General features: G+C 39.3%; 2 protein-coding genes across 3 annotated transcripts in view; both read left to right on the plus strand.

Annotated features, from left to right (window-relative positions):
• Positions 1–3406, plus strand: part of scube1 (signal peptide, CUB domain, EGF-like 1) — a 147438-nt gene extending 144032 nt beyond the window's left edge. For both annotated transcript variants that reach the window (XM_040145977.1, XM_040145986.1), the window contains one exon: positions 1–3406. This exon is cut by the window's left edge and continues 1480 nt beyond it. The gene's annotated coding sequence lies outside the window, so the exon portion shown is untranslated.
• A 30009-nt stretch (positions 3407–33415) lies between these two features.
• Positions 33416–107593, plus strand: mpped1 (metallophosphoesterase domain containing 1). Its single transcript, XM_040149992.1, has 6 exons — positions 33416–33594; positions 40721–40902; positions 59275–59500; positions 96986–97101; positions 102501–102614; positions 107475–107593. Exons 1-6 carry the CDS (start codon positions 33416–33418, stop codon positions 107591–107593), a joined length of 936 nt encoding a protein of 311 aa, XP_040005926.1.
• The last annotated feature ends 36586 nt before the right edge of the window (positions 107594–144179 follow it).

Here is a 144179-nt window from a genome sequence, read left to right on the forward strand (position 1 = left end):
TTTTTTGTACGCATGGACAGAGCCATGCTAGCTGTATTTCCCTCTTTCCAGTCTGTAAGGTAGGCTAACAGTCTCCTGGCTTTAGGTTCATATTTAATAGACGGATATGAGAGTGGTAATAATCTACTAATCTAACTCTTGGCAAGTAAGCAAATTTCCAAAATGTTGAACTATTTCTTTAAAAAAAAAAGTGTATTAATAATCTGCAAAGCATAAAAAAAGTCATTAATTATGCATTCCTAAAGTCATTTAACTACACGTTATCGTAAAATGGTACCCCCAGTATTTAATAAAAGGCCAGTGTCAGCAAATATATATATCGGTCAAACCTAGTTTCTGCAAAACTTATACTGTATCTTCTTCTCTCCCAACCATTCCCAGATTTCTGCACCTTCTCTAACAACTTTGCAATCTTCTTTTCACTCCCACCTCTCTCATTTTGCTCTGCTCTGCTTTGTTTTCTGTGTTGTTGTTTTGTTTTTGTAATATTTATACTGAACATGTCAGAACTTGCAGAAGCCCACATCACTGATGTTATAGATATAAATACGTAGGATATACATACAAACATGTAAGATGTGTATGTTTGTGTAGATATACACAGGTATACATGCCCACACAGGGTGAAGGGATGTGTCCCGAATTAAATTTCTTTATTGGTCTTGATGTGCACGAGACAGAGATGAGTAAACAATGGGTGCACTTAAAACACATTTTAATATGGAAAATAAATTGGAAGAAATGTTAAAGTTAGGAAATGTAAACCATTCCACCTCAGTGGATGCTTTATCCATTGGAGCACAAGGAAAGATTAAATGGGGTGAATAAGAGTCTATATTGTAATTTTTTATAAACAAAAAAGATATATAACAAGATGAGATAAACTACCTGCAAGTAACAGATTGTTACTTTAGAGATACATGTTTGTGATGTAACTAGTATTTGGAACTTTAATTGCACTTGAATTTTATATGTTAAACTATAGGGGAAAAAAAAGATCTAAGTTACGTATTTGTTACCTTTCTTTTGTGTTGTTTTGAAATGTGCCACATGTGGCAGCAATGAGAGAGAAAGACAGCTGTCTCCTTTTATTGCTCCCACTGTGTAGCTAACAGTTTAAAACCCTTTAATGCACAAAGTGAAGAAACATTTAGACTGAAACATAAACATCCCATAACTTGAGACTCTATGTTAAACTAAAAGCGCACAGAGAAAAGACAGTGTAACATTGCATCACTGAAACTTGCCACCACCACTATAGTTTGTCAGTGTTTCCACTGCCCAGTCCTGCTTCATCCCGCAAACATGTCCTATAGCTGAGTGCGAGAAGAAGCATCACCATAAAGGCTTCTTGTATGATGGCACTACATACATACAGTACTACTATAGTGTATATCTGTCTCTAAAAAACTAATATTTGCATTCACCAAGATGCACTCCCTTTCCAATAAATACAAAGTATAGTGTTTATACTATGCTTAACCCAACTAAATGTTTTTGTGTCATTCCCACTGGTACTAATGTGTCTATGAAATCCTATCCCAGCATACTGAAGATGGAACTCTATATCTGCACAATGCGACTGGAGATAAAAAAAAACGTGTACAATGTAACTGGGGTGTTGGTCTGGAGGTCAATCTAGTGACAGGGACACAGTCGGAATAAAAGGCATCTCCTGTCAAAGAGTTTGTGTGTCCAAAGCACTTGCAGCTTCAACTGTAAGTCAGTGAACTTTATCTGTATGTTGGTGCTGTGTTAGCACAACATACAGCTAGCTTCCCCTGAAAAATGATAAAAATGTGTATGTAATATCCCTTATTTGTGGTAATGCTTCTTTAGTTACTAAACGCAACAGTCCCATTATTCATGAAAAGAGAAAGTTTCTACTCTTTGTGCTGGGCACAAGGACAATGAATGAGTGTCAGTGCTAATTTACTTATCATAGCCCACTGATTTTGGATGAAACGACCATCCTGGACATTTTGCATATTATGGCCCTCATTTTTCAAAGCATAGGTCTTTAGGTTTCCTCCGGATAGCCATTCGTGTCAGTGGAAATTAACTTGTGGACCTTAGAAACCTTAGAAAACAGCAAATGTCAAAACTGTCTCAACACTAAGTTCATTTAATAGCAGGTTTGGAACTTTCTATTATCTCGCATGATGTTCATCAACAGATGTAGTTTTTCGGGTCCTTTAAGTGTTTGGAAAAGGCCTAAATTTGAAATTTGAGCGTCTCCAATTCCAGGACAATTAGCCAAACTCCATCAGCTGATGATGACCATGTGAGATAGTTGACAGCACCACAACTACTACTAAATGGACTTTGAGAACAGTATTGCTATGTTGCTCGTATTATTCTGGTAAAAAGCATTCTGACAAACTCTGATTTGCTTTGGGAAAATAGCTTCACAGCAGCTGCTAGCTAGCAAGCTAGTTGGATGGTGACACATGAAAACTCTAGGAGTTCCAAATTTTTATCGTTGTTTATCTTCTTGATTTGATAGTCCAACAATATATTTTTTGAACCCTGCAGTACAAGATATGGAAATAAAAGTGAATAAACATCCCTAGCAATGGATTTTTCAGGTGTCTGCACATTGATTTTCATATTGTATTGAAATGCAACCAGTGGCTATAAGGTAGGAAATCAATCAAAGATCTTGTGCTGTGGAAAACAGTCTGCAGTCACGTGAAGTATTACAGCTGAAGCAGGCAAAACCCCAAGTATGGTCCTGCATAGCACTGAGCTGGTCATAGTTCGGGGTTTTATTCCAAAATAAGATATAAAATAGTTGAGAGAACAAATTACAAAATGGGAAATCATTTAACAAATATTTTTTAAATATTTTATTGGCACTAGCCGATAATCACCCCTTAGAATAGATATACTCTTTACCATAACCCCAAAGGTCCGTCACATAATTTCCCAAAATAAAAGCATATTGTTGTTAGGTGTTGTTCCACGCCTTACCAAATAGCTACAACACAGGCATATATTTGGTACGTTCTATTTCCTGTTTGAATTGGGCACTGTTCACTATGAGTGTTATGAAAAAATGATATGAAATTCTCTAAAATTTATAATTGACTTTTTTTTTCTGAGAATGTATTCTGTTGTGAATGGGTTGGTGCATGTGGTGTGTGCGAAAATGAATGTGTGAGCAGCAAGTGTGAGTGCTTCTGTGTGTGTTTGTGTGAGCAGTGAGTTTTTGTGCTGGGCATCTATGATAGAGAAAGAGACTGTGTATGTGTGTACTTTAGTCCATTTTGTAGAGGAATAATTTTAACGTTTGTGTTAGTCGGTTGTACCCAAAGAGAGAAACTGTAACACAGTGTTGTGCCATTGTTTCCTCCATGAAACTCCAGTACTGAACAAATTAAATAAAACAGTAGCAGAAAACAGATTCACGGTGTCGCTTTTGTGTGTCCATGTAAAATCATCCTATCCACAGTGAACATGCTCAGAGGAGCGCTTGCAATGGCTTACATCTGCTCATTATATATCTGATCTTTCCACACAACTGGCCTTAAGTACGCTTTAGGAAAATTTAGCTGACTCTGCTAAGTGTGTTCTTATCTTAAAGCCACACAATCAGCACAGCAGATCTCAATGCTACTTCAGAAAGACTCAGCATCATTCATACTGGGAGGATTTCTTTCCTTTAAAGTCTCTTTCTTTGTCTTATTTTACTGTGAATGAGAAGGGACATAAGTTTTCTATAAACTCAAACCTTTAAAACCTCTCTGTAAAGCCTTTTAAGGTAAAAATCTGACAATAAAATCAGGCATTTATGCTGAAGCACCCCAAAAAAGTAAAGCCTGACAAACAGACTGGATTGTTACATAGACTGTTAAATCACAAATAAGAGCCATATTAAAATAGAATACAGTGCATTCATAAAGTGTTCAGACCCTTCCCTTTTTTCTACATTTTGTTATGTTGCAGCCTTATGCTAAAAGCATTGAAATTCATTCTTTTTGCCTCATCAATCCATACTCAACACACCATAATGACAAAGCGAAAACACAATTTTAGAGATTTTAGCAAATTTATTAAAAAGGGAAAAATTAAATATCACATTGACATAAATATTCAGACCATTTGCAGTGACACTTGAAATTCAGCTGAAGTGCCTCCCATTTCTCGTGATCATTTTTGAGATATTTCTCCACTAGAGTTAATTTTGTTAACGAAAACAACCTTTTAGTCCATGACTAAGATTAGATGATGACAAGACGACACCGACGTTATTAAACACTAACTGTGACTATATCAACATGTAATATTGTTGACAAAAAAAGACGAGACTAAAATATAGTTAAAAAATCCAAACTTTACCACTTACGACTACTTTCTCTCGATATTTTCATTGGCGAAAAAAGAGGAGACGAAATTACATCGAGCCTTTTTTCAAGCAGTGACATAATCTAGATGTCCTTTGAATGGCTACGCTGCACATTGCTCTGCCTGCGCACTCGAATCATCTTTCTGGTGATTCTGCACACCAGCAGCGAACCAGCGCATCCATGAATGCACTGCCAAGAGTGCTAGACTGGACCGATCTATGATTGGACAACATACAGTGAAAGGAAAAGAACATGAAGGCAACAAAACAGGTTTACATTTGGACCCACTTCAAATATAAAGTCACAGAGAGAAAAAGTGAATGTTGTCAGGAGAGAAGCCCTGCAGCTACAAATTCACTGAGAAAAAACCACAAACCTGAAGAGATACCTTAAGGCGCACCACACATAAACTGAGGTAACCTAATGTTAAGATGTTAACTAATGTTACTTTACTTTTAAAGCTGTACTAAGCCAACTACTAAAGATAGGGGGGTAAAATTATTGATTAGCTTCTCACAACAACATGACATTGCTACAATGCTTGCAGATGGGGATTTAGTCTCACTGAAAGTCAGTGGCCCAGTCAGCTATGTTGGCCAACTTTTTGCTTAAGATATGCTGTTTTTCTTCTTTTAAACATGCTATCCAAGCACACGCATATTAATTGCAATAGCCTACACATTTCAGGTCTCGCCAGATTTTAATCGGTCCTAGAACTAAATGTAGTCTTTTTGAGAACTCTGTTGGTTATTTAAATGCACAGCATATAATGTAGAAGATTGTTTTGAGTTGGATTAGGTCTGTTGGGCAGTACTTAGCTGTCTAGTACTTAGCTTGCTTTGTGTGTAAAGAGGTTCCAAATATTTTCTTTACAAATTTATTTAAATGGAAGTATACAACCTATTATACACACTTACTGTATTTACACAATTTAGCACAAGACTACCACTATGGCCTACAAAATTACAGAATAAAATCAATACCTTTCTGGCAGTCCTGACAAAACTGAACGTTATAAGTGTAGGATTTATTGCATTGCTGTTGTACAAGGCGATTTTCTATTGTGAAGGGTTTTCTTTTTTCTGGTTACTTTCTGATTGATTAATATTGCATGAGTTGGATTGCATTGGACTTGCTAATGTTGCATCTTTCTGGACTTAATAGTGAAAAGAGGTTGGATAAAAATCTTATTTGAAAGCAGTTTGCTGACGTTTGACTGAAATGCTCATTCTTGGTCTTGACCAAAACTAGACTAAAATGTTTATGTTGTTGACTAAGATATGATTAAAATGTCCAGTGTTTGAATTGACTAAAAACTGACTAAAAATAAAAAGGGATTTGTAGAAAAAATATGACTAAAATAACATGGAATTCTTATCTCTGGAGTAAGACTAAGACTAAATCTAAAAAAAGATGACAAAATTAACACTATTCTATACCTTGATTGGAGTCCACCTGTGGTAAATTCAACTGATTGGACATGATTTGTAAAGGCACACACCTGTCTTTATAGGTCTCACAGCTGACAATGCATATGAAACCAAAACCAAGCCATGAGGTCGAAAGAAATTTCTGCAGAGCGAAGAGACAGGATTATGTCAAGGCACAGAAATGGGGAAGGCTTCAAAAAATTTCTGCTTTATTGAAGGAGCACAGAGGCCTCCATAAATCTTAAATGGAAGAAGTTTGGAACAACCTGTTCAAGTAGCACAGAATCACTCTTGTTAGCAGGCTGTAGGTCCCCCACAGGGGGAAGCTGTTCGGTCTTTGTCACATTACACTTTTTAGTTCATTTTCTCCTCATTTAGTTCACGTTAATCCTTTGACCATGAGCACATCACATCACATTCACATTGCACATATGATAACAGATAAATGGTCTGGAGCCAATGGGAAGAGAGTATCCATGACTTTAAATAGCCATTGGTGTGGTGAAGATTGCGTTTCTGGGGCTATAGTGGAGAATGTTTTTTGACTAGCCCCTAATCTTTCTGACAAGGGGAAAAAATCTATAATCATTATGACACGTAAATAATTAAATTCCAGTACGACTCCCAACCCTCGCTGCTACATGTGTGGATGAAGGGGGAGACTGAAGGAGTACGTGGGGCTGGATAACATCCTCTGCAGCCTTCATTTGGTATGGCAAGCATTCAATCAATGTTGCTTCTGTTTGGCTGTTGGGCTCAGATAGAAGCAGTAACAACAAAAGATAAGGTATAAACAAAGGTCCCCCTAGCGACAGTGCCCCCAGATTTTAGAATCATTGCTTTTATTGACTAATGGCACCTAAGCAAATCCTAAGTACTATGATATCTGCTGCTGGTGCATTCTGACAATTTTGTCAGAGAACGTCATCTCAGGCAATATTAAGAGCCATCCTTAATGTTATTAGTAACACCTGTGTTACTCTGCCAGCTCCAGGAGAGCAAGGCCAGTTGTTCTAAATGATGTTTATGGACCTTACCAAGGACTTCGATCTGGTCAGTAGAAAGGGCGTATTTGTATTTCTTAAGACGATCGGCTGCCCCCCAAAATTTTGCAACTTGGTGATCTCCTTCCATGACGACATATAGGGAACAGTCCTGTATGATGGATCCCCCTCTGATTTTATTGCCATCAACAGTGGTGTCAAGTACTGGTGCCAACCCTTTTAAGGATCTTCTTTTCCCTGCTCCTGTCCTTCGCCTTCGACCTGTGTACTGTCTGTCTGCACACCAGGTCCGATGGGAAGCTGGTTACCCTGGCACGGATGCACTCAAAGACCAAGGTGAGGACGGTGTTCATCAGAAAGATTCTATTCACAGACGATGCAGCCCCTGTGACCCACAGAGAGGATGCCCTCCAGAGACTGGGCAATCACTTCACTGACGCTTGCAAGCAGTTCAGGCTCACCATAACCCTTAAGTAGATCAACATCATTGTACAAGATGTCAATACTGTCCCCTCCATAAAATTGACGAGTTCAGTTTTTGGGGTCGACAATTATAAACAACCTCTCTCGGCTTGGGAAGTCAAACACCATCATCGGTAGACTGACTAAGAAGGTGTGGGAGAACAAAGTGCTGACAGGACACACCATGATTTGTTTTTATCAGACCTATGTTCTAAGCATCTTACTCTATGGAAGTGAATCCTTGACCTCCTATATGAGGCAAGAGCGCCAGCTTAATGCCTTCCATATGCAGTGCCTCAAGCGCATCCTTGAAATCAACTAGCAGGACCATATTCCACAAAGTGTCATCCTGCTACATGCCAAACTTTCCAGCATGTACTCCCTGTTGAGTCAACGCTGCCTTTGATGGCTGGGTCATATCCGAAGCATGGAGGATGGGAGGCTTCCAAAAGACATCATATATGGATAGCTGACCACTGACGCCAGATACGTCTCCAAACTTTCACCTGCTGACTTTGCAAACTGTTTTTGAGACACAAGTGGCCAAAAGTCTACATGCTATTTACAGACTAATAGGACAAAACCAAACAGTCAGCATACAAGTGATTCCTCAATCAGGTTAAGCTTAAGGGATGCGATGTTTTCAAGGCCACACATTTCCATTTGTTGACAGGAGCACTCAATGGTCATCAAGAAAAAAAAAGAAAAATTGCGACATGTGCTCCACAGGTGCACATACCCTGACCTCAGCCCTAGGTGGTCAGGGCTTAGCCCGAATCCTTGTCAACTCCTACAAACACCATGTAATTAATGTTAACATAACTTGGCAGATCTGTTTAATACTGGAAATTGGCCAATCAGACTGTACCAATTGCCCCAAACATCATGGAAGGGGGGTTGTGATTTCAAGTTCATAGATTTTGTTTATTTCTTTAGGCTAAATTAGTCTGTTGGCTAATTGTTAAAATATTTAAACTGACTAATTGTACAGTGTTGATGTATTTTTAGTTTAGGTGGTAGTGTTTGTCTTTGTAACTCCTTTGTTTAAAAAATGGTCTGATCAGCAAGTACATATGTTCCCCTTTGTGTTTGTTTGTCAGGTCAGCTTGGTCTGTTCAGTACTCTTCAGTTTAAGTTATCACAGACTGAGCTTTTTTTGTGGGCCCAGAACTTTTGTTATGTATTTGAGAATTTGTTTCCTCATTTTTGGATAAATACTTTTCCTTTTGAAAGTCCACCTGTGACAACTCATGCATTCCAGGTTGGTCCCTGACATCCATGACTGGATTTTTAGTACATTCGACTTGAATGAAGACACCAGAGTTCCCATCCCGCCACAGACCAGCAATTAATGTTTGCTTCTTTTTACCCCAACCACAGTTGTTCCTTAATCTTAAAGTGTATTAGTTGCCTAACTTTAACCAAACCTGAACAAGGACACTGTGTCATTTATTTGTTCAAGCACTTGACCATGGTGGAGAGCTGAGGTTGTTATACTGCACTGGGAATCATAACTGGGATTGATTTCATCCTGAATATATTGAGTTAGCTCATGTAACTGAAGCCAAAACTCAGATGTAACTGACACACAAAAATCTGAGACAAGTGGATTTAATTCTACATCACGGAGCTCACTGCTTGCAGCATTCGGTCACTGGCCCAGGTAAAACTATAGATTTCACACACACACAAAGGTGACATATTTGCTCCCCTTGTGTCCTCCCAGTCTTACTGGTTTGTCTGTGGAGCACTTTGAAGTATCCAGTATTGTTTTTTCCTTCAGAAGCTGCCATTTGCTTCTATGTGTTTTTGCAAAGCATAAAAAACAGCTTCCACAGAGTGAGATAAACCATCACAGGAAGACACCTTCATTTGATTTGGTCAAAGTTTGGGTTGGACTGTTTTTTTTCATTGTACCTCAGCTCAGTGTTTTTATGTCACTGCTGCATTTCATGACACTCTTCTCCCTGTCAATCAGCTGACACCCTCAGGAAGAGGGGGAATAAACGTCACCTTACAAACTATATTGATGCATCTTGGTCTTCTTCTTTGTTGTGTCTCTATTCCCTACAGAACAGCAGTTAATTTCATGCTAATCTGACACTGTAAAGTCTATATTCCAAAAACATAAAAGAAATACATGTGATTGGGTTATACGGCAATCAGGGGACCCAAATATAAATGGCCCATAACTCACACTGGCAGTGGCAGTCTCCCGCCTCATGACTGTAACTCTTCAGCCGCTTTGCTGTTGATCATTAATCATATTTGACAGGCAGATCTGATATTTCCTATGTGATCTTTCCAGGATGCCCAATCAGCAGCCAGCATATGCACGCAAATGCAACTGTGCCAGATGCTGAGATTTCTCTCCCTTCACTATCTTGTTGCCTTCCCTCCATCAGTTGCTCCACTGAAAGTTCACTGGATATGAAGTGCGAAAGGCAGGCAGAGTGTGGACAGATTGGGTAAGAAAAGAATGACACACCCAATACTGTTTTGTCTAATCACAGGTGGATCTGGTGCCATAGGTCTGGGCATGTTACAAATCTGGAAAAACATTCCATTACACATCTTACAAAATGTATTCTGACAAATCAGAGGCAAAAAGGAAATATTGTCAAAGTAGAAGTTTTGACTTTACTTTGTTAAAATGGTTAAATACATAATGCAAATACATAGATCTAGAACAGATACATTTGTTATTGGATTGTAGATTTATCATGATTTTAAATCTTTTGGATAATAACACACCATAATCTGTGGTTTCTGGTCCACTATTCAAATAGTCCAATATTCACTTTCTTTTAGCTCTGTTTGTGGTCTCTACCAACTCCTGAGGGAAATATCTGACTCATTATCTGCCAAATGCTCACCAGCTAGTCTCTCTTTGTCTGTCTGCTGTTTGCTGCTGAGCAGGTTGATGATAGTGGGTCTATCAGCTTTTTTTTTTTTTTTCTGCTGCTGTTGCTGCTGGAAACAAGGTCAACGAGAGCTGAGAGAATGAGCCAAAATAGTAAAGCCAAAACAATGAGCTGAAACATGCAATAACTCTCCACATAGCGGAGGGGAACTGCAGAGTTGGTTGTTATTCTCAGTGGGTTCATCACAACGAGTGACACTTTTCACATACAGAGAGATGTTCCACTGTGTTCCACTGTTTATATAAAAATGTAAACTATAACACCTTTAATATAAAAGTACAACTACAGCTGCAAATAGGTATAATCAAATCCCAGAACCTTTTTTTTTTTCACTGAGCAGTTCCTACGGAATCTCGGTATACTTACTTTCTTAACAGACAATAAACACACCAAAACAACTTCACCGCCCCAGACAACATAATCATCGAAAGGAAGTTACAAACAACATGCCCAATCAATGCTGTGTAACAGAAATGTTAACCACATGCAAGACAAAATATTATAAATATAAAGCACAAAATTGGGAGTGAATAAAATAATTGACTAATAAATAAAATAAAGCCCCATTCTGTCATTAAATGGTTGATGCAAAACTTTAATGAGTCTACAGAACCATGCTTGAGCCTCTAATGCATTACCATTACATTCAGTCACAAAGCAGGCAATCAATTTTCTGAAACTAACTACCCAGTGACTTTTGAAAAACCCAGAGGGTCTTTAACAACACTTATTACTGCACTGAAGGTGTTTCCAGAATCCTCAAAGATTCTTTTAACTATCTGGATGAAAAAGTATTTTGTCTGTTGCCTGATAAAAAAAGATCTTTAATGTGTTTCTCAAGTTACTGTATTTCCTGACCAGACGGCTGGAAATTTCATAATATTTCCTTCATCTTTCCGTGCAACACAAAAATATTAATGGGTTGCTTTGTTTTAAAATAGTAAATGTTAGAGTGTAACACTAATATGGAAAAATATATATGTTAAAATTCTTAGTTTGGTTCATGTTGTTCACTTTGAGTAAGGACATGCACTCAGTTGTCCGTTTATTAGGTCATTTATTAGGTTTCTTTGGATTAGGAAACAGATTGTCAGACGGGGAAACGGGTAAAAAATCTTTTTTATTGTTCAGCAGACAGAATATTCTTTCATCCGAATGGTTGGAAGAATTTTTGGGGATTCTGTTAATATCTTCAGAACAGCGCTAAGACTCACTAAACATCCGTAAAGCTTGTTAAAAAATCGCTGGATAATTATTTTCTGGCAAATTGGATACTTAGCTCTATGACTCAAATGCAATGATAATACATGAGAGCCTGTGCATTATGTCCATGTAATCCATGTTTTGAGTGCAGTTTAGTTTTGAGACATCTTTACGGGCCGTTTTGTTTGTCCAACATACACCAAACCACAAGGACATTTTAGCATATGAACAACATGTGCTGCTGCAGATTCTTCAAAAAATATGTTATGGTGTCATTTCTATCAGTACATGAATGCGTAAAGTATTTGGTGTCTGAATAATAATAAAATTAGAACATTGTGCACAATGGCCACATTGTCCACACACACAAAATTACCTTTAGGTTGAATTGACGAACAGGTGAGAGTTTTAGGTGGAATTCTTGTGTCAGAATGACCTAGTCTGTGTCTCAGACTGAGAGAAAATTAAATAATATCAGTTTAAGTAGTTAACTGATATTATTTAGAGAAAAATCAATTTAATGACATTCTAATATTTGCAATACTGTTCTCAACTTTATTACCTCCCAGAGGAGAAAACTAGGTCACCCAGTATCCTGCCACACATATGTAATAAATCAGATGATTACTGTTGTGAGAATAAAAGCAATGAAATCATTCGACAGATTATTTAGGTCTTATAGAAATAGAAACTTCTGCAACTCAATCAGTGTTCACTTCTTTCTGTTTGCATCTTTATAGCTTACTCAACCCTGCAGTTACATGGGGAGAGAGTACTGAATGAATAGTGTTCAGTAGATGGTAGATAATTAATTGACCAATTGAGCATATCTGCCCAGCAGATGGCACACTCGCCCCAGCCTGTGACTCTGGATGCCATGTGTTTGAGCGCCAGATTGTGGTCTATTTGTTTAGCTCATTACCAGCCTAAATCCCAGTCCAATTACCTGTGGATAAACAGGAGCAGAGGTGGTGATATGCTGTAATGCTGTAATATGACTGATTATTCCTTACATGGCCAATAAATGATGGGGAGTGCTTTTTTCTCTTTTTCACTTCAGCACAAATACAAAGATTAAACAGGTCTGAGCTCATTAACGTTTACCAGTTCACTAATATTTATTGATCTGTTTGGTTTGCATATCAAACCAAAGAGGATGCGACGACCTGATCAACAATGATAGCTATAACTCACAAATATTCTGATCAACAGGATAAATGGGTCTCAAAGGTGGATGGATGGGTAGAAAGTAGGATGGCATACACATAAATCACAAAAGAAGACCTCTGCAAAGGAACAAACAGACACATGCTTGGATGGATTAACAAATGGACCTAATTGATTCTGACCCAGGGGCACAAAGGGTCCAGAGGCCACAAAGATAGAGCCTCAGTTTGAAGTGACTGTTGATATAGTCCATGTCTCAGACTGAGAGACCACTAAATAATATCAGTTAACAACTTAACTGATATTATTTAGAGAAAAATCAATTTAATGACATTGTAATATTTGCAAACAATGTTTTCCACTTTATTACCTCCCAGAGGAGAAAACTAGGTCACCCAGTATCCTGCCACATGTATGTAATAAATCAGATGATTACTGTTGTGAGAATAAAAGCAATTAAATCATGTGGCAGATTATTTAGGTCTTATAGAAATAGAAACTTCTGCAACTTAATCAGATTTCACTTTTTTTCCTTTGCACCTCATCTTTTAACATGGATTATCTGCGATAAACAGTCTAATCTAATATTAATTTGTGTTACAGTTCTGTTCATTTGTTTTCCCACATAATACAACAGACACAGTGTGCCTGTATGAACTTTTAAAGCAATTCAAACATGTTAGGCAGCAGAATGGCTCTACTTTCAGAAAATGTAATGTGTACCAGAATTCCTTTTTAATGTTCAGTATTGTATGCTATAGTATTTTGTATGATACTAGTGGAGAGGCATCAGTGTGGATCTGATCTAGATCCACAAGATTAAGACACTCTCTTTTTATCTTTATCAGTAACCAAGAAACAATTTTCAACCAACAGCAGCACCCTACAGTTTGCCTGCATAATACCATGGAAAAAAATGCAGAACAAAGGCTGGCTGTGTGGTTGGTGGTACTTCAGTAGATAGCGGGGTGGGTGAGTTGTATGCGTCTGTGCCCAGGAGCCAGTTGTTTCATTATCCATCCATGGTCATTCTTTAAATTTTTTCAGATCAAACATATATTTTTTGCACTGGAATTCCACTTTCCCTCAGTCTTGTTCTACAGTCTCTCTCTCCTGGGGATTTGAGAAATGAGCCAGAAATTAGACAGAAAAGGCAGATTCATGCTCTAAAATCAATAAAATGACACATGACTTTAGAAAATTAATGAAAAAGGTTCATTTTATTTGGAACAAGTGAAAAGAAAAATACAATTCAATGACTAAATAATTTTACTTAATTAAAATTTTACTGTGAGTCCTTGCACTGATATCATTGGGACAATGTAAGACTAGAACGGAAATGATTGGACGATTAATCCACAGCAACAATTTTGATAATCAGTTAATTGTTTAAGTCATTTTTAAGCAATGATTTTAAATTTATCCTGGTTCCAACCTCTCATATATGACTATTTGCTGGTTTTCTTAGTCCTCTATAATTGTAAACAGAGTTAATTTGTAGTTTTGGACGGTTTGCTGGACAAAAGACGCTGTGTGAATGTGTTGACTCAGGCATTAGGAACTTGTGATAATAATTTCTCAGTATTTACTGACCCTTTATAAACCAAATGATTGAAAGACTAATTGATAATGAAATTATTGGACAAGTATGTTCACTACCTTCAGTTACACATGGGATCTTTACATGTACACACTGAAAATCCCACTGAGGGATATACGGTATCTACTACTGAGCTCAGCAAGGTTAAGTCCTATTATTTCTGTGAATGTGGAAGGTTGAAAGACATTAGGAGTTTAGTTTCTACAGTTTTACACTTATTACACAGTGGATTTACACAGAAAGTACATTTACTGAAATACTGTGCTTGTGTACAGTTTTGATGTACATATACTCCAATATTACTTTAGTATTTAGTATTACCACTTTATAATTTCCATTTTATGCTACTTCATAGTTCAAATCCACTACATTTATTTTAGTCGTACTGTTATTTTGAAGAACAGTGTTATATTCAAAATATATAATCAGTTTATTAAATATTTTACCATGCCATAGATTAAACAAACCAACAGTATATAAAGCAGGCAAGTTAAAATCTGCTTGACTTAACTCAGTAATCCAATGTAACACTGACAGGGTACATTCTGCAGCCCAGTGAGTACTTTTACCTTTGATACTTCAAGTAATCTTTTTCTGCTAGTACCACTAGTACTACTTCTACTTCACTCAAAATTTGAATGCAGGGCTTTTACTTGTAAAGGAAAATCTCACCTTCAAGTTTTGCTACTTTTATGCAAGTAAAAGATCTGAATACTTGCTTCACAAATAAATATGGAAATAAACAAATCAATAAACAAACAAGTAGTTGGTTTTTTTAAAAATTATATTTTGGGCAGTGCAAGAGAGGCTTTGAGGCAGTCTTTAAATCATCGTGTTGAAAGATTAAACAGAAAACATATTTGATCAGTAGAATGAATAAATAGACTATATTAAAGTCAAATATTCCTTAGGGTTGGCGGGGTTGAGTTGGGGGAATAATGGACTCATGACCTCAGTATTTTGAATCCTGAACACGATCCTGGTGGTCCCAGTGGGAACCTTATCATCAACCGCCGTGAATTCTGTCGCTGTACGACCATGAATGAGCTCTTGTAGAACCGCGTCTCGCTCTCGGTCCTCTCTCCTCCTCTCCTCCTCTGCTCCTCCTCATTGTACCCTCACCGGGAAAGACGGTGGGCAGGACCGATCCGAGGGAAATAGAGAGACACACACACACACACACACACACACACACACACACACACACACACACACAGAGGAGAGAGAGAGAGAGAGAGAGAGAGCCAGAGCGGGATCTCCACGACACTCCACCGGTGCACCACGGGGTGCGCATTCAAACTGACCAGCGCGTCTCTCTCACAGCGCAGACACCTTCCTCCTTCCACATCCATCACCGAGCAGCTTCACTGCAGCTGACCACAGGAGCCGGTAGGTTGAATCTATTTGTGTTTCTTTAGCATGCAAGACCGGAGCAGAGATTTGCACAGAACCCGCTCAGCGCTGCATATTCCCGTATTAATCTCGTCTCTGAACCCTCGTTTGAATGTGTTTTCTCTCACACGTGAAGGGGGTTTCGGAGGTCTCCTGAACAGTGTGGGCTTCAATAAAGGCATGAATCTACGTTCCCAGATGTAACGCTTTCCAGCAGAGCTCACCAGCGCGCTTTCACGTTAGATCAGATTTCAGTAGCACCACATCCAAAGGGTATTGTCTCCGAGTACAGTACAGGCTGCAGAGGCTTACTGGAACTTCCAAACACCCCGCTGGTGCAGCTTGTGTATCCAAATGGCTAAAAAGTTCGATTATAGTTCAGTTGAATAGAGCCCAGACTGTAGTTTGAGTCCTTATGAGTGGAGGGAAACTTCTGCAAAATGTGCATGAAGCTGATAATTCACAGGAGCACTTTGATAATTCAACTGAAAAAAAATTAATTTCTGATTCTAATTAAAGTTTGGAAAATTCTGTCTGCCAGGCAGTTAATTGAAACAGATTGAGTGCAAGTGAATTTAAGGTGAATTAAACCCTATTTAAAAGTGTAGTTAGTCGTCAAAGTTGAGGCAAGAAATTCCATATTTTCACATTTTGAATGAATATTCTGGAATGGAATTTTCTTTCTGTATGCACCATATTTCACTGAGCTATGGCTCCAAATCAGCCCAACACACTCTTAAGATCTCCAGGCTATGCATTAAAAGATACTGAAATTCAGTGCCATACTCAGATGCACTTTAATCTTCTGTGTATATCCGTAGCGGAAAACGAGTGAATAAGCAGAGAAGATTGCCACACAGTGTAACATGTGGGCTGCTTGCTAAATATGAGAATGTACCCAAGAGGAGAGAGCATCTATCAGACAGCCCCTGTTCTGTTTCTGCATTTATCAGCCGCTCTACAGCCTCGCAAACATACAGTACAGTACTCTGCTATATCCGTGTGTTCTGGTCTATACTGCCGCCGCTGCCAGAGCCTCCTCTATTCTCTTCTTCCTTGTAGATGGATTACTGAACAGGCTAGGGACCCACTGGATCCAGGGGCCCCTAAGTTTGAGCTTCTGTGACTCTTATTAACATCTCTCGTTGCAGAAAATGACTCAGTTGTGTCAGCTGCGGAGCTCCAAAAACTCCCCGTAAATAATTGATACCATGACCATGATGACCATGACCATGCAAAATGTCCATAAAGTCTCTGTAGTGTCTTGACCAACAGTTAATTTTCATGTGGCAGTGTTGGCTATAAAAGTTCACCAGACTACCAAGTGTTTGCATGTTAAAAAATAATGCATGTCAGATAATAATAATTGATACCTCATTTTAATTTGAGGGATTCTCTTTATTTGGTGAGTTCTCTCTATATGTGATGGGTTCAACATATATGTTTTTCTTTAGTTTTGTATATAATGAAAAAATCAATTCCATTCCAAAATTATGAAATGGTACAGATATATGGATGATGTGCTCTGTCTATTTCAGGCGACAAGTAATCAATTGAGTTTGATGCATTACTTAATACAATAAATCCTGATCTATGGTTTACTCGTGAATATGATTTAAAAAAGGTGTTATACAGTATATGGATACAGCTGAACAACTATAGCCTCTCTTCTGACCAGTAGTGCTCACCTTCATGCTTTAAAAGTGGTTTCAAAGAGCAAGTTCTATAGATTAAGGTGAATTTGTCACTCCAGTAAGGCAAAGGGATACTCCTTGTATACCTGTAGACGGTCTAAAACCAAAAGCTTGTGAAAGTATTACACAGACTGCAAAGTCTAGTGTGTGGAAGCTCTTATTTTTTAACCCATCTTACAAAAATAAAGTGATACTTCCTTTAAATGCATTTACTACTGCTAAGTATGTGCTCTGTTAAGAAAGAGAAGACTGTGTAGACTCATAACCATCTTCTATTTTTTAATGCATGTTGAGTATCATCATAATTGTAATGTATACATTAGCACACTTTAAAATACAGCACAATCTTTGGTTGATTCACAAAAGGTAAAATAAACATAACAAAATTAAATGTGCAATCATAGTAGTAAAGCATGAAAGAAAGAGATAATCAGATGAATAAAACTGTAACTTCATTGTATGATTTAAGGGTTCGGTCCAGTTCAAACAAACTTGGTCGTATAGCCTGTCATCCAACCACGTCCTCTTGACTGCATCTTACTACCACCCTGATCTCTCCGTAACACTTTGTCTTCATTAGCACGTTAGCAGCAGCAGCTTCAGTCCTCCATCTGTGCCTCCGAAGGATGCTTTCAGCCACAGTATTTAGTGTTTAGGTCAAAGGCCATTTGGTAGCACTCAGAGCCGAATATATAATCTCCAGTGATGGAAAGTAACTTAGTACATTTACTCAAGCACTGTACTTAAGTACAATTTTGAGGTAGGCTACTTGTACTTTACTTTAGTGTTTCCATTTATACTCCTGCTCCAACACATTTCAATCTCAAATATACTTTTTACTGCTCTGCATTTATCTGAAAGCTTTATTTACTAGTTACTTTTCAGATTCACATTACTAATACAAAATATAACCGACAAATAAATGATGTATTATTACAGACTGAGCTACCCGGCAGTATTTAAATTAGTTAAAATTAGTTAATTAGCTAGGTACTGTACTTTCAGTGTATTTGCATGGTAGTGCTTATTCACTTTTAGTTAAGTAAAATATCAAATGATGGACTTTTACTTATATACACAGTACATTGTGGTATTACTACTTTTACTTAAATAAAGGATTTAAGTACTTCTTCCACCACTGACAATCATTGTAGTCTCTTGTGTAGAACTGAAGAAAACACACCTAATGCCTAAAATACGCTTAAGTTTGTGACTGTGAGTGTAAAGTGTGAGTTAAATGTGACTGGTTATGTTATGGCTGAAATGCCTCATGTGTAGACAAGCCGTAAGAACTTGTTGTCTTTTGTGTGTCTTTCTAGTCTTGATGCAATTAATTGAATAAATGAGGATAACTAGGCACACTTTTGGACAATCTCTCCTCCAAGGTGTTCATGATGTTGGACTCTGTTGTGCATACAAGAAGTAACAAGTAGTTATGTGACAGATTAAAAAAAATAAAGAGAGCTCATGAAAGAGAAGTTCAAGTCGTGCCTTCTTTCACACTTCTGCACAACTGGCCACTTGCTGTGTATTGTGGGTGTGAATATCAGATTTGTTTTTTCTGAAAGTTACAGAATTTGTTGCTCACAGGACTTGAGTTTAGGGATGCAGAGTTGACTTGACCTCAAACAGGCTGTCTACACATGAGAAGCTTCAGTTGTGTTTTTAGTCATGCACATGACAGAAAGGATCTGCATTCATTTTAATCAATAGAGCTGTCTAACGATGCAGAGGGCTCCAGCAAAAATGTTGAACCGGGCTCAACTTTTGCCGTAGTGCAACGCAATAAAACGCAACATCATCTGGCAAAATGCTCTGGTGAGCTAAACAGACTCATGCAAGCAAACATTCCTTAACTTTGTAAAGTTAATGTGGTGTTTCTAATTTTACCTCATGACCGTTGAGGTCATGAAAATATTTTCCTCTGTGATAACTTTCCAGAGTTGTAAAATCCTGTCTTATAGTATTATGATCCATTGCATCGTGTTTTCTTGTCTGACAAACCTTCAAATTCATGGATCAGTTTACTCAACCTGGTCTTGCTTGATTGTAACTCTTGTCTCAATGATTACTGCAGAATAATGCCCGCCACCATTGCAGCCACTTGCATTGTTTTAACACAGGCCTAATTTAAGTTTGCACTGGGCTGCCAAAACACGTCTAAACCCAGAGGCAGCACTGTGGCTGAACACTTCCAGTGTAGATACTGATGGAGAACTATAGTTGCTTATTGTGCTCTGCTGATTTGCTGCTTTCACTACACAACCAGTGTAGACAATTTTTGGTCAATTTTGGATATTTTGTTACAGCAAGAAATGGGTTAAACATTTTATTTTCCGAAACTAAGTTCACAAATCAAAAGTATTGCTTTGGTGTCTGTACCAAAACTCAGGTATTGTAATGTCACAGATATTGAGAATTGTCTACAGACACCACCCCTAAACTTCACAGATTGCTGACCCAAAGATATGAAAACTCAGTGACTGCAAGAAGGTGGGAAGGAAACATTATCTTTTATAGAGAGGGTATGATTCATATGTTCTTCAGATTATAGAAACAATTGGCTTCCGATAACTGGTTCCGTTTAGGATCCAGTCCCAAATAGCTGGAAATACTGAGCATTGAGGTCCATGAATCTCTTATCAAATCTTTTGTCTCACATCCCCCCTTTTTTTATTTGCCATATGGGAAACATTCAAATCACATTCACAGGCCTCTCACTCGTTGTTATTTCTAAAAGATGAAATGAAAATAGTCATTTTTGGAAGGTTATATCAGTAATGCGAGAAAAAAAAACATGTACATATATCAATGAAATTTCTGAGCCTTAGTGGTGTTAAACTTATCTTACAAACGTTGATAGGATTCATATTCAATCAAATTCTATCAAAACACAACTGATGTCAGATGACTTTGTTGGTACTGATTTCCAGATGGAAATATCTTACAAATACAATGAATCGAATTTTTTACTTTAGAAGAGTCAGGGTGAATACTCTAAAAATTCAGTCTTTTTGTGTAGCCTACATGATCTAGAAAACTGCATCCGAGCTCAGTGTGTTTTACTCTTTGCTAATTCATTTCTATTTCTCAACCGGGCAGTGTGAGAGGCTGTTGCTGTCACATTTGTGACAACAGAAAATATGCATGAGCAGGCCTGCATACAGATCAGTGTGTATGCACACAGAACACACACGTTACTGTATGCACTCCTGAAACACATCCACCAAGCATGCTGGGCAAGCAACCACAGTGTGATGTGTGTATCTGTAATGTCAGTGTGCTGACAGCGTGTGAGGTTGCAGTGAATGAGGAATGGAGATTGCTCACTGACATCACACGGTTGTCCAGACAGACTCTGCCAAAGCTGCCGGTCCCCGAATTATCACCTCCCTCTCCCAGAATTCCTGTCATCTCAGCACCTCTCAGATGCTCTGCTCTGTCCCAGCAGTTGCCAGAGCCTCCAAAAAATGAGCTGCAGAGGAGAATCGGAGTCTTAATGGGCGACATACACATATGATGGCCTCACACTCCAGGGATGGGCACTGAAAAGATTTCATCAATTCAGTTAAATGAAAAGAACACAGTACTTACAGTGCTTAACAGCATGTACAGGAAATAAGTTATATTTAAAAGAGCACAAATTAAAAAACATTTATTAACAATAAATCATTTGAGCTCTGGAACTACAATGTGCAGCCTTAATTATATTGTTTTTATTCAAGCTGAAATGGTTGTGCTCAGGATGCCTGTGTGGTTCTGTTAGATTTACACATTAGATTTAACCTAAACCAACAGTTGCACTTGTGCTGCAGTAGCTGGAGTGGATGCAGCACACGCCTGTACACTTTAAAGTTTCACTTTCTTTTAACGGCATGTGTCGCTAACAAATGTTTAAACATATTTGTGGTTTTCATACCCTTCTAAAAGGTTTTGCATGTCTTTGCCTTGTTTTTCCTGTATTTTAGCAGGAAGAAATTGTTTTTCTTATGTTGTTGAAATCACGTTTAGCTAGCTATTTCAACCGTTTATCCGTTACTTTAGCTAACTATTTTGACAGTTTATCCGTTGCTTTAGCTAAATATTTTGACCGTTTATCCATTACCTTTAGCTGACTATTTCAACAATTTATCTTTTAGCTAAATCTTTCAACCATCAACTATTAATTTTAGCTACCCAGCAAGCACATATACGTTGCCATATGTAATAAAATGTGTTGGGAAGATGTAGTATTTGGATTGTTTGCTGACTGCCCCGATGTCGCTGAGACATCGCTGCTCCCTGTTTCAGTGGAGTCTAGCTGCTGTCTCCGCAAGTTAAATAAACAACGGCAGGCTGCTATTTATACAGCATCCCGTTATCTTTTATACCTCCTTATCCGATGACAGTAATGATCCCAGTACAACCCCTCTCTCCTATTTTCGCAGGTGCCCATGCAAACTCATGCATGCGAAGACTTATTACTTAAAATGCTTAGATAATTCATTACATAATTACTTATCTAAGTAGATCACATAGATTTTTAGTTAACGAGCCTACTGTGTGGCTTCTCTATACTATAGGCTACGGTACAACTACACTATAGATAGCCTAAATTGTAGATAATGATTGCAAAAACAACAAAAATTAACCAAATTAATTTTATTAAGATAATTCAACATTTTTTCATCAATCTGTACACTCTTAGAACATTTTTAAACATTATGTGTTAAAAACAACACATAATATGTTAAATTTTAACACATCAGCTGGGATGGGTGTATCAGCTCAGGGATAACACGTGTCAGATAAGACAACGATATGCTAAAACATGTTTTGATGGATTGGATTTATGATTAAAAAAATGTCATGTATAAATTTTCATTTGGTACATTTGATTATTTTAAATTTGTTAATGTAAATTTATGACAGATCTTGTCAAATCCGTATACCTCTCTGTCAATTTAGTTGGACAGAAGATTCAGGTGAATATTTGCGAGTGAGGTATTGCACTCTGGTGGCAAATTCTTCAAGGTAAAATACACAGTTCCTAACTTATATATTTTTGTCTTTGAATCCAAAGGATTTGTTGTTTGGAGTTCATCAAAGTAAAGGTGTATTTGAAGAGCATCAGGGTACATTTTAACCGACAGGTGTGAGGAGAACTGAGAGCCCTCGCAGTAATCACGTATTTGTCTTCAGTGCTCTTTTTGTTCTGAAGAAAGACGTCCTGCATTTCCTCATGTTGGAATAGAAACTTGAGAATTTCAAAGATCGATTTGTAGAGACATGTATCTGCTGCAAAAATCTGTTTCATTTTACCATTCTTTCCTGCAGTTTCATAGCTGTGACCCAGGAAAGTTTTATGTGGTTTAATGAGGGAAAACATCTCAGTGAAGTATTTGTTCAGTTTATATCGTGTGTCCATGTCTTCAAATGCGTGTTTAGCACTTTTTAACTCCTTTAATGCTTGAACAGCCTCACTGTCATGTGATACATCCAAACTACTCCAAAAAGAAGCAGTTGACTGTGGCAAACTGTCTACAGTTCTCTCAAGCAACTCCTTTATACAGTTTTCACTTCTTGTCACATCTATTAAAGTCACCCTTGATACATCTGTGCCACAAAAGAGGCTGCGCGGGCATGTTTTTTCACTGTGATGCCAAATCTACAGCATCCCTGGACATCTCTAAAACATCAGAGATGCCCCTCTGGTGAATGGGTTGAACTGAGACAGAATTTTTTTGATGATGGTATAGAATGAGCTCTATGGAAATTCTTTGAAAATGAATTAAAGATGGGCAGCTATCTCAACTGCATATAATTTTCATGTTTTGTCCATCTGATAAGCAATGTATTTCACGAAGATGCCAAATGAGATTTCTCATCTCTGTGAACACAGGGTCTCCACGTTTTGGACAGGTAAACATTTTTGCTTTACTTGCAAGCTATAAGATTTTGAAATCAACTCAAGCACTTTGTTTTTCCTTTATGTGGAGAACAGCAGGTTGTACACATACTCAAAGAAGGTAAAGACAGAGCTGAGTGGTGCTGGATATGACAAGTTACACACACCCAGCACAGTTTGAAAGGGCTTGTCCATAGCACACGTCAGGCCATCATCTAGAGGAATGGTACTTTTAGCAACAATCACGTATTTCCTGGTTGAGTGTTGTGGCTCTCTTCAGATCACCAATGCATATCAGCTGGGATGGGAGAGTTGTGGATAATGCTGCAGGATCTTTGCAAAGCAATGTAATACTCATTCCAGGTTTGGAGACAGGAAAGAAAAAGAGACATTATAGTGAAGTGATCAGTGGAGTCTAGTCAAATGCTTTCCTTGAGTAAATGCAATCTGAACTTCACTGAATAGATGCAAACGTGCAAAATCAACCAGGTGCAATATTGCAGATCGACCAGCACCAGTTGGGGGGAGCAGGTGTGTTAGCAACGCAAGGATAGTGAAACAAATCTCACCTGTAAAACGAAATGGTAAAATATAGAAAAGAGTCATGCAATACATTAGGGAGTGTGCCACTGGTATTTCATTTGTTTGTCTCTACTTTTAATGTCATATTAAGAATTGTTGAATGCCCTCCAAGGTGGATAGTTGAAATCAGAAATGTAGAGACTAAGGTCACCTAATTTGGCTTCCATGTAAAAAACAATTACTTAACAGACAAAGCTGGACAAAACTTGAAAAACATTTGCAGCCAAGATGGCTGCCTGAGGACATATATATATTAAATTCACTTTTCAACCATCTCCATAGATCCCATTCTACACCATCATCAATGAACATAGTGACATCAAAACACGTTTACCAGAGAGGGGCATCTGAAAATCTTCAATGAGACAGGCAAACATATTTGTAAAAAGAAGATCAAAAGTAAAAGTGTATAACCCTTTTTCATATAATTTCTGTGATATCTTTTTAACATTCACTTATTAGTCATGTAAAGACAGAATTAGGAGACTTCTTAATTTGATGATCTATTTACTTTACTTTCCACTGGCAAACTCAAGGCTCCAAAATCATTTCCTGAATTGGAGGGTTTAAGTTTAAATAAATGAAAATACCTTCAGTCTTCTCTTTAATACCCTTCAGCAGAAAGGACAGTCTTGTTTCCAGGGCAGCCACTGATTTGAGCTTGCGAATGAGGTTAACGTCCCATCTTCATAAAAAGAGGACCGTCTTTCCCGCCTGTAAGATTGCCAAACCTAAGACCAGCTTACACAGAGGAGAACAAAAACACACTTTGAACAATCAATCTACCAAATATAAGCTCTAATATTGAAGAATTAATTCAGGGAAATGAGAAGCAAAGCTGAATTAATTTCACATTTTGGCCACTTGGTGGTAGCAGGGCAAGCTGAAAACACATCTTACATTATCACCTAGAAAGAAGGCTAACATGTTGCAGCTACCCACTTCCACATCAAACAGACACAGCAACATTCACATTTATTTTCACTAGTGTTTTAAAGCATGTCCAATATTCCCTCTCCTTTTAGGTCTGGTTTGGTTTCCACCAAATCCGGAGAAAAATATCTTGCTATTTAGCAGCTAGATATTCCACTTTCCAGCAGCTAATTTCTAAATTTGTCTGTCTCCTGTTTTCTGCTTGCCAAATTACCTACAGTGGGTTTATCAAAGCTTGTTTGCTGAAAACAGCTGCCTGCTGCTGAAAACAGCTGCCTGGACAATACCTTCTACATTTCCATTTAATCCCTCTCACATTATATAGTCATTTGGATGAAATGACAATGTACAATGTGAAAAGTGATGCTCATGGTAATAAAACCACGGTGAATAATGACCCAATATTGAAACTACATTCCAAGACATTCATCAGGTAATCACAAACATGACTGCAATTTAATGATAATTTTTCTCTGTGTATGCTGGATTTGGAAATACTGTTTGTTGACATGTGTCATTCACCATAAAACTTTAGAAGCAAAACACATTTCAGTGGCGTGGGACTAAATGAGCCACCAGACTTGGCATGTTCAAAAACCGTGGGTACTTGTCGAATATTTCCGAAACAGTGGGGGAGGCCTTGGTAATCTAGGCTCTGTGAGGGGTGTATGTTTCCTCCGTGCCTGACTTGATAGCTGAAAGGTTCTCAGCTGAGGGCTGCAACCTTTTGATCAGGGTGACCTATTCATTTGAAATGCTGGCATGCCTATCCTCTGTGGTATCAGGCCCCTCGACTACACTGCAGTCATTGGTCACTTTTCCCTTCCTATAATGCCTTTGCCCTCGCTTTAGATTCCGTCTAAAGTTGCGCAATTTGGTCTCTAGGAATTCACAGTGAGAGACTGGATAATAGTATTGCTCTGGAGGAAGAAAGGAGCAGTGAAGAACACTTTTCAGTTCTCCATGGGTCGCATGCAATCCAATCACACAATTGCTGAGCAATTTTAATCATAACAGAATAAAGGCTGTGGTTTTAGGCTATGGAACAACAACATTATATGCTGTAGAGCAAAAAGACAAAAAAAACCTTAAAAAATAAGCATGAGTTACAAGTTATTATAAGATATAACATATAGGATTCCCTTCACCTACAACACATTCACTGAGGGTATTGCAATGCTCTGATGACCGGAGATATCTTGAAGGACAGTAAGTTCAGCAATGTATTCTGGAGCCGTACAGTGAAATGCATTAAAATTGTTTTAAAATCAATTCTAAAACAAACTGGGTACCAGTGTAATGATGCTAAAATCAAAGTAATGTGAGCATTTGGTTTTTCAGAAGCCTGGTGATAGTTTTATACGAAAATAGATTAAATAGGAGGAGTGCGGAATTTAATTTATTAAAATACTAGTTTTACCTACAAATCCCTCCCAATGTCCTGCCATTCAGACACTCAGGGATGGGAAGGTGTTGATAATGCTTTTTGCTACAGCCAGCTTCTCTTAGGACTAAAACACTTCCTCATACAATGACACAGGTATCTTTGTTGTTGCTTCAGTACACTTCAAAATTTTTAAACTGAAATATTCATGCCAAAGTTTTAAATAACAAAGTGTGCTAAGGTGCAATACCTACAAACCACACGTCTACACAAAATCACCTATGCAATTTTTCACAAGGATGGCACTGACAGGATACCTGTAGTCTTCTACTCCTTGAGAATTTGTGGAGTTTTCATCTAAAGTAGTGACTGTAGGGGCTGACTTGTGTTCTTCCATGTTAGTGGTAGGATGTGTAGAGGGAAAAATTGACAATTCATCTTACTGCAGTAATTTTCAAGGTAATGACTGCTAGTCCTTTCTACTGTATACCATTCATCATTCACAATACCCATGTGACATGTATCGTTTACAGCTCTATCAACATAAACTTGAAAGATACCACGCTGTCATATGTGTGCTAACTGTAGCTTCAGTTTCTGCCTCACAAAGAGCTTCTGGTAGCATTAAGTCTTATAAAAGACTACAGAGAGGCGACATCGTTCTAACGTTACTCAGTCATTATTCCTTTTTTGTGGCAGTAAAAATAACACATAGGCCATCCGATAACTGCCATCTATTTCAGAGCTTTACAAGATACTCAGGGCTAACAATGGTAATATTAACATTGTTATACGGCAGGGTTATGGCTACGCACTGACACTTTCTCACAGTCACACACTCACCAGAGAGCCTCTCTGGTAGCTCAGCTACAACACAGGTACCACACAGACACTTTTACCAAGGGACTAGAATGTGCTTCTAGTGACTGTCAAAGCACCAGCTCTGTGTTTCCAGCATGGACACGTTTGCCGGTTTAACACACAGCTAACAAACATGCCTGTCTGTAATGTTTAAAATGGCTTGTAGAAGCCCATTTAACGCCACAACGCAAAAACAATTCCTGAATTATGAAAAGTTGCTGTTACTAAATAAACGTAGGTGTGCCACTGCTTACAGGTTTCCCAAACCCTGCAGTGTAATTATAGCAAACTTAACATTAACTAGCTAATATTAATGGCGGTGTTAATGAATCGCTGTCGAATTGACTTCAATCTAACGTTAACATTAACCAGGTTTCATGCTGACTTCACCAAACTGAGCTACTGTTTAGCTATAACTTACTTTCCCAAATTGAATTTTAGCTAGTGTCATTTCGGTAATAAGCACAGCAGAAATAAACTTAAAAATCACAATAGAAGTTTGATGTAACTACTATTAGGCAGCCCTGTTGAACAAAATATATTGTTTCTCATGCATTCTCTTAGAAATACGATTTAGTTGGTGGATCATATAGATGCCGAATTTACCTTAACATTTTACAGTTTGATAGGAAGTCTCCAGCTTTATGTTCCGAATTGTGATTTCAGTAACATTTGAGGCAAAAACAAAACTACCCGATATGAGAGTGAATTTTGGCTCCCCCCGAGGTGTGGCTTTCAGGTATCGTTAAAGCACTGCAGAAATATTGGTTACTGAGTTTAGCCAAGGTAATAATTAGGTAAAGACCTTTAGAGCCAAATATGGAACAACAGCCAGCCTGTTTGAAATTTGCTTGGGAATGGAGAATCCAGCCAACAACTTAACCTATATAAAAGAACACTTTGAATATGATTATAATGAAGTGATATATTCAAAAAAATGCTGCCAAGAAAAAGCATCCTGACACTAATTAAGTATGGCACCAAGGCCAAGAACTAATACTAATATTAAAGGTAGAAGCACGTTATCACTTAGTCTTACATTAACATTAGCTAGCTAACGTTAGTTGTTAAAGGTAGCATCACCTTAAATCATGTCCTAACTCAAAAATCCTTATATAACTATAACTTTATTTAAACTCATAATTTCACGTTTCTATAACATTGACATATTTTTCTTTATCTTTCATAAAGATAGTAATCGATACCTACTGAAAGGTCTGACAGCACACTAGGCGATGTAGCCTCCATCTTTGTATCCTTTGTCTTCTTTACCTCTGTGGCAAGATAATTTGGATTACTTTGCATCTACATCAATTTTACGATGATGCGACATATAAGTTTTCATCGCATAATAATACGCTCAAAGCTACATAGACAATGCTTCAGAAATTCAAAATTAAATGTAGGTGTCGATCTTGTGCAGACACCACAGTGACGGTTGCCATAGTTAACTACAGTTAGCTAAAAGTAACAGCTAACAGTTACCGTTATCTGTTACTGTTAGCTAACTATTTCAACTGCATTAAGTATTTCGACTTCTTTTACTTTCCAATTAGTTTTCATAGGCTCATCACATTGTTCAGATGTTACAGCTGTCTCGTGGAAATTTTTTCACATAACCCCAGTCAACTGCAGGTAGTACCCATGGTTTGGAATCACTACACGGATGCTGTTTGTTAAAAGGAATTGTACTTTAAAGTGTAAGGACCAAAATGTTTATGAAGTGAGAACAAATGGCTGACAGGTATTCGTTGTTTGCTTTTCAGTCAAGAGTTTTATCATCCTACACACCTTTCAACAAGACTTTATGGTGTATGACAACTTTGTTGAAGTCTATACCCAGTTTGGTAAAGTATAGAGATTTGAACATCTTTTACGTTCTGCCGTGGCTGAACTTCCTCTTGGAGACAAAATCTGAGTGTGATTTAAGATTTAAGATTTAAAGGTTGTGTTTGTCACATGCTTATACAATAAGGCCAGTGAAATGGAGAGTGGCATAGTCTTGAGGTTGTACTACAAAGGTTAGTATACAATAGTGATTAATTGTTAGAATAGGACTACAAATAAGAATTAGAAAAAGAAGTATGAAGGATAAACATTCAAAGATAATAAAATTGAATGCTAAAGATAAAAGTATTAAAATGCTAAAGTCTATATATGCCTGGTGTGGACGTGGACAGTGCAATTTATTAATGTATAAAAACAAGCGCATGTTAAGCCGGGCTCAGACTAAAGGAGTTTTAAAAGCCTAACTGTTTTTGAAATCAGGTTGCATTACGCACACAAGGAGAAACTTCACAGATGTTCCTCTCTCTAATTTCAAAAACGCACACTACAAGAACTGAAAGTATGGTGCATAACATGCTACAGGATATTATTAAGATTATTGTGCCAGAGGGAGCAATCAGGGAGCAATGCTCACGTGATCTCATGGGGAAGCAGATGTAAACAAAATGGAGACTGTGGTGCAACAACTTGCTGTAACATTAGTAATACTTTGCAGTGAGAAAAAACGAAAGCAGAAGGCTAAATGAGTCTGGATGAGAAAATGGTGGGGAGTCGCGGTCACCAAGTGTTTGTCTATTCTTCTGGAGGTGAGATTTTAACTGTCAGTTTTAATATCTGTCAACAGTAGTATAATAGCTAATGTTAGATTCAGGGGCTAGAATGTTTAAGGGCTGCTTGGCAACACCGTCAGCTGCTCTGGCACTGACATAATCATAATCAAAAAAATCTAGATTCTAACTCCTAAATATCGAACATGTTTGATATTATGGGGGCAGCCTTGATGGGTCTGCGAGCAGTTTGTGAGGTTTAAGACTGGATATGTAAACCCCTCACATTACCAGATAATCTGGGCCAAGTATAAATGCTGGCCAAGGTCCCAGACCAGATTTCTCTTCTGATTGTTGGGACGGGTGAATTGGGGATAAATTGTTCCAAAATTTTCGAACCTAAACCATGTTTCTAGCCATTATTATCATGGAGTAGTAGCAATTTGTATTAAGCTAATTTTGTTTTTTTTACCATAGCATCCCCCTAGTGGCAAAAAACTACATGAACATTCGTGGCCTTAGTCTGTACCCTTGAGCCAAATTTGGTTGTAACTGGATGACGCATTAGAGAGTTATAGCAGTTTAAATTGATTTAACCACACCCACAAAAATTTGTTAGCCAATCATAGACAAAGGATACATCATATCTCAAATCAAACATGTAGGCAATGTTCAGGGTATTCCAAACATGGTATTTACAAATTTGGTGAAGCTTAGATGAAAGACATAGGAGAGGGGAGTCAAAAGTATGTCTAGCAAAAATTCAAAATGGCGGGAAATGGCCGTGGGCTGTATCAATCTCTTCAGCATCATCCACTGAATCCAAAGACACTATTTTTCTTCTACGCCTAATGGTTGCCGAAATATTAGCCGAAACATTTTGCAATGTTTTTTAGCTGAGTATGTGAAGCACTGAAGTAAGTAGTTCATCAAGATTCACTCTTGAAGCCTATATACTTTTTTAATATTCATTATGTCTCATCATGCCTCGCTCATACCCAATAGAAATTTAAAAATCTTCATTAAAAAATTTGCATAAAGCGTGTCAAAAAAATGGATGGAAGAAAACTGAAATAATAATGATAACAATAATAATTACAATACTAAAGAGTGAAGATTAATATTGTAGGATTGCTGCATTGGCAGTTACCACTGTGTTAACTTTCTTTGTTCCAACAATCATTTTCACTGTGCTTACCCACGAGACATACAGCAGGTGGCAACCAAACACTTCCTGCTTTTGTGCTGATGTAATCAATGATGAGATGGGTAATACAAAGTATGGGGGACTGTTATTTGTTTAATTTGCTAGCTGATTAGTATTTGCTCATTTTGTTATGGTCTTAAGAGTTTTTCTTGGCAAAATCGTGAGGAATATTAAGTTATCTTTGCACTAATGAATTTTACTTATACAATTACAATTTTGAATTTTTCCTGATTTAGTTGAGACACCCCGAGTGAAATATGGTTCTGTTCATTCACTAGATTGAAGGCCCTAATTAAAGGAGTTCTTCCTTTTTTTGTGTAGCTGTGTACATGTTATGCGATGTTAACTTAAAATGATATACGAGTAAGTGATGGTGAAATGAGGCTTTACTGCAGCACTGAGTCTTAGTAGATAGTCGTGTTGCCCAAAGATTCATTACTGGAAGCCTCATTTAACTCGATGTTCACAAAAGACACCTAATGGTAAAATAACTGAGAGCAGCCAAATAAATGATCATGGATGCTGCTATAGTACAAATATTACTGACATGTCGCTGCACTTTGTGCTGATGCTGAATCCAGTAAGGATTCTTTTTTGATATTACCTACCCTGCCTTAGAGCGGACCCTCTCACAGGGACAGGTTAGGTTGGTGTAGATAATAACTGTAGTACCAACTGATAGAAATGAGGGTAAACATATTGCTGTTTGTTGCAGTATTCAGAGGGATCCTGTAATTGTAAGAGGGTTGATTTAGCTAAGTAGTGTTGCACTTAAACAGTAGTATCAGCAGTGGAATGCATTCTACTCTGATCCACTATTTCTACCTGAGCAACATTTGATTGACAGTAACTTTACTTCACGTAGTACTGTCTGAAAGGTAGAAACGTTATTAGGCCTTATGTGAGCAAAGATTCACAAAATCGGTAAACAGGAGAAAGGGAAATGGAAAAATACTAATAAAAAGATTTGTTTTAAAAAGTAGTAGAGAAAATGGTGGCACATTCAGCCTTTCACCGCCAGCCTGCCACTGTACATGACCCTTGACTGACTGAAAGAAACCAAGCGTTTGGAAACCTGGTTTGAAATTATACCGCGATTATGCTGAAGCTGAGGCCTTGTATGTCCTTGGTCACATAATTATCTGAAAACAATACAAGCCTTGATACAAAGTTTCACCGGAAACTGTCAAACACACTTGACACACACTTCTCGGAGCCTCTGTGTCATATGTAACATCAGCAGTCTGCCTCTTACATCCACCTAGACCTGACTGCAGTGAATATTTTAAACTCAAGTTACACCTACTAGTGTTTTTCTGGAGCTTTGAAACCGTATCCTATGGCATATAAAACACTTGTTATCACGTGACTCATGTTCCGCACTTATGTCACAGGATTCCACCTGAGCAGGGGCCATTTGCTGAAGAGGGTTTGGGATATCCTGGTAAGCCTCACAAACAGAAAGGCCAGGTTGCAGTTCACAAAAACATATACAAAGAAACCGGTAGAGCTCTGGAACAATGGACTGTTCTATGGACTGATTAAACAAAAATCAACCTCTGTCAAAATGATGAAGAGAGGTAAGTTTGGAGAAAAAAGGAGCAGCTCATGACCCAAAGCCACCACCTCATCTGTCAAACGTGGTGGTGGTTCTGTTATGACTTGGTCCTGTATGGCTGCCAATTGAACAGACACACTGGCATTTATTGATGATTTCACTGCTGAGGGAAACAACAGGATGAATGCAGAGGTATACAGGAGCTTTCTGTGTGCTCAGATTCAGTCAAATGCATCAACACTCATTGCACAACATTTCATCAGTCCGCAGGACAATGATCCTAAACATACTGCCAAAGCTACCACAGAGCTCTTCAGGGTGAAGAGGTAGGATATCCTCCTGGGCTGAGTTAATCGCCTTAGCTTACCAGGCCTCTGTAGCCCGCTCCTCATATCTGCTGAAGGCTACAGGCTCCAGGATATATTAGCTGCCGCTAATAAGTTTAACATTGAATTGAATTGTGGGCAATGTAGGCGTAATAAAAAAAGAGTGCATGGAATATAAAAGACAAGATATCTGGTTCTGCTGCATTGATTTTATGCCTTTTTTATAAAGTCTTATAAAGTGAGTCCAACAATGTTTTACCATTATAATGCTAAATTAGTGAAGTACTCTTTTAATCTCAAGCATATTTTTTCAATTAATCAGATAGTTGTTTAGCCTATAAAATGAAAGAAAATGCCCATCACAACATGAATGTCTCGCTTTGTCTGACCAACACTGAAAAACTCAAAAATGTCCCATTTAAAATCCTATAAAACAGCAAATAGCATCAAATGCTTAGATTTGAGAATCTTGAACCAGAGAATGTTTGGCGTTTTTGCCTAATTAATGACTTAAACATTTAATTGATCATTAATGTTCATCTCTCCATTTATTTTAAAAATGAACTTAAAATAATCAAATGAATCATTTCAGCACTATTCTGAAATCCCATCCTTATCACATACACTTAATGTCAGCTCTGCTCTGTTCTGTCTCTCAGGTGCAGAGGAACTGTAAAGAAGAAAAAGAAGAAGAGGAGGGAGGACGTGATGTTCTCTCCTCAGGTCACTGTGACTGTGAGGTCTGTGAGGGTTTGAGCGTGTCAAGACACGTGGTAACAGCCCCTCCTCAGGCTGAGACTATCCACCCAGTGTTCTAAAGCAAAAACAACAATCAGCTAAACTTCTCAACCCAACACCTTGCTCTCCTCCATCCGCCCTGCTCCAATACCCAGTGCCATGGCCTTCACCCTGTCAGAGATTATGGCAGCGAGGCGGCAGCAGTCGCAGGCTCAGTCACACACCCAACGAGGTAGCAGGACGACTGTGGAGGTGGACGAGTACAGCACCAACCCCACTCAGGCCTTCACCTTCTACAACATCAACCAGGGACGCTTCCAACCACCACACGTCCACATGTGAGTAGATATATATGAAGCAGGTCGGCTAATTAAAGGAGCATACTGCTGTTATTTACAGTAGAGTTATGTCAACATTTTAGTTCAAATTTCCTTTGTTCATTTTCCTGTGCGTCCTGGATAGAATCAGATTTTTTTTTACATTTACCCATTATTTGTTTTTCATTACTGAGATTCAAACCAGAAGGGATTATTTTCCTTTAAAGGAGTACTACAATGTTTTAAAAAATATTTTCATTTGCTTTCTTTTCTAAAAAGACATGAGAAAATTGATGTCTATCTCACATCTGTGTTTTAAGTACAAAGCTGGTGATGTGGTTAGCCAAGCTTAACCGAAAGACTGGAAGCAGGGAGAAACAGCTGTAGTACATCTAAGAACAACTCTATACCAATGTGCTCACTTAACTCTCAAAAAGACAGCAAGCATGGGTGTAGAAACTGGTAGGGACAGCAGGAACATGTCCCTACCAATATCCAGTGATTACCGAAATGTCCTTAGCAATAATTTTGAACAAAAAATTAAAATATAACCGCTGTTGTCCCTCAGTGTCTACTCAATGTATTTAGTATACAAATGGTTGAGAGATCATGCTCTGTACTACGGTTCCCACCTCCCTAACCCAGTATCGCTAATAGGATTGGCTCGGCCGTTTCTTGCTAACATGTGAGAGGCTGTATCTACACCTAGTTGTAAGAAGCACTAAAGTTCTGTTAACTAGATGTGCATGTATGCTTATTGAGGAAGACAATATCCTCATACTAACAGTTCTGTGCATGAAAATATGGTACAAATCGCTTCTTGTATTGATTCAGTAAGGGACAGCGCATTTGAATTTTCAAAATGAGATGCTACTGTATTATATGGGATGGTTGGCAACCCTAAACGTTAGTGTCTGTGTATGAGTGTGTCTGTTCGCATATGCGTGTGTGTGTATGTTTGGCAATTAGGATAATTAGGATAACAACAACAATGTGCTAGGCACTGCCTGAAAAATACTGTAGGTTCAATACAGTACCTTGCAAGGCAGGGTATGGCCATGAGATGCGAGACGCATTTTTTGGACGCATTTGCATCGAGGATAATCCGGGGATCTTTTACAGTTGACTAACTATAGCCACAAGTGTGGTTGTCAAGCTGTCCTCAACTCAGTTTCCACTGTTCTGAGGTCAGTTATGAGATCGCAGGCATTACACACATGCGCAAATGTGTGTGGAAAGTACTCTTGTGCATTAGAAAATTATTTCAACAGTCTTTTCTTCCTAAGTGTTAAGAGGTAGCAGTAATAAGTAAATAAGCAAATTACGTTGGGATTTATCATCTCTTTGCAAGATCTGCAGGAAATCTGAGAAGTTTGAGACAGCATATTGCTACACACGTAGCGCTCCTTCTTTCAGGGATAGCTCAATGCACAGGTTGTGTGTGAAGCAAATGGGCAAGAGAGAAAGAGAGAGCAGGTGTGTGGCAGTGAGGCTGGTGACCAGAGCAGTTAGCAGTGCAATGTATGAGCGCTTTAGGCTGTCAGCAAATAAATGCTACAACTCCTCAAGACCCAAGCCAAGTTTCTGCGTCTTGCCAACTTCAGCCCTGGAGCAGAACACAAAGTCTCCCCGTGTTTACCGACTATGGTCCAAACAATGAGCCAGGAAAGGCTAACAATATTGAGGCAGGAAAATATAGGATTCTGCATTGTCACTGGAGTGTGTCATTGTCAATTAATACTAAATAATTTAAAGAGTACCATAGAGGTGATTTTTAGATATTTTTCCTCTACACTGCACATGAGTTTCAGCACAGGAAAGACAGGCCACGCAAAATCATGAGACAAGGACAGGCCCTAAATTTAAGAGAGATTTGGTACTACTATTGTCATGAAAAGGTATGTTTTAGTCTGCTCCAGATTTTGGTGTAGTAAAAAACTGAATCGCACATTGAGATGGTGGGTTGTGAGGTTGAGGGTTTGGTAGGTGGTTGTTTGGTTATCCTTCTTTCATCTGTAAAAATCACTGCACGCAACTGCTGTGCGTACCCTTCTTTTGAATAGTTATAACTTCATAAGGCGACAATTAATTACCCACAACTTACTATATTTAATAGGGCAAAGCACCATGGCGCACAACGATTTGTGAAACATAAACAATTTGTAACACTATTGATTGTACGTTTGCAAAATTACACCACTTAACAGCATAGTGGGTACAGCTCGCTAGCTGGCCGGGCAGCTTAACAGTCTGTTAACAGCTGTGAAATGCTCCATTGCTATGGTAGACTATAGAACAGAAAACAAGAGTAAAGAGATGGAGGATGAAGAAAGTGAGAACGGAGATGCACCAGAAGAACTTATGCCCCGGAGGGGAGCTTTGTCTGCAGTTTCGAAGTTTTTCTGGTTTTAGAAAATCCAATGCTGACCAAAAGACTATATAATGCAAAGTTTGTCAAGCCACTGTTGTTGCTGCTGGTGGTAACACTAGCAAGTTACTCCAACAGCTCAGCATTAAAAAATGTGTTGGAATACCAACAGCGTATGTCTTTACCATTGTTGGATTCGAGGACATCGACCTAGAATGCAAGTGAAAGAGGGAAGCCAAAGGGTCAGACATTGCTTGAAGAGGCACTGCATATTACAGGAGAAGCGGTGGAGTGACATTACGAACACAGTAACAATCCACCTATGCAAGGACATGGTCCTGCTACAGACAGTCGAGAAAGACGGGCATCAGATCAATGATTAAAACACTGGATTCGAAATATGTCTTGCCGGGGTGAAAATACTTTAGCCAAACTGCTATCCCAACATTATACCAAAAAGAGCACAACAAGCAGGAAGCGGAGCTGCATATTGTCGCCCACTTTTTCTGCAACAACAGACCTGTGGTCAAGTCAGACAATGGAGCCATTCCTGAGCATAATTATGCACTTCATCAGTTATGACTGTGAGTTGCGCAACCACTCTTTGTAAATGTCATATTACCCGGACGACCACACCAGAGAAATAATTGTACAAGGCTTGAGAGAGGCTCTTGAATCCTGGGGTCTGGGAGAGGAGAGGCAGGTGGCCCTAACAACTGACAGTGTTGCCAACATTGTGAAGGCAGTCCAGCTGAATGATTGGAAAAGATTCCAATGCTTTGGACACAGGCTTCACCTTGCCATAGTTAAATATGAATCAATGTATTCATTAAACAATTTGTTTTTTGAATTATTCATAGCCTAAAAGTGATAAATATTTAAAATTGTGTGATGTTTTCAAAAATGGATGGTGTTTTTATTAACCTTTGAGTTAGCATGTTATAATATTTCTTTAATAGCAAAAATGCACTAATCATTGTGTTTATTGTTTTTACCGAGTGAAGTGTAAAAGATGACCTTGTAGAACATAGTCTGTGTGAGCAAAAAAATTGTAGGTCTTGTACTCCTGGAAAAGGAGGAGTTAGCCTTCCATTAAAATCAAAACCACTGAGCCTTTGAGCCATTGCTCAGGCTGAACTGGGCCTGCCAAAGCACCAGCTCACCACAGAGATGCCTACTAGGTAGGGATCGCGACAAAAGATGATTCAAAGACTGACTGAGCAGGAGAAAGCCATAAGTCAGGTGTTGAAAGCTGACAAGAAAACAAGGCACTTGGTGCCCAGCTGGCAGGACATGGATGTGCTGGATGCAGTAAAAAAGGTGTTAAGTTGTTAAGTTCCTGAGTTCACAGATGCATTGTTTGGTGAATGCCATGTTAGTGTCTCATACCTCAGGCCAGTACTCCATGTCTTCATGAAACCATTCTTGCTGAGGGACAGAATGACACTCAACTGACCAAGGATATGAAGACAACCATTTTAACCTTTTTGAATGGAAAGTACTTAGATCCTGGCACAGATAACCTGCTAGATATGGCTTTTCTCCTTTATCGCTGCTTCAAAACTACCTACAATTAAGAATGAAAAGGTGGATGACTGAGCAGTAGAAAAGATAAAATCACTGCTGACATAGCAACAGGCAGGCACCACTGGCGCTTCACCAGCTCAGGTCCACCTGTGATGCAGTGGACAGGCTGGTTTTCCTGGCACAAAATTTGTAATGTCTTGAAAAGCTTCAGTTATCAAAGCCTGTATTTGTAAGGGTGATTTGTGCTAGTAATGTTCATAATGTTTCCTGCAATGTGCCAAGATGTTGGCATCAGAGGATATTATTACTGTGAGTTTAAATGTGGATTGTTTATTTTTCTAATGGAAAAACAAGAGCAATATAATCCTTTTGAAAACTTGAATACTGTACCATGAAGGATAATATTAATGCACTTTAAAAATTGGAATGTGTTATCTGTTAAATGGAAAACCAAGGGAATTGTGACTGATCAACAGCCATTTTAATACTTGAATACCTTGGCTTGAAGGATAACATATTGTCAATTAAGATTGAATTAAGATTAAGATTGATTCTTACTTGTGAAATAGAATGTTTGAGAAAAATCTCTTTTAATACTTGAACACTGTGAGTTTTTAGGTCAGTTTATAGTGTTTATAGAACTATCTTTTTATATTTTGTTTTGAAAAGGAAACATTGTTAAAGTTGTTGGCATATCTATTTATTTTATTTTGTTTATTTATTTTTATTTTATTTGTAAGGTCTTTTTTTAACACATTGCAGTTTTCACAACAAAGATTCTATACATTCTGCAACTATTTGTTGCATACTGATTCCTTCATATATTGTATCATTTGTGGGGCCAATCAAACCCATTGTAATCAAAGCCTTCTTTATATACATGATGAAATTAAAATGTTTTTAAATTCTATATATCCTGACAGTAGAATAAGCTAATACAAACATATATACAGGCACAGCCATGAAAAAAAATTGATATGCTGTGAAACCACCAGAATCTTAAAAAATACTGTGATACAAATTTTTGGTCTTACTGCCCAGCACTAACTTCCTGTATATGTTTCACATTAAAAGCCAACTTGGAAAAAGAGGGAGTACGCCCTTTTAGTTGCTCGAAGGCTTTTAATGTAAACATGTCCCCAAAGAGTGATACTGCTACAATGTGAGTATATGTATATGTGAGTCAGGATACAGTCGGTAATATTGTTAGCAAAGGTTCCAGCAGTGAGCAAAGTGGTGGTGGAAACCAGATGGAAGCATCCAAAGACAATAGTAGGTTTTTTTTGACCAGGAAGTTATCATATCACAGTAAAATGTACCAAAAGTTGGGTATTCCTATGGATGCCGTGTATTTGTCGAATTATGATTTGACTTATGATTAGGCTCAGAAACTCAGCAGCATGACCCAGCCTCATATCTAAATTGTTTGTGCTTACACTGAACTACAATTGCTGGGCCATTTGGCTTTAAGAGCAACTTCATGTGAATGCCATGACCTGCTCAATAGTCCAACCTTTACTGTATATGTGGTTCTGCTAGTCTTACAAATAGCCACTCATTAGGAACCCTTCTGGTATGTGAAACTTCATGAGTCACGTCCCTTGACCTGTCTTACCAAAGAAAATATCATGGTTTCAACATGACTTTGTGTGTGAGTGTAAGACTGCAGGCAACTCATCAGGTGGGAACTTTCTCAATAACTGGTGCTGGGTTGAGTTGGGCCCACGACACTGAGGCTCAAATTGTGTTCCAATGTCACAGAACCACAACCCTCTTAACCTGCACACACACACACACACACTCAACACCTTGTTGACAACAACTAATTAACAACATGTGAGGCTAACTAGCATGTTGCTTTCACCAGCAGCTTGCAAACACCAAAGAATACTCTTCAGCTACCTCCTCCTAGATTTTTTTAATTTGATATTGAGGCAAAGCCAAGAAAAATGCAAGTTACTAAAAACACTTTGATCTGGTGTTACATTTCGTAGCCTACCACAAATTCTCAATTAAAAACTGGTTTTCCAATAATGACTGAATCTCAAATAATAGCCACAAACAATAGAGACATATCACGGTACTATAAGGCCTCACATGGGTTGATCCTTCTAGTGACCCTTTGAGCCATTAGAAGGCTTTTAATATGAAACTTCTGTGCAGCAAGTGTTGGGTTTCACTGACAGTAGCTGAGCACCAAACAGAAAAACAGCTAAGTAAAAGCGAGCAGTAGATTGGTGAGTACAATATAACTGCAATATAACTAATTCCATCGGTACGAATTCTGATGAATTTACCATGTAAGCCATTATCTTACAATGGGTTTTACCTGGCCTTTAGTTGTAACCAGCTGTATTTGTTTGTCCAGTGTATTATTTGAGACTCAGCTATTATTTGCATACTTGTTTTTAATTAAGAAGTTAAGAAGTTATGATATTAGTAGGACCTCTCTTTAACTGACTGTGCGTGGACATCTCTGACCCTCAAAATTGAAATAAAACTATAATTTCAGCTTTAACTTTATTTAACTTTATTTATCTAGCCACAAAAGCAATCTTTTAAACACACTTAAATTGATGTTAAGAAAGAATTTCTTTTGGGGTCTCCATAAAGCATCACTTTATATTCCCTTACATTTCTGTATACTCTATATTGGAAATGAAACATTTTTCATAAACCCTCTTCTGTATTTCATTACTTTTTTGACTCACATTTCTTGCTGACTGTGCTACATGCATGACTATCCGCTTTCCCACTTTCCCTCTTTCTTTCTCTCTCTTGTGGTGGGGTGCGGAGGAGGAAAAGGAGGAGGAGGCAGGGCTGGGTGTAATCGTACCTGGAGGAAAGCTCGCTAAACTGGGCCACAGTTATTCACCAGCTCCTCTCTTCCCCTTGGAGACCCTGTGGATCTGCACACTTGCTTGAAATCTCACAGGACTCTGCTCTTTTTCTATATCTGCACTTTAATGTTTTCTATCTCTGCACATTTCTATGCCATGCTTTTATTGTGGCCTCTCACTCATGCTTCTTGCTATGCCTCTTGTTTCCTCCTCTGTCTCAGTCTTTGGGGAGGATTTTTTGCTGGATACTAATTCAAACTTCTTTCATTGTCAGCCTCTTACCACAGAGACTTTGCATACAGAAATGTGTCTCTTTCGCAAGTATTGTTTAGGTGTACCAAGAGCTGCAGTGACCCCCTTTCCTTCCTCTCTCCCTCAACTTTTTTGTCTTCTCTTCTTTTACTCTTCTCAGGGTGGACCCGATGCCTCACGACACGCCCAAGCCGCCGGGCTACACACGTTTTGTATGCGTCTCAGACACTCACTCCCGCACAGACACCATCCAGATGCCGTACGGGGATGTGTTCATCCATGCCGGAGACTTCACCGAGCTGGGACTGCCCTCTGAGGTCAAGAAGTTTAACGACTGGCTAGGTCAGCATCTCTGAGAGTTGTGGCTCTGGATCCAGAGCGGGTCAGGGGCCTGGTCTCTGTAACTGGGTTCCCTTGTGATCTATCAATATGGCTGGAGTGGGTACCAGGCTAAATTTTCTTGCTCTGGGTGCAAAGCTGAAAGTTTTTAAGAAACCTTTGAAAATGGAAGGAGTCTTTGAAGTTTTCAAAATCTCAGGGCTACAATAAGCTTTTTTTTTTGGTTGTGGTTTTTATTGTTACTTAAAAGGCCCATACCAGTTTTAGATCTCCAAATTAAAAATTTACCTCACTTTACCGCTGACCATTTTCCAAAGCATGCCATATGTTTTTAAATTTAATTCCTCACCTCCTGAATAGATTTGGGTCTTTTCTTCCTTTCTGGTGAGTTCAAGAATGATCGAGAACATCAGAAATTTCTGATGACTTCTGAATAGCAATTTTTTTAAATGTACATTTCACACTCTCCCTATTCAATTTTCTGACAACAGAGCTCATGAATGCAGTACTATGTGGCTGCTGATTCCCAAATCTTTGAGGAGTTCCTTAGACACATCATAATAGAAGGTTTTTTAAATGTTTTCCCCCGATAACTGCACTTTCACACAGTTATAACCTTGATAAATAAATAATGCTGACTGAATGTTCATTGTGATGGACAGGAAGTCTCTGCAAGTTGATTTTCATAGCCTACTGTAATGAATTAAAACCAATGGCTGCTTGTAAAGAAGAAAAAGGTTAAACTAAAAACGTGTGGTGTGCTTTTGGAGACCAACAGAAGTAATGTAAAGACGGCCTGTGCTGTATATTGTTTGTGGTGCACATGCAAAACCCACAGTTTGGTTCTTTACATTTGATGTGGTGGGGTGTTAGTCTGGTTTGTGTTACATGACACTCAGACAGAGGCTGCAGAGATGTCCTAGTTAATATTTGCGTAGTTTAACACAGACAGCAGACAGAGGGCCTGTCCTTCTTTGTGGAAAAAGCAGGAAAAAACCACTGAGAAAAAAAATTTCATTGTTTGATTTTCAGAAATGATCAAGTAGATGATCCTCACTCAGTTTTGAACATTTAACGTTGAATTTTATTTGATCAAACCCCCTTTTTAATATATTTTTGGGAATTTTATAACTGTATTTGATAGGTGAGAGTAGAGAGATGACAGGAAATGACTGGATAGAGATGGGGAACCACATGTTGGTGCCTTAACCTCTAGGCCATCAGGGCACCCCATCAAACCCCATTTCTGATATTATATATAGCTGTCATTTTTGTTCACCAATAGCCATTAGTTAGTAGTTTTTATTGTTACTGGCAGAGTGTGTCATTCCTGCATATAGCATACTCACACAAAAGGGATTCACAGGAAATATTGTATACCTGTACTGCATGTGAAATCAAAACCTGGTGTGTGATGCACTGAACTTAATGTGGAAAACAACAGACAGTACCACTGTAATGTGATCATGAGTCAAAACATTTTTTTCTTCTTTAGTTTTCCTGAATAAAATATCCTTAGGAGATGAATCCTCCCGGTCCGCAGTTTGTTTTGGCTGTGCTGTGAACAGATAGACAGCTCTTTTTCTGTTCCATATCCAACAGATTGGCCACTCACTGGAAGTCAGTGTTGCCTGTTGATATACTTTATCTGCTATATTGAGTGGAACTCTGTTAACACCAATAACAACAGGTGTAACCAAGACTGAAATCTTTCTGAAATCTATGATTATTACTTTAAAGCTGCATTATCAAAATTTTTTGGCCACTCTGTTGCAATCTAAAGCCTTGGACAACTTAAAAAACAAAAGATTGAAATAATATTACTTTTAAGTTGTTGTTGAAATACTATTTTATTTTACATATCCAGCAGACATAGAGCAACATGATCATCCATTTGGAGTCATGTTTGTGTCCACCCAATGAATGTAAGTTTAATATTCACTCCTGAGAAAAATATCTGTCTCTTTAGCAGCTAGATGTTCCACTAGGTTCACCAGCTAGTCTCTAATTGTGTCTGTCTGCTGGTTGCTGCTGAGGTAGTGGACAGTGGCGTTTTACAGCTTTTTCTCTGAAAACACCTGCTTCTACTGGTTGATGAGAGAGTTTGCAGATATTTCACATCACATACAACCATTTAATCCATTGTTAATAGAAAATGTTGATTAGTGCAGCTTTAAAATAGCAACTGATGAATTACTCTTATCACTACATCAAATTTCAGGTGTTACTTAGTTTTTTTCTCTCCTTCCTCTCTATGGTGCAGTTTGTGTAGTTGGAGCTCCTTCCTTTGACAGCTTTATCTTTGATCTAAACAAAATGGGGATAAAGTGCATCACCACTTTGGCACCAATATACACTCAGTGAGCACATAAATTAAACACCATACTCACACTGGGTAGGGCCTCCATTCGCTCTCAAAACAGCCTCAGGTCTTTGTGGGACGGATTTCGACAAGATGTTGGAAGCATTCCTTTGAGATTCTGCTCCATGTTGACACGATTGCATCACATTATTTCTGCAGATTTGTCAGCTGCACATTTGTGCTGCCAATCTCCCGTTCAACCACATCCCACAGGTGGTCTACTGGATTCAGATTTGGTGACTGCGAAGGCCACTGAAATACACTGAACTAATTTTCACGTTCATAAAACCAGATTGAGACGACCTTTGCTTTGTGACTTGGTGCATTATCGTGCAAGAACTAGAAGATGCTAAATAGTGGCCATAACGAGATGCACATGGTCAGCAACAATACTCAGATAGCCTGTGGCATTCAAACCATGACTGATAGGTGTAATGGGGCCCAAAGTGTGCCAAGAAAACATTCTCCATACTATTACACCACCAGCAGCAGCCTGGATTGTTAACAACAAGGCAGGTTGAGTCCATGGATTCATGCTGTTGATGACTCTTCTGACCCTACCTATCTGCGTGACTCAACATAAATCCAGATTCCTCAGACCAGGCTACATTGTTTCAGTCTTCAACTGTCTAGTTTTGGTGAGCCAAAACTGTAGCCACAGTAGCCTCAGATTTCTGTTCTTGGCTGACAAGAGTGGAACCCGACGTGGTCCTCGGCTGTTGTAGCCCATTCTCCTCAAGATTGGATGTGTTGTGCATTCTGGGATGCTTTAATGCACCCCATTTTTAAAGAGTAGTTATCTGAGTTAACAATACCTTTCTGTAAGCTCCAACAACTCTGGCCATTCACCTCTGACCTCTCTCATCAACAAGGCCGTTTCTGTTTGCAGTACTGCCACACATTGGATGGTTTTTTTTTCCGCACTGTTTTGCATTAAAATCCCAGGAGATCAGTAGTTTCAGAAATACTCAAACCAGCCCATCTGACACCAGCAATCATGGCATGGTAAAAGTACCTGAGATTACATTTGTTTTCCCATTCTGATGTTTGATGTGAACATTAATCAAAGCTACTGACCTGTATCTGCATGATTTCATGCATGACATTTCTGCCACATTATTGGTTGACTGAATAATTGCACAAATAAGCAGGTGTACAGGTGTTCCTAATAAAGTGCTCATGAGTGTAAAGGTGCACAGTGCACAGCAATAACATGTAGGTTAAATAATTATAATGACTAGCATAGCAAAAATTTAGCTAAATGAAAAGATCGGTACCTCTTTCTATTAAGTCTAATGTGTAAAGGATTTCTAAGTTGTAACTAATGGCTTTATTAATGGTTAATTTATCAATACTTTATAGATCAGCTATAAATGTTGGTAATCTATTAATATGCTTACGGGTTTCTCATGTTCTAATAAAATATCAAGTTGAATGTTAATAAGTCTTAGTAAAGGGTTTTAATCCATCAAGTATCCAGTTGTAAGAGTTAATGGTTATATAATAGACAATTAACTCTTCTTCTGTTGTATTTCTTACATAGTAACTTCTCCTTCAGATACCACCAGTGGTAAACAATTCAACCAGTAAATGGTTTTTTAACCATTAATAAGGCCATTAGTTACAACTTATAGTCTCTTTAAAATGGTGCCTTATTAGAAAGTGGTACTATACATTTAAAACTGTAAAATGTAGGTTAGTCTTGAGATTTATTTGCAGGGCATTTTAATTCAATTTTTCAATTCAGTTTTATTTATATAGCACCAAATCATAACATACATTATCTCAAGGCACTTTACAGAGTAAGGTCAGGACCTACAATATTATATATAGAAACCAACAGTTCCCACCATGAGCAAGCACTTGGCGACAGTGGAGAGGAAAACCCCCCTTTTAACAGGAAGAAGCCTCTGACAGAACCAGACTCAGGGTAGGTGGCCATCTGCCTTGACGGTTGGGTTGACAGGAGAGAAATGGAGCTCATTAGCCATTTCCTTTTGTCAAGGAAAAGTGTAAAAGCTTTTCCCGAGCTCATTCTTCTCTTCTGTTACTTTTTGCTTTACCAGCCCCCACTGGAAGAATCTTATCTCCGCACTGAGGTGGGAGCAAGTGTAAGTCTTATCATCGCTTCGTGATATCTGTTGGAAACTGGAATGAAGTGACCTCGTACGAAGCCGAGCGACAGCAAAAAATTATTGAATCAGTGAATCTACAACAGTTTGAGCAAGCAGAGCAGCTCTGTTATCATCACCATTATCGTCATTGTCGTCAGCGTCATCAACACCAGCACAAACTTCCGCAGGAACGGCAGGCGCCTGTAAATGGGTGCACGGGCCTTTGTGTGTTCATCTCTCTCTCTGAGGGATGGGAGAGGAGAGGGGGAAGATAAGGGGGGAGTTTGTTGTCCTTTCGCTCTTCACTCACAGACAGACACACACACATGTGAGCTACAGGGAGCGAAGGCTACAAATCCGCTAGCCCGCACTCCAGCGGTGAGAGAGGCTGTGGGAGAGACGGGAAAGAAAAGATAAACTGAGCCAAACGCGCCTTGTGCTGCCTCTGAAGTCAGTCTCTCCTCTCTCTCCCCTGTGCCGTTATTTTCTCCTTCCCTGCAACTCTGCCATCTCTTTTGCTTCCTCTTGTCTGCGCATATAAATATTTATAATCTGGCTATTCCTATTCTTTCTCTCTCTTTCATTCCCTCCTGCTCCTGCCCCAGTCTGTAGATGAATGTAACTCCTGTTGTTTGTGTGCAGAGATTTACAAAGATCAGGTTTAGCGTATTAATTTCTTCGTCTTTTTTTCTTTTGTCTCTGTACAAACTGAGCTTTGGTCAGGTAACGCCAACTGCTCCCAAACTTTCTGCTCTTTTATCATCCCTCTGGTTGAGTCTATTCTCAATCGATCTTTATATTCCTCTTTTATTCCTATTTTGTTTATCTCATTCAGTTTTTGTTTGTATCTCTTTTTATCCTTTCTCTTTCTTTCAGCTCTGATTTTCCCTTTTTCCTTTTTCTCTTTTTCCACATTCTCCTAAGATCTCTCCCATTTCAGTCCTTTCTCTCGCTCCCTCTCACTTGGTGGCAGCTCTGTGTGAGTCTTCTCTCAGCTCTTATTTTTAGCAGGAAGTCAGTCGGCTCTCGGGGGCCGCTGGCTGCTGCTCAAGTCTTTGTCAGGGATAGTGAACGCTGCAGGAGAAGGGGAGAAGAGAGGAGAAGAGAGATAAAGAGGAGAGGACTGAAGACGCAGGAGACGAAATTCTTGCAGGGAAAAAGGAAGGGAGAGGAGTTTGAAAGTGAGCAGATGACAGGGAAAGACGTGGTTTAAAAATGAGAGGAAGGAGACTGTCCAATCCAGAGGAAAGCGCCCTTACCTGGGTAAAGTCACAGCTCAGTCGCCCTGGAGACTGATGCCAAACTTCTGCCCTCCGTTGTCATGGTGATCCCTGCAGGTCCAGCTGTCAGTCACTGTATGAGGACAATGTGTGTGTGTGTGTGTGTGCGTGTGCATGTGTTTCTATACTGCACAAGTCCTTTTTCCATATTTTGGTCCCTCCACACTTCTTGTACTCAAGTGTGTTGGACTTAAGTTTGGGGTTTGTCCCTTTTAAAACAACCACAATCAAGTTTTTACTTGCTGTACTGTTTATACAGGTTGGGCAATTAACCAGTCATTATAAATGGAATATTTTTGGGTTTTGTGCTGTTGGTTGGTGTAAACAAGCAATTTAAGTTTCACCTTGGGCTCTGTGGAAATGTGATGGACATTTCTTTTACCATTTTCTGATATTTTATAGACTAAATAAATTATTCAAATATAGCTGCAAGTGGTGATAAGCAAGCACCATTTTCCAAACTAACAATGATTTACTCACCACCACATAATTCACAATGTTTTACAGGTCATTAGGTTATTCACTCTCTCTGACTCTGTTGCAGTACTGAGTGTATGTTAATGTTTAGTGTCCATTGCTCCTAGTGTAAGCTTTATTGTTCTGATGGTCTAGTGATGTCGACAAATGACCTGTGACAGGAGGGCCACTGGTTTGAATCCAGCTTTGCAAATTGTGTGCATCTTAATGTTTCTCTCTATTGTTTGTTACAACCTGTTTAGATACAGGATTGTAATACCAATCAATTTTGCCAGCTTGTGCAAATTGTTGCGTTTCACAGTTACAACATGGTACATTATAAGATTAATAAGCTAGGAGCTATTGTATACCGAAGTTTAAAATCAGTGGGATTTTAACTACTCAGTGGTGTAATTGCATAATTAACATCAGAAAACTGACTGCCCAATTGTAACTGAGCATAAGAACTATGGGCTTTATGCTAAACATGACTGTCACAGTCATCACAGGCAAGAGACAGCCTTCCAGTTATTCAAGACATCCACTGGTTTTCATTCATTACCTTACAGGAAGAAAATCAATTAGGAGACTCTTAACAGATTTAATGCAGACTTGATCTTGATGATTAGACGACCCAAAGCAGGCTCTTTGGGTTAGCTGCATGTTTTGCACATTATATGGAAATAAATTGCTGCCTGGAATAGAAGGACAAATAACATCCTAAAATTATTAATTGTACAGCATTTGAAAATCGTTTGTAGTTAAAGAGATAAAACTTGCAATTAATTTGGTATGGCCTTTAAGGAAAATTAATCATAAATCCACTCTTTTTTAAAAGTAAATTTTTATTGGCAGTTAAATGCATCATGACCTTTAATAATTAAAACTCCTAGTTTAACTTTTGATTTACGGTGAGTTCCAATATGAGTGTGTGTTTGTGTTTAAGGTGAGATGCTCATTTTTTGATGAGCACATTGTGCAGACTGAAGAGCTGTGATAGCTAAAAAGGATGACTGTAGGTGAAAAGTCACTGTTTGGGCAGAAGTGAGCTCTGGATTGTTGGGGATGGAGGCTGATTGGGTGGGACAGGTGAGGGGAGAGAAAGAGGAGAGAGATTAGGAAAGAGGAAGGGAGGGGAAAAAGGTTAGTGAGGGCAAGAGGCAGACCTCAAGCTCATGAGCAGCAGCACTTCAGTCCAATTGTCTCTAATAATGGCTTCTTTGATCAGGCTTTCAGCACATACTCCCGCCTATGAGCAGCACACAAACCAGCATCCACATGGATTTCATAAGCCAAGGCAATGCTTTCCTGAGCGTTTGTGTTTGTTTGTGTGTATTGCCCTCACTGTTGACTTGAGTGGCGTCTTTATTCATGCTGTGTGATAGCTTGTGCTGGTGGAGCAGAGCAGGGAATATACTGAAGAGAATGCTGTGTTTAAATATGGATCTCATTGTACTTCAGAGTCGACTAGGGGTCAAGACAGGAGCAACTTTAATTCTTAAAGGCTTTGTTCTCTTGCTCTTTCCCTCTGTCTGCCTTCCGTTCAGCGAGAACTTTAAATCACACAGACACAGAGACCGTAGGAAAATACAGATCAACTAACAACCAATTGGCCATATGCAGTCTTTTTCTCTTTTTCCCTTAATGTGAGAGAAAATTTTCCTTCTGCAGGAAGCATGAAATCTTAAAGGGATCTTAAAGGGAAATTTAGGGTATATTCTCTCTTTTATGAACTCCACTCATGGGATGAATCCAGGGGAAAAAAATCACCCTTTATTGTCTTCCCAAAGCAGAGGATTCTTAAAGGAATACTCCAATACTGTGTTAAATATCCATCACCCTGTGGGCTTGAATGTTGTTACAGCCAATGAGTAACAACACTCTCAAATATAAGTATAACATTCAAAAATATAGTATTGGTTGGCCCACTGTATATTTGATGCTCAACAGCAGAGTAGAGTATTCCTTTACACCTGCAACTCAGTGTCAAGGAGGAAGTGCATTATGTATGTTAAAGCTGCAGTATTTATGTATTAATTTATTTTTTGTGGCCACAAAAGTGCCCTTTTCATGACTTCACACATTCAGCAGATGTGGAGAAACATAGCATTCATTTGGACTCATATGTCTGTTTGCTCTGTTTTTGTCTTTACAAACTCATGACAAAAAATTTGACTTTAAAAATTTGACTCTAAAGCTGCTAAATGCTTCACTATTTTCACAGCTAGTCTCTAACTTTGTCTCTGTTTGGTGTTGAGCAGGTAGTGGACAGTAGCTTTGTATAACTGATTCGCTGTGGGTTCATCACTACTAGTCGTCACACCTTTCATAATACATGTAGTCATTTGATCCATTGTTAATATAGGAAATATGATTAAGTGCAGCTTTAAAAGTGCGTAAGAACTCTTCTGATCACATGCATGTGAAACTCCCTGAGGACAGGATAGATGGTTGAAACTAGAGTAACCCCAACTTTCATCTTGGTATTGAGTCTTTGTCTCAGACTCCCTCTGATAAAAAACACAACCACAGGCCTCTCTCTCTCTTTCTGTAGCTCTGTGTTTGCGAGGGCCACAGCCTTAGCATCTCTGCCACAACTCTTTATTTAGCGCTTACTCTACTCTGTTCCCCTTTACTGCTGAATAATAGATAAGTGGCGACCATGATGCGATTGCCGTGTAGGCACTTTAAATGCGAGTGTGTGTTTTTTCCTGGCCCAGGAGAGGGAGTGTGTCTCTAACTTCCACCTGCCTCTGCCCGGATGTTTGTTGGTGTGTGAGGGTGTGTGTGATTTCTGCCCGTCCATCCTATGTCAGGTGTTGTACCCCCCCCCCCTCCAGCCAACTCCTACCCCCAACCCCCCTTTTGGACTTCCTCTTCACCTCCTCAGCTTTCCTCCCTTTCCTCCCAGCTTGCTCCCTTTAGCTCAGTAACTGCGAGAGCATTAAACTTTTATGACTGCTGTCTTTTCCTGGCCTGCTCTTCTTCTATCCTACTTTCGTTCCCTTTCTCACTTCCTTGCTTCCTCCTTCCCTATTCCCTCATTCCTTCTCTTGCCACCTTCCTCCTTCCTCCCTCTCTCCTCTTCTTTCATATGTCCTTCTTTCCCCAAACCTAATTTTTTCTTCATTCTAACTCTCTCCCTCTTTTATCTTTCACCCCCTTTCTCTTATGTTTACCCAGCAGTGAGTGGTGCTGGTGGAGAGCATAACGAGGAGGTCTGACAATCCTTTATGGTTTTTTAACACTGGGAAACTCGACAGAATTTCAAGTGACTGTAAATTTAAGCAAACCGTTTCCCATCTGTCCCGCACTGCTTTTGTGTCTTCTATTAGCACACTTGAAAGTGTTCCTTGCCCGTGTGTATGTGCATGAGGGAGGGAAACAAGGTGCAACGGGATATGAAAATGGTCTTAGAAACATTCCCAATTTTTCTTTCAAACAAGTTCTTCTCTTTCTTTTCCTCCAAGTTCAGAAGACATTTGGAAGGGGCTGAACCCTCTACAGATATAGCTTATGAAATGATGGAAGTCTTTCTTATAATTTTCCCTTTCTATCTCTTTGTCTCAGATTTGTTTTCTGGGTCATCATCAGTGTATATAATCCACTGTATGCAAACTGTTGCTTAATCGGCATTAGCCCTCTCTTACAAGCAGGAATAGACAGCAAATGAACAAGAGGCCAAACTGTTAGAGTTAAATAAATAGCAGGAGGATTTAGATTTGAATCAATCTGTGTACAGATTTCATTTTGGCTTTTTGGGGGGGCTTTTTCATGTTGTTCAGCAAAATACAACAAAGGAGTGCTTGTTCTTGCTTTCATGAGGTCATCATCATGTTTTCTAGTGTTTATGTGTGAAACGTGTTTGCATACTTATACCTCCAACCGATGAGTAGATGTGTATCTGTGTCTGCAGTATGCCATCCATCTCTATGTCTGTCTGAGAGCAAGAAATACCATGAATTGACCATGAGGGTAGATAAACTTAAATATTCCCCCCTAAAGAGATACTTAGCAATTTAGTATTTCATATATAAGTTGGGGGACTTGCAAGGGACAGATTATAAAAAAGAATTATCAAAATTGGAGCAGCACAGGCCGAGAAATCCTCACTTTTAGTCCCTGGTATAAATCAGGTTCCATTTCCCAAAATGCAACCAATAGCACCTTTTCTTTAGTATCTCCCTACCTGGTTAACGACCATGTCTTTCAAACTCCTCAATTCCATTTTGGAACACAGGCTTTCTGGTATAAATTTGTAGTGTCAAAGGCCAACCTAAAATAAACCTGATGTCATTATTATGACATAATTAAGGTTAATTTCTCAGATTTTACGAAGCTCCTCCAAATCAACAGAAAACCGTATACAACAGTTTTCACAGGCTCAGTAGAACTCCCCATGACTAGTAACCTGAGCTTCATATGTGAATTTGATGGAGTGCACCTTTAACAAAGTAATTAGAAATTTTGGAGTGAGTCGTAAACCTCTTTTACACTAAAGTAATTTGTAATAATTGTACACTACAGTAATTTGATGCACTGATCATCATTTTTGACCACTGACTGACTACTTAGAATACAGTGGAAATTAATTTGTGAGACTTTGAATCATCAAAGTCTCAAAAATTCCTTAACATTTAGAAAGTCTCAGGTCATAGATTGGTACATTTCTGTAATGGAATTGATTTATCAGTTAAAAGATCATACCTGTGCTTTAATTGTTCCATTAACTACAAATTACATATGGTTTACACCAGTGATGATCGTTTCCCCCCAGAAGATGTATCTTAATGACTTTGGTTATCCCCTGACTTTACATTTAGTGCCACCATGAGGATGACATTTGTGAAATGTCTTGACAGTTATTGAATGGACTGTCGACAAAATTGGCACAAACATTCATGTTCCAGTCAGAATGATTTGTAATAATTTTGATGAGACTTTGACCTTTCATCTAGCGCCACTGTCAGGTCAACATTTGTATCTGTCCAATAGCTGCCAAACTAAAGACATTTTGATCAGTCTCTGCTGTACTTTCTTTTTAGTGCTAATTAGCAAATGTTAGCATGCTAACATATTAAACATGGTACACAGTATGCCTACTATACAGCAACAGTTAGCATTGTCATTGTAGAATGCTGACTTTAGCTTTTTGCTCAAAACACTGCTGTGCCTAAGTACAGTCTCACAGAGCCGCTAGCACGGCTGTAGACTCTAAGTCTTGTTTCTTAAAATTTTATTGTTATCGTGACTGATATGTAAGGTGGAGGAGACATATGAGTGACTTCACCTTCATAGGCCAACAGTGAAGTCAGCAACACCAAAAGAGAGAAAAGAAAAAGACAATGTAAAATCACCTAAATCTCGGATTGTCATAGTGCCCTTGAACACATCAAATTAGATCGGGTCTCAAAACCGTCCCTGCTTACAGATATGCATTACCGTGTTACGATAAAGTAGCTTTGACAAGAACATAAAGGTAATACAGTGCACAAGGGTTTTAGTTTAGTTCTGGCTAAACGTGGCGTAAGTAGGAATTCATTTTTAAAACAGACATGGGACAGATGGTGGGTGGCCAGTCTTTTAATTCATCAGCATTCATCAGAAGCCCACGTCGCTGGTTCTGAAAGTTGCAGCTTAATCTTCAGCCCCATTATCCTGGAGGCGATGTCGTCACACTGAACGTGGAAGTGGAGCAGACAGGATGAAAGAGACAGAGACAGAGTGTAGGAGAGAAAGAGAAGAGAGAGACCACCTACGAGGCCGCTTGATGATGCGTTGATCTGTCTTTGTCACTGCTTCTGTGTGTGTGTGTGTGTGTGTGTGTGAGTGTGTGTATGTCTTTCCTTTGTGTGTGTAATGCATTATGCTCAGAGAGGACATTGTGAAGTGTTAGGAGGTGCTGCTGTACGTAGATAAAATGTGTGTTTTAGATGCGTGGCTCAGTAGGTGGTGTTTGTGTATGCTGTCTCATAATTGCTGGTCTTTGTTTTGCGTCTGCTTGTATGATTGTGTGTGTGTGTATGATGTGACGCAGGAGTGTGTGGGTGGTAACTTAAATGAAACAAGTTAGTATTAAGTTTAAGCTGAGGTGGGAAGGCAGAAGTCTCCATCATCCATATCTCTCCCTTTTTGCATTGTGTATCTCTTACTCACCTCTCCTTTTCTTCTCTTTTTCTCTCCTTCTTGTGACATTACTTTCTTGTCTCACATCTAGTCTTCCCTCTGTCTCATACACTCACACACACATATGCACACAAATGCTGTAAAGGAATTAAGACTGATCCGAGCTGAGACTTTAGCTTGTCTGTCTTTGAACATCAGTGCCGTTACTTTTGAAGCTTCCCTTTGAATTATTGCATTTCTGTTTATGCACACACAGATAAAGGGGTTTATACACACAAACATGCACAGGCATATGTGCTTAGAAACACCTAAACACACACAGATTTAAAGAATAATTCTGGTTTATTACATCTTGCGTTTTTTTTTTTTTTTTTTGTAGTGTTTCCCACTTCTCTCTTTTATGGCTACATTGTATCTCGAGAGTAACTTCTGAGATCTGAGATCTTAGTCATGTCCAGTGGGGCAGGAAACACAAACAGTCAGACGATCAGACAGGTGGTAAACAAGCCAACAATTTATCCAGATTATCTAAAACACTTAATTTGGAGTCAGCGTGCCTGAAATGTTGGTTATAATCCTTTATTTTACAGGAAAACGCCACACAGCGTCTCTTAAGGAGAGCAGGTTGAAATTGAACCTGGAAGTTTGTTAACTGTGATCAATGTTTACAATAGACAAATACATTTGGCTAACCTGAGGCTTTGTTTGCGATCCCTGATTGTCTGATTGTTTGTGTTTCTTGCCCCTCAGACTTCTTTTCAGGGCTTTCACATCATTCCCATAACTCAGCTATTCAAATGAGTATAATATCTTATAATAAATGCGAACAAACAAACAAAAACAATTGCCAAGCCTACATAATATAGGTTTGTGTTAAGTGCAATGGAACAAACTTTCTACATTGCTGTCTTAGTAGCTATGCCCGCAGAGGCACACATGGTTCTCTTTATACTACACCAGGTGACAGCGTACACAGATGAGTCCGAACATGTGCCAATACTGCGTACAGTCCACACATACACCAATCACTCTTGGGCTACATGTCCACACAGAAATCCACACAAATCCTCACAGACTTGGGCAGATGACCAAATGTTTCTCGTACAGACACAAAAATTGTAATTCTGAGCTTCAGTTGGTTGATAGGGTTGAGTGGTGGCTTGATATGATGGAATGCAGGAATCACCAAGAGCACTAAACTAATGCAAGTGTGTATGTTTATTTTTCAAAAAGGAAAAATTAAAGGAATAGTTGGATATTTTGGTAAATAAGCATATTACCTTTATTGCCAAGAGTTAGATGTAAACATTGATACCGTATCATGCAAGTAGTATCGATCTAGAGCCAGGAGATGATTAGCATAGTTTAGCATAAAGACTGGAAGTAGGAGAAAAATTTGTACACAAGATGTGTTAATCAGTGAGCTTTAAAGTGTTGGTAGGTGTTTTTTTTTTAATTTTGGACAAAGCTAGGCTAGCTGTTTCCCCTGCTTTCACTCTTTATGCTAAGCTGATCGCCAGCCAGCTCTAGTACCATACTTAGCCCACAGAAATTAGAGTGGTATTGATCTTCAACTGTTATCAAGAGAATGATTAAGCAATTGAAAAACGTTCTCTTTCCTGCATACCCTCAATAATATTACCTTACACACAGCTGTGTGGTCTGATACTGTCATTCAACCAAAATGTGATACTTTGTAATTCTTTTAAGTACACATAGATAAAAGGCTCATATGCTAAAAAAACAAGACCCAAGCTGAAATAGACTTTTCCTTTAATTTCATTTTAGTAGAGAGTTCTGGCTACTGTTTCCTGCACACATGCATCCGCTCAAACTGTCACAATGGTACTGGTATTAATTTAATCATTCTGAGTTGGCAAAAAATATTTGGCCTCTCTTTTCTGCAAGTGCACATACACTTATAGACATCCTAAAAAACACACACACATTTTAGTATTAAGTTATTTGGCAGGACGTTTTGGCTACTAGTTTTTGTATCTATGCACACACACTTAGAAATTAACTTAGTCTTGGCAGGCAGAAAATGTCTAGCTTTTTTGTTTCTGCATGCACACAAACACACATAAAAGAGCACATACATACACATGCACACACAATGGGCAGTAATCCCCCTGTACATGCCAGGGCTTTGGGCAGAGCAGGGATTTTCCTCTTCAAAGAGCAGACCACCCAATGCCGGAACAATGGTGGCCGAACTCTGGAAGATTTCCTGTGGCGGTGGTGCATCCACATACACACACACACACACACACACACACACACACACACACACACACACACACACACACACACACACACACACACACACACACACACACACACACACACACACACATGCACAGGCACACACAAACACACACACACACATACACACTCACAGACAGCCTGTATTGTGTATAGACACACACATAGTCATTATGCATTCAGACAATAAACATTACGCTTATACACGGACCCCCAGGATCATGTACATACCTGCATGCTGCATGTGGCACTTTTACACAAATTTACACACACACACAAGCTGCCTTGTGGAGTTCCTTGGAGGATGGAGGTTTTTATGGTGACAGACACACAGAAACAAAGATGGCAGACAGGGATCTGGGATATGTATGACTGGAAGGGGGCAGGTGCTTGACAAAAGAGCAAAGACACTGAGCAAAAAGTGATCGGAGAACCAGAGAGGAATAATGAGATGAAGTCCAGCTGTTTCCACTCCTGGAAGCAGCCTTACTTTCAGCCATCATTGTCCCATGTTTCCCTCGAATCTTTCACCCCCTCTGGCTCACTCACAACTTTGTTTTTTTCTTCTTCTTCTTTTGTTATATTTTTGATGTGGCTGCCTGCTTTGTGCTGCCGCTGATTCACTCACAGACAAATTAAAACATTTGTTGCTTTAAAGTAGCCTTTTGAATTCAAAGACAAGAGATTGCGGGGCGACAAAGAGCACTCTGCGTGTTGTCTGGGAATATTGTTCGAAATGTTTATATGCCCCCCCCCATGTGCACGCGCGCACGCACACATACACTTCCACCCACATCCTCTCCTCTTTTTTTCTTCTTTTCTCTTCTTCTGTCTTTTGTCACAGAACCGACAAATTCATTCTCATTTGATGGAGAAATTGTCTTTTTGTGATTGATTTGTTCTTTTTGGACATGCACAGTAACAGACTGTTTTGCTGATTTCTTTTTGAATTGTTATTATTTTTATATTCACAGACAGCAGTTGGCTTGGACAGAGAATTACAATAAACAGACGCACACGCAGCTTTTAGTTAGATTGAAACTATGTGATGTTCAGCTAGTTGGTATTCCCACCTTGTCATTTTGCAGCTTTTTTCCAGGGAAAACTTTCAGAAAATTCATACATGAAATTGAAATTTAATTCTGCTAAGTAAGAGCATGTATGTATTTGTGGAAGTGTGGGGTATATTTGTATCCAGCTGGTGGAGTTTTATATTTCTCCCTGTGATTTATTTCTCTCAGTTTACAGTTGGCTGTCAAACTTCATGGGTGAAAAACTGTGTATGTTGCAGAATTTCTGAGAAAAACCAGATAATGTTTATTTGTTGGAAAATATATGAGCACCTTATTCCCCTGCTCTCTTCGTCAGGCTCAAACATGCATTGACACACATATTCCCCTACTTATTTTTGATCTTTGCATTTTAGGTATTCAGCTGATGATCTCATCCAGGCCAGCTTGCCCTGTTGCTTGATATCTTTTCCATTTTCATCTTGTCTGTCTTTGGAAGATTCCCTTTGAATTACTACATCTTGGACAAGGTTGTTGGCTATAACATGTTCCAACTCAGAGAAAGTAGTCTTGAACCTGATGTGGCGTAAATAAAAAAAGATAACCCGTATTACAATGTTTGAGAGGTCAAAGACTAAACTTGTTTTTTCTTCTTGACCATATTTCATGTTCATTCTGTTCTGACCAACCAACAAAGAAATTTAGAAATTTGAAAACAAAATTTAAAAAAAATGTACAAATTAATTTGAAAAGTAAAATATTCAATTTCTATTTATTTATTTATTTATTTTTTACTGTTGAAATATCTGAAAACATGTTGCATAGCTAGTTACCACATAGAGTAGGACTGTTGAACGACTAAAATTACCAGTCCAGTGTGTTAACAGTTCACACAAAAGCTGAGCATTGGTAAAAAAAAAGAATTTCTGTATTTCCTCACTTTTCAAATTTCTCAATATTTTAGAGAAAAATACAAGTGAGACAGACATAAATATTGGACTGGAGGACTCACAGTGCAGTCTCTGGGATGTGAAAAGCACTGACTATACTCCATTAGTCTTTCAGAAAATGTGCAGAGATATTTGGATTTTTTTGCATTTTTTGAAATGCCAAAGTCTGACGAAAAGGAATCACAAACATCTTTTGATTGTGTGGTGGTGGGTCCATGTGCCTTTGTGGAGGTGCAGCCCCCCATTTACTAGGCTTTTTTGGTGTCTTCTTGACAACTAAACACAAACCCTTCTGCCAAACAAATGGGAACTGTGGTGGGGAGAGGGGGCGGCTCAGGCCCAAACTGCAGACATGGGCACTCTTTGACAGCTGCTTTCATCTTGTTATTATTCCTCCTTCACACTCAAGGATTTTTGGGCTTCCTAAAGTATTTCTGTCGCTCTGTCCTTCCGCTCCGTCTTTCTAACCCCCAGCTCTTTCTCTCTTTCTGTCACCAGGCTGTGATTGGCTGTTATGACAGAGCCATCGCCAGGCTGTCAGCCTCTTCTAAAGCTCAGTTTAATTACTCCTTTTCACTCACATGACATGTTCATGCACAGATGCTGCAAATGCGCACACACACAGGAAAGTCACTCACAAACACGCATGCTGACACACAATCCAGTGTGTTCAGCTGCGTGCCATTTCGTCCTGGCAGTAATAAAAAAAAAAGCCATGGTGACTGAAGTCCCCCTCATCCACTCTACCTGACAAAGAAGACCCCCAGATGTTTGTCGGTGTTGTCTCGCTGTTTCCTTAGCAGACGTTTGAAAACATCATCTAGATCTGTGAAGGGCTGGCTGCTGCTAAGTTTGATGGACACCGATCAATTACATACAATAGTGTGCCCTGAGTTGCCAATTAAAGCGATTGAGAGAGAGGAGATAACGGGAGTGACGTGAAGGAGTGGGAGTTTGATTAAAGAAGGGTGATGAAAGAAAATCAAGAAAAGATGCAGCATCGGTTGCCATAATTGGTAAATGTTTAATATTCTGCATCTTAAACTTCACAGTGATCGCTCTTTCTGCTTTCCCTCCTCATCATTCCTCCAAATAAAGATTCCCTGACTGATGCGTTCAGCTATGCTTCCATAAACAGGAGACAGCAGTGCAGTGGGTTGCGACCTTGACTGATGGATGGAAGCCAAGACAGATGTACAAATTTGCTAGAAATGAAGGGGAACAATGAGAAAGCTTTGTTGCATGTGAATGCCAAGCTGTCTGGGATGGGTTGCGCGTCGTCCTCAATTTTAGCTCTCCTCCTTGTCTCTGCCCAGGATGCCTGTCACCCTTCCTTTCTTCAATTCCTTTCACTCACCTGCTCCCCTACATGTCGTTTCCCTGTCCATGTCCTGATGTCTCATTTTCATTGATGTCAACATTTTCTATTTCCTCTTTCTCCCTGTCTTTCATCTTCCACCCCTGTCTCCTGTCTTTACTTTTCTCCTTTCTTTCTTTCTTTTACAACTCTCATTTTCCTCCCTTATTGTCATTTCTTCTATACCCTTTCCCCCTCTCCCTTGCCCCTTGTAATGATCTTCATGCCACCCCATTATCTCTCTTTGTTGCTTCTCATCTGTCTTTCATCTTCAACAAATTTTGCCTCCTCACTACATTTCTCCTTGTCACTCCCAAAGCACTCCCGTCTTCTCTTCTCTCTTATCTTCCTGTCTTACATCTTTCTCCTTTTCTTTTCCTTCTTCCCTCCCTACTTTGCCCCCCTTCCCTTTCCTTACTTTCACTCCTCTACTTCCCCCTCTCCTCCCCTGCTAGGTACCCTGCCCTACGACATCAAGATAGTAATTGCCGGAAACCATGAGTTGACCTTTGACCAAGAGTTTATGGCTGACCTGATCAAGCAGGACTTCTACTACTTCCCCTCAGCTTCCAAGCTGAAGCCAGAGAATTATGAGAATGTCCAGTCGCTGCTCACTAACTGCATCTACCTGCAGGATTCTGAGGTCACCGTGAGGGGCTTCAGGATCTACGGCTCACCCTGGTGAGTAACCACTACTATTGTACTGCACACAAAAGCGAACACCTTGCACTACAGGTACTGAAGGAAGTACTTGGTTGAGGTGTTTCACTTTCATGATATTGTTTGTCACCAGCTTCTGTAAAAGTAACACTTTCCTGTAATCAATTATACACGAAATCTTTGCCTTATGTTTCAAGATTGCACCTCAGAAATATATTTCTTTGCAATAGTGTTTTTGTATGGGAGTGGTCAATGAAACCGCATTGTAGGAGTTTTAGCTGTTATTGCTGAATCCTCATTTCTAAGTCTAGAGTTCTTGCTCACTACTGCTTAGATGCAAGTGATGTTACTTTAAGGTTTTTTCCTTTATGTCTGTAGCGAACATTGACCACAACCAAGTCCTGAAAGCAATTCCCTCTAAAGGTCCAAATGTACCAACTGTGTCTTGCAACACTGCATTATTTGACGTTCATCATTTGATGCCCATATAGCACACACCAGACATGCAATGCAGAAAAACTGTACACATTACATATTGAGGGGGAAAAATGGGGTTGATAAAGCCCCAACAGCCCTGGGCCCTGTAGCAATTGAATATGGCTATGACTTGGTACAAAGTTAAAATATTGGTATCGTGACAATGCTCTGCTGTTGTTTTGATGTCATCTTTGCATTTTCAATCATTGATATTGATCATTTATTTGCACCTCTATTCACCTTTGACTTGTGTTTCTTTTTATTGTTGTACCATCCAGTGTGTGTGTGTGTGTGTGTGTGTGTGTGTGTGTGTGTGTGTGTGTGTGTGTGTGTGCATTTTTGTTACTTTTTTGGGACCTTATAAAAACCTTATAAACACTGACTTGAACCAGTAGTCCTCATGGGGACCAAAGCCCAGTCCTAATGAGGTAAAGTATGAATTGAGGTTAGGTTAGGTATGAATTGGTTATGGATAAGGTTAGGTTTGGAATTAGGTTAGGTTACATTTAGGATAAGTATTTAAGGTCAGGGTAAGGGGTAGTAAAATAAGGATGTGTGTGTGTGTGTGTGTGTGTGTGTGTGTGTGTGTGTGTGTGTGTGTGTGTGTGTGTGTGTGTGTGTGTGTGTGTGCGTACGTGTGTGTGCCTGTATGCGTGTGTGTGTGTGCGTGCGCGTGTGCGCGTCTCTGTGTGTGATTACTGCCTGAGGTGGACCAAGAGTAAGATGGAGATGGTAAAGAAGGAGGGAAAGAAGATATCAAGGAAGGGAAAAGTGAGAGAACCCATAGAGACAAGGGAGAGATGTAGGAAAAGAATGGATGGAAATGAATGGGAGTAAAAGAAAGTCAGAGGGAGGGAGGGATGGAGATTTAGCAAGAGATGATTTTACTCAGATTCAATGGCTGGCACATGAGGTTACGCACGTGTGTGTGTGTGTGTGTAAGAATATCTCTCTCTGTCTGAAAGAGTGAATGTGAGTGTCCGCTGTAGTTACGTGGGTTTCTGTACCCGTGTGTGTTCTCACTTGTGTAGACTGTGTGCTTGTGTGTGTATGGGCCTCAGGGTGTGATCCTGTAACACAGAGGGGCTCTAGCTGGAAGCCCCGTGTGTTTACCCCTCAACACCTTCTGCTCCCCTCTTCCCTCCTTCATTCCTTACCCACTCCATCTGTACTTCTCTACTTCCTTCCATTTTTCTTTCTTTCTTTACCTTCTTTCTCCAACCTTCTCCTTCTGTCTTTCTCTCCTTGAAACCTTCAGTTATTCCTTCTCTTTAACCTTTGCTCTTATCTTTTCTTTCCAATCTATATACCTCCTCCTGTCTTCCTTTTTCTATCTTTCCTCCATCAGCTTAGTCCTATGTCATAATTTCCCTAAATTCCCACCTTCCCTTTCTTTCTTAATCCTTCTCTACCCCTGCCCAAGACCTCCCCATCACTTGATGGGCTCTGCATGTCGCTGGATGACATACCAGCCACCTCCTTCAAATGCGCCATTCTCCAGCAGAAGTAGTGGGGTAGTTCCAGTCCCTCCATTGCTGGCGCTGCTTTATGGCCTGTGGATACCCTACCCACACACACACACACACACACACACACACCACCAGCACCAAGAATTCCACAACTCCAAGTTGCTAGCCAAGTGTCTGACCTCCTGATTATCTGTAAAGTAAAATCTGACGTAAGAGGATATTTATCCAATACAAATCCAATAATACTCAGATATACATTAAAAAAAAATTGTGAACTGTATAAACCCCATTTCAGCAAAAAAAATATTGACAGCACCCTGACTCAAGTAAACAGATGAAAAAATAAAGAAACAGGAGCTGTAATTTCACAGCTAGTGATGAAAACACAGATTCATTTCATATAGCTACAGGCAGCAATTTTGCAAGTTCTAACCTTTTTGCACTCAACAAAAGCAACTGGCTTAATCACCCAAAATTAAAGTTGCGATCAACAATTGGCAGGTTTCAGGCCTGTCAAAACTGAGTGATGTCACTTTAGCTAGTTTAATTCTAATTAAAGAAGGAGTGCAACCAATCACACACTTGTTTCACCATCACAAGGTATGCAGAAAGAAATTTTAAATTCAACAAAGTGTCCATGTAGTAAATAACATCTCATTGATGAAAAAAACCTACTTCAGTGCTGTTTATTAATAATTCCTCCAAAAAGAACTAGCAAAAGTAAATGCTTTGACTGGAGATAATGACAGGCTTCTGAAAAGAGAAAAAGAGTAATGCTGTGGAAGGAATGATGCTAAGCCATTTTTTGCCATTTCAGCTACAATTGATCCAGACTGTGTGGCATGTTTGATTTTTTGTTATTTTCAAAAGTGTGTAACTTAAGTATTAAGCGTATTTAAGTTTGTGTAAGACTAGTCAAGGGATTGGAAAAACTAGTGACAAATTCTTTATCCAAAATATTGATATCATGAATATTCTCAGCCGTGACAATTGATATAGCCAATAACTCTGTGGCTAAAATAAATAACAAGGGAGATACCGGAGAACCCTGCCTAATGCCTTTTCAGATCGAGAAACATGTTGTTGGACCAATTTTGAAGAAAACGCAGCTGTTAATTTTATTATAAAACATTCTGAGTGTATTACAGAAGAATGGCCCAAAATGAGAGGGTTTCCGGGTTTCGAATAAAAAGGAATGTTCAAGTGAGTCGAACACTTTAAAGAAATCCAGAAAAAAGACAAGACACTCGTCATTTATAAATTAACTGTAATGAAGCATATCAAGGACTACTCGTGTATGATTATGAATATTCCTGCCTTTAATAAAAGCTGACTTCCCAATAATCTTAAATGCTCATGTTGGCGAATTTTCACTCAGATGTGGGCAGTTTTTCTCTTACATGTATTCTAAATGCCATGATTAATTGAAAAAATTGTAATACTAATCTACACTGTAACCCCTGTATTCTGCTTAATGACCATAGGTAGTTAAATGAAATTGGACCACTGTCTAAGTTTTTTAGGGAGGGGTTGAAGATGAGTGAAGGACTCAATCAGTAGCTGGAGCCAGAGAGTAAGTTCAAAGTAAAATTGTACTGACACCTTCCTATTGTAAGAAAATAAACGAATGCATACAACTTAAGCTGGCATTATTAACAGAGACCGTTGTTCAAGTTCAAGGAAACACTTTCACCACAGGCGAAACTGTTTCAGGTGCACCTCATAATAAAAACAAAGGGTTTATGGGCTTGTAACACAAACCTTCCAAACTGGTATCCCCAGATAAGGGGATGAAGGAGCGGTGTCTTCTTCTCTGGGTAGATGAAGTGGTAAGGGTGGCTCACCATCTCCTTTGGCAAGAAGAGAATCCAGAATCCAAGATCCAAGGTATCTTCATGGAGTCTCAAAACCTAGCCTGATAACAACAGGGCTTTTATTTTAGATCCAGTCTGTTATCTAGGGCCATAGTAAAACAACAAATCATTAACTCTCAACATGCCATTATAATCTAATAGCACTTCAATGGGTTACATAGTTTTGACTTTACAGTATATTCTTTTATGAACTCTGTTACTTCTTTTTAAGATCAATAATGAATTATGATTACAAATTTTTAACCATTATTAGGTTTTATATTTCTCATGAATTTATCGTACTTTTAAACATGAACTAAGGAATAGCACACAGTATTGATTCCTTACACACCTTGTTTTTTTTACTGTAGAAGTAACAATATTTCCCTTTGATTTTATATCCTTCACACAAATATATTGTCTGTCACACTAGCAGTATGTATCTAGAACTGTTATGCTAATGAGCCTGTAACAGCATTATGACACAGTGGGAAAATACTAAAAAAAAAAGTATAAAATAAGTTATCTACATTGTACATTTCAGGTTTATATTCGATGTAAACAATGCAAACATCTTCCCCTACCTCAAGGTCAACAAGTGTAACTCAACAACTGTAATACCTCATGGAAGTAAATTTAAACAAATGCACCCCACACATTTCCACATGGAATGTACACACTCTCCCTGCAGTACCACGTAGCTACTGTCCCATACCAACTACAAGTGTTAAGTGGGAATCTACAATTAATACTACAGGTCACAGAATTCTGTGGGCAGCAAAACAAACAATTTTCATTTTAATAAAGAAGTCGGGCAATAATTGACCTTCTTCCATCATTCTGTGAGCAACCATGATTTGGTTTTATCTTGCACACGGCATGAGTCTGCGAACAGCAGGGAATGTGAAAGGAGCTGGTTACCTCGCTGAGAAGTTAGACATGTGCAGCCTGTTGCCTGCAGCTCTTCAACTAACAGCTCACAGTGGCTGCTCATTCTTGCTCCATTACTCCCTGCAATATTTCAAAATGAGCCGCTGTCCAAAAATGCTGAAAATTACCGATTCAGAGACACATTTTTGGTGAACGATATCGATAATTGCTAAAAGCTCAGTGATAAAAACTTTGCATTTCCTGTGACTCCCTCATAATAAAAGTAAATTTGTGTTTAGCCAGTTAAATGCTTTTAATGTAAAGCTGCTATTGGTTTGCATTAGAAGTAACTTAATAGAGCATTTTTTCTGGGACTGTCGCCGCAGACACCAGTGTCAGTCAGTCAGTCTTTCTGTCTGTCTAATTGGATCTTTTTCTTATTTCTGCCTGTCACCTCCTCTCTCTATCCATCCTTTTGTTTGCCACTGTATTTGTAACTTCCCTTCTCCTTTTCTTTCTCCATCCCTCTATCCATCTGGCTTTATGGGCCATTTACTTGCACTCTCTGCCATCCCTTACTCCTACTTCAACTTTATCTTTCTTTCTCTCTTTCTCTTCTGCAGAGGTAGTCTGACACTGTGTGCTTCCCAGTGGGCTCCTCCAGTCCATCCCACACGTGGATCGCTCTCACACATACATAAACTCACACACAGACACACACACACACACACACACACACACACGCACGCACGCACGCACGCACGCACGCACACACACACACACACACACACACACACACACACACACACACACCACGTAGATCCTTACCTGCGATGAGTCAAGCTGTTGTCCATACAGCATAGGTTTTAACCTATATTTCAGCTTAGGATTTTACCCTTTGAAAGCACCATCACAATGCTAGATAGAGGTATCGTACCTGATCAGCCTATGTTGTGCTTTAATTACATTCCGACATCATGTGTGTTCACATTTTTTGACTCCTCTTTGTGATACACACATCCATGGGAAGGTCTGCCTTATCCTACTACTATAATTGGAGAGCAGTTTGTGTGTGACTATGTGTCTGTCTATGTAACTGCTCCATCTAGGAAGCAGCTAGGGGATAGGAACTTATTTCTTAACGAGAACTTTCAAAAAACACCAACTTTGCCCAGTTCGGTTGTTCCTGCTTCTGGTTCGGTCGTTGCCCGTTCAGGGAACATCTACTGTATGAGATACGGTAATACTGTCAAGAGGCGAGTTGTTCTGTGTGTTGGTTCCAATAAAATTCAGGTAGGCGTGAGTTTAACTATCATAGTTACAAACAAAGGTCCATCTTATGGGTCACACAGCAATTGATGCACATACTTCTTGTAAAATTAATTAAATTCACAGCCATCGATAATACAAGACCAGGAGTGGGCGATTGAGAACTAATTCAGCCAATGAGAAACTGCAGTACAAGAGAGGGAATGTACATTTACATCAGAAGCGTAAACCTATTTTGCAACTTTATTTTGCAGCAGAGTGCATCCCAAATAAATGTAGACATTACATTGTGTATAAGGAGCTACTATAATTCTGTATAAATAGCTGCAATTTGGCAACCAATGTCATATCAACAAGCCTTAAAGTTTTGCATTCCTTATTGTTTCTATTTTACTCTTTAACTTACACAATGACGTATATTTCTATGCTTCACCTTATCTGTTTTATCAACTCCGGGTGAAAGAAGGCAAAAAACGTGTATGTGACAAATATTGCTCTACACTACCTTGATTCTCTCCACGCTTGCCTCTAGTTTCCTCGGTGACTGTGGATTTGCTGTATCTATGTTTTTTAATCCATTGTGATAGAGAAGTGGGGTTCACGCTAGGCAGAAGGTTTGCAGTGGAAATGGCTTTGCATCCCAAGCTGACCTATCACAGTTCACACGGTGGAATCTCCGTGGCTCCTGTAGCCAACGTGCAGTTACATTTTTGAGGAAGCACATGTCATCTATGGCATAAATACAGTCTATACACACAGCCACTGTACGTACAACATAACACCTTAATATAATAAAGTATAAATTAAGCTTATTTGTCATCAGATTTTGAAAAGTCCACTAAAAAGCATCAGTATACATACATCTTGATTTATGAGTGTGCTGTTGATGGACAATATGTTGAAGTTCCACAATGCAATACAAAGAGGAATTTGAGCTGCTCAGAGTTGCAAAACATTTGAAATTCCAAATTTCCCAGAAGAATATTATAGGACATTTTGCGTTTTTCTGAAGTGATCCTATCAGCTTTTTTTTTTAGAATTCCCTCTGAGGCTTTTTTCTGTTGACATAGGAGCTACAGTGCACGTGGCTAAGAGCAGTTAGCTAAACATCTTTCTCCACAATGGAAGAAATATGTTGTTTCAGAGTTGTTTCTGTAATGCTCACTTATAACAACCTGTGCAGCCTGCCCCTGTTCCTGTGAACATCTTTCCATCGCTGTTTTTCATGAATGTAGCTAGGTAACTAGTCTGCTATGTTGGAAGATCCTGACCTTATTATACATAGCTCTGATTGGTCCACTGTTTCTCCAACAAGAACAACAAGTCAATCAGAACAGCACACCTGGCATGGCATGGCATGACTACTGATGCAAATCATGCTGTGAATTGTTCATGTGTTGAATTTTTCATTGCTAACATTGTAGTAAGGGTAATTTACTTTCCACCCCATTTTCCTCCAGCCTTACTTGTTGTGCCAACCTGGCCATTATTTGAATAATGACTTTTACTAGAGGATTTAGATTATGTGATTAGGCCACACTGCAGCTGTAGTAGTGTTTGTTACAGAAATCAATTAGCATTGTAAAATAATATACTTGAACCTATAAATACTATTTTTTAAGCTGTATGGCAAACCAGTGTCAGTGAAAATAAATTAAAGCTTCAGCCCCCTTATCTCTGTTGTGTACACCTAATTTAGAAAAGAATTATTAATTAAGTGTATGCAAGGGAGATGTGCTGAGCTTTGATTAATTTGCTAAACAAATACAGTCCAGCTAGTCAGAATCCTTTCCAGAAATAACAATAAACAAGAGCCAAGCAATGCATGAAAAATGCTCAGTAGCTATATTTGAGCCACCATTTTTATGAGATGTCAACTTCCTCCACCAAAGAAAAAGTCTTACATTTACTCTCCAGATGTCCAGTTGTTCCCAGTTTATCACTGAGTGTTCCAGTAACTTTTAGTAAGTCAAGTGCAAAAAGAAATCATCTCAGTGCAGATTTGTTAAATTGTAACACTAATGGACTCAATCAGGGATGACTGTAAAGGATAGTTCAGATGGAGATTTTTCCACAAATATAAAGAAAATTCTAGTTGAGACAATTCCGACATTTATGAATCTTTTTACAAGCATAGAATTACAAGGAGTTCTCTCTCGTTCATTTATTAATTAAAATTGAGCTACATCTTTCTATTACTGGACTGAATGTTGCTTTACTAATCCACTCTTGAAATGAAATATTCACACAGAAAGTACATAATAGTTTCATCGTCTGGTATCATAGATCTTGGATGCTCAGTATCTCAGAACTACTCTCTTCTCATAATATAGCAACTCAGATTCTCTGCAGCAGAAACCAATCTGGCAACCTCGGCAAATGACATCTGAGTCATTAATAATGAGCTGCATGGCCGGGACACACAGCTTTGCACATTCATGGACCCTCTCCTCTATGAGCACAAACACAGCCATGTGTATGTGCTTCTCGCTCTGTGCAGTTTTTCTTTTGTAGCCAATTAAGAAACTCATCTCTGATGGCAAGAGGAGTGAATATATCTTCTCTAACAAAAGCCTTCATCACACGAATTTGGCCTTCCTTGAATATACTGTATTGCATTGAAATTGAAGTGATTGTTGTACATTTTCCTAAATAGCTTGTTTTCATCATTTTTATGATGGTAAACTTTATGACTACTGGTTTTAGTCTGTCATTTACAAAACAAGCAATGTGAATATGCTAACTTGGACTTGGATAATTGATTAGCAAAGAAAATAATTATTAGACCTACTGATAATGAAAATAATTGTTAGTTGCAGCTTTACAGTACCTCTGTGCTAGAAATGATATTGCCCCAGGTCTCTGTGTAAGTTAGTTTGAAGAAATTTCATAAAAAGTAGCAAAACACCTCACAAAGTTTTCACAGGTAGCATGATATCTCTGGGATGAAACCAGTTTATGAGTAATGTGCCGCCTTCTTAGCTTTTGTTTCTTGACTTTTTCAAAGGGCTGGCATTGTTCTATATTTCGTAATGTAAACAAGTCCCTTAACAGACCAAAACCAACAATGTGTTAGTCTGTCTCTCAGTACTTTCAGACTTCCCTGCTCTGTCTGTGGCTCTCAGCTCTAACCTGAAGATGGTCAAGATGGTTCCCACTGAGGATGTTAATCTTTAAGAACAGCTCACAAATATATAGTTCTGTAGCTCTATGGTGGAAAGGAGGGCTTGAGGAGATGGTACAAAGAGGTCTATTTGTTGATGAATTCAAATTAAAAAATGTATGTTTGTATGTATGTTTTTTTTTCTGTGTTCAATGTAACTTTGTGGTTGTTCAATAAAAATATTTTGCAAGAACATATAACCGCAAAAAATACATATATAGTTTCATTTTTAAAAACGACAGCTGCTCACTCTACTTTTTAACAGACGTTACTGAAACAGGAGGAAATAGAGCATTTGTTGGGGCCTATTTTCAGTGGTGGATTAATCCATTTTGGTGCTCTAGTGAGTATTTGGGGCAGCAGGACAGTGTGTGTGTGTGTGTGTGTGTGGGACTAAGTCAAAATAAAGCACAGTTTGTGTGTTCGTGGTAGTTTTATAGTTATAGTTTTACATAATAGTTTTTGGACAGCAATAGAGATCTATGGCTAAGAGAAATAAGATATATCAGGGTTTGATACACACAAAACACTTGTTATTAGGAGACATAAAGTGTTTGTTTGGGTCTTTTCATCGGAAAAAAAGGAATATCACCAGACTTATCCTTTAAATATTTAGCCTATTTTTCAGGCGGCAGCAGATATGTAAAACCTTGATGTGAGACTATTTGGCTCGAGGGTCTCTGACAGATGCTTCAAATAATTGAATTTTAGGGGGCAGTTCTAATAACTTTGAAACTAATGGGGTTAGAGACTTGATTCCACATCCTAAGGGGATGTTTTGTAGGGTCAAGATATAAGTCTAATTTAGAGAGTACTTTTCATTGGTTGAAAGCTGTTGTCTCCAAGTATCATCTTGTCTGAGCACTTTTTGCTGTTGAACACAACAGGAAGGTTGAGTTATTGTGCTGGGAAAGAGACACAGAAAACTAGAGAGGACAGAGGGGGTAGATGAGGAGAGTGGAGAAAAAGTGTGCATGTGCATTGGTACTAATGGGTTAAATCTCTTTGAATGTTTATAATGATGGTCTCTGAGGAGTGTAAGACAGGCAGGAGAGACGGAAGGCTCGTTCACAGACGCACAAACAGACAGGGATGAGAGAGACAAAGTAGTATGTTTGTTGATGGGGGATTTGCGTGGAGCGACAGGGGAGAGAAAGTGAGAGACCCTTTTTTCTTCTTTAAATGAAAACGGCAGAAATGTATCGCTTCCCACTGCTCCGCATGGAATAATTAAGGACGGAGATGCAAAAGACTCCTTAATTAGATTTTTTAATTATTGAGGATTCACTTCTCCTTCTATAGTGGCCCAATTAAGAAAGCTCATCAAAAACTAAAGAGATGAACAGAGGCAGTTTTCTTCTTCCTCCTCCTCCTCCTCCTCCCTGCCCCCCTCTGTCTCATCTCCCTCCTCCCTCTCTTCCTACATCTCCTCTTCCTCTGCTCTCTCATTTGACAGAAATGGACTACCTGCACTCTGTTTGATGGCTTGTACTCGCTGATGAGCAAAAAATGGAGGGGACTCTCACAGACTTTAATTAACTTACTTGTTTTCATGGCCTCTGTGAAAGTAAAGGAGAAAGGCGGGAAAGTGGAGGGGTGGAAAAGGAGAGGTAAAATGCAGTGGTGGTGTGCAAAGCTTTTCCTTTAATGATAATGAGTCTAATGATGGTGGAGATGGCATGAAGGTAATTTGACCTTCTTTCTCTTCACTGAGCTTCAAGAGTTTGCTTTGTTCTCCCCCTGATAAGGAGAGACTTTACAGAAATAGAAGTTTGAATGATGGAGAGAAAGGATGAATAAGTAAAAAAACCAACCTCATAAAGGACTCTGTCAGTGGTGTTGCATATTTTAGCCCATTAACTACAAAGTGTGTTCAGTTTACATCACCACCCGAAAAAAAGGAATTGGCTGCATTCAAATGCTTCAGATTACATATATTTAGATTTTCCTGAGAAGCAATTTTTTGTGGTTGTGTGAATAATAATTGACCTATCTTATGGCATATCTATACAGGAGGTGTTACAGCCACATTTGTCAATCGTCTGTCTCTCGCCCTGCTGGTGGAACAGATAGCTACACTCAATACTGTGCCTGCATGCATCAACACTGACGGTGTGCTGCTGCCGCTCTGCTAACGTGCTGCTCACGCTAACATTCAGTGTAGACACAGTGTTAGTAACAAAGGCAAAAGTAGTGTAATGTTATAATGCTGTGAAAGCATTTTAATACTAATCAACATATTCATTTCCAAAGCGATCTATTGTCCAGAGCTTTTTCAACGATATCGTAGAGAAGTGGCAAGCTGCTCGTGAGGTCCAAATGGAGGGTTGGGCGTACATGGTTCATATTCCATTCTGGCAAGTAGTCAACATTGATCTCGGTTAATCATGACCATGGTTTTTGCCTAATTGTAATCGAGTAACCAACCTTAGGAACAGTAGTTTAACAAGAAATATTTTGTAGGGCCTCCTGGGTCTCCACAGATGTATGCGTAAATCGTGTGATTTAAACTGGACTCAACTTCCCACAATTCCTCAGGTCTCAGACCTATACCGGAGCTTTGTCCATGGACCCAACAACCAGCTATCATTGTTCACTGCTTGGCTTATTGCCCATGATGTCACCAGCTCAACAAAACCCCATTGCATCCTTGGGTCCTTCTCTTCTTCACCCCGGCTGCAAGGGAAGTAACAGCTCTTCTCTTCAAGGCTCAATTCTCTGCAGGCCTGCTCGGAGCAGACTGCTGAACTTTACTATTTCTCTCAATTGCAGTGACATGAGAACCTGCTTAAGATAAACAAATAGTGAACAAGTTTAACTTAGTACCAGTGGCTTCAACACAGGGTCTGCCAGCTGATTTTACAAGCAACAGGAGTCAGCGGAGCTAGCGTCATGTGGCTAACTCTGCAAGGAGGATTTCCTTACAGACACAGACGCCACATAGCCAAATTGGCCTATGCCCCACCAGGAAGTTGTGCAAGCCTGTGGTTCCCTGGATTTAAACAAAGCAACATTCCGGAAAGGACCTCTCTTCCTCCATAGACTAAAATTACATGGGCCTGGCATGGCATAGCACGGCTAAGCTCAGGACTGTTTAACTTTTGCCAATATATAAGGTATATATTGATTTCGTTGAATGTGTTTACCAAGTTTTATTGTTATGTCTGTTTATTATTAGGTTTATTGGCTAGCCACACCCCAAAGTTGATGTTAGTGTGTTTCACACGCATATGACTGGAGGTACATCCAGTAAGTAATATGTCTTGCATTTAACCAACTAACCTCTCTTTAAACCTGGAACCTTTATCCTACATGAATTGGCCTTAAAAAAGAAACACACTCTCTCCCCCTTACAGACCATGCCAGTGGACATCTTTGAATCTGCCATCTTGTTTCAGTTTCCCTTGTACACACCATGCGACCCCAGCCTCCATTTTGACACGCACACACACACACACACACACACACACACACACACACAAACACACACACACACACACACACACACACACACACACACACACACATACACACAAATTAGATATGTATTTTCACTTTTGTTAAATATTAAATAAATGCTATTGAATATATCTGCTGGTCTTTTTAATGTTGCACAAGAGTGAGTTTCGCCAGCCTCCACTCTGTAGAACCCTCAACCTTTTCTAGCTATTGATATGGCAATTTTGGTTGAAGCAGTTGAGTTAATTATTAAATTAAGAGTTCCAAATTCATAGTATATTTTGAGACCGAATCAATGATTGGCTATCATTTTCCTTTTTAAGGGCGGTGCCCTGCGATGGATTTAATGTAAATTAAATCTTATTACTTGCCCCTACAAAATACCCTGTTCAGTGCATGTACTAATGAATCTTTCATTAGTACATGTACTAATGAATCTTTCATTGTCACTGACTGAATCAGAAGCCTGTAGCAATGGAGCTCCTCAATGGTGACTGAGAGCACTGTTGTATGTTCTTTCCTCATTTAAGAGCTTATTAAAATACCCCTGACTGGATTGCAGGCTGGAGGTTAGCTGACTCAGGTGCTGGTGGCAGGTGAACCAACCCAAGCCTGACCTTCTAGGCCAGTTAGCCAACTGGGATGCAAGCAGAAGGACAGCAGACTCAGGAGAAGGCCGGTGGCTAGCCGACCGAAAGACAGACTGATGGCAAGCAGGCTGGAGGCTAGCTGGCCAGAGGCTAGCCAACTGGGACACTGGCTGGTGGCTAGCTAACTTGGAGACTGGCTAGTGGCTAGCCAACTGGGAGACAGGCAGGTGGCTAGCCGATTCGAAGACAGGCTGGTGGCTACCTGACTGGAAGACAGGCTCAGAATCAGAGGATTTTAGGAAATCCTTAATTCACTTAGGTAAAGACTTCCTTAGCCAAGGCTTAAAGGACGCTTCCATGTATGCAATAGTCAGAGCAGCCTCTTTGTACTCCACGAGGGTATAAGACAAATCATAAAGTTCATCCTCAAATAAAATGTCTGCTGGGTGCATGGCTGGCCACGGTGTACCGTCACAACTGGAGCCTAGGAGCAAAGTGGAAAGGACCCAAATGCAGACGCCAGAGGCACAGCTAATGTAGTTAAGTGATTTTATTTACACCAAAAGGAGCAAAGGCTGCAAAGTGGTTATGCAACAAGGTTCTGGGTTTGAGTACTGCTTCGGCTGGGGCCTTTCTTTGTGGAGTTTGCATTTTCTCCCCGTGCCTGCGTGGTATTCCTCCGGGTACTCCTCCAAAAGTCCAAAGACATGCAGGTTGGGTTTATTGGCAACTCTAAATTACCTGTAGGTTTAAATGTGAGTGTGACTGGTTGTTTGTCTCTATAAGTCAGCCCTGTGATAGACTGATGACCTGTCCAGGGTGTACCCTGCCTCTTTCCCGGTGTCAGCTGGGATAGGCAGGAGCCCGCCAGCGACCTTCAAAGGATAAGCGGTATAGCTAATGGATGGATAGATGGAACAAAGGCTTACAGGATGGTGAGGCAGGCAAGGGTCGAAACCAGACAAGGCAGTCCAAACAGTCAAATAAATCCAGATATTGACCAATCCAAAGTCCCATAAACAGGCAAAAGTTCAAAATGCAGGTGGGCAGAAACAAGGATCAGGGAAACAAGGAACCAAGACATGCACACAGCAAACAGCAACATAATGTAACATTCTGGCAAGGAACAAAGTAAGTGAACTGGTATACTATATGTTGCGCAAGGTTGATTAGGGAACGAGGTGCAGGTGGGGGGCGCTCAGGTGACTGTAGGGCTGATGAGAAGTGGGAACAGGTGTATGAATGGATGGGGCAGTCAGGTGATGAGAAAAGGGAAAGTCCGTCAGCATCTGGTGGACAGCTAAAAGAAGGCAGGTCTCGGGAAATTAATGGAATAAAATGGCCTGGGAGAAGTGAGTAAGACTGGAGACAGGGGCCATGGGGAACTGTGGAGCAGATTGTGACAAATTTTCAGTGTGATACATATCTCTCATGAGTTTTAAGTTTTTCCAAGTTGATTTCCATAATTTACTGAATTGAACTGAAACCAGCAGCTGCCTGGGAGAAAAGTAAATCAATCTAAAAACTTATGGTATGTATTGGAATTCCTTTGGCAGAAATGTAATGCATGCACACTTTTATAGACAAAGGGCTATAAAATACAGCACCACCAGTGTGCTCCTTTAAAGATGTTAAAATACAGAGAGATATACAGTTCGAAGATGATGCTTTTTTAGGCCTCCTCACCAGAGGCTACACTACATTAACATTCAATTCACTCTGAGGCTCTCAAGCCCCCTCAGGGCCCTGTCCTTTCCTCCCTCAACTCCCCTCTTCTATCCATTCATCCTTTCATTCCTCCATCTCCCACCTCCATCCCCGTAGCACTTCCATTCCCACACGACCCAAATAAAGTAGCTTATGCACACTGAACATTAATAAACGGGTACAGAAGGGAGTTGGTGGAGGAAAGCAGAAAAAAAAATTGGCCCATTTTAACACTTGTCACTTTCCCACCCTCTCTTCTAGCCCCCCCCCCCCCCCACACACACACACACGCACACCTCTATTTTCTTCATATTCCTCTAGAATTTCATCTTTTCCTGCCTCCTAAGTGCTGCCAGTCTGCAGCCCTGTAGCTGAATAAACAGTTATTGAGGGAAGAAGAGCAGACGTGAGGACATTTACTGTGTCGTTTCCCTGGAGGGATTTATCTTTAAATTACCTGTTAAATGGCCTCCATGGGCAGGACTTCAACATGCATAAATGTGTGTGTGTCAGCGTTTGTGTGTGCTTGTGTGTTATGGCATGCTACAGGGCATTTTTCTTTCTCTATTTCACACACGCCTTCCCTCCCTAAGGCATGTGGCATTGTCGAGGAAAAAAACTGAATTAAAGTGATTCTGTCCTTATGTTCCTCCTTGCCTCGGTCTCTCTCTTATTTCTTCTACACGCTCTGCACACTCACACACACACACCTCTTCTTTCTGTCTCACCAGTTCATCAGCGAGTAGTTATGTTCGGTGTTTGACCACAGAGTTCGGGGGGATACAGGATGCTGTCGACCCTGCAAAAAATGTCTAAGCTGGGAAGTCATATCATCTCAGTGTCAGTCTTTCTCTTTGCAGGCTTGAAACTGGCAAATGAGATGATTCTGTTTCCTCGAAATGCAGCTTCATTTATTGCAGCAATTTTTCACAAAGAAATTTGTTCACTGTGAAACAAGGCAGATTAACTCTGAGTGATCCACTTGCATTAAAATAAGCCTTTCAAGCAAGATAAACATGTTGATGTACTGAAATTGGGGAATGTTTTCCCAGTCATGTTCTTTGCATACTCTCACACCGTTACGATTATTCCATCATAATTCCAGGTATTATTTTGTAATGAAGTATCAATGTTATTTTATAAATGTTGATTTCACTCCTACATTTACCAGAATGCGTATTGGCCCAAACTTATTGAATTCAACTGTTGGCTTTCTATGTAGATGACAAAGCTGGTAGCAGCTGTAAGAGCAAAAGTGAGACTTTAAACTCGAAACTCTATCTCATTCAACCTCCTTATGAGGTTCCTTTAATTGCTGGTTAGCTTTCTGCATCCATTGACTATGAATATTAAAATATGTTTAATATATATCACATTGTCTGTGAACCCTTCCAAAAATTCTGCTGCAATAGCGATGGTATCATTAGCTGTCCTCAAAGGCATGGACTGTACTGAACTCAGTTGTATACATGAAAATTGATGAAGCAGTTGTATGAAGAATGAAAAAAGAGAGACTTTCACACCTCTATACAGCTGGGGAATCACTGTGTCAAGTTGGCGTGATTGTCAGATTGTCAGTTTCAGAAAGTTACAACAATTCCCACTCCAGAAAGGTGTTGGTGGACAGGGTTTTGGTCAATTCAAACATCTGACACTTTGGTTGAAGCATGCTGACACCATTAGGGGTCCCGAAGTCTCTAGGTTGTCTGTGTGGCAATTAGCTTGTGGTAATTTGACTGACAAATGTTTGGCAATAAAAAGTGGAGGTAAGGGTCTTAAGATGGTTCCTGCATTTTATCTAATATGATGCCCTATCTTGCTGGGTAGCCCTGTGACAAGTATGTCATTTTAAGGCACTTAATATTTAGGCATACATGTTGAAAAGTGAAAAAAATGCAAAAAAAAAAAAAAATGAAAAAAAATTTGATCTACAATAAAACCTGGGGCAGGGTAGTACTTGAGCTCAAGAGTTCTGGTTGGTCCCCAAGTCTGAAATGTAAAAGAAGGTTTACCTTCCTCAAGTTCTGCTGCATTAGGGATGGTATCAGTAGTGTTACATGGTGAAGGGTACTGCATTCGGCATTCATGTATTGCCGATTAAAGTCATCAGTTATGAAGCACCAGATTTTAAGTAAGTTGAAGGAAGGTTTGTGAGTATACTTGTGTGCACTTGTGGCAGAGGCGGTCCCATGTCCCATGACATGCAGCTCTACTTCTGACAGTTGTTACTCTTTGACTGAATATGTTATTCTCATAACAGTTAAATAATTTATAATATTGTATTTCCAACTGTAGATTTAGCATTTTTACATTGAAACAAGCAGAATGGTACTAAACATGGTATTTGTGTTATCAACAACTATTAAGTTCTGTTATCGTTATACTTTTAATTTAAGAATAGCAGAACAAAGGTAGAACTACATCAGACACATATTATTACATGCACACACATACTTACAAACAGTATTGAAAGTCATCAGACAAAATCCTGACCAAAAGCATATTTAAGAATCCATGGTTTAGGTTCTTTGTTCTCCTTTGTTTTACTGTAAATGGCAGGGGGTCCAGGCCATTTGTGCACTTGTGTTATTTAAATCTTGATATCTGAGTTCAATCAGAAGTTAAAAGTTGGAGACTACTTGGATGAGCGATTCTCAAAGGGGGGTTCTGGCAGCAAATGGTGAATCAATTTTTACCAAAGGTTTTTGACTCTCAGGATCAAAGGTTGTGTGGTCCTGGTTCAGGAACCAGGCAGGAGATGAAATTTCCTTATCATGCTGCTCAGTGTTTTATAGAACAGATCTGTGTTTTGTTTAACAATCGTAAAAGTAGTATTGTTTTTGTGTCTTGTTCATCTTCAATTTTGATGGTGCAGAATACTGTGGGCTCTTCTACTCTGCTTCCTGTAATGCTTGCGTCAGATTCACCTTTAAAGAGAGCTTATCGCAGTATTTGTTGTTCCTAAAAGATTTCCTTCCGATACATTTTACCTAAACATTCTTTGACCTTCAGAATGATCAGACTTCTTGAGGCTGTGTTGCATATTCTTGCCTATTGAGACTACTGTCTGTGGGGTGCACTTAGTCTCTCTGTGTCTTTTGTGGTTGATTTCTCCCTGGTGATTGCTGAACATCAGTACAAAATGGCGGCTCTAGTTCTACTAATGTAGCTCTTGTGGAAATGTCTCAGAAGAAGGTCCAATTTTTCACATTTTACCAGTTAATCTGAGCTATGTTCATGTTTATTAAAGTGCATAAATTGTTTTGGTTGGATTTTTTCCTTTAAATCTGATCAAATAGTCTGTTAAAATGTGTGTTTTTCCTAAACACTGTTTTTCATTTGAAACAAGAGAAATTAACTCAACCAAATGACAAGATTTTCAGTTGTTTTAAGAAAATTTAAGTTTTTGATTGTAACTTAATACAGCATTAAATACTATTTAAAGTGCATGTTTTTCTGCAACAAGATTATTTGTAATGAAAACACTGACTTAAGCAATATAGGACACTTCCCTCGAGCGCAGCTTGTTGGTCCTCACTGCAGTGTGCCCCTTCTGCCATGCTGGCACCAGGCTTACAGTTCTTGCCACTTACCCCAACCTCAGATGCAGGTGAGGGACCCACCCCTGCCACCCCTACTTTCACCCCGCTGCCCACCCAGGCACCCGCTGCCCACCAACAAGACCTCTTCCACTTCCCCTGAACAAGCCACCAGCTGTGGATGATCTGGCTAATCTCCGCAATTGACACACTAAAGCACAGGAGACCGGAGGAGAGGAGATGAGTAGAGGAGGTGCGTATGTGTATGTGGGTGCTCCCTCCCTTTTTCTCTGTTTTGTTTCTGTACCTCTCTTCTCCTCTTCTCTGCCCTTCGTTTCCTTCTCTTCACTGGAGAACTTTGAAATAATTTGCGTCTCGTGAGTTTTTTACACATTCTAATTTCCAACTAAATGGGACATCTGTTTGAGAAAAGGAAGATTTGCCATGGTTGCCAAGGCAACTATCACTCTGAAAGGAAAGGGTGGGGGGTGGGGTGGTAGGAGGAAAGAAAAAAAGAAGTCCAACAGCTTTTATGGACAGAATTAGACTATGGTGGAATATTATCCCTGCAAGACAGAATGCAGCGGGACCTGTTCACTGCTTTCTTCTCTTTTTATCTTTCTCTCCTCCGATCCTTCTTCCCGTCATTCTCCCTCTCTCAGTCTCTTTATCATCTCTCTTTCCACTTTCCCCATCTCCCACTGTCTGTCTGTCCCTGTTTTCTCTCTTTCTCTAGCCCTCATGCTGCAGCATCATCAGAAATATCAGTGTGAAATCTGCCTCCAATTAGAGGTCTAGCCCCCCCCACACACACACACACACACACACACAACTCCCACCACCCCAAACCCAGACCACCCACCCCTCTGCCCAACCCCCAGCCGCCCACCAATGACAGCTTTTCTGCTGTCTGAAACGTCTCATGCACCATGCTGAAACCCACCTCACACTCCCTGGTAATTGGTAATTATTTAAAACAGGAAGGGACAAATATGCTTCCCCAGTGCTTCTAAATGTAAGTTAAAGACAAGGTGGGGAAGAATTTCTTCCCCTTCATTGTTTAGAGGTTTGTTTGAAGGGAGAAAGTCACCAGCTGTTTTGAAAACAGGTGAAATGGCGTTGGGTCTGTATAATATTGAAATCTGCTTTGTGCCCAACCTGAGGGACGAGCTGAGAGGAAAGGGAAAAAAAAGTGAGAAAATGAGAAAAGGGTGGTTTCTTAACAGCAGTAGAGCACATTGTCTTCATCACTGTCGATATAGTTAAAAAATCAGTGGCTGCAGTTGTGCTTCGGATAACAAACCACTGGTTGCCGCGCATCACGCCAATCGCTTTCTGATGAGTTTTTGCAGTGAGATAGAGCTCATTTCCCTGCTGCCACACACCCTCCCAACCAGTGGTTGATTGGAATAAAAAAGATGCGAGTACTCGAAACTAGCAGCCTGCATAGCGGCACTTGTAACACCAATCATGCACCAGCAATATTAATGTGAAAAGGCATTTTTCCCATTGTTAGAACACACATTACTGTATGTGCTAATGTCTCTTTTCCAGTTGATAATCAGGTGCAAATTCAAACACTGGCAACAGAGTCAGCTGATCTTCAAGATGAAAAATTCCAGAGTGGTGCCAGTTACAGCACAGTACCTGAGGAACTTATCATGAAGCTTGGTAAGGTAATATTGATGTTTAAAACATCAAACCTTGCAGGTAGAAAAGATTGCATCCCTGTGTGTACCGAACGGTCTCAAAATCAGTACCTCAGACAGCAATCATGATGAACTCTGTGTGGGATGTCCTTAAGATTCACCTGTTAAGCACCTCTGTCCTTTCCAAGCCGACTGTGGTGCGATTTCTTTGTGGTGTGAATGCAGAGCAGACCTACCACCAATATTTTATGCTAGTAGATGTTTTTGCATGAATTAAAAATGTATAATTCTTAAATCTGCTGATCATGAACTTTTAGGAAAGTGATCTCTCAAACTGAATCCTATTCATTGACAAGAGGTTCATTTCAAAAACTATTAAAGTCATAGTCATGGACTTGCAGTACAGTACTGACTGTACTATAGTGGCCTAACCTTTGGTTAGGTTTAGGGAAAGATCAAGGTTTGAGTTAAAAAGACTACTTCGTTATGGTTAGATGAACTTCGTTGTTACAATAATAAACATGTTGTTAAGGTTAGGGGACGATTGTGGTCCTAGTAACAAAAAAAAAAGAATGCTGACTGTTGGTTTGAAACTGGAAACAAACAGCAGTCTCCCCTGTAAAAGTCCAGTGTTTTGTTAATAATAATCATCCAGTTTCTTTTAATTAACCATCGACAATAATCGCTAGAGGGCTTTCTCACTTGTATGTTGTTTTGGGGCACTTGCTGAAACGACTGATTATATAGTTTTTCTTGGGGGGACAATCTAAAAAAATAGCAACTGCTCTATGTAAAAGAAGAAGAAATAATTACATTTTAATGAAAAATAATATGAGGCTTAATAAGATTCTTATAAAATGAGCAGTGGAGTTACATCACACAGCAAAGCCCACATATTTAATGAGAGAACCAATTAAGCCGTCATCAGTTACAACATTGATATTCACCTCAGCAGACAACTGATTGATAATATTATGCATTTGTACAATGTAATTAATTAAGAGCAGCATGTCACAATTTTGGAAAATAAGAAAACCTTTGTTACAAACACACATCCCAATCAATTACAATCAAGTGGGGATGCATTGCAATTGCATCCCCATCATTTACACAACACGTTTTACCCAATACAGTCTGCATTGAGTTAAGTTAGTTTAAAGTTCGTGTTGACAGCTGGACTTCTGTAAGCGCTTACCGACTCTGGTACCTCATTCCCTATTCTTGCAGAAAACCCTATTATGTATACCTATAGTCATCAGAAAGTAGCAGTTCTTAGCTGTACTGTAAGTATGCGGTGACAGTACTCAGCTCAATTCAAGCACTGCCACCACCAACACACTCCATTCTAGTACCCCCAGTCCCCACTCACAGGCTTGAATTAGGCCCCCTTTGTCTCCTGTGCAGCTCCAGGCATCACCTAATGACACAGCAACTCACCCACCTGCTCTGTAAACATACAAACTCTCATATATACATGATACAGCCTCCACAGGCTGTACCAAGGGAGGCTTACATGGCGCTGAAACCATGTGCTCTGATCCATCCTGTCCTCATTCCTTGCACATCCAGCACACAGTCCTGCGCTCATGCCCTCTTCCTGGTTATGTTTGTCTGCCCATCTGCCTGTCTTCAGATCACTCTATACTCCTCCTTCTACCCTTCCATCCTCACATTTTCATATACTCCTCCCTTTTGATCCTCGTTTTTGGGTTCTTTTTAAAATTCTTTACACACTCCTTTTCGGCCGATTAGCGAATCGTTAATGTTTTTCCATGTCGCCGTTCCTTTCCTGAGAGAGTCATCTCCGGCGGGAGCTCATTATCGCTGGGCATGAAGTTGACTGCCAGGGTCCCGACTGATTTGTTACATCCCAGTACCCTCCTGCTGCTGAGCCCAGCAGATTGGGAGTGTTAAGTGGTGTGTTTGTGTGTGTGTGTGTGTGTGTGTGTGTGTGTGTGTGTGTGTGTGTGTGTGTGTGTGTGTCTTGGGAGTGGGGGGTGCTGAGGTGTAGTTGGGGGTGGTGGGGTTGTAGAGGATTGTCTAGAACTTCCTGCTCTGGGGAGCGTAGCAAAGCGTTTTCATACAGTCCGTGCTTGTTACTGTCTTGTTTCCTGATGATAATTCTTGTCGGTGGCAAGGGATGGCAGCAAGTCACGTTGCATGTGTTGAGAGCATTTTAATGTGGCATTTAGCATGTTGCTGATATTGTTTACACTGATACACTGATTCATGCAGTTTTGTTTATGGCTTTGTATTGTACTGTGGAATAGAAATAGGGCCCTGGCAGAGCTTCATCCACTTACAAGATGCATGAGATGGGCTGGTGACTAGGGAAGGAGGAAAGAAGCAACAAGCAAAGATTTATGACTCAAACATATTTTTCAGCATGTTTGCTTCATCAGAGTGTGTGCATCAATTCATGCAGATGCCTGACAACGGTTTCCTAAGTTATTCTGTGTCAGCATTGTATAATACTTACGGAATTTCCACCTTCTATTTGTTTTACATTGAAATAAAGATGGACAAAGCTTTGTATTGCATTGAATCTAAGCAAAATATTATGCCTGTAGGATAGGGCTGTCACTTCTAATTTGAATTATTTGAAATTTGAAAATTTGTTATGATCTGTCCAAATTCTAAATTTACAATCTATAAGCACAAAAAACCTTTTGAAGTAGTTTGCCCCACCAAAGGGCCCTCTAAAACTTCACTAACAGCTCGACCTAAGTCATGCCCTATTGACCTATAAAGCTAATAATGTTATGTTGTTTGCTACGAAAATGGAGGACACTGGTGAGCAAAGCTGACCTGACTGGAAACTCATGACACCAAAGCACCTGAGAAACAATGTGTGGAAATATTTAGGGTTCTACACTGTAGATGTAGACTGTAGGCAAAGTAACTAATAAAGATAAGGCTGTTTGTTGAGGTTGTACAAAGCAGCTGTCTTACAGTACAGTGTAAATAAATCTGCAGACTTGACTGCTAGCTTTGCTCATGTGATGGGATGAGTTTTGTATTGTATTGCTCCTGGAGGCCTTGAAAATCCATGAAAGTTGCTGGATTTGACACATTAAATAAAGACGTAAAGGTAAATGAATCGATGAATGAAAGGATATCCTTGATCAAAAGGCATTCAGGGGTAATTCATCACCGAGCTTCGCCTTTTTCAAGTCCAAACATCAAGGCTTCAGTTCTTCCAAACCTTCTAGTAGAGGTTTGCTTTCATACAGCTGTGGTTTTAGAATGAATTAATCTTCAGATAACAAGATCACAGGTGATATCTGGGGTGTCTTAGTCTGACGGACATCCTATCTCTATCAACACAGGACAATCTGAGTGCTTATATTTTGCCAGACACTGAAAAGTCTAAATAGGAACTCTGAAATGGTGTTTTTGTTTGGAGTAGATTTACAAGGTTTACATGGTCAAATCTAATCAAACATTAGTGGGGTCCAGATAGCCAACCAACTAAGCAAAAATTTGATTTCACTTTTATTTAAACAACAAGTTGATCCAAGTCTGAAAAGGGGGATCAGAAAATGCTTCTATGTGTCGTTCTAAAGGGCAGTTACAAACAACATATTTTGTTATTTAATTTGGAGAACTGAGCATTATAATTTACACAGCATTGCTGTGGCACCACAACCAAATCAATGCAGGATGACAGTATATACAGGCATTGGTGTTAATGCTGCATTCATACAATGTCCGCAAGATGGGAAGAACAGGAAAAACACCTCTTAACCTGACTTGGGAATGTTCACATATTATTCCAAGCTGGTCACCCTAGTGCTAACCTTGTAGTGACAACAGATAAACACTCATACAAATAGACAATTAGCTTCTTTTGTTGCAAAACATTTGTAGCAGTTTGTTACAAAGTGAAAGCAGACCCAAACATTGTACAGCTCCTACAAAATGAGTTGAATAGATTGTATTAGTGCTAATATTAGATTTTATGTTCCATTTGCAGCCATTCTACCAACAGTTTAACGACATGTCTGTAGTTCTATTCACCAAGAGGGAGACGATTGTTGCGGTCAGAAATTCACCACATCTCCATTGACAATTACAAGCCGGTGACTGATATGAACAGTTCTCCCCACACTGCTGCTCAGAAACACAGTTTAAATGGTATGATATGAATGCAGCATTAAGACAAATCTGGCGATTTTAACTAAAATTATATAATCCCTGTGTAGTTGACTACTGCCCACAGCACCAATTAGTTTTTTTGTAGTTGAATGGTTGAGTAGTTTTCAAAAGCCCTCTGTAGTATTTCAGAGAGGGGGGAGAAACAAGGAGTTAGAGGGGCCCATCAGCTCATTTTGGTTCAGGACTCTGGGTAAACCAGCCAACACTACTGAATGACCTCCTGTTTGTGATAATTTTGAGGCACTAAAACCATTAGCATGAATACAAGTCAGCTATATTTTAAGATAAGCAATTATTTATTTCCATTTTTTAATTTTTTTTAACAACGTTTTAATGCCTACAGAGCTATTGATGGCTCTGACACCTGATTTTAACTTTGACTGTATCAATTTCTACAGTTCAAAACTAAATCAACAGATAGCTGGATCACATTCCCTGTTGGACCAAATCTACTGCTCTGAAGGTGTGTGACATGAAACTCCCCATCTTAGGAGGCCTTGAATTTTGGCCCTCTTGACATCAGACTTAATTAGAGAGCAAAAGCGGCTGGTGAGAGAGAAAGATTGAAGAACGAGGGAGTGAGTGTCAGAAAAGCAGAGGAGAGTAGGAACAGGGGACTCAACTATTCTTCTGTCACTAATCCTGTGTATGATTCCTTCCCTCAGCTTGTCCGGCAATATCCCACTTTCCCCCCTCTGTAACTGTCTCGCTTTCACTACTCGTCTCTTTGTTTGGCAGTGTTATATCTCCTTTCATTTCAGTTCTTCTCCCTCTTCCTCCTCCTTCACTTCGAGCACTGCGTCTTTCCCTTTGTCTGCCAATCTGTCATTCAGGATCCCAAAAGCCTCCCTCTTCTCCTTTTTCTTCTTTTCTACTGCATTACCACAGAACCCCCCTTCTATGATGGCAGACTTTCTTTATTGAAAATGGGAAACATCAGGGAGACTGAGACCTGCCAGTTGTGTGTATTTTTGTGAGTGTGTGGAATAGACACCAGCCGTGATGTGTGATATTTCAGCATTTCAGAAAAGAGGCAGATTTTACAGCCTTGAAGATGGATGGATGCATGGATGGATAGATACACCGTATAGATGGATTGACACACATTGTAAGTGAGAGAAAAGTGGTGTGATGAGGGAAACAGCTGCCAGTGAGGAATGGATGGAACCTTTGCTTTTTGAGTAAAACAAGGCAGATTATTCACATCTGGAGAGTTTTTATAGTACCCTGTTGTCTGATTGGACAAACTTTTTCTGCTGACATAATAGTCCCTATTCTCTTTGTTGGAAGATAACACAATGCCTATAATTTTTGATCCAAAGTTATGATGATTTATGGTGAAGTGTTGAAATCTCAATTTACTGCTTACTAAAGCAGGGGTTTTCAAAGACTGACAATGTGGGGCCCCCCTGAGACAAAAGTGAGACAGCCATGGGATGGAAACAGGAAGTGTAATGTTGGCATGGAGTCAGTTAGTGAGCTGTGAGCTACAACTTGGCCCTGTTTTTAGCCTTATTGTTTGCATTTTGGCAAATTGTCTCCATTAAAGGTTGCTGAATACGCTCTGATCAGCTCCTGTATGCAATGTAGCCATAGATGTACAGATATCTATCACTGGATCACTGTGATACTGAAGGAAACATAAAAACCTGATTATTCTCAGCCAGTTAATGGAGTTGTAAGTAGCGTCTTTTTTCTATGATTTCTAAGTGGATTTATGGAGGTTTATTCACGATTGACACCACAGTCAATGATAACCTCAGGAAGTACAGTCCTGGTTGAAATTATTTGCACCCTTGAATTTTAAGTACAGAATTTAGAATATCTCCAGAAATAAATGCTAATTAACCAAGTTTGTATTATCAAAATGTTTTAATAAAATGTCCAAAGTTACTGAACATAAGAAAATAAGAAAACAAAACTTGCATAATAGTGAAATAATACAAACACAACAATGCACCCCAGGCACAATTAGCAGCACCCTTCAATAATATTTGATTGCAGAACCTTTCGGAACAATGTCAGCCTCTAAACATTTCTTGCAGCCATCTACAGGCTTTTTGCACCTGTCTGCTGGTAGTTTCTGCCACTGTTTCATTCCTATGTGTTGAAGCTCTTGGGAGTCCTTTTTGCAATGGTAGATTTCAGCTCTGCCCAAAGGTTTTTAATGGGATTTAGGTCAGGACTCATTGCTGGCCAATTTAAAACAGTCCATCTTTTCCTTTTCAACCATTCTTTTGTGCTTCTGGATGTGTGCTTTGGGTCGTTGTCCGGCTGAAAATCCAAAGATCTTCACCTCAAACCTAGTTTTCTGACACTTGGTAACACATTTTGCTCTATTACTGTAGGAAGGATGTTCTTTTCCTTATGAGCTTCATTTCGTCGCCGATAAACAAACTGATGCACTGCATTCCCAAAGAGCTCTACTTTGGTTTCATCTGTCCATAGAATATTATCCAAGAAAGCCCTACTTGTTTTAGTGTGAAGCGTATGGTATGGGGCTAAGACCCCCACTCCAGATTGCTACAAGTCAGCCTGAAGCTGTTTGGTCTTGTGTGGTGTTTTTCCACAATCCACATCAACCTTCAAAGACTTCTCTCATTGAGTTTCTTCTTAGGGCAACGTCCTGGAAACGTCATGACTGTGAAACTTCTTAATAACATTACAAAGTACTGAAACAGGAATTTAAAGATCTTTGGTAATTGCCTTTGGAATTGTTATGTATTTTGATAATAGCATTTCTGATGCTCTCTTGTCTGGAAACAATCAGCCCCTTTTTATGCAGTAAAACCATCATTCATTGGTTAATTCAGGGCATGTGAACACTGAAAATCAAGCACAGTTGAGTCTTATTTCTTTTTTATTTTGTTTGAGTAACCAATTTAAATTCAGCAAAAGGGTGCTAATTATTGTGTCAAGTGTACATTTTATATCTGTATTTTTTATTTCAGCATATAAAAGCATTTTTTAATTTGTTCAGGAACTTTGGAAATTGTATTAAATATTATGATTATACGAAATTAATTTGCATTTATTTCTGATATTCTAAATTCTTTACTTAGTAAGGGTAAGTGAAGACCAGACAAAATGTCCTCACTCTGTAAGGTCTATAACTCAAACTGTTCCAACAAAGATAGAATTACAAATACACACACACACACACACACACACACACACACACACACACACACACACACACACACACACACACACACACACACACACACACACACACACACACACACACAAACACGGAACAGGGAAGTGCGTCTTGTGTAGCATTTCTTAGTGTCCTCTCACTTAGCTTGATGAAGCTTGCTTGCGCTCTCTGTCTATGTGTGTGTGTGTGTGTGTGTGTGTGTGTGTGTGTGTGTGTGTGTGTGTGTGTGTGTGTGTCAAATGGGCAGATATCCCCATTCTCTGTCCCACAGATGGGCTCTGTGATGCCACAGTGTCCTTGTCCAGGATTCACAGGATGCTTGGACACATATATGCAAACTAAACCCAACTGGGCCCACTGCTGAGTGTGTGTGTGTGTGTGTGTGTGTGTGTGAGTTTGTGTTTGTGTGTGTGTGTGTGTGTCTGTTTGTGTGGTCCAAGTATTACTCGTGTTGTGAGGACCCTCATCTCTCTAACCAGTCACATTATGGGGACTTGTCTTCCTTATTGGGACAGAAGCAAGTCCCCAAAATGTAAATCATTAAATTTTAAGGTGAAGACGTTTTATGGTTATGGTAAGGTTAGGTTTAGGTTAAGGTTAGGGTTAGCAAGTAGTAGTTATGGTTAAGGTTAGAGTAAGTCTAACCAGTCAGGAAATTAATGTATGTCAGTGTAATGTCCTCCGAAGTCATGGAGACATGACTGTGTGTGTGTGTGTGTGTGTGTGTGTGTGTGTGTGTGTTGCCAGTGTATCATTGGAGAGAAGCCTGTGTCTACTATAACACTGTGTGTAAATCAGAGCTCTGGCAATCTTCTAATCCTTCTGCCACTTTCTGCTGAGACCCCCACTGAACTCACTGCTTACCTGCAATTACACCATTACACAGATCTCTCCCTCTCTCTCACACACACCACACACACTTACACACACAAAAAGGTACTTAAAGTGAGATAAGCCCATAATACCCACTATCGCTGAACATAATGCTGCAAAACCAGATCTGACTGTGTGTTCGTTTGCATCTGAGTGTGTATGTGCTTGTGTGTGTGTGTGTGTGTGTGTGTGTGTGTGTGTGTGAGAGAGAGAGAGAGAGAGAGAGAGAGAGCGAGAGAGAGAGAGAGAGAGAGAGAGAGAGAGAGAGAGAGAGCATTAGTGTGTGTCCATGTCCTGAAACCTGCTGTGAGTTACATCAGTCATGCTGAGGGCCAACATGTCCAATCTGCCTCTCTGCAAAAAGGTTTGGGGGTGAAGACACAGTCAATGCCACACAGGTGGAACCAAGGTCTCAGGAAGGGCAGATTAAAGGAGCAGTGCACATCAAATCCAACGTAGTGCTCTCCCTACCCTCCTGCTCTAGTTCCACCTCATATACCTCCTGAGCAGGGACTGTTTTAAAGAAGCTTTCTTGTTGGTGCATTCAGGTCTTTTTTGGGAAACATTGAGATATTGGAGTTTCATACAACTTTCCACAGTTATGGCATCATCATTCCTGTTGGTCCTGTACTTACCAAAATAGATCCAGTGGGTCAAGAAACAGAAACAGGAAACAAACCTCCAGGAGAGCCAGACTTGTTTTGCACAGAAAATGAAAGTGAACGTTAAAATTATTACCCAAACGATCTGTTTTAAACATCCATCACGGTTTACATAGTGGCTTCTTCAACTCTTCAACTGCTTCAGCTTTGGCCTACTTTACTTACCATAGTTGTGCACACAGTAAGGGATTATTACCAACATTACAGGTGTCCTCAATTTCAGTTTGAACTGAAACTGTATATGTATGCAATTACATTTTTGGGTTGTGTGTCCATCGGCCCCACTCTCATTTCTTCAAATTTGGCACAAATGTTCACTTGGACTCAAGGATGAACTGATTAGATTTTGTTGGTCAAAGGTCAAGGTCAAGGCCAACTCAATATGTCTGTTGTTAAAAAGGTCTGTTCAGTTTTATTTTCACTTAAATTTTTCCAATGGTCATGAGAGAGCCCATACCAAAGTGTTTTGGAATCAATGCTTTATAGAGTACAATTTGAACATAACCAATTGGAATGATGGTCAAAATGATTGAAAAATAAGACCAAAGTTGTGATAAACTTTTGACAAAATACTCTCACATCAAGGGCTATTTAGTAGCTTTTATGGAGCTTTGAATCATATCACATGATATTCATCATCAGCATGTCTGTAGAGGAAGTAAAGTAAGTGGTTACTTAGGGATAGATGGAGTGAGGTGGTGTTAGGACAGCAAAGACCACACATGCGCACGCACACACACACACACACACACACACACACACACACACACACACACACACACACAAACACAGTTACAATGAGGAGGGTTCTGTAGGCTAGTCTCTGTAACATCTCTAATCCTTCTTATTATCAGAGTCAGATATACTCTGCCTCCCAGTGCTGTCTTATTCCCTCTGTCCTCACTCCATCCTTCCCTCTTTCACAGGTTCTCTTTCTTCTGCCTCCACTTACCCTTTCCTCTCCATCCTTTATCATACCTCATTTCCCAGATCATACATTCACCCACACCTATGCCACTTATTCTCTCCATCTTGTCTTATTCGCAATATCAAATTTGAATTTCGTGTTTTGTGTCCTCTATTGCCTTTCTTTCTCTCTGTCTCTTCCCTCTTCGGATTCACTGTCTATGTTTCCCGTCCTGCCTCTGTATTACTGCTGTGAGGATCAGCCCACTATGGCAGGCGCCTCACGTGTGTGCTTGCCCACAATTATACATCTGTATGAGTTCAAGGAATCGAATAGCGTCTCTGCAGTGGTTTTGAGTTACATTAAATAATTAAACTGAAGAACTGTCTCTTCTCAACATATAAAACAACTTGGGAGCCTATGCTTTCCAAATGCATTGCTTTCACACTTCTTTGAAAACTGCTGTTGCTGCCAAAAAGAGGAACTTTTTAATCTTGTCTCGTGTTTTGATGTCTTGTTGTCATGTGTTTTGATTCCTTAACCTTGCTTTGAATCATCTTTTCTGTTGTCATTAGGTCAGAGGAATGTTTTCATGGATCTGGCACTGGAAGTCCTTACTGTTGTTGCTGGTTTAGGCATTCAAGCCTTTTCTGTTGTTCAATTCAATGTCAAGTAGCTCTGGTTAAGAACTACAGCTACAAGTTTACAATGTAACTCCTGAATACCTGTGGCTGTCAGTAAGTTTGGAAGCAGAATGTTGGAATTACATTTTCTAAATGGAAGTTGTAGTGGAGGACTTTATAATTAATTTGTGTTTGGGTAAATACAGTAGCCTTGTAGCTGTAATTACTCAGTTGGAGTTATAAAGATGTTGGATGTGGCAGACTTGTCAAAGAAGATAATGAAATGTATAATTGACATTTCAAATGGGATTGCCTTTTCAACAGCAGTGTTCACATTGACACAGCTTTTTCAGTCTTAAGCAGATTGCCCAAAATGTCCTGAGTCCAGTCATGTCCACCTGCTCATTTATCAATTTGTTCAGCTGAGAATCCTGAAGAATAATGCCCATATTGAACGATTCCACAGCTAAAGATTTACATGTCACCATCCAGTGCCAATGCAGGAAGTAGTGTGTCCTTTATATAGTGGGGTAAGATAAGGATGCGGAGGGTAGGGTTGGGTGTTGGTTGGGCGTTGAGATGTCAGAGCAATTACCATAACAAATGGTTATACAGCTAAATTTGGCAGAAAAGTCTCTGGACTTTGTGGGAGGCCTTAGAGAAGAGCAAGAACTACAATTCTGCTTAGAAAGCTAATCCCCGCGATAAACAAACATGAACAATAAATCTAAGGAAAATCAACAATGCCAAAAATTATAACACTTAAGGAGGTGGATGGGGTGATGAAGAAAGCTGTTACAGTAAACAGTGAGAAGTGTCAGGTTATAATGCCACTCTGTACACATGAATGAATATGACTGGATGTTACATGTCAGCCGATAGCCACACGTGGTGAATGAGCCAGTGTTTGTCAGTCACCCTACATTATCCCTTCTTTGCAGGGTCGACCCACGTACCATATTCCATTGACATGCAAGAGAAGCACAGAGAAACAGCAAGGAAAACCTGGCCTCAGGCTGAGCTTCAGGAGTGAACATCTGAGTCTGCTTCTTCAGGCAGTCTCACCTGCCATACAATTTAGCAGAGGCTTTACACTTGACCTCCGCCAGAGCAGGTTAGCCCAGGGCAACAGCAGCCTCCCCTCCATGAGGTTTCCCAATGAGGGGGGCAAGCAGCTCCAAGGCTGTAAAGACATAGATGTCAGGCAGACAAAGTTTGGAAATGAAAAACAAAATAGAATAAAAATAAACAGGCATGAATGCATTTGCAAATATTCACTTTACCTCATGTTGCATGGCAAACTAAGACGGAACATCTTTTCACAAAAGTGTGTGTGTCTTGTGTGTGTATGCAAACCACTGTGCTCCACTCCCCCAACCTGCCTCCCAGGGTCGTTAAATAATGAGTAGTTAATTAAATCTAGCAGAGGTGATCACGGATGGGTGTTTTCACTGCGTTGGTGCATGTAGTGATTAGCACGAGGCCTGTATTAAACATTAAGATGGCCCCTGTTACAGTAATCCTCTAATTTTTTTCTTAATCAAAAACCACAGATTTTCCTCACCTCAACTCCTCTTTTTCATCCTCTCTTGTCAACACCTATGGGTTTCCTTTTTTCTGTGTGTATCCATGTTTGTTGTATATTCCTCTCTCCCTTGTCTAAATCTTGTTTTAAAAGTTTTGATATTGTTACCAATCCATTCCATAAGTCTCAGTTCTAATAAAAGAAAAAAAAAATTCTACCTTACCTTAGTCTGAGGAATATAAATATGTTTTCCTACAAACTTTTACATTTAAAGGATAAGGCTAAATTTATACAAAAAACGTTTTATTGTCAACAAATCCCATTAAGATCATAAGAAGTGTGTTAGTCTGTCTGTCAACACTTTCTGACTTTACAGTTCTGTCTGTTGCTCTCAACTCCAAGCCCATTGGTTCCTACTGAAGATGTTAATCTTTAAAATCACCTCACAAATATATGGTTTCATTTTAAAAAAAGACTCAGTAATTTCCTAAAATAGCTGGTAACTGTTGTTTGTAGCAAACAAAATGGAGAAAATCCTGGATTATTTTCAGTAGCGGATGAATTCACATTTGGTCCTCTAGTGAATATTCGGGGCAGCAGGATGCTGTGTATTGGACTGGGTTAAAATAAACTACAGTGTATGTGTTCATGCTAGTTTTATAGTTATAGTTTTATGGCCTGCAACTGTAATGTCTCACTGCTCTCTCTCAACAGTATTTCCAGCCACAGCAGCTGTTTTCAGAGAAAAAGCTGTAAAAATCCACTGTCCACCACTTGCTCAGAGGCAAACAGCAGACAGACACAGTTAGAGACTAGCAGCTAAAGAGCCAGATGTTTTCCTCAGGAATTGGTAGAGACCAAAAACAGAGCTAAGGGAGTGAATATCAGCTTTACATTAGCCTGGTGGCCAGAAAAAAGAACTCCAAATGAATGATCATATTTATCTGTCTGCTGGATGTGTAAACAGGCAAATATTTGCTAACATTTTGCCCTATTTACAGCTAATAATGCTGCCCCCAAGTGGCCAAAATACTCAGTCAACAGACACATTTTGATTGGTATTAAAAAAAAGTATTGAAGTTTGATAACTTACTCCAAACTCTGCCTCTCAATCTCTTACCTGCTGGACCACAGAATACCATTACTGTTGATGTGGTTTTAAAAAAATCCCTCTCAAATACAGAATGCAGGCTCTCAGAGAGCAGGCTACTCTGGTGGCTGCAGGTCGTTTCCCCGCTAACGAGAAGAGTGAGGGGGAGAAAGACAGGGAGAGAGAGATGGAGAGAGATGGAGTAGTATGTCAAGAAGAGACGGAGAGTGGTGGAGGAGGAGGAGAAATGAGATGTGATGAGGGGGAGAGATGAAGAAGAGAGAATCAAGGAACAGAGAAGGAGAGAGGCAACCACGGGCACTTTGCAGCCCTCGGCAGAGCCATTCAATGATTCATGTACTTACTCCAGGGGCCTCTGTTAGTTAGAGACACAGACAGACAGACACAAACACACACACACACACACACACGCAAGCTCAAAAACTTAAGCAAAGGCCTGTGCATTGCCCGTTTGTGTTAAAACCTTAAATGCATTTTCAGTTAAGTGTTAAGTTTGACTTTTCACCTTGTCCTTAAGAGAATTAAGGCAGTAACTCTGAGTGAGTGTGAAATGAAAGTAATGGTTTGAACGCCATTGTTTTTCTCCAAATGTGCAGCCTGAATATGTGCCTGGGGATTGAGAGCTCAAAAACATCTGTTTTCTCCTTTTTTTAAAAACCCATAGCAAATACAAGCCTGGTACATTAACAGAATTTTTAATATGCTCCATGCTTTGCCTGATTCTCTTTCTCTAAGTTAAAACAAATCACTGGTGCCAAAAACATTATAATTCTGGAGCAAGGATATTATCTGTAGAATTATATTCAGCTAGTCTCGAGTTTAAGCAGCAAATACAGGAGTGGTTCTCTCACACAGAGACACTAGTTCCTTGTGTAAGATAATCTCTTTTCAGTAACTGTGATGGAGACGCCTACAGTGAGAGTGGAGACGTTTTCCTGGCATGGTGGACACCATGAAGAGGTTTTGCTGCAAAACGAGATATAACTGTTTGAAAGAGTGTGACGCCTTGTCTTACAGAATGATTGATAGCACAAAATTAAAACAAGCTGGGGTACTTTATAAAGGAAACTATAATCCTCAATTGACAAATTGAAATTGAAAATTCTTTCCAAAATTTACAGCGACTTAAATTTTTTAAAACTTTTTAATTTAAGAAAGTACGTTTTCTGTTTTCTGTTTTTTCTGTGACAGGAACTTAAAAACAGTATTGATCAATAACAGATTGCTTGTGGGTGCATTGAAAGACCATACCAGTGGGTTTGACTGTTTTAACCCATTAACAATTGGTCGTTGGCAACCAATTTCAACTCTTTGACTGCCGGTTGACTCTCGGGGTGTTAGAGCATTGTTGAATGCCCAACTGTACTAACACAGGGTTGTTGCTCATGAATTGCAGGTACTTTAGTTCTATGTGGCATCATGCACGCTCATGTATGGGCTGCAAGTTTTACAGTTGTTGTGATTAATGAATCAAGTCGAATGGAATGAAAAGGGAAATGATATCATATTGCAAATCGCAGCTTCGATGTTGCAAATTTGGGCACCTGGCTATGTCTGTACGTGTAAACATCTTATCCTGGTTTCAGAGACTTGGATGAGCCAGTAGAAAGTGTGATACTATGGCATGTAAACCACATCACTGTCTGCCGTGTGCACAGGTGTATTTTCAACGCAAGCTGCATGGTATTTACTCACCAAAATAAAATATGATGAATCATTTTAATGAGGAGCTACATGCTGAAATAAAAGTGAAAGTATGACCAACATGATCAGTGAAAGAAGCCAAATCCAGCAGATTGTAAATGCAGCAGAGTCCAAGCAAACAGAAACCAAACTGGGTTCATTATCAACTGCTGAGGGAACTCAGTGGGAAGAGAAAAGATGTGCAAGAATCAAAGACAATCTTGCAATCATACATCAGAATGCTGGATAATGTTAGTCATGTAACACCAGGTTCAAGCAGGTTTTTCAGTTCCGCGTGAACATCAAATCCTGAATATAATCAAAACCAGGAAGAAAAAAAAATGTTATTTTGTTGTAAACAATTGTTCATTGAAGCAAATTACCAATCTAAAGCAAGTTTCAAGTTGATTTTCACAGTGCACTTAAAATTAACTGACACCATTTACTACTTTGAAGAAATGAAATCATTCTAAATACACAGTATGCTTTGTAAAATGGTTGTAAATAATGTAAAGTGTAAATGATTTGTAGTTAATAAAACATGAAAAAGTACAATATGGTCCTTTAAGTAGACTTGAACTACTTCATCCATCAATTCATTCAAGCACATTGCTCCCTCTCTCCATCCTCATGAATCTTTCTCTTTGCTTATATAACCTTCTGTTAGGATAGATCACCATCTTGCCAGTCATAATCAGGGAAAATCTCTCTATTGTTTCTCCTTTGCTCTCTCTTCATCCCTCCGTTCACACTTAGAGTCAGGGGCATCAATCAAACCACTGAGCTCATTGCATTTTAATTGAAATGTCCATGTTAAGATGGACATGAATATTACATTCCACAGGCCCTGTTAATGTGCTAAGGCCAGTCTAAATGTTTTAATATTTGCTGTGTAAATTATTGAAATTGTGTTCATAGGTAGTGTTGGATCATTCATCAAAAATGTTTAGTCTCTGATGCTCAGGAAGTGAGGAATTCTAATTTCATGCACTCCAGCTGAAATACTGAGTGATTTCTCATGGCGCTCTACTACATGCACTTGACCACCCCTCCCTGCGCCGGCGACCTCAGGGACACCATTTTTAGCTTTCATAATTTGAGAAAAAGAGAGAAAGGAGGTGGAGAGAGTGTGTGTGACAGGTATTTCTTCCTATCTTCAGGCCTTTCTTTCTGTCTCCCCATCTGCATCTGAAGTCCCCAAGCATGACAGACACACATACACACACACACACACACACACACACGCTCTGGAAATTATTCTAAAAAATCCTCATCTGATGTTCCACTGAGCACATACGCATCGGGCAGCATCCATGGCGATAAAGTTGGCGTTTCGATTGATTGCACGCTGCAGTTTAAAAAAAGCCAGCTGCACGGCAACAGACGCCGTTGGCCACGGATGCACACGCACGCATGTGGCGTGTTGGAGAGGAAGATGGATCGGAGTACAGATTGTAAGTGACATGTTAATTTCTTCTCCGTCACTCAACTCATGGCCGAGGCATCCGCTATCAAAGTAAAGGGACAAGAGCCCCAGCCATCAAGGCTCTTCTTCTTCTCTTTTTCTCTCATTTCGCCTTTCTTCGTCCCTCAACTTCCTGTTGTGGAGCATTCCAGGGCTTAGTGTGATCAAGGAGATGTAGCTTCTGCCGCCCCCCAGGGGATCAGCTTGATTCCTCCTCTCATCTTCCACTTGATAACTACTCTTCATAACCTCTCTGGGTAGCTGTGCATGTTTAGACACTAAACGCAAGGGAGCTGGCAGATGTTAGGGTGGGGCAGGAAAAAAAAGAGTAGTGAGATTTTTTTTTTAATCATTAACCCTTTAAGGCAGCAACTACAGGAGGTTAGAAGCCAGATATTTGCTGCCAGTGCCAAAAGTTGCCTATGCAAAATGCAGGAAACGTGCATTTACAGGGTAATTCAACCCTCTTCAAACTGAATCATCACGACACTGGACAGTCATCAAGAGTGTTAGACAAATTTCATCAGTATAAATTTCATCAAAGTGTTCTATATTTTATATTTTCCACAGCCTGTACATTTCCAAAATCAAAAATGGTTTGCCCTTCACATAGAAAGAGATTTTTAGCAGTTCCTCCTCGCATTACATTGTGTTTATCCAACATCCAGTGTTAACAGGAGATACACCATAACATTGTTCTGACTGTGTTCTTCTTTTCAACTTTATTGTTTTGCTTTAATGTATTTTTACTTATTCAGTGGTTCATTTAATGTCAGTGGTTTGATGTGATGATGTAACTCTGAGTACTGTTCACATAAGGATCTCTTTTATGTCATAATTATTTTTATTGCATTTGTTTGGTTTTCACTGAAGAGTGACAAGTCTTGTGTAAAATGATTTGCTTTGAGATTAATTTTATGAGAACATTTTCATTACTTATTGTTTAATATGTGCACGTCTGAGTGGAATTATAAAAGGTCCTATTTTCTGTGTTACGCTCAACTCCAGTTTCATATTAATGACCAGTTTTATTCACGTACAAGTTAAAGGTTGTGCAAAGGTTAGGATAGGATAAAGAGTGAGGTGTATGACATATGACCTCAGCTAGATTCACAGCTAAATTCAAAAGATCCAATATGATGTTTTTTCTACCACTGACAGTCAGTATATTAACCAAACTATCTGTATTTCTTTGTGTGTGTGTGTGTGTGTGTGCGTGTGTGTGTGTGTGTGTGTGTGTGTGTGTGTGTGTGTGTGTGTGTGTGTGTGTGTGTGTGTGTGTGTATGTGTGCAGGCAGCCCTGGTATTATGGCTGGGGTTTCAACCTGCCACGGGGTCAGGCTCTGCTGGACAAGTGGAACCAGATACCCGACAACACAGACATCCTGGTCACACACTGCCCCCCACTGGGTGAGACACAGATTACAACACACACAAACTTACTTGTACTTCTATCTTTGTGAGGACACTCATTAATAAATATGATATAATGCATTCCCTAGCCCCTTACCCTAACCTCAACCATCACAACTAAATACCTAACCCCAACCCTCACACTAACCTAAACCCAATCCTAACCTGAACCCTAAAACCAAGTCTTAACCCTCAAACAGCCCTTCGAAGTTGTGAGGACTGCTCAAAATGTCCTCACTCTCCCAATAGTCCTCACTCCCAAGGTCTAATACGCAACTCAACTGCTCCTCACAAAGATGGAAGCACAAGTACACACACAAACACACACATACACACACTACATACATCTCTGCATAGCGATTGCAATTTTTTTTTATTTTACAATTTTTCAGGTGGTAACTCAAATTTCTCTATACTGAGTTCACCTTTTCACTCTTCACAGAGTTTTATTTACAAACAGTTAATCGCACATCTAAAATGCACTAATGAAACAAAAAACTTGATCCATGTCTCAGGATCAACAAGAAAACTTTAGCACTCAGAACACACCGACCTAAAAAAACATTGATAACAGGTGGGGTTACAACAGGCATCACTACTGTCTTTGAACTATCATTTATTTATTTAAAACCAAAACAAGAGCACTTCTTTATTGCTTGGATTGCTCTACCTTACAGTATATGTCACAAATATGAATCAGAAATGCAGCAACATGCTTCATTAGGCTTTATTTGTTAGTTTATTTTCCATTCATAATTCCAAGTGTACAAAATTAAGTTTCCATACAATTAAATTGCAAGGGAAATATGTTATGTTGGAAACCTCATCTCTGGCTGGATAATGTTCAGTCATCGGCAATGTATTTTTTGAATAAATAAAGCTACATCTATTAACAGCAGCGGAGTCACCAGGAGATGGTTGGGCTGGATGTAGGACATACTGTACAAAGCGCATGACTTTCACTACAGAGTCCAGGGTTCACATCCACATTCCCGTCTGTGGTTTAGGCAACAAAAGCACTTTAGGTTAGGTTCCAGAAAGATGGTGGCTTTGGTTGAAAGCAAATAAACACGTTGTATTTGAGTCACAGTGAACTTTTTCTGTATTAAACCAGAACATAATCACTAACCTTAACCAAGAGTTGTGAGTGTCTAAACATAACCATTAAAAAGTCTGATAATTATGTCGTCGCTACAAATGGATATTGTAGTATATTGACTTGCCACATACATAAATTAACAAAATATCCCCACTACGTTAATAGAAAACATAAACCGGTTGCAATTGTGTTTCCTACAAGTGTACTTGCTGTTGCAGTTTAGTGTTCTAAAAACGTAATTTCTAGGAGACAGTGTTGTACATAGTCAACCCTGTCTTCGGCATTTTGCCACAAGTTCTCATTCACATCATCACACCTTATGTCCTCTCTTCAGTCCACCTGGGAATGGATCAGAATTCATTTAGTCAAAAAGAGACATCTGATCATAAACCTTCCACCTCCTTGCGGAGGAGAATTCCTCTATGGAGTTGAAGAATGGCTAGAAAGGTGGATTGGGGATTGGCTGAAAACCACTCTGTGACTGGAAGTCCTGACACCGGGACTGATAAGTCTTTCATAGAGGTCATCAAGGAATGAAAATAGGATGTATGTATGGATGTTCAAATTAGGAATTTATGCAATTTTAATTTTTTAGTTCTATGTAGAAGTAGATGTAGCAGAATGTAGCAAATGTCAATCATTATTTGTTATGTTTTCAAGTTTTGAACATAAATTTAACCATTTTTACAATAGTATGTAAGCATGTAAAATGGAGTGTAAATCCACAGAGGAAGGTGGTGGTTGAGTTTAAATAGAAAAACACTTAATGTATTTTGAAAGATGTGGTCATTGATTGCCTTTAGTGTCAAAGCAGTGAAAAGTGATTCTGACTGTGTGAAAAGTATTGAAAAGGTGAGCTCAGTACTGAGAAATGTGAGTTATAAATTGTAAAATCAAAATTGTAAATATATTTACACACACTCACTGTCACTACCCCATACATACAGATACAGTACATGTGCACATGTAAGTTCAGTAACATGGAAAAGCACACATTTTTAAAGTTATTTGTATTTTGAATATTTTCTTTCTTCAGTTTACTCTTCTGCACTACCAGGAATATAGTTTTCGGCATGAAAAACACATGCTCTTTATTTATTTATTGACCCAAAAGTTGTCAAATATAGAATATATTGAGTCTAAAATACTGGATTCAGCCTAAAAAATAACCATCATGTTTAACATTTTTAATTAGATATACAGTTAAGAGATGACAGGAAAGGAAGAGGAGATAAAGGTGGGGAATGGCTTGCAAAAAAAGGTCCCTAGCTGGACTTGAACCGGCAGAGGTGGGACAAAGTCATTGATTTGCAAGTCACAAGTAAGACTTAAGTCTTGGCTATACAGTCCCGAGTCAAGTCTCCCTGTCAAGTCCAAGTTATAAGTCAACTGATCAGGTGTGCGTCGGTATATTATTGCTGAGAGTAGGGTTGGGGTTTTCTACTTTCTAGTTTTTCCCTTATTGAATCCAGTTGTCTTCAACTTTGAACATTTGTAAAAATAAAAAGTTTAAAATAACTACAACCATAGGATTTGATTGAGATCCACACTTTTGTTGGATGAGGAGGCACAAAACACTTCAGTTTTGAGTGGCAGCTTAATTTTTTTTTATCAATACTAATATAAAACCTGAAAATTAGCTGATCAGCAAAAGATATGATGATTAAATATGCATCTGACACACTGAAAACAGGCATAGTCTACTTACTTGGCACACTATTTAGTCACAGTTATTGTTTAATGTCTTCAGTTTTGTCTCATTAAGATCTTGTCTTTGTCATGGGGGAAAAAGGTAATTAACAAATACATTTTGTCACAATTTTTGTCAACAAAATACATTGCGGGACAATGTATTTTTCACAAGTTATTTGCTCTAAATACTGTAGCTTCTTCATGTGTTGTCATCCTCACACACACCCTCGTTACACACCAACGTCACAAGAGACTCAACAAACACAAATGCTGGTGCACAAGCAGACTGACATCCTATACACACTTCTCTGTCTCAAACATTTACACACAAGCAGACAAAGACACTCTCAAACACACACATTCCTCTCTCACTGAATCTCAGTCTTGCACACACACTTTCACACCTCATCTCTCACTGCAGCTGCAGTGTTCAGATGAGTGTGTGTGATTGATTTCTGTGTCTGCGTCTCAGCTGGGAACACGGCCATTTATTTTCCATTCAGTTTAGCCGAGTGTCTCCAGCTATCTGCTCGTAAGCCACCGGCATATGGAGCAGCTACAGCAGGCTACTAATGCATGAGACACACACACACACACACACACACACACACACACACACACACACACACACACACACACACACACACACACACACACACACACACACACAAACACAGACTGAAGGGAAAGGTATGAGAGAGACACAAAGTAGGAGTAAGGAAAAAAGGAGTAGCGGACCAAAACTAGTTTCTTAGCACCAGGAGCACCAGGAGCCAAGAAAAGAATCCACTTTCAAATTTTTTTTTAAAAAGCAGAAGAAATGAATGATGAACAAGAAGGTGAAAGAAAAAGGAGTGTGATCAAGACGTTTTGCACTGCAGCAAAAGCATCCGTCTTTAATGAGGTGCAATAAAGCAGCAGTTCGGTGGCTAGAGAGGAAAAAAATGGCCTCTTTATCTGGCTGTGAGGAAGAAGTTAACAGCACAGAGAGAAAGTGAGACAAAAAGAGGGAAAGAGGCTCAGTGCCAAAAGCAGCAGCTGCTTTGAAACAAGTGGCACTTTAAAGCAAAATACCCTGAGTAACAAAAATCCCTCACAACTTCTCACTTCACTCCCACAGTCGATTACAATACTGTAAGTGTATTGTAAGGAATACACTTACAGTTATAAGGCTGAGTTTTGGTTGGACAATATAAGCAGTCTGAAAATGTCGTTTGGGAACCTCTGGGAGCTTCTGATGGGCATTTTTTACTATTTTCTAGCATTTTATAGGCTAATCATTTATTTCAGCTTAACACTGCCTTAGCTTTCCTGTTTTAGTAATGTGGGTTAGAAGACTTTAGGAAACTGTAGGGCAGTGCTAGCAGGACTTTTAGTTTTGTTTCACTTTTATTTGTTCTTTTAAGTTCACTTTCTTTTTCTCTTCTCCATTGTGTTTATTTTCTTATTCCTGTCTGGGCTGAAGAACAGAAGGCAGGGAAGATGGAGACATGAGCTCCTCAGTCATTTTATGTCTCTGACTTGATGCTTTTATTGACTCAGCATCAGCAGCATCCCTCCTCACTGAGCATCCACTAAATCATATACACTCCATGCTTCATCCTTGTCACACACACTGTGAATTCGGCATCTGCGTGTGGCTGTGATTGATCTTTATTTTCTATGGCTGCTTTCTAAGAGTCACTTTTATTTTGTGCTGTGATGTGCAGTTTGCCATTAGACAAAGAATCTAAAATGAAGAGTTTCGTTTTAAAATGTTATGTATCACTTTTTGAAGAGAGATGAAATTTATAACCTTCCTGGATATACTATTAGCCATGGAAACAGAAAAATCAACACAGCACTATCAAACATCATACCGTTGCCCATTAAATGCATTACTGAAATGATCGAAACAGGATCATTATTTTTGTAAGTAAGATAAGTAAGATAAAAGCAAGTAAACAGGTATTTGTTTTCTTCTCAGTTATTTTTCCATGTAAAACAGTCAGATCTGACTGAATGAAACTTAAAACATAAATTTAATAAACATATAAAAAAAATACAACATGCATAACTCTGGACCACATTTTAATTGGCATCAATATAGACATTTTTTTAAAGTCTGAATTGCAAAAATTAATTGTGGAATGAATTTATTGTGACAGTACGGCATAATACAATATTATATGTATATGTAATGCAATATTTAGAGAACCTACAGTACCTAGTCACATTATTGCATTGTTGCATTGCATTATTGCATTATTGTGCTCTTCCACTGCCTCTCTTTTCAACCTGCAGCAGCCTCAACTGACCAGATTGCATTGCAGCGATCGCTGTTCTTTCCCATCTCTACAAACTCAACATCTAGGTGTTTGGGCCTGTTCTCCATTTTAGTAACAAGCCATAGTGGGAAACAGTGAACATTACAAAGTGGACAAATATAATAACGGATCTAAAACAGTGGAGGAGTATAAGACATTTCCTTACACTAGCTACTATTTCACCACCTCATTATCTCATGTGGGCAAGAGCTCTTCATTTGTGACCTGATGGTGTTTGCAGGCTCTTCAAGAAATAGTGGGTTTGGTGTGAAGTGTGTTTGATTTGTCACTGTGTGCAGGTTTTTTGGACTGGGTCCCTAAGAAGATGCAGCGTGTCGGGTGCATGGAGCTACTCAACACAGTCCAGAGGAGAGTCAAGCCCAAATTACATGTGTTTGGACACATTCATGAAGGTATGTGCACGTGTTTTTAAAAGGCATCAACCAATACACAATACTGCTCTTACAACAGAGTCATGTGATAATCTCTGTACTTTTGTACATGTTAGTTTTTATGCAGTATGTAAAAAATCCACTTTGAAGTTGAAAAGTGTTTTTTTCACAAATCTTTTATTTTTACTAACTTCCCTATTTTATTACTTATAATGCATTCTTATTGTGTATAAATGTGTGACGTTAATTTCATATGCAGAGCATCAGTTAATTTATAAAAATGTTTTTGTCATGAGAAATGGAATAGTTGATATTCTCTGAAATAAATGTACTTTCAATTCATATATACATATTCACAGCGTGTAACTAAGCATATAAATGTACACACAGCACAATGATAAAGATATACAATAAAAAAAGACTAATAACAAAACTAATAATAAAATGGCCAATAAGAAGACTAATAATAATAATAATAATAATAATAATAATGAGACTAAATACAAGACGAATAATAATAACTGAAATAGTGGGTGTTGAGCGGGACCATGGGGGCAGTAGGTGGTTTTCAGTCTCAGATCCAGACTCTGCAGCTCTGGAGGTAGAAATACCTGCAGAAAGTGACAGGAAGAGGGAGGAGGGAGATGAGAAAGCACAAAACTACGGGACAGAGAAGAACCCCAGCCCTAACTATAGAATTTATCAAAAAGGAAGGTTTTAAGCCTACTCTTAAATGTGGAGAGGGTGTCTGCCTCCCAGACCCAAACTGGAAGATGGTTCCACGGGACAGGAGCCTGATAACTGAAGGCTGACCCCATTCCACTTTTGGAGACTAGGAACCACTAGTAAGCCTGCATTCTGGGAGCACATTGTTCTAGTGGGGCAATAAGGTACTATGAGCTCTTTAAGATGTGATGGTGTCTGACCATAAAGGGTTTTGTAGGTGAGGAAGAGCATTTTAATGCAATGATGCTAACACAGGAGAAATATGATCTCTTTTCATAGTTCCTGTCAATACATGTGCAGCAGTATTCTGGATCAGCTGGAGAGTAGCGTCTTGTTGGGGCATCCTGATAATAAGGATTGCAATAAACCAGTATGGAAGTAACAAATGCATAGAATAGTTTTTCTGCAATCTGTTTAAGACAGGATGTGTCTGATTTTTGCAATGTTAAATGGGTGAAAAAGCAGCGTGAAAAAAAGCATTGTGAAAAGTGAGTGCATGTTGAAGTTACACCATTGGTCAGCCGAATGAAATCACGCCGTTGGTCGAGTGCTGGAATTTCCCCATTGGCTGTTGCTCTTTCAAAATGAATTGGTGCAAAGTTTCTATTGCATCATCAGTGGGGTGTTTACTGGCATTGTTGCCAATTTAGCGCCTTTGTTGCTAGATTTACTGACTGTTCACACCCCTTTCGCAAGTTTTTCTTCAGAAAAGCACCTAGTTACAAATCTAGCGACTTTTTGAACAAACCTTAGCAACTTTCTGTAGAAGAGAGTCGGGGCTTTCCCTGCGGAGCCTCCCTCCACAGTCTCACCTCTCTATGGTCTAATTTGTTTGACTTCACGGCAACTGACACAGACATGAATGAGCTTCTGACTTTCTCTCGGAGTGATTATTTTATAAGTATAGCTGAAATCACAGCACAACCATTGCCTTTAACTTATTTGAATGTTGATTTTGTCAGACGACCTCACGGTTATAAAATCAGGATTCAAGCAGTGCAGACCAGCAGCTTGGAAATGGCTTGGAAGTGACAGCTGGTAAACATGTAGCCTTAATGCGGCCTGTTTCAGTCAGTATTTCATATTTGTTCTGTTGTCTGATGACAGAAACAGAAAAACATGTAAATGAGAATAGCTTTATTGGGTATTCGGCTGTATTAAATTACTGAACATGTGAGTAAAGACAGTAGGAGAAAAGCAAAAAGATAAACGGTGGTCATATTCTGAAGGTAAGAGTGTACACACTTTTTATCTGCCACCACATTACTGTCTAACTTTTTCTCACATATCTTAACACCTAAACATTCTATTGCTAAGTGCAAGTAGGCAAAAAGCCATGTCATCTACATCATGGTCAATTACCTTTACCTTAAATTGAATATTTTTAAGATGAATAAAATTAAATTCATTGACATTTTCGAGCCATGTTACATTAGAGAATATGGAGATACTGTACAATAGTTTTTTGAAGAAAATGATTAAAGTGTATATTAGCACATAGCTGAGTCACCACATCCCTATCAGCATTTCATCCCTACCAGCAAGGGCAGAGAGGCTGTCTCCTAGGACAGAGGATTGCTTTTTTTGGGGTTATCGGGTCAGTGCTGAGCCTCTGGAGCGGCGGTCTCCCATCAGAGAGAACCAGATTAGAAACTAGATCAGATTTTATAAGAGGAGAAATAGGCTGAAAGCAGCTCTCTTCAATAATGTAAGGACCCTGGTAGAAAGATTCAGAAAGGAGGAAATGATCCTGTGTGTATTGCATTCATGTATTCCACATTTTAAAAGACCAACACAGACATGCACAGATCTGTTCCAAGAGTGACACGTACACTTAAAAAATCCCTGATGCAAAGTGCAAAGTTAAACTGTAGTACTTTTTGAGAAATGGCACTTAACTTCTGCTTGACAAAATGGTAACACTATTGCATCTGCTATTTGGAAGACACACATCCAAAGTGCTTTTGAAGCAGAGATTTTTTTTACACTGTAGTGGTGTTAGTGTCACACTGTCATGCATTTGCTCAAACAGGATTCTCGCAACTTTTAGAGAAGATTTTCCCTCTACTGCCGATGCTAAGGGCCTATTGCTGTTGTTTTTCTTCAATGCACTTCTTAGAGATCAACTCTTTCTTTGTCCCCATCAACTACTGCATCATAATTGTTCTTCTCCCTGTGGTTAAGCTGCATGCAGTACTTCCTCCTTTGATGTCATTTTAGCTTTTTTTTTAAAAATATTTGTGATATTTACTAGGGATTTTCAGCCCTTCTATTGGTGTTACACAGGCAATTTCCTTAATTTTCTCTATATTTACTAAAGGTCCAGCTTTGAACTGGTAAAATGGAACGATGGTGGGTGGCGATACCCAAAAAATTTCTGCGCATGGGTTCATACAAAATGTATTTCAAGACAACACTTAAGTTGGCTTCCATATTCACAGCTTCACATTCTGCAGTTAAGGGGAAAGTTAAGGGAATCTTAATTTACAATGCTCTCACTGTTGTGAAAGTATGTTAGATATCCTAGTTAAAGCCTCAAAACTGTTTGAAACCCAGTGTGAAACCTTCATTCTATTTGCGAAAACACAAAAAAGGGCACCTTTCCCACCTTGACCACATCGGACCAGGTCCAGATCCAAAACCACCATACTTTGTCCGGACTGGATTAACAGACAGTGAGTTTAAAGATTGATTAAAACACAATTTCAGATTTGTGAAACCTTCATTCTATTTTTAAAAAACAAAAAAGGGTGATTTAACTGTTTTTTCCCATCTAAACCACATCAGACCAGGTCTAGATAAAAAACCATTATACTTAGACTTGTCAAATCTTGACTAGATTATCACAGAGAAGCTAAATTATTTGTGAAAACACAAAAAAGGACAATTTTACTACTTTTTTCAAATCTTGACCAGACAAATTTCAAAGTGGATTTCAAACAGCGTCAAGGCTTTAACTAGAATGTCTAACACTTTCACAAAAATATGTGGTGCAAGAAAACTGGTGACTCAGTATTATAAGTTAAATTTCCTTTAAGTTTCCCCTTAACTGCCGAATCGGAAGTTGAAAATTGGAAGCTGACTCGCTAAAGAGAGTGCTAAATATGCAAAGAAGGACATTTAGACCAATAACCACTAATTCTGATTTATCATTGCCAACTGACTAGAGGAAACTGTGTCTTTTGCTCTTCAAACTATTTTACCTCACTGTTTCCCTGTCCTCATGCTTGACAATGTGCTTTTAATGGATCACAGTGGGTCAACTGTAGTGTGATATGATTATTGATTAAAGCAGGACATTAAATATTGAATAAGTTGGCCTGCTAAATTTTTGTATTGGTTTAAAGCAATAATCTAGTCAAAAAGTTCAAAGGTTTTAAGCAAAAATCTCCCACACTAATTTTACATAACTGTGGAACACCTGTTTAATTCAATCACTGATCTTTTTTTGAGCTAAAAACAAAAAAACAGGCTATTTAACTAATATTTCCTCATAGAATCATTTTACAGGAAGGATGCATGATTGTGGTTCCAAATATCCAACCAATATTTTCTATCTAGCAACACAAAATACTTTTTTCAGTGCTGCATTGCTTTTCATTGTCTCATCATCAGGTCTCATTTAGTGGCATTCTATGCAAAACTAGGCTCTTAGTAAATACCTGCTAAATTGAAATTTTGCAGTGCTGCATAATTTTGAACTCTGACTGTAATTTTCCATAAGCATAGTAAATATCCTCCATTGTGTTTTATCACTTGCTTAGAAGGGCAGCAAAAACCAAAGTTTACAATATCTGACGTCATAGATAACAGATAACTTGTGTCAAGTTATGAGTTGTTTTTACACACAGTACAGTATTTTCTAAAAGACCTTCTCATTCTCCCAATTTAAAGGTCTGTTAAATTTTCAAAATAAAAGCTGATCATGTCAGAATAAAAATAAGGACTTTTGCTATTCCCTGTCCTGAATACAAAACAGTAATCATCCAGTGCACTGCTGTAGGATAGGATAATTATGAAATAAAGACACTGCCTATTGTGTGGTTTGTTAAGTGCCCAATAAAGGTCTATGACAAAACATATCTTCTTTAGTAAGTTTTGTCATGACAGTGTGCTTAAGTTAACCCCCTCTTTCCTTCTGTCACTGCTTCCTAGGTTACGGCATGATGACAGATGGCACCACAACGTTCATCAACGCTTCAGCCTGCACCGTCAACTTCCTGCCCATGAACCCACCCATCGTTTTTGACCTTCCCAACCCCAGGACTTCATGACCAGACGAAGTTCGCCACCAAACGCTTACTGCCAATCCAGAGAAAGGAGCCAGGGGAAATAGGTGAGGTCAGCAGGCAGGACGAAATTAATGTAAATATTAGTGTGTTTTTAGTGTGACACAAACGGTACACGCCTGGAGTCCATTTTTCGAGTGAACTAAGTGAGGACTGGAGGCTCATTCATGTTGTTAGTGTTATTTTATGTGCCATCATTTGTGACAAATGACAAATTGACAAATGTGTGGAAAGACGCTTTTACATGCAAACAAATGGACATTTCTCTGTGTTCTCTTTTACTGCACTGACAATCTGATGTAGCTCTCAGAGAGACAAAGAAGACATCCTGACGTCCCTGTTGGCCTTTGTCACTTCAAATTAACTTGAAACATCTGGACTTGCAGTGAAACAACAACAACGCCTCATCTACAGAAAAATTTTCGGTCTAGCACAGACTCACCAATGGAACATTTTCCAGGGTGACTTTCACTGAATTTTTCTCCCTTCCTACTTTTAAACATTAATCTTTCATCTTTTTCCCCATTTCTTTCCATCTCTTTCTACTGCCCCCGTTATCTTCCTCCAATTTCTTTCCCCTCCTCAGGCCCGGAGCATGTTGGAGTGTTTTATTTTGCCAGCATGTGTGTGAATATGAGATCAAAGGAAGTGTATGAGGGCAGCAAGAGGTCTCTGCCACAGGCTGTATGAGAGTTGGGGTGTCAAACATGTTGACACCACTCCCCTGGGCCAAATTACGGCCCTCAGTAAGCTCCTTAACTGGCTGAGGAGAGGATGCGGAGGAGACCACTCGCAGCACTTCAAGCTGTTTTTCCCTTTCTTCCTTCCATGTAGCTCCCCTTTTGCCTTTTCTCCTCTTTCTCATTTTTTCCCTCCTCTCCATCCTTCACGCTGTGAAAGACAAGCTTTTTAGTTACAACTAGCAGGTCGGGCTTTTTGGACATGAAAAGGATAGTAAGTAGGCTGCATTGTAAAGGTGTTACATGGTAACGCTATTCCTCAACATTGGTGGTTGATTCATGGTTGCATCTTTGTGTTATTTATGAGAGAGATGGAACTTTTTATTGCTTTTCAAGAGGAGCAAAACTGAAACTAAATGTATTGTAACTGGTCTATGTAAAATGTTCTCTGTCAATGTAAAAAAAAAAAAAAGAAAAAGAAATTTCTTGAAGATTTCCAAGTTGTTGCTATGCTTTTAAAAAAAAAGCGTGTTAAGCATTTCTGTCCAGAAATGTGTGTTTGTTACATTTCATTTGGTCTGTTTCTTAATAATGTAAATGGTCATTATGGTATTTTCTTCTCTGTGAAGCTGTTTGGGCCCATTTGGTGATTATTAACTCTTTCACATCCCTAATCAGTTTGTCTGGTTTTAAAAAAAAAAAGAGCTTTTCATCTTTTTCCTTTGCTCCATTTTCTGAAAAAGGCCGTTCCCTGTAAGAGTCTGAATGTGCTTAGCATAACACGTCACACTTTGATCTCCCTGCTCTCCATCATTATGTATTAATGTTCCCCAGAGCTGCAGTTTACTCCCGTTTCACTCTCGCTCTCAGCACATCAGCATTCGTTGTGCCAGCCGACATCTTAATGTTTCCAAAAGGGCAAAAGAGGACAGAATAAGAGAACTGCTCACCAAGAAACCCATGTCTGCGGGTAATTGTAGGAGGTGCAAGCACTTGTTAGAGCATGCACGTTGATGCCTGAGTATCTGTACATGTTATGCTATTCTTATCGGGACCGGTTTAAATTTTTAGGCCCTGAAATTGAGGACATGTTGGCTGATCATAATTTCTTAAAGGGGGACATTTATGGTTAAGGTTAGAATTAGGATCAAGTTTAGGGTAAGGTATGTACAGTCACAGAAAGAGGAAATACAGAAACCATATTCACCAATTTGACAAAAAACATGTCTGGTGCTTAATTTGTGCATCAGCAGGTCCTGGAACATGTCATGGAAAATTATTTTGTCACTCATCAATGTCACAGTTTCTGGAGCATAGTAGACAATACTTTAGTTTTAATTAAAGAAGTTGGTTATCATAAACTATGGTATGATGAGCACATGTGTTTCATATAAAGGTTATTGTTGAATCAATCCCAGAGCTGCAGCATTAGGCCCAAAACCCACACAGTCACCTTTTTACCTTGTACGCTTCAGTGTGGTAGCATCAGATAATCCATCTATTATGATAAACTGGCACCGTTTCAAAGTCAGTTGAGCCTGGTAAAAGCCTTCAATTCAAGCTGAGTAGTGACTGGAGCTTCAACGATTATATTACCTGATTGACAGAAAATTCTTCAACAACTATTTTGATAATCTAAAAATCATTTTAGTCATTTTCCTGAGCAAAACTGCAAAACCTTTGCTGGTTCCAATTTCTCAAATGTGTTTTCTTTTTCTTACATCAATCACAGTAAACTGAAAAAAAGGCCTTTTTTGTAATGACATTTTATAGATAAACAGTTTATTAAGGAACTCATTGGCAGATTAATCAGCGATAACAAAAATAATTGGTAGTTGAAGCCAAAATAGTGACCTTTGAATTGACCATGGAAAAACCTACAAAGCACTCTAAGTTAATCTGTATGATTTACTCCAGTGTGATTCTGTTGTTGGGATAAATCTTTGGATGGTTTGCTAAGCCAACACCATCAGTGATGTCTTCTTATTATTAGTCATCATAACTTTGTATCCCACAGAAACTTCTTTTTCCGTCTCACATGTGCCTCGATAAAGGCCAAATTTCTGCTGTCAAATTAGTAAATTCATTTCTCAGTTTGTTTGTCTTTATGTGCTTTATTTGCAGCCTCTCTCTAGATGTCAAATTGGTGAATTTTAAAACTACTCAAGAGATATTATTTTTTAACCTAACTCTTCTACGGCCCAAAGAGCTACAATATATGGATACATTGAAAGTGTAGTTCCGTGAGTCAGGATGCAATTTATGACAATATTATTGGTGTAAGTACTACTAGTTAAGAAACTGCTACTGAAACCAGGTGGAAGCATCAAGGAAGTCCAAAGAAAATGCATGTTAAGAGTATGTATTGACAAGGGGTTGCGGATAAAAGCACAGGCAGGGTGGACCCAAATGTAGACTCAGGAGCAGGCAGATTCAGAGATGGTACTTTAAATAGGCAGAAACAGGCTTACAGGCAGACAAGGTGAAGAAGATGGCAGGTGGGAACACAGGAACAGACAACAGGTTACAATAGCAGGTAACGGGAACCCTGGGGAAACACATGGGAACTGAAGCAGGAAAGGGAGCAGACTATCCAACAAAGAACAAAGGAAAGGAACTGTCATAAATAGTCCAAGGCTGATGATGTTATGAGGTGCAGGTCGGGAGACCTGGGGCACTTTTAATCTGAAAATGGTGTGCACCATTTTGCCATGGTTTTTCGGGTTGAACGACATGTCTGCTCGATACAGTGTGCAATGGGCTTTTAGGTATGATTTCTCTCATTTTGTGGTTATCAGATGTTTGACACAATCAGCAAAGATGTGTATATAAACCCCAATGTATATAAAAGGCAGCTTGCATGCGTAACACAACAGGGTGTTCAATTCACCACTGTTTGCAATTAAATAAATGTTTTGCTATGAAGCAGGTCCCCTCTGGAGGTTGGGCAGGAGGTTGGCAATGTAAGCTGGACCTCTGTCTGGTAAGAGGCTAGAGGTAAGGAAAGGCAGCTGGCACCAGTAGATGCAGCTGCAGGTCAGGGCAGGGAGCAAGGCAGAAGGGGGCCTGCTGGAGGTCTGGCGGTGGGTCGGCAGGGACTGATGACTGGAGATAGGAAGCTGGTGACTGTCCAGACTGCCGACCGAAGATAAGAGGCCTCATATATATATAAAAAAGTGCATAGGATGCATACTAAAAGTGTATGTAGGCAAAAAAAAAAAAGCCAAAAATGGTGTACACAAAAAAGTAATCATATTTATAAAACAGTGCGCACGCACGACTCCACACAGTTTCCCTCTGTAAATCACAAACAACTTGAAAATGTGCGCACTTTGGCAAGCCTCATGCTCCACATGCTCTCCTGTGGAGAACGGAGGCAGTGATAAAATCAAAACAAAGTTTGAGGGCTGATGAGTGAAGCCGCTGTTAATGCAACAAACAGGACGATTTCCATGATAAAACAAAGTGATCACACATGGTGCTGGGTGGATCTATAAGTTATGTGGAAAATAAATGCTATCATTATACATATAACGATGCCTCTCACACTTAAATTTCTACAATCTGTCTTTAATTAATCACTTCACCATCTCTGTTTCAAATTTCCCCTGTCTCTAAAATGTTCTTACATGAGTCAGAGTTTCCGTACAGGTGCAGACATTCTCCCATCAAGTTTGTTTTTATAGATCCAACCTTTGAGTGGGAAGTGGGATACACCTCTTTCAGACACCGTTTTGTGCGTATGCAACGGTTATAAATGAGGCACTAGGAGTGGGAGTTGGCCGGGCCCTTGACTGGGGACCAGGCTAGCACACTGGACGATCCAGACTGGGATGCAGACTGGAGACTAGCTGACTCAGGATTGGCTGGTGGCTAGGTGACTAGTAGACTGGCTGGTGGCTACCAGATTGGTAGACTGGCTGGTGGCTAGAGGGCTGAAGGACTGGCTTGTGGCTGGCAAGCTAGAGGACTGGTTGATGACTAGTAGGCTAGAAGACTGGTTGATGGCTGGCAAGCTGGACTTCCATTCACCAAACCAACACAGAAGGGCATATGACAGCTCAAACCAATCCGCGAAAGAGTCTGCTGGGTCCATTTTTGGTCAGATCATTCTGTCAATGGGTTGCTGATAACAGCACCGGCAGGATGGACCCAAATGCAGACCTGGGAACAGGCTTACAGGCAGACACGGTGAAGAAGATGTTAGGCGGGAACACAGGAACAAACATCAGGTTACAATAGCAGGTAACAGGAACCCTGGGAAAACACATGTGAATGGAAGCAGGAACATGAGCAGAACAAAGGAAGGGAACTGGCATAAATTGTCAAAAGCTGATTATAGAAGGAGGTGCAATTGCGGAGAGACCAGGGCGGATGGGAAGTTGGAGCAGGTGTGTGGCTGGGCAGGGCAGACAGGTGAATGGGAGCCAGGAGAAAAGTCTGAGGACATCTGGTGGATGAGTAGAGGAAGGCACGTCTGGCGAGATGAGGGGAGAAACAGAGGCTGGAGACAGGGGGTCCGAGAGGAACAGGAGCAGATTGTTACAGGCAGTAGGTTATTGTTGGCTAACAATAAATCTTAAGAGACAAACCCATGAAAAATACAAAGGACCAAAAACAATTATCCCAGGTTTTTTCATTCTGTCAAACAGGAGTATAGCTGATCAGTATCACTCAGAACTGCAGTGGCATACAAAGGGAAAATATTCAAATAATAGGTGTGTGTGTGCAGCATGAAAAAATAAAGGCTGTTTGCTAATAAAACATTGATAAAGGTTAAAAAAAAAGGTCATGTCATACTAACCATTTGCTACCTTACCTTTTTTTAAAAATTGCTTTTAAGTTACCGTCGATGAAACTCAACATTTCCTGCAGATGTTTCACATTAAAAGTGTACATCTTAATTGTTTAAAATAAAAATAAAAATTTTGCTCCATTTTCTCAATAGCAAGTCTCACTTTACTAACTGGTTTTGGAAGAACAAGTAGTGGTACTGGTTTAAGTAATGGTTCATTGTTGATTGCTGGCACTGAATTTCATTGGAATCCTCTTCAAAGAACCAGATTTTAGATTTTTGATCAGGGTTAGAGGTAATAGCCAATGTAGCCAGTGGAAGTTCCGTACAAGCACAATATAGGGTATTTGAGTCTGTGTGAGTGTATTTAATACAAACAGTAAGAGAGTTTACAAGGACGGGGAGTGCTCAGCCTCATCATTTAAAACACAAACTTAATTAGTGTCTATGTTCCAAGAAAGAAATAAAGGACTATTAAAAACCGAAAGATGGGTGGAACTTTCATCTCTAAGTTTCATGAAAAGCTGTCTGTTTGGTCTGTCTCTCCAGTTCCAGTCCTCATTTAGATGTCTCTCACTTTGATGGTCTCCTGCTTTAATAGCTGTTATGTGTTTCCTGTTTTTTCCAAGAAAAAAAAGTGCTGTGCAATTTCTTGATTTATTTTGTGAGGCATGCTTAAATGAGTTAATGACTTCTGCTACTCAGACAATCTGCATATGAAGAGTTTTATTCCAAAATGAAATATCCACCATTTGAAAAAAGGGACGCCTACACGGGCAGAATGATTGACAGCTAAAACTTGAAAGTAGATCGTGGTGGTACTTTTTAAAAGAACTGTAAGTAACTTGTGTCCTTGGTGACAATTTTACTTGCTGGATCTTTTATATTTCAACAATACTGGATGGTTAAGAACTTCAGATTTTTATTTTAATTGGATGTATAGCATTTTGGAATGAAAGTGTTCATATGGTATTGTATTTCTGCCATCATTGATTGGGACTTTTCCATTTTTTTAAACTGTAAAATAGAGAGATGAAGACCCAACAGCTCCAAAATTTTACTGTGTTGCTCCTGGAGACAACTCTAAAAATGTAAAGTACTTTTCTTTCTTAAAACCATAAAGATTCTGCTGGTTCTGACAGGTTATTCACCGATTGAATAAAACCTTATCTGTGACCCGTGGATCAGGTTTCCTTATTTCCATTCTTTATTTCTTTTGTCTCTCTTCTCCATTATTTCTTGTTCTATAGAAAAAAAATTACAGGTGGTGAGGAAACTTTTTTCATCCTGGGTTTTCCCTTTTGTTCCAATCAAAGGTATTTGTGTCTCATATCAATTATAGAGCCCTGAACAGCGAGTTAATTTCCAGTAGCTAAACCCTCACCGCTCCATCTCTGTCTCCAATTTTGTTCTGCAGGTCTTCCACACCTCTGCACATTCTAATGAGAATCCTCGTTCAAATAATTACATTAGTAATCCCGGGGGAGACTGGGTAATTTATTCACGGACTGCTTTTTACTTTGCCATTAATACAACTAGCTTTCATATTCTCTCATCTTCCTCCAACTCCCTCCTTCCCTCTTTTTTCTCACTCTGCCTCTCCAACCACAGCACTGAGTTCTTTTTCTCAGTTCTCATTATCCCTTTTCCATTTCCATCTGCTCTTCCTTCACTTAGCTTCCTCAGATAATGATCTCAGCTATCTACATTTTTCTCTCCTGTCTAAGTGCTACAGTGTATCTTGCTGTGGGAGCTTTTACCTTTGAATGAACGACAGAAGTCCTTTCTATCTCCTTGTCATCCATCACAATTCACACTTCCCATCTGAACAAAAGACGTGCCCGGTGCTTCTTGTCGTCTGAATCATTAAAAATGCACTTTATGTGATTTGCTTTGGAACACAAATCAGTGTCAAACAGTCAGTCAGCAGACAGATCATTTATCAGTCCCTTGTTGTTAATCTTTATTTTGCTATGATTTTTAGTCTAATTCCTCTGATGCATCTATTTTTTGTATTAGTGGTTGATCAAATTTGAAATCCTGAAGTCTTGCTGCTAAGGCAGGATTAACACAACAGGGAGGTTGATGGCGCAATTCCCCCACTCCAGTCCCATGTTACTTGTGTAATTATTTGTGAATATTTTGCACGCAAATCTATTTAAAAATATGCACCATGTATGCATAATATCAAGGTATCTTTATTAAAGATATTAAGGGTAAAATAACAACAGGCTGAAAAGCAGTGTTTCGCTGTCCTTTCTGGTTTCAGGTGTGGTGCACCTCTGACAACACCCAGAATCACTACAGGGTGTGGTCTGAAGTGTGTTTTGTTGTTAGCCTGACTCCAGACCTTTAATCACCACCCACATATCGGATTTGTTTAGAGATTCAAATAGATCAGATGGTGTACCTATTGACAGCCCCCCCCCCCCTCATTTAGGAAAACAATTAATCAAATCTCAGTAGGTGGGATCAAGAATGGGAATGTCATCTTCTGGCATTAATAACTAGCTGTCTAGCTATATTTCATGAAAAATAGTGAAAAAAAATCGGTGGCATGTAGGAAGTGAGATGTGAGATGCGCGCAGCTGTGCAGGTTGCTGTAAGTTGACATGAGGTAGCATGAACACAATGTCGAGCTGAATGAACAAAGTGAGGCAAAATGGCAGTTCAGTCTGCTTATCAGGCTACTCTGCTGAACCTCTGTTCACACAACTTGGAGTACACTCTCCCTACACTGAGTCTTGGCACTGAATACAAATCTCAGGCGCTGAATTCCCAACACGGAATATTCATAAGGAAACTGGGCTGCTATTTATAAATGAATATATAATGTTATAGAGAAATACATTTTCAGGGCATTTAAGATAAGGTAAAATGCAGAAGCCACTCTGAGGTGCTCTCCATTTCATGTTATATTTTATTTTTTATAGTGCATATAACCAAAGAAGTTTTCTTTCACAAAGTAATTGTCAAACACCTAACCTGGGGCCCCTGAGTGTCTGGTGCCCACTTTGTAACCCTGCCATGCTTGATGTAGCTGCTGTAGGTCTTTGAATAAAGGACAGTGAAGGAACACTCACAGGAAGCTGTTGTAGCAGATCTTCCCTGTGGTGCTGGCATCAAAATAAGAGCACAGGTGGAAGAATTTCTTTTCTGACAGACTCACGCTGAAATGGAGGCGCACCTGCAGGGTAAAAACAGCAAAAGCTGGAGCGTGCATGTGTTCACGTTTGTGAGTGTCTAGCATATGGGTGTAGGTTTAGGAAATGTCATCCTTACCCAGGTTGCTAATTGTTTGTATCGATTAGCTCAGGGAACACTGTCTTCAGGAAACTGTAAAGTAGGTAGATGGCAGGGACAATAAAACAGAAGTGTCAGCTGCTGTTCTCCTGGGCCAAAATGTCAGCTTGGTCTTGTTTCAACCTTCAGCTTAATTAAAATTACTGACTGGCTTTCAAGTGAGCAAGTCTTTGTGTTTGTGTTGCTTTTCAAGCTTGCACACTTGAGCTTCATGGATTTCCCGTCACTCTCCATCATTGTTCAGACATTTTTGATAGAAGAGACACAAGTGGTGCTCAAACAGTTGCATCATTCATTCAGCTCCAGTTTATCTTTAAGCGTTTGACAACGCTGGGATGCATCAGAGCAGGTGGAGCTCTGCAGTGTGGTGTGCTGTAACTGACCTAACCTTCCTGAAATCCTGCACCAAGACGCTTCCTGAATGAACCACATCAGCCCGACTTCCACGCAGTCTTTTTTAAGAACACCTTGGCTCACCTGGACTGGACCAGACCATGCAGGATCCCATCAGTACAATGTCACAACAGGAAGATGTGAAAAATGAGAAAGATGACAATAAATAGAGGTGAGAACCCCAACATTATCTGTAATATTTCACTTTACAAGCTGAGACACTGAACAAATTGTTTTTTGTTCTGTGATCAGATAAAGAGTTTTTGTATGTAAACTCATGTACAGACACAACATTTAATCAAATAAGATGCAGAAGATAAGATTTACAAATTTTACACAGATGGTGGGTTAATTCAAGACAATACAGGTCTTTGTGATTCCAAAGTTGGTTTGGAGGGTTGCAGCTCGTGGGTTGCCAGATTAGGCCCTTACCCACATGCTCTATCGAAGCTTGGGGCTCGGCTCAGTTGCTCAGCGGGACTCCTTTTAGAACGTGCCCTCCCGTGTGTCATTGTTCAAAGCTTCGTATATACCTCCCCATGCCTAAAAAGCACTGCAAATCACCAAACTTGCCAAATTTGCTTGTGATGGAAGGTGATAGCCGAGAGCCTGAGGGTGGGAGGTCCCTGCTGAGTTTACATAATCTTGCAACCTGCAGTCGCTCTTCATCGCCCCTCACATTCCAGAGCCACCACGAGGGGGGACAACAGAGGGACTACAGAGGGACTACAGAATTTATTTGAAAAGGTGTTAATGTGCTGCTCAGCACAGGTATGTGTAGCTGAAAGCAAATATCCTGTGTCCCAATTTCAGACAAAATGCCAACTGTGATGAGGGTCTACACTCTGGATACATGAGGCATGAATATGTTCAAATGCTAACATGCATATGAAAGTAATCTGACTGTCACAGACAGTATTGAACCATCGAAATTATTGGATAAACCTTTTAACTAGCTATTAAAACCTACTAGCTATTTGAAATCACAATTAGTCAGTCTGTTTTGCAGTCAAAAATCCATGTCAAAATGATTTTCAAATTTAGTGTTAATATTTTGTTTGGTGCCACTTTCTAACCGGTCATCCTTTTGCAAAGAGTTTATAAGTTTTAGCTAATGGTTTAATAATTGTTCACTGATGGTTTAGTATTACTTTATGAATCATTTATGAGCCCTTAATACTAGCATCTTCTGGGTTTCCAATTTGTGAAATGACTGTCAAGATTTACTCACTTTTTAATATGCTATCAGTTTGCATTTATTAATGTTAGTAAGTCATTGACAAAGCACAATAAACATCAAGTCTGCAATTATAAAAGTCATTAATGAAGAATAAGGAGCTTCTCCAATGAGCCAACAGTATAAATTAGCAAGTCATGTTTAATCAGGGATGTTAATAGGTTATAAAAGGATCTTTATAATAATTCTAGTCTGCAGTTTTACAAATTAATATGTTCTTAATAAATGAAGTTCGGTTCTGATGCTTAACATCCCTTTCCTAGAAAGTCAGAGGTTAAACTGTCCAATGGCACACAGGGTCTTTCTGACGAGCTAAAGAGCATTAAGGCAAAACAAATGTGATGCTGGGAGAATAAACACCAGCCAAAGGGACTGTTTGCAGCATAGTAACCCAGTAGTAGCTCTTATTAATGGCCTACAATTGATCTATAAACATGTGCATAACTGAACTGTGTATGCTCTGTGTTTTACTGTAGATTACATCCATCATGTTTACTGCTTATCTTGTCTTAGCCTGCACGGGACTTGTTTAAAAGTTGATGGGCTACTGAAAATGCAGATAGAAATGTTTGATCATTTTTTACAAAACAAGCTCAAATACAGACTTTGTGTGAGTTATGTATACGAGTGAATTGGAACTCGGAGTTAGTTCTTGTCTATGAAGCATTAATAGATGATGTCTGAACCATTAACGAAGCCATTCATTAAAATTTTTTAACCTTTTATTAAGGGATCCTAATGAAAAAGTTGTATCTTTTTTTCCAGAAGGCAGGTCTTCAGTGTGACGTGTCACAGCCATTCATCAATGTCACAGTCACAACTTTAATTGGAAGAAAATTAAATTAAGATGTTCTCCAATTTCGAAATGATCATTTTTTAGGCACGTTTTCATAAGGTCACATACAGTTCCCAAAATTTTAAATGAGACTATACCATTAGGAGGGAGTAACATCAGAATGTTGAGATCTCAAATTTAATCAAAACGCAATATGATGTCTGTCAGCACATATTTATATAGATTTGGGACACACTCATTTACTCATTTTCTGTTCACAGACTTTGAAATGCAGAATGACTATTTTGTCCTCTTTTTTTTATGGGTGTAATGGGAAGAGGGAGTTTACGTTGCTCCAAAGCCCTCTGCCTCTGCTGGTTTTAGGTTCAGCAGGAAGTGACGATGGAAGTTGTGATATGAAACAGCGCCATTGTTCATGAAGTCAAATTTCACAGCCAGGTGCTCAAGCTGCTTCTGAGTCATGCTGATGTTGAGAGATTGGAAGATCTCTGTAACACAAAGTCAGTCATTAGCGTGTACATTAGCAAATGTAGAAGGAATAGCTTAGTGTCACATATGAGTGTGGTTTCCTGCTCACCCGGGAAGGAGGTAGTGCTGATGTGTCCTTCTTGCTGAGGATCTTCTTCAGCACAGTTCCTCTGGATCTTCTTCTAGCAGTGCTGCACTGCCCATCCTGGCTACCCACGGGGCTTCTTGCTGCCAACCTCCTGACTGAGACCGGATTCCTGGAGGTGCACTGTGGGGCAAACTGGGAGAGGAACGAGGGCAGGTCAGGAGAAGGGCTGCACAAATACATTGAAGGAAAGAGTAAACGTATATTATTTAAAGGCAGTTTGCACCAACAGCTGATTCCAACACTGAAACGTATTCTCATTCAGTCTGATTAGTCAGGTGCATATTATTCACACCACTTACTTTTGATTAAATTCACACAGTTCATGAAATAATTCCTCTTGCTGCCTATAGTTTCACTTAATGTTAAAAAAAAACCACTCATAATTTGGAAACAAGGCTAAATAATTTAATTTCAATTTTGTAGTGTGGGAGAAATTAAACCTAATTCAAGAGCATACTTAGCAGAAGATGAGTTTTGGAATCAAAGGTAAAAATTCTGGTTTGAAATCAAGACAGTATATAATTTACATATATTGGCCACAAAGTTACTAAACTGAAAATAAATTAGGCTAATGCTGTGCCTATAGTCTTGAAACTTAAGCCAAGAATTTTAGATTACTTCTTGCAGTCTGACAAGACTATACAGTCATCTGATTAACATAATTCCAAGAAGGCAAACTGACTGAAATTTCTCTAAACAAACCCTTACTACTCTGGACAAAAGGATGTGGATATGGACAGAGGTTCTTTTTGCTCTGTGCCCATGTTCAGACATGAGTAGATAAGAACATTTTACATCACATGGACCCAATAAAGTGAAACTATCTAACTTTTAAGAACTACTAAAAGTTCCTTATTTCTGATTAAAGAAAAAAAGTTATATTTTGCGCGGTGTGTGATGCTGACATGGATCGTAATGTTAATGTGACATATTCACATGCTGGGTAACTCACTAACTGAGGTGAGTTGTCTTGAGGGAACTTGAGTTGTCACTGAAGAAAGACTCTTCCCCGTTGCGAGGCACTCAGTCAGCGTATAGGCAGCTAGTTTTAGATGAGTGGACAGCGTGATTGGCGGTTTCCAATTGAGATGATGATTTTTTGTGTTGCTTGAGTTTAATGTGCCAGCGTCCTGCAACCATCACTTGTTGCTGCAGAGGCCGCTGTTGCTGCTGCTTAGCAAAAGCTAAGTGTTTAAGATATGGCAGCTGTTGGATGACAGAAATGTCAAATATCTCCAAAATATGAACTCTCCTCCAAAAATAGATTTCTGAAGAAATCTGATGTGAGACAAAGGCCACACATTTACTGGATCTTGTCCTTGAAAATTTGCTCCCCATAAAGCAAATTTTCCCCCTAATATTTTTTGTGCGAATTTGATCACTGGAATGTTTCTGCAGTCTGTTTATTTGCCCAAAACAGCTCATGAACTGACTGTATAGATTTTAGCTTTAGCTAACTAACAACATACGCAGAGACTGTGAGTGCAGACGGTGTCTGTGTCTGTGCTGATGTGACTGCTCTGACTGATTTTAAAGCATCATTATGCAACTATTTTACCTTAAAATAACAGTTCCAAAATCATTTTGATAGTACACTTTTTTTAATAGGGAGGATGGCGCCTCCTTATCCCACTTCATGCCCTGAATGCCTGTTCTTGCACTTTTTTACTTGGGTTGAGCTGGTACAATCTCCTGTGAGAAGTGCGTAACACTTTATAGCACTTAGTCACACACCACCAACTATGGGTCTTCAGTTAGCTATAAGAAGAAGTTAGCTCAGTATTCTCAGTATGGACATCATGGCAGAGGTGAAGAGACTAGCTCCTAGCCTTTACATTTTAGCACACAACTGCTATGGGTTCAGATATTTTTGGTGAATCAATTAGCTGAACGCTGAGCGATTGATAGGCGTTTTTTTCTGCACGTGAGCTGTTAGCTTCTAGGGGTATGCTGCTCAAGTATACTTAACTCGGACTTGGAGCCCAACAGAATTTAATGCGTCAGAGTCCTGTAATTACCACTGCTGGCTGCAGAGGCCACTGATGCCGCTGCTCAGCTAAATATACATAGTTTTCCTTTAATACTTACCAGGAACTCAATTTCTGTCTGATATTTTCTCTCTCTGTCTCTCCTTTTTTGTTTTGACTCTGCACCTTCATGAAGGGGAGTTGAGTCAGACAGCCCTGGAATCGGCAAAACATTTTCATCAAGTTTGAAACATTTTCAACTCTGGCAGTTGCATCTTTGCCTCAGGGAAATTTTGTGGCCTCTCACATCTTTGCATTGACTTTACAGGTAATCCTGCCACCTCTAAAATTTTCTTCACATTCAGTCTGCATACACCTCAACAGCTCTTTTAAAAAGTTGTTCACAGAGCTTAAGAGTTTTGAAGGCTGGCGAATCTCATCAACATCTATACCACTCAATGGAGCTCGCTGATTGGTCTGACACAGGCACCAGAGTTTTTTAATGCATGTTTGCCTTTTTATTATATTTGTGCCTCAATTCTGAATGCATGATGGGACATCCTGAGCACACGAAAATATTTGTAGCAAGAGCAAAAATTACATTTTGTTGAAAATTGTTATCAAGCAAAGAAGAATTTAATTTGCGCAAACAAAAAAAACTGTTTTCTGCTCAGTTAATTTATTTGTATGTTTGTTATAATCCACATAAGTGTCCTATAATAATCTCTCTCATTCATGTCCTGCTCTGTGTGCTTTATTAGCTGGCTGACATTGTGGCACACTGTAAAGGTTTGGACACACCAAAATTTAAGACAGCAAAAGGTTATTCCAATTGAATCACCATAATCAGAGAACTCACTCAAGGAGGTAAGGATTGAGGCAAAAATATAACTGTGTATCTTCCAGAATTCTTGTATAAACAGACTGAGCTTGTCTGGCTTTGCAAAGCTGCTGGTACCTTCATGCATCACAGATCCTATCAGAGCTGTTTTTAAGTGTTTGGAACCAAGTCAAAGTCAGGTCCCAAGTCTTTGGAATGTGACAAAAACATTTAAAAAAAATATTTTTATCACAAATTCATCACGCAGTTGGTGGCCTGCCCCTCCGACACTGGTTTACAATAGGGCAGACGAGAAAAAAATAGTTTTCTTCTAATAATTAGTACAATAGTCAAGTGAAAATACGTGAATAATAATCTTAATTATTTAATAAAAATGAAAAGGAGCTATTTTAATGACTTTAAGCAGAAACTAGTGCATAAATAAGGGATATGTGTATCAGAACCTTTATCACAACTGCAGGGAGGAAAACAGGCGTTACGCAGGATATGAAGAATGGAAACTATTGAGCTACTCATTCATGTGTATAGACATTAATTATATAATCAAAGGCTAATTTCTTTAAACTTAATTTAGAGGTCACTTGAATGATTTGTTGTTTGTGAGATTTTACAAGACCACTGACCATTTTAATGTAATATACAGTAGATAGGCCTTGACAGATTTAACAGAAAAGGTCATGTGCTGTACCTTAGTATGTTGCAGAATGGCAGCGTCAGTGTTAGGGCAACAAGATTTTGTTGCAGAGGTTGTCTCTCTGCACTTAGGAGAAGGCAATGGGATGTTGTTGGTAGGCCCCCTTGCTTTGGTGTGGGGGTTCTTACCCAGTGCACCAAAACGCTGAAGAATCTTTATTCACTACAGCTTCCTCTGCTCAGTCACAAGCATGTGATGACAAACACTTATACTGAAAAGCAAAAGAAAACACACATACACATAATCATCCCCACTGTGGGGACTAATGCCCAGAACAGAGTTACATGCAGCACGTAAATTGGCTTTACAGATGACTAACTTTCTCACACAGTCAATAATTATCGACAAAGATGGATTAGATTTTGATTAGAATAATTAAAGAAAATACATTAGACTAAAAAGAACAGAACTGGCAAATGTACCAAATTTTAGATTCATCCTCTCATTTGTAAGTGTGGATTGATGCCAGTATGTGTTCTTTCAGCTTGAAAGCACACGGAGAGAATTTGGAAGTGTTCTCTTTGAATTCTCTGAATTATAATGCACTGGAATATAAGCAGTAGTAAACAGTTTTTCTGGCTTTACCTGATAATTTGTTAGTCTCAGGCAATGGAGATCACAAAGCTGTTTGCTTTTTTGAGATGGTGGTGCTGTTGGAGGGGTCTAAATCCATCAGCTCTTTGTTGATTTTGTACAAGTGACCTGAAAGCACTTCCTGGATCTGCTGCAAAACCTTGGTGATTTCAGAGGTCTTGGTCTGAATAGGGTGATCTGGTTTTAATCTCTTGCTCCCTAATTCAGCTCAGAGCCATCTCTAATATCTACAGCATCATGAAAAGAAACATAAAAAAAACACACAACCATGCTCTACATGAGGCATACAGGTAAGGACGATGTACAACTAAAAGAATATATATACAACTATATTACTTAGTACAGTATAAAGACTATATGCCTGTTTTCTGAGAGTAAGATGAGAAGATGGATATCAATCTCATGCATGTGCATAAAGTACAAAGCTGGAGCCAGGATGTGGTTAGCCTACCTTAGCATAACAAGACTAAGAGTCTATGGCCATGCTGGCAGCTCTGTGAGGCTGTATTTAGGCACAATGGTGCTTTGAGTGGTTGGCATGCTAACATGTTCACAATGACAATGCTAACCTGCTCACCATATTAGCATGCTACCATTCCAATTAGTACTGAACACAAAGTACAGCTGAGTACTGTTTAATTTTAATTTAGTCTTAGTCCCGAGATAAAAACTCCAGTTTTAGTCATATTTAGTCAACCTCAACCTTTTCATTTTTTGGGAGTTTTTAATTGACTAAACCTCTGGACATTTTAGTCTCATCTTAGTTAAAGAAAAACATAAACATTTTAATCTAGTTTTAGTCGACAAAAATGCTTGACATTTTAGTGTAGTTTTAGTCAAGACCAAGAATGGGTATTTTAGTCGAACTTTAGCAAATTGCCTTCAATTAAGATTTTATCCAACATATGAGTCAATCAGAAAGTAACCAAAAAAAGAAAACCCTTCACAATAGAAAAGAAACTTGTACAACAGCAGTGCAAAAAATCCTACACTTATAACGTTCAGTTTTGTCAGGACTGCCAGAAAGGTGATGATTTTATTCTGTAATTTCTGTAGGCCTTAGTGGTGCTGTACTAGATTGTGTAAATTAAGTGAGTGTTTATAATAGGTTTTATTTAAATAAATTAACAAAGAAATATTGGGAACATCTCTGCGCACAAAGTAGGCTATGTACTAGACAGCTAACTACTGCCCAACAGACCTATTCCAACCTTAAACAATCTTCTACATTATATGCTGTGCATTTTAATAACTTGTGGACTACATTTAGCCAGACCCATTCAAAATCGACAAAACCTGAAATATGTATGTCAACTAAGTTGTGTGTGCATTAGCATGGATACCATGTTTAATAGACCAAAACAAAACAAACTTGTCTTAAACAAACGCTGGCCAACATACAGTAGCTGACTGGGCTAATGACTTTCACTGAGACTTTCAGTCAGATTAAATGCAGATTAAATTAAGCCAATTACTATATTACCTATTAGTATCATAATGTAGTAGTTGGTTTGATATGGCTTTAAAAGTAAAGTAACGTTATTCAACATCTTAAGGTTAGGTTAACTCAGTGTCTGTTTTGTAGCTGCAGTTTTTCTCTACATACTCTATTTTTTCTCATTATATTTGAAGTACGTCCAAATGTCAACCTGTGTTGTTGCCGTCATGTTCTTTTTACTTTACTGTATGTTATCCGATCATAGCTAGGTCCACTTTAGCACTGTTTGCAGTGCGTTCATGGGTGCACTGGTGCAATGCTGGTGTGCAGAATCACCAGAAAGATGATTCAAGTGCAGAGGAAGGGAAATGTGCAGTGCAGCTTTGCAAAGAAGGACATTAAGATAATGTCACTGTTTGAAAAAACACTCTACGTAATTTAATTGCATGTTCAGATTATGTTCTTGTTTGAAAAAACACTCTACGTAGTTTAATTGCATGTTGATATAGTCACAGAAGGTATTTAATGTCGTTGGTGACATCTTGTCTTCTTGTGTACAAGAAGAAAAGACAGAGAATCTCCAAAATCATTACAATTCATCCTCTGGAGACATGAACGTCTGTACTAAATATTATGGCAATCCATCCAAAAGTCAGAGGGATATTTCATTGTGGACCAAAGTAACTCCCCCTAAAATCACTTTAAAGTCATTGGTATGTTTAATTTTCACTTTTGACAGAGTCAGGCTAGCTGTTTCCTCTTGCTTGCAGTCGTTATGCAAAGCTAGGCTAACCACATCCTGCCCTCAGCTTTGTACTTAACTCAGAGACATGAGATTAATGTAAGTCTTTCCATCAGAGAGAAAGCAAACAAGACTAAATCAAAACCTAGTATATGGAGTACTGTCAGTCTGACAATGTTCAACGCGATTGGATCAGAGCACTGTCAGTAGCTACTTGATTTATGGTATGGAACCACAGTACGGTGTTTTTCAAATAGGAGAGATGCACAAACCCCATCTCTGTCAATGGTATATACACAGTCTATTATATATTCTAAAATACTATGTCAACTGGGATGTTGTCATTCTCAGCTGCAATAATATGAAAAGGAGTATGCAGTGCCACTTTTCATGCAATACAACCTGTATTAGGGGAGAGGGTGCTGCACAAGAGCCTCAAAATCATGCCCAGTGTTTTTTAAGCCAATTTTCACTTGTGGGGCAATAATGGCGACTCTCTTCTATGTAAAGTTGCTAAGGTTTTCGTCCAAAAAGTCGCTGGATTTTTAGCTAGGCGCTTTTGTGAAATAAAATCGCTAAAGGGGTATGAAAAATCAGTAAATCTAGCGACAAAGGCACTAAGTTGGCAACACTGCCTGTAAACAACCCCCTTGTTGACACAGTTGAAACTGTTTGCGCCAATTTATTTAGAAAGTGCAACAACCAATGGGGAAACTCCAACGCTCGACCGACCAGAGGTGTAACATCAGCATTCAGTCGCGCAGCATTCGGCTGACCAATGGTGTAACTTTGTGACTCACCCACTCACTCGCTTGCTCACCCACTCCCTCTGTCACTCCCAGGCATTTGCATTTGCTGGGCTTGCCCTTCTGTTGCGGTCCAGCCAAAAAGCATATTTCACAAAATTTTGAACTATTCCTTTAAGTCTCTTTGGGAATTGCTTCTCTCACTAGTGGGCTCTGTGACTTAAACTTGATTAGGATGTCCTTCCAGTTAACAGTGCAGTTCTAACAGTCCAGCTCCAGATTGCTCAGCATGTTGTCTGTATTGTTTGTCTGATGGGTAGGCACAAAAACCTTGAGCATCCCTATCCTGCTCTGGCTGAAGGCAGAGAAAGCCTGGAGGAGAGAGCGAGCCAAAGAAAGGTGATCAGCTGAAACAGAGACTGTTGGATACAAAAAATGAAGTATGTTGGTGTAAGCTTCACTTAATACAAAATTTGGTGCTGAGGCAGTGACTAGTTCTTGCATCCTAGCCAGAGCCACACCTGGACTGAGGCTGTCCAAACTCTATCTGGCAAACAGCATAAGGGGAAGCAGAAGGAGGCTTATTCTTATTTTCTGCTTTATGGTCAATCGCAGACAGGAAGTCCATGTAAGATAGCCTTTTTCATTTATCATCCATGAAAACTTTGAGTCGAAAGGGAAACAAGAGAGGTGCAACACAGACAAGCTTCAGTGTCAGTACAGACAGTACCTACAAGTTTGTTTCACATTGAATGATGGAAGCTAATAAGTGAACAGTTTTAGCCATTCCAATGTCTGTCAATTGGTCCTTCACTTTGGTGCCGGATAGAAATTTCTTATCAAATACTGGATCGATCACCAATATTTATGATCCGATACGAAATTTATGATCCCCAGAGGATGAATTCTAATGATTTTGGTTGATTGACTTTTCCTCTCAGATGGCTAACATTTGTGGTTCACATTGAAATATGTCGACAGCTATTGGATAAATTGCAATGAAATCTTGTATATCCTGAGGGGGGCATTCATGTTCCCCTCAGGATAAACTGCAATCCCTTTGATCCCCTGACTTTTTCTGACTTTTAGCGCTATCATCAGGTCAAAATTTCACCTTTCCAATACTTTAGTTTGTGACCACATGCCTTCAAAACTAATGACATTCCCATCAGCCTCAGCTCTACTAATCAACAAGTGTTAGCTGACATGCTAAACTAACATGGTGACCATAGTAAATATAACTGCTAAAAATCTGCATGTTAATATTGTCATAGTGAGCATGATAGCACACTGATGTTCAGTGCTGCCAAATTAGTCACTTTCCAACTAGATCTGGGGACTTTTAAGACTCGTTCAGCAACTTGTTTTCAAAAAACAACCTGTGACAAATCTATCAACTTTCTTTGCAGACTTTACCTCTTTGAGGTAAAGTCTTTGAGGCAGACTATATCTCTTTGAGGTAAAGTCTTGTTTCCCTTTCGACCTCTTTGAGGTAAAGTCTGACTTTGAAGTAAAGCAGACTTTACCTCTTTGAGGTAAAGTCTGCACAAATTTCTCAATGAAATTTCTCAGTGAATGTGCTCTCGTGTGGCTGTAGTTCTGTGTTTAGCGAGTGTGTCATGATCTGCTTTTCACTTCCCTCAGCCCCCTGTTTACTTCTTCCTGCCCATGCTTTGTCATTTCATTTCCCCAGACCTGCCATTTTCCATCCGTCCACCAGATGTCCCCGAACTTTCTTTTTGTCCCCATTTCCACTTGCTCACCTGTTCTCTATTTATAATGACCTGAGTTTCCTTTTCTACTGTCACACCTGAAACCGAGTTCCCGCTTCACCCTAGCTACTATTTATTCTTGCCATTACCACCAGCTCATTGTCAGTTTGTCTGTTTAAGTAGCTGTACCTAAGTATTTCTCTCTATCTATTTTTGGATAACTTGTGTTTTGTTTTCTGCTTGCCTGCCATCCTGAACTCCAGTTTATCCACCTATCTGCCTGTAAGCCAGTTTTTGTTCATTTATTTAGTAGTGTTTAACTGCAACAGCCTGTCTTGTGAGTCTGCGTTTGGGTCTAACCTGTCTGTGCTGCTTCCCTCAGCCATGACGGAGTCGGGGCTAGCAATAGCATAATGTGGATGTGACATGAGTAAGCACACCAATAACTGATCCCCTGGGGATCAGTCCGGCGAACTTCTTCCCCTTTGTTTTTATTCCGAATGATTTAATTTGACTAAGTTTTATTTTCCCAAATAATACAGAATTTACAAGAGAGTTTGTCCCAGTGTTGGATCCTCTCTGTTCATGACTATTGAGTTCCACAGTCTGAACACTTTTCAATTAAAAAAAGGTTTTGAAATTAGTGGTGGCTTTAGATGCATATTGCTGAGATGATAGCAGGTTGAAAAATAATAGCTTATACAGCAAGTTTAAAGGTCCACAAACTTTTTACTTTCATTTTTTAAAAATCTTGTATGTAACTACTTATGTTATGATGTAACTATTTATGTTATATGCAAATTAGTGTGTTACACATTCTAGTGATGTCTAGTGACTTTTTGTGCAGACTTTAGCTATTTTACATTGAAAAAAGTTGGCAACACTGCTGACATTAGCATTTCAAGCACCTCATTACTCAGGTAGTGTGAAAGAAAATTCTTAAGTTACATTATAAATATCTGGCATAGTGCAGCTTTAAAAGATGTATGAATTCATGCCAAGGCCTCAGTTCTAGATTTCTCATTGTGGTCTTTGGTCAAAATGTGTTTGTTTTTTTTGTTTGTTTTTTTTTAATACTTGTGAATATGTCTCTACAGAGAGAGGTAAAAGATGTGGTTGTCCTGCATGGGTGATTTAGGAGCTGCTCTCTCTGGATGGAGCAGCTGTAGGTGTGTAACAGCCTCAGCAGCTCCTTCACTGTCACTGTACCCTCTCCTCATTTCCAGGTGAGTCAGGGAATTGCTGAAATCCTCAGAGTTCTCCTACAAAATCTGTCTGGACAGTACATGGGTCTATAAGAGCTTGTGTCATGATCATGACACTTGTGCTGCTATGATTTCAGAGCTTTTACTAGAGAAGTATTTCTGTTCAGGCCTCTCTAAAAGTCAAGCATTTGTTAAATATTTGAACAAAAATGATTTAAATGTTTTTTCCACTTTCATAAATCAAAACTGTTTGCACTGCTAATGAGCTGCACCACTACAGCCACCCTGTCTCCTAGAAATTGTTTCTATAAAACTATGCTGCAACTGCGAATATGTTTTTTAGGAAGCATAATTGACTGGATTACGATTTCTATGAATGTAATGAAGAAATGTGAACCCCTGTCTCTGGTGTGACAGTTGTGTGCTTTGTATGTCCTCCGTCCACCTCAACCAGCTCTTCATGTTAGCACTGATCATACTCCAGCCGGAGGTTACATTTCCTACAAGACGTACTTAGTGTTGCAGCTTAGTTGTATAGAAACATAATTTTTCAAGGAGACAGAGTTGACTACAGCTACACTTGAAATTAAAATAGAAACTAATAAGCCCTGGTATTATGAAAAAATAATTGACTCCATATTAATCATAGCATATGCAAAATGTTTCTACACCGGGCCTAAATGTTTGTTTATCCAAACGCTCTGGGGTAAGATTCCCTTTCAGTAGAGTTAAATAACATTAGAATGTGCTGACACTATGGGGTTGAGAAAGCTTGTTTAGAAAACAAATCTATAAATATCAACCTATAATTTTTATTTTTTTATTCCAATTTTATTTTATAGTCATTATGGAAACTATACCAACTATGTATATTGTTTAATGTGTGTATTATTAAGGACCTCATTTAGTTTAAAAGTAATTAAGGTAATTGAATTTTGAAAGTTTAAAATCACTGAAATGCTATTTATGTATGTGTGTAATTTACTTCTATGGCTACATGTATTTTATAATTATATTAAAAACTTATGAGTGTTTGTTTCAGGAATAAATCATAACTTCTTTCATATAAAGATTGATTTTTTATTTTTTTTTGTGTGTGTGTTTATATTTAGCTTATTGATATATTAATAAAATTGAAAAACTGAAACTAATTTCATTTGTTCAACTCCGCTGTGCATTTGGGCTGTTTGCTGTGAACTGAAAAGTCAGCACCTTCAACTCTGGTACACTTTTTAGAAAATGTCAGATTGTATGCGGACTGTACTGCATGTGTCTTTCTATATTATCTGTATATTAGAGTATTGTGTATTGTCTGTAAATAATATATACATTGTCTGTATTGCTTGAGAGTCACCAACAGTCAGAACCAAATTCCTGAACCAAATCTGATTCTGATTATTTTCTTTGAGTTTACAGTGAGTCACTACCACAAGTAAAGTAGTTTAAGTTACTGTACCTGAGTTCAAGTTCTGCTGCCTGACAACGAAACCAGACTGGTCCCAGAAATGAATTGGGTCTGGGGCCATTATCATATATAAAACTTCAGGTTCAGCTCATGGGCAGACCTAGCCCATGTAATAGGGATTACATATCCTGTCAGGCTTGGGAAAGCCAAGGGATGTCATCAAATGGATCCAGAGCCAGATGGGAAAGAGAGAAACTGGAACAGATCTCTGCATCATGCAAAGGATCATTCTATGTATATACGCATTTGATAAGTTTATGCTGACCTTTAGACATGTCTGCCCTGCAGCGTAGCGTGCTTCACAGACCAGGAGCTCACGAAGCTGCTCTTGTCTGTCAGGACAGACAGAAAAACATGAGAGCAAACTAAAGAGCCAACTTTCCTAAAAATAGCAAAAAAGCTGAGTAACAATAACCATATCAGACTCATACACTGTTTGCGCCCCTTGTTTGCCATTTATATTAAATCAGTGAATTCTGCATAGTTAAGGTTGCTTCCAGGATGCAGGTCAATCAGATCCATTAGCTGTTCATACTCCCTACCCTCCCTGCAGAAAAATCCCAGACTTTTGTATAGTGCTTTGAAATCATGGCAGATAACCACACCTTTACGTTCGTTGTCCATCAGCCAGAACCCTTTTTAGGTTGTTCTGATTGGAAGAGATTGGGTTATCAGAACACAGATATTCATTAATTGAATAGTTATGTGTAATGCGGTGATTGTTTGCAGTCACATACTTATAGATCCTAAAAATGATTTTCCTGCTTATAGTTTTTGCATTCCAAGAAAGGAAAGTAAACCCCCATAAGATTTCAGTCCTGGTTGACTTGGCTAGCCTGTGGCTACTGGTGGTAATGGCAAGTGTGATTTAATAATACAGGTCCTAGAGTTGTGTTTTTGCTTCTACTTGCATCCTTGTTCTTCTCGTTTTTAAAAAAAAAGGCCAGCCTTCAAGTTGGCCATTTGTTTTTGAAGGAGGCCCAAAACGAGTCCCAATATATCTTTTGACTCTTTACTATTTTCGCTAGACACTGAGACATCTGTAAATGTGTAAATACTCAAAGCACTTTGTGAGAGGAGTTTGTGTTTGGAGTTATTGCCTTACCACAAAGCTTACACTAATACATACTCTGATCATCACATTTATTTTTAAGGAGTCATCATTACAAATGCTACAGAATATGACTTGTGTGTGAATAATATATATATGATTGAATATGATGATTAAAATATTTTTGAGAATCCTGCTGTCTATGATTTGTTACTAAGTAGCTAACTGCGAATTTCCCGATTAAGAACTCACTAGCTGTCATGAAGTAGTGAGGGACTACTTAGTAATTACTCAGTATCACTTAGTAATTACTTAGTAGTTTTGTGCCACTCAACGGCTGGTTCAGAGTTGATTAGGAACAACTCATGAAGAAAGGGATCAGTATGTTGAGTAGTAGGAGAGAAATACTATCTCCCAGACTATTCTCTGTTAGTAAGACTATTAGTAAGACTATTACACATCATTATCTCCTATGTATTCCTCAATTCGGAGTTGTTCAGGAACAACTCATAATTTATCAGACTGTTCCTGATTTGTTCTTCACTCGTTACGTAGTAATTACTCACATTTTATTGTACTGTATACCAAAGTGAGTGTTACCAAAAATATTATCTGACAGAGTATTTCTGAACTCATGTTTGAATTGAATGAATTACATGAAAAATGTCCAGCGTCAGTTTTTGTCTTTGTCGTCATATCCAATGCCTTGTTGCATGCATTGTTTCCAAGAAATCTCTTGCATATGTGTACGCAATTTGAATTCCACAGAGGAAAGGTGGACTCCACCAGTTAGAATGAAAAATATAGAGGCAGTTACAGGGTACAAATACATTGAATAGCTATAACTGAAAAAGGCCAACGGTGTGGTGCCCTAGTGGTTAGGGGTTAAAGGTGCCAACCATGAACCACAATGTCCAGCCGGGGACCTTTTTTGTTGCCTGTCGTTTTCCATCTCTCACTCCCTCATTTCCTGTAAACTCTCCTCTAAAGGCATACAATGCCCAAATCAATGACAGGCATAATTAGTGTCAAAAACGAGTTAAGATGTAATGAAAATCTTAAGGATTATAACTTAAAGGAAAAAGCAGCTAATTCACATCATTCTTTTTTAGGCCATCCTTATTTTTGTTAAAATAGCAGGTGAATGTGTCACTGATTAGCTGCTGTTCTGAAAGTTTGCCTGAGAGCATCTTCCACCTTGCTCAGCCCATGGGTGATCTTGATCCCGGTCTCCATAGCAGTCAGGCAGTGCTCGGCAGAAGTAAGGAAGGGGTCAACCTCATCTTTATCAGTGTCACCATCCTCAGAGCCCTGCTGCCTGTCTCTGGCTTTGGCCTCTACAGAAACCATGGGGAAAATAGATGTTAAATCACAAGAGTTTTGATATTTGACCTTTTTAATAAGGCAAACATTAAATGCTTCCCCTAAATTTCAGATCTTTGTGAGGGAATTAGACTCAACAATTTTGAGTTTTTGTTCCATTTTGTGAATTAATTGTGTTTTTCCACACTCCAAAGAGTGCCCTTCAGGTCTGGCAAGCACACTAGGCATTTAACGCCAGACCTAATTTATATTTAATCAGAAGCACACTTGTTCTCGAAATCTCAATTTTTATGCCATGCAAACATGCCCAACTTTACATCCTGGCTTTGTTTAACAATTCTTCTCTTTGTTTGTTATTTTTTCTATTGTGTTTCTTTTTATTTTTTAGAGGATACAAATTAGTGATGCCCTGCTGCTTTGTTTTCTGCTTCCAAAGCACATAATTAGCTGAAACAAGCAGATATGAGTATGAATCTGAATGTGTGTTGTTCCCTGCTCTGCTAATGAGAGACAAAGAGACTCACTCTCACTCTGTTTATAATCCTCCAATGCTAAGAAAGACATAATTTTACGGGAAGCAGGGGGTTTATGTTTGATCACCATGGGTGGGATAGGAGTTGGGATGCAAGGCAAGATTGAGCGGGGGGCTGGGGGCTGGTGGGAAGTAGGAAGGGATGTTTAAAATCTTCATTGAAGAACTGAAAACCCTGCCATGCAGAACTGATGGGATTGCTAACAGCACTGGTCAAAATGTTCTGACTGCCCTTCTCCTGCCTCACCCTAATACTTTGCCTGGAAAACTGAGCGCTCAATCCATCCGTCCATGAAGCCCAGCAGTTCAGTGAACTTCTTATTGTCCAAGATAACCCAGCTGCAATCTGCTGCATTACGCTGTGCTTGAAGCCGGGTTGCACTGACTTATCGGAGTCAGTCAGTTATCATTACACAGTAAAGTGTGCCAAAAGTTAGGTGAGAGTTCCTATGGAAGCCCAGCATTTATATAAAATGATGTTTTGACCAATCACCAGGAGTCACAATGGGTATCAGGCTGTTTTGTCATGAAGGTGCTTGGCCTCATGACAGGTGACTCCCTTCTCTAGCATACTTGGCAAGCAAAGAGCAAATACTTGGCAACTTGAGCCAGCCTTACATCTAAAGTGTACCGGCTCAGGCTAAGCTGCCACTGGCTTGATATGCAGTATCATCTTAATGCCATGTCCTAATCAGGTCCCAATCAGTAGTCCAGCTATCATCCCTACTTAAGCTATGGTGGCTGGCCCAACTGGTTTGTTAGGCAACTTCATCTGAGAGCCAGTCCCACTCAGTTGTCCAACCACCATCACCATACAATAAGTGCCAGTAATCTCACCAATAGCTACTACCTAGCAACCCCTCTGAATAAATTATGGCCCTTGATCTGTCTTTCAAAAACGTGTCAAAATGAATTTGTGTGCGTGTGAGAGGGCAGGTAAGTCTACAGGGTCATCAGGTGGGCACCCTTTCATAAACTGGTGTTTCATTTAGTTGGGCCCACAACACCAAGAATGCTCAGCCTCTGTTGCAGCACTCATTCTCCAAGTACAGGTACACAAGGATATTTTAACTGTATCTTTTACTGTCCAACTATTGAACATTTAAAATGCTTAAATAAAAATAAATCAATCAAAGAAATGAAACAATATATATTACACATTATTATAAATATTTCCTTTTTATGTTTGTATTTACTGTGTCATAACTAAATGGAAAACATATGTTAGAAGGATAGTTATTTAGCTTTTTGTCTGAATAGATAGTTTTTTGTTTTGACATGAATTTTCCATGCCACACTAAAATCAAATCACAGTGTGGAGTGGAGTGGAGCAGGAAAATAAACCCTCTCCTGCTCTCCCAAAAAAGTCAGACCCTCCTTTCCAAAAAAAAAGAAAAGTCAGGCCAGCGGGGACGCCCTCTCCTCCTTTCATGCCCACCTTGCACTCAATACAGAGTGTTATCCTGATGCTCTGTGTCCCCCTGTGTGTGTATGTCTGAAAGTAAAAATGATTATTCTTTGTTTATTTCAGGTTATGTGTTGTTGCCTGGAAAGAAAGAGGTAGCAATTCAAATCTTGAAAGACACTGGTGCGCCACATACCATTATGAGTTAATTCTCCCTTTTTCCTCAGATACAAACACTGGAGATTTCATTTTGATGCGGGGAATGGGTACCAAGACATGAACTGGAGTTAGTCTTCGGTTTGGTCACCGGAGAAGTGGCAGTTGGGGTGCACCCAGCATTGCCTGTGGAAGGAATCCGTATAATTCTTGGGAATTACCTTGCAGGATGTAAAGTTTGGGCCGATGCTGGCTGAAAAGGGCTATATCTGCTTTCATAAAAACTTGCCACAGTTGCAAACTGACGAGTAAGTCAAAGTCCAGCTCAGCTGTGTCCAATTCCAGCTTTGGATCAGCCATTTGAGTATTTAGTTATGGACTGTGTGGGTCCACTGCCTCCCTCATAAGCCACTAGTGAACACTTGTTGACTGTTATGTGCCTTGTTACGCTATCCAGCAGCCTATCTGTTGCGTTCTATTACAGCCAAGTCTATGGTGAAGGCACTGTCTCAGTTCATTTCTGTGTTTGGCATTCCCGAAGTCATATAAACTGACCGAGGTTCCATTCAGCTGTTTTCCCAGGTTTTGCAGCAGACCATTGTCAGGTTTGCAAAGTGGTTGCCAACAGTCTGAGCCACCACATAATTTGGTTGACTATGTGAATGGTTTTAAGCATTGACCTTATGTGGGTGGACAAATGGCAAAACACAGGTAGGAAAAAAAAAAATCACAAACGAAAATTAAATCCCTGTTTGACTGTAAAGCAAAACAGAGACAGTACAGTCCTGGAGATCAGGTCATGTGTCTTCTGGCCGTTGTGGAGTCACCATTTCAGTTGCATTTTGCTGGTCCATTTACAGTTCAACAGCAAGTCTCTGAACAGAATTATTTGATCTCACTGCCCAAAGGAAATCTAGGTTGTATCACGTCAATTTGTTGAAGCCTTATTATATCTGTGAGTTGTCGTTCCCTGGCTCGATATCATCTCGATATCATCCTCTGAAAAACATACATCATAAAACCTGCACTTTTCTTAAATACAGAGGTATCTTTGCTGGTGGGGCCACTGAATGGGGAGGGGGGTGGCCTACAGATGAGGGTGTGTTGCCAGTAAGTTTAAACAACTCTGAGGCATTAAAGTGTTTGCTGCTAGTGCCTGGGTACTTAGATTAGGGTAAGCAAAAAATGATCTAATCTAGCAGTATTGGTGTAGCAGCCCAGTATTAGTCAGAATCATGAATGGGTGAAACATAATAGGACACAATGTTGACTGAATGTTGTGAGGCTCAGGTAGGAGTATGTGATGATTCACAGATCAAACCTGATGCCTATTGTTTAACATTCAGCTTGTCTTGAGCAACATGTGTATCTTTTATTTTTAGCATCTAATTATTGCATTGGAGCTCCTTTCACATTGGGTGTTTTTGCTTGTGTGTTTTGTACTAAATGTTCTCACCCTCAGTATGTTCCATTTCTCTCTCTGCTTTCCCTATCTGCTTGTGCAAAGGTTCACACACATCACATGATCCCCCACCCCTCACTCACAGAACCATCAGACTCTCTGCATACAAACTGGCGTATCTGTTAAAAGGGTTTTTAGCACCCATGGAGATACTCTTCACAAATTGCAGTGAAATCCAACCTACACATGAATGGAGTCACTATGTACTACAGCTTCACATTTGGTTTGTTTGTACATGTTGTAACTCAGGAACAAATGAAAACTGTTATCATATTACAGACATATTTGCAGTTTTAAAGGAATATTTTCATGGTTTGTGATGGATTACCAATTGCCACTTCAGATCTTAAAGGATAATGCTGCTGGTATTCTGTATGTTCTTACTGTCAACAAATCCCATGTGTTGACGAAAACCAACCATGTATCTATCCAAGTAATAAGTACTGTGTGTGTCTCCAAGCCTGATATATCTTATTCCTATGTGCCACAGAGCTCTTTTGTTTTCCAAAACCTATTAAAAAATACATCTGTGAGCCACGCTGTTGCACTGGGTGACATGTCCCTTCATTACCATGAATACACAATCTGTTATTTTGACTCAGTCCCACACACACTGCCTTGCTGCCCCAAACACTCATTAGAGCACCAAATGTAGATTAATTTGCCACCGAAAAGGAATTCTTTTTCCCTGCTTGAGTAACATTTGTTAAAAACTACAATGACTAGCAGGTTTAGGAAATTAGTGAACCTTGTTTTAAAATGAAACTACATATTGGAGATGAGTTTTCAAAGATTTACATCTTTAGAAGGGACCAATGTTGAGTGCCACAGACAGGTATAGTATTGAGTGTACAAGTGTTGAGAGATAGACATAAAACATAATACATTGTTGGTTTTGGTCTTTTTATGGGATTTGTTGACAATAAAACCCCAACCTTATCCTTGAAAATCTTATGTGTTCTTTTTTAATTTTTACAATTATTTTCTATATGCAACCCTTTACCTGTGTATGAATTGTTTAAAAATTCATTCTTCAAGCCCAGTATATGAGTCACTGCCAATGACCCACTATAATTTTGAGATAGGTGGAATTTAGGTAAATTTCTTCGATCTATCACAGTTCATATTTTGTGTATGGCTAATTACCTGCATTAACTATGAATCGCATTTTTTTTTTTTTTTTAAATCAATCAACCAAGCTGATAAGCTACAATTCTAATGATTATTATAAATGCGATTTGTAACTAATGCAGGTAATTAGCCATACACCAACTAGGTTTGGATACATCTGTCTCTTGTGAGCTGTGGATGATGGCCTACATACAGTCAGTCAGGCTGGTGTGGTGTTGCTCTAACCTCAATATCATCCTCTGAAAAATAATATCCAGGATATTGATGTGGTCTGTACTGTCTTGCAGGCTGGAAGGAGGCTGCTGGCCCCTGACTGACTGCAGGGTTGACTGAGGTGATGTGAATGGCGGACAGCCACCCTGACATAATAATGTAAGATGCCTTGATAAACTTGGGAATTAATTTCCCCCTCGATGATGACAAGCTCTCCAGGCCCAGAGGCAGCAAAGCAGCCCCAAATCATGATGCTCATTCCACTGTTCATCACCACTGGGATGATGTTTTCATGTTGGTATGCAGTGCCGATTTGTAAGGAGAGAAGCGTCTACTAATTCGTTTACATTTATAGACAGTTTGTCTGTGGACTGATGAATATACTCTTTCCAGCTGGATGCAAATCAGCGATTCTTGATCATAAATCTTCTGAGACCTCTTTTTTGTGAGGCATGGTTCATATCACCAGATGCCTCTTGTGAATAGCAAACTCAAAATGTTTGAATGCTTGTTATAAGTCTAAGTAGCTCTAGCCCACACCTCAAATCTGGTTTCATTGACTGGACTCCAGTTTTACTAACTCCTGACTCCAGTTAGCTTTTGTTGATGTCATTAGCTGAGGGATTCACATACTTTTTCCAACCTACACTGTGAATGTTTGAATGATGTATTCAATATGGACAAGAACAATAAAATTATTTGTGTGTTATTAGTTAAAATAGATTGTGTTTGTTCATAATTTTAATTTAGATGAAGATCTGACCATATTTTAAGACAAATTTATACATATATGCAGGTAATTCCAAAGGGTTAACTTACTTTTTCTTTCCATTGTAAGAGATGATGCAGGTGGAGCTACAGTGAAGTCACTGAGTCTGACTGCACAAATCAAAGTGAACAAAAAGTTGGAGTTAAAGCCAGTTCCAAGTTGCAAACCAAGAGAGAGACCAAATCATGCTTTAATCAACCTGGGACCAAAATTCACAATGCCTCTTGAAATGTGAAAAGTAATTCTTAAGATAAATGAAAATTAATTCATAGGAAGTGACTGATCAATTCATAGAAGTTTGATGGATTAGGGAGTTAGGGTTAGGGGAACGTAACTGATTTTTTATTCTGCAGGAAAGTCCATGTCTGAGCATGTCTCAAAATTTTGAACTGATTCAAGGAACTACACATAACCAGTGAGTATAACTCCAGACATTCACTGAGAAGTGCCCGTTTTCATTTTGGGAGATGAGGGACAGTCAGATTCTTGTCTGACAGCTAGAAGGTATAACATGTAACTTTTCTGCATTAAAATATCTAAAAAAAAAACTGGAACTATGTTATTTATTTTGTTGAGCTGTGTACTTACATTATCCCAAATGTTTCCAGTAAATTTCAAACCTAGAGAAATCTATAATTTGAATCAAGGTAATGGTAACATTTGTTCTTCCAAAAGGCATATCCCCTTTGCCCTAATGCATCAGCATTATGGTTGTCTGCAAGAAGCGGTCAAAACTGACTTTTTATCCAGTTTTTAGCCATATTTTAATGATACACTTTTTAGATCTTGGTAGTTTTTCACTATATATTTTAACCAGATGAAGGACATCTTGTGGTACAGTTATCAGAGACACAAGTTAAGCAAACATTAGCGGCAGCTTTGCTCACGAGCCCTGCAAGATGTCCTGTGCCCACCGAACAGCATTGGAGAAAAACTGATTTTTAACGTGGAAGTTTTTTATTCAGTATTTTTACTGGTTTTACTCACCTGGTCCATTTGTTTTGGAGAGTAAGAGATGTCTGCGGAAAATTCAGCTCCTGGTAAAAACTTCCTGAACAATTAACACTGAAGGAATCCTAAATAGGCGAAGCTGACTGCAATGATAGCAATGGTGGAGAAGAAAACAGCTCCCATGATCAACTCCCACACTACTTTAAAACATCACCAAACTCCATCTTTTGTTATTGTTTTGATTGACAGATCCCTAGTGGCAGAAAATTACATATTGCGTATTTAAAACACACTTATAACACAATGACACAAAAGTCATTACAGCATAGGTCTGAGACGTACAGTATATGTATGTCTCTATTCTCACCTCTCAATATGATAGCTTTCCCTGTGGGATGAGCATGCGTTTGTTGCTTCTGTTAGTTTTACTCCCAGGTTTCTGATAAAGCCACTGTAAGAAACCAACCTGGAAAAGGTGCCAGGTCTAGAGCTGGAGGACTTACAGAGCATGGAAAGAAAGAAAACATTTGAGAGGGAGCTGAGAAAACCCCAGACTGATCAAAGGTCAGCAGTTTACCTTTTAGCAATCAAACATGCAATGCAGTGTATTTAAGCACAAAAAATCCTTAGGGTGTCATCTTACAGAATTTTTAAATCTATGTGCAAAGATAAATGCTTTTTTTAATCACTTAAATGTAGGACAAAAAGGACTCAATCAGAGTGTGCTTTTACATTAAAGCTGCATTATCTGTTGTTAGAATAACATCAAAACACAACATCTGACACTAGCCTTATAACAATGTTAGCATAAAGTGTTAGCAAACAAGTGCCTCTTTACATATCCAGCAGACACAGCACAACATAAAAATTCATTTGGAGTTGAGTGTTTGACCACCTGACAATTGTAAGTCCAATATTTATTGCCTTTTGAGCCCTGCTTTGGTCTCCACCAACTCCTGAGAAAATTTGTTTTTTAGATTTACTCCACTATGTACACCAGCCAGGTGCTTACTTTGTCTGTTTGTTGTTTGGGGCTGAGAAGGTAGTATATAGTTGGGGTTACTGGAGCTTTCGCACTGAAAACAGATGCTTGATGTAGCTAGAAGCAAGGCTGATGAGGGCAGAATGGGCAGACCAAAGACCAAAGTAATGATCTGAAAGAGGCTTAACAGTTCCCTAGAGCTGAGGGGAACTATGTGCGATGTTGTTGAATTACCAGGACAACAGTGAATTGCACTCAAAAAAAAAAAGAACTAAAAAGAGACATTCAAACCCTGGCTCCTTCCTAACTTCCACACAGCTGGCCAATTACAGCATGAAGTGGTACTTGCAAGACAATTTGGCCAACCAACAAGCAGTTCTGATGAAGTATACTGGTGCCTGAAGTTTGTCACTACAAATAACCTTTTAACATCTTTAGATGTAATACACAGATTTGGTCAAGATATGCTTGAATCAAAGTTAATGTTCATTGAAATATGTTCATCTTTACAAATATAATTTTGACAAATCATTATATTTACTATAAACTAATTTGACTTTCACTGAATGTTATAGCTCTGCACTACACTACACTTCATTAGGACCACCTTATCAGATCTTACAAGAAAAATCGATTTTCCAGAGCAAACAAAAGCTAAGCATCCAGAGCCCTGTGGCCTTGGCAGATGGTAGAGGGAGCCAAAGGCTGATGGAAAACTCACTTCACTAAAAACAAGGAGGTAACAGAAGCACACAGAGAAATATCTGAAGGGAAAAGAGGGGATCAGGGTTCGCTCCAGAATTTTGGCAAAGTCACCGGAGTAGTCGTTTCACGCAGCTTACATTAGTATCTCTTAAGACCCCTACATTTACTACATGAGAGTAGAAACCTCTTCCTTCCAACAAGCAGTTCAGAGTGCAGACACAGAGGATTAAAAACCTGTTCATCTTCCAGTAAATCTTAGAACAAGTACCGGAGGAGCTGGAGATTGCGGTTGATTTGAAAAAGGTGCTTTTCTGATTCCACTCTCACTGACAATTCTGCTTGCTACTAGCTACTGCTGAGTGTTTTGATAATGTTGTCTCTGGTTTTTGCTGAACATTTCTTACACAATTGAGTGTAGTTTTGAGGTAGTTTTGTAGTTTTTTAGTTTTTAGTGATGAGGTACTAAACTCATCTCATTACATTTCCTGCCTTAGAGGACACTGATTTCCATTTGTTCTTACCTGATCATACATCCAGTCATTTGCAGCTAAAGTACCCTGAAAACTGCAAGTCAAAGTGATCAATCATATTGATTTTCACTTGAATTTAATAACAACATTTTGTTTTATTTTGCAATGTGATTGGCTACAAAAATAGGAGTCTCCTACATATGGCAAAGCAACTGAAAACAGCTGATCTTAACGAGGCAAAGCTGATGCCAAGCTCTTTATTACTGAATTGCATTGACATTAGTGACAGTTGACTGTTTGACTTGTTGTCTGTCAGCTACAATGTCTCCATATAGGGTAATTTCCATATGCTGCTGTAAAGCTTCAGTTTGTATGATATACTTTAGCAACAGAAGGCAACAGAGTTTTTTGCGAATGAAAAGGAATAGTTTGATATTTACAGTATACTGATAAAAATCAAACTGATTTGCTGTCTTTCCAAGAGTAAGATGAGAGTATCGATACCCACATGTCTAAAGGGCAATTGGCTTAACTTAGCATAAACCGAAAATCCAACATACAGTATACATATACAAAAATCTCTAAGGCTCACTGATTAACAGTTTGTATCTTGTTTATTTACCCAAACAAAAATTAAGAAAAGAAAAAAATTTAGGTTTCATGTAAATGTACATGCTATAAATATTTCTTGGCAAAGATTAGCTGGGCACATTGTCACAGTGATGTTGCCAAACAACCAGAGGAGACACTGCACAGAAGTGCTGGTTGGCCAGATGAACTGCTCTTCATTAAGCAATAGTTCCAGCATGTAAATCCTCGTAAAACTTGTCAGTTTTATATTAGCACAATACTGGTTTCACATAAAGATGTATAAGAATAATGAGACTAATAAGTCAATTACTAATTATAATAATAGGGTTAATAATACGACTAATAATAGTAATAATAACACTAAATATAATAAAAAAATAATGATAATAATTATAAGTGTTGCAGTGGGTGTTAAGCAGAATCATGGGGGCAGTAGGTGGTATCTCAGGAGGAGAAAGGAAAGAGACGAGAAAACACAAAACTATGGGAGAGAGAAGAAGTCAAGTTAGTAGCAAGCACTGATGGGATATGAATGCGTATGGGTGCAGAGGGATAAGGAGGAGAGAGGAGCTAGGTGCATCATGCGAAGGCTTGAAACAAGCCTAACTCTAAGCTTAGGCTTGGACCTAACTCTAAGCTAACTCTAAGCTCTAAGCTTCAAGCCTAACTCTAAGCTTTATCAAAAAGGAAGAATTTAAGCCTACTCTTAAACATGGAGAGGGTGTCGGCCTCCTGGACCCAAACTGGAAGGTGGTTCCACAGTAGAGGAGCTTGATAACACAAGGCTCTGCCTCCCATTCTACTTTTGGAGATTCTGGGAACCACAAATAAGCCCGTGTTCTGGGAGCACAGTGTTCTAGTGGGGTAATAGGGCACTATGAGCTCTTTAAGATACTATGGTGCTTGACTGCTTGGGGTTTGTAGGTGAAGAGGAGGATTTCAATTTCTATTCTGGATTTTACAGGGAGGCAATGCAGAGAAGCTAACACAGGAGAAATATGATCTCTTTCATAGTTCCTGTTTCTTAACACCCTCTTCATACCTTCCTGTGTGACATATCTGGTATGCTGAGGGTCACACAGCGTCAGAGCTGTCGGCACTGAACTGAGCTGCTCACACAGCTTGTCCAGCAGTAAACTCTTTACCTTTGTGTATGAGCACACACAATGCACACACATCCATACAGCAAACACAGACACACACACAATACACAATCAATGCATTAATAATCATCCTGTTTTTCTCTCTCTCTGTTTGATCTCATGGTGTATGCTATGTGTGATATTTGATTAAAATATGTCAGCACACTCACTGTTCTCCATGAAGCGGATGCCACAGAGACTTTATAAGCGCACTGTGTGGTCTGCCTCTCATCTGGTGTTATATTCGCCTCCTGAAGAAAATCAATCACAAACATAGTACACTTAAATGTCCTTATGTGGAAGTGTGCAACTAGGAAATGAACACACAATAGCAAATTGTTTTAAAAGCATGCACTGTCTGTAGTGGTGTTTTTAGTCTCCTCAGGGGGAGGAGAGGGTGATGGTGCTTTGTTGCCTGTGGGAGCAGAGGTGATGCTGGCATTGAGACTTTCCAGGCTTGCCAG

The sequence above is a fragment of the Xiphias gladius genome, chromosome 2 (assembly GCF_016859285.1).
Source record: "Xiphias gladius isolate SHS-SW01 ecotype Sanya breed wild chromosome 2, ASM1685928v1, whole genome shotgun sequence".
Taxonomy (NCBI): domain Eukaryota; kingdom Metazoa; phylum Chordata; class Actinopteri; order Istiophoriformes; family Xiphiidae; genus Xiphias; species Xiphias gladius.

Coding starts and splice junctions, on each gene's coding strand:
- mpped1 (XM_040149992.1), top strand. CDS start 33,416: ATGGCCTTCACCCTGTCAGAGATTATGGCAGCGAGGCGGCAGCAGTCG. Junction 33,595..40,720: donor CAACCACCACACGTCCACAT/GTGAGTAGATAT, acceptor TACTCTTCTCAG/GGTGGACCCGATGCCTCACG. Junction 59,501..96,985: donor AGGATCTACGGCTCACCCTG/GTGAGTAACCAC, acceptor GTATGTGTGCAG/GCAGCCCTGGTATTATGGCT.